The 144,179-nt window shown below is 42.7% G+C and overlaps 1 protein-coding gene across 3 annotated transcripts; it reads left to right on the top strand.

Moving 5' to 3' along the window:
* Nucleotides 1-59,836: 59,836 nt before the first annotated feature.
* OGFRL1 (opioid growth factor receptor like 1) lies at nucleotides 59,837-121,504 on the top strand. Of its 3 annotated transcripts, XR_013276768.1 has the most exons (8): nucleotides 59,837-60,288; nucleotides 86,488-86,577; nucleotides 88,597-88,678; nucleotides 97,080-97,158; nucleotides 99,579-99,645; nucleotides 108,823-108,968; nucleotides 113,329-115,708; nucleotides 115,806-121,504. XR_013276768.1 is itself a non-coding variant. In XM_077487400.1 (7 exons), the coding sequence occupies exons 1-7, from the start codon at nucleotides 60,109-60,111 to the stop codon at nucleotides 114,098-114,100; spliced, it is 1,413 nt and encodes a 470-aa protein (XP_077343526.1). In that variant the 5' UTR covers nucleotides 59,837-60,108; the 3' UTR covers nucleotides 114,101-121,504. The 3 variants fall into 3 exon arrangements, 2 of the variants coding, with proteins under 2 accessions (XP_077343526.1, XP_077343525.1); XM_077487400.1 differs by having other exon boundaries at nucleotides 88,600-88,678; nucleotides 113,329-121,504; XM_077487399.1 differs by having other exon boundaries at nucleotides 113,329-121,504.
* The last annotated feature ends 22,675 nt before the right edge of the window (nucleotides 121,505-144,179 follow it).

Below are 144,179 nucleotides of genomic sequence, written 5' to 3'. Positions count from 1 at the left end.
ATAAAAACCGCAGGGGTGATCAAATATGACCAAAAGAAAGCTCTATGTGTGGGAACAGAATGATAAAAATTTAGTTTGGGTACAGGGTAGCATGACCGCGCAATTGTCATTTAAAAAGTGACAGCATTGAAAGCTGAAAATTGGCCTGGGCGGGAAGGCGTGAAAGTGCCCTGTATCGAAGTGGTTAAATATCAGGGGTCCATTGCACTTACCTGTCCACCAGCTGTCACATCCACTAACTGTCATCTCCAGCGCCGACTTGTGGGGGAGGAACAATCCTGATTAGACATGGTCACTCCTCCCCTTTTGGCCAGTGGTGTCTCCAGGCAACCCCTACACATTGTCAAGCAAGATTGCCAATCACAGTGGCTCTTTACATGTGATCAGCTGTGTCCAATCATAGATGATCACGATGTAGACACACTTGTTGGTTATCAACATTCTTTCCTCACGCTGTGAAAGGGGACATCTACACTGATAATTAGTGCAGTCACAACAGTGCCTATCAGTGCTGCCAATCAGTTACCTCCTCATCAGTTCTGCCTATCAGTGCTGCCTATCAGTGCCCATCAATGCAGCCTATCAGTGCCCTTCAGTTCTACCTATTAGTACCCATCAGTGCTGCCTATCAGTGCCCATCAGTGCAGCATAGCAGTGTAGCCTCATCAGTGCTCACCTGCGCCACCTCAGCAGTACCCATCAGTGCCCAACAGTACTTCCTATCAGTGACCATCAGTGCCGTGTCATCAGTGCCCATCAGTGCAGCCTATCAGTGCCCATCAGTGCTACATATTAGTGCCCATCAGAGCTATATTTGTATTTAAAAAAATTATAAAAATGTCATATGGGTACATTGCTGCATGACCTCACAATTGTCATTCAAAGTGCAACAGTGCTAAAAGCTGAAAATTGGCAGGAAGGGGATAAAAGTGCCCAGTAGGCAAGTGGTTAATGTTGGTGCATTTATTTTGGGGTTTTCTTTTTCAAAAAGGTGGATTATTCCTTTAAAGTCTTACAAAAAAACTGGGAAACTTTCTGTGGTGATACCAGTTAAAGGCTGATGATATGATTACTCCTGTTCTGCTTTTGAGTCTAGGGAAAACTGTTATTCTTTTGTTCTTTCCATACGTATTTCCTCTCGTGTGAAACTAATAAAACATCCCTTAACTTCTTCTTTCATGAGGTATAGCAATGTAGTATCTGCTATGCTTACCATCAGCTGAACTTTGTTGGATCCAAGCATTTATACCAGGGGATTTCAGTTTACGAGCAGTGTCTTTACAAATACTGACATCACAAAGCAAGTGGATCCGCTAAGTTACCTAACAGCTTGTCATCAGCTGCCAGTAAATACCCCCACATACACTAATATGTGATTCTTACTATTACAGAACAAGACCACTAGCCACCTCAGGAACAAAACTCATAAGCCGGATTCGTGCCTTCATTCTGCCATTTTGCAAAGTGCTAGTGGCCTGTTAGGACTACAAGCCCTGTCCACACGACTCAAATAATACACAATAAAAGTAATAATGCCTTATTAAAATAGAAGATACTAACATATATGTCATTGCATCCATTATAGTCCTAAAAAAATAATAATAAGTTAACTACTCCTCTAACCAGCTGCTCATGCATGCCTGCTGATTTACAGCAAAGACATACAGGTAAAAGAGGTGAATGAAAGTAGGTGAAGTCCTCTTCGACAGCCTCTGATGGAATGGCCTGCTTCAATTGTCACTGACAGAAGGGGTTGATGCTGTTTCACTAACAGATGGGGTGGGGACTGCTTCACTGGCCTCTGATGGAATGGGTGTGGACCCTTTTCTGTGTCCAATAATAGAGGGGTAAAGTCCACTTAACTGTGTGATGTAATCAGGTGCAATTTATTTACCACCTAAGGAAAGCATGGGGAGAGTGCTTTCCTGGATGCTGACGATGGAGGCTTGGTCAACGACAAAAGTGATGGGGGCTACTTTATCAATGTACAAGGTAATGGCCATTTCATTCTCCTGTGATGAAAGGGGCCTCCCCAAATGCCATTAACCAAAAGGGTGGATGCACTCATCTGTGTTATGTTTTCAGTAGGCAGTGCACTGCCATATATGGGCCTCTGGGAATTATGACATCTTACAGCAGAACTAAACCCATGAATGTAGTAAACTCTATGGAAAAAAAAAGTTTCCCCCTGCAAAGCAATATAATAATGTGTTAGTATGTGGTGCATACTAGTACATTATGAAAGACTTACCCTAAAACGAGCCCTCAAGCGGCATGGTGTCGCCACTACAGAGGCTTCCATCTTCACTGGGTCTTCCTTCCCAGTTCACAGACTCCAGCCATCTGACTGACCAAGCTGCAATGATGTCACTCACATGCATGCGAGCGGGAGTCTCGGCTGTGGCACACAGGTCTGAAAGGAAAGCATGGGGAGAGCACTTTCCTGGATGCTGACGATGGAGGCTTGGTCAATGACAAAAGTGATGGGGGCTGCTTTATCAATGTACAAGGTAATGGCCATTTCATTCTCCTGTGATGAAAGGGGCCTCCCCACTGGCCATCGACCAAAGGGGTAGAGAGCACTCATCTGTGTTATTATTTTAGTAGGCAGTGCACTGCCATATATGGGCCTTTGCGCATTGTGACATTTTACAGCAGAACTAAATCCATTAATTTAACAGTTTCTCGAAACAGGTACAGTTTAAATGGTAGCAAACTATCTGAAAGTTTCCCCCTACAAGGCAATATTTTTGCATACTAGAACATTATGAAAGACTTACCTTGAAATGAAGCCCTCCCCTGCAGAAGCTTCCATCTTTGCCCAGTCTTCTTTCTGGGTTCGCAGACTCCGTCTGTCTGGCGAGCCGAGCCGCGAGGATATCACTCCTGCGTGTGCGTGCAGGAGTCTCAGCTGCGGCACACAGCTCTGAAGGTACACCAAGGGTATGCCATTCCTTCAGACCTATAATCTCCCACAGGTTAGCAAATATATTGATACAATATGGCAACCTTTTGTAGAGGCCTTACCATGGAATATAAAGGACACTAGTTACACTAGACATCAAGGCACTCTATTTCTCTATCTCCCATAAGATGGTAAGATTAGTTCTTTTGTCAGGCCCAAGAAATAGCAATGGGCACAAAATGTGCACTGGGTTTTGCCGATTTACAATGATCAATGTTGGAGATAATTGAAAAAGCCACACTAAGTTGCTAGTGGACCTGTTCAAATTTTTGTTGAAGAGCAATAAATATATGTTTGTATGTAATGATCAGTTCTTTTGTCAGGCCCAAGGAATGGCAATGGGCATAAAATGTGTACTGGCTTTTGCCAATTTACAATGATCACCCATAACATTAGGGCCACTGACAAGTAAAGTAAATAACATTTATTATTTTGTTACAATGGCACCTGAAAGTGGGTGGCATATATTAGACAGTAAGTGAACATGTTGTCCCAAAAGTTGATGTGTTGAAAGCAGAAAAAATGGGCATAGGTATAGATTTGAGCAACTTTGACAAAGGTCAAATTGTAGTGCCTAGACGACTGGGTCAGAGCACCTTCAAATCTGCAGTTTTTGTCGGAGGTTCCTGGTCTGCAGTGGTCAGGACCTAGCAAAAGTGGTCCAAGGAAGGAAAAATGGTGAACCAGCAACAGGGTTATGGGTGGGCAAGGCTCATTAACCACTTGCCAACTGCCGCATGTTCATTTACCTTGGCAGAATGGCATGGCTGGGCAAATGGGAGTACAGGTACGTCCCTTTGAATTTCCTGCTGTGTGGTCATGTGCACGCAGCCAGCGTGCGCGTGATCCTGCCGGGAGCTCCGTGGGTAGGATTGCGGGTCCCATGGACTCGATGTCCACGGGGATACCCGCAATCCCCTCACAGAGCTGAAGAACGGGGAGATGCTGATGTAAACAAGCATCTCCCCGTTCTGCCTAGTGACACTGTCACTGATCATAGCTCCCTGTGATCGGGAGCTATGATCATTGATGTGTCACACACAGCCCCTCCCCCTAACAGTTAGAATCTCTCCCCAGGATACACTTAACCCAATTCCTAACCAGCTAGTGGTTAACCCCTTCACTGCCAACATCATTCTTACAGTAATCAGTGCAATTTTATAGCATTGATCGCTGTAAAAATGATAATTGTCCCAAAAAGGTGTCACAATTGTCCGATGTGTCCGCCATAATGTCGCAGTCCCATTACTAGTAAAAAAAAAAATTATTGCGATTTTTTTTTCACCAAAAATATGTAGAAGAATATGTATCGGTCTAAACAGAGGAAAATCATTTTTTTAAATATATTTTTTGGGGATATTTCTTATAGAAAATGTTTTCAAAATTGTCGCTTTATTTTTGTTTTTTAGCGCAAAAAATAAAAACCGCAGAGGTGATCAAATACCACCAAAAGAAAGCTCTATTTGTGGGGAAAAAAAGGACATCAATTGTGTCTGAGAGCCATGTCGCACGACCGTGCAATTGTCAGTTAAAACAACACAGTGCCGAATCGCAAAATGTGCTCTGGTCTTTGGCCAGCAAAATGGTCCGGGGGAGAAAGAAGGCTGACCTATGAGGTTTCATCCCATAGATGAGTTACTGTAGCTGAAATTGCTGAAAACGAAAGGTGTCAGAGCACACAGTGCACCACAGTTTGTTGTGTATGGGGTTGTGTAGCCACATACTGGTCAGGGTGCCCATGTTGACCCGTGTCCATATCCAAAAGTGCATACAATGGGCACATGAGCTTCAGGACTGGATCACAAACCACAGGTAGCCTGGTCTGATTAATCAAGTTTTTTTACATCATGTGGATGCCTGGTTTGCTAAAGTGTTTGCAGTGGGTTCTTTTGCATCTAGCCAATTGGACTTTGACCTTGCTAATAAAGATGTAATTGAGCTTATCGCTAAGTATCTTTAGGTCTGTGGTCATGGCTTTGTTTATGAGTGCTTTCAGGTTGTTAATTTGTCTAACAGGGAGTCTGTAACGGCTGAATGTTTTATTTTTTTGCGTTGGGCGGATAAGTGCTCCTCGGAAAGAGCATTTGTGTGTTTGACAAAAAGTTAAAGGGTTAGTTTCAGTCTGATCATTAGTAAGAACAATGTAGGTTGCACTCCTTCTGTATGACATCTCTCAGTTGAGGATCAGTGATCAAAGAATTATTGAGTTTGCAAAAGTATTGACTTTGTGGTCAATTACCAAAGTTTAGGAAACACGAGGTAGTGTATTATCTGATAAGGAAATGATCACTACTATATAGAGGAGTTGTTGACACTGGGAAGGTGTGGCTATAAGATGAAGAGGTGGTCTTTACACGGTTATGACTTGTGCACAGGTGAAAAGTATGCATAGTCTCTGTTGAAAAGGTGACATTTTTAATTTTGTGAGCACAGAAGTATTTCCAGAATAAACTAAACATGGGATTTAATTCTCCAGCGGTCATTTTTATGGATTCTTTCTCTGGGGTATTTAAACCCTTAACATGGCAGAAGGTAAAATGGAATTTCAACATGATTCAATGGGCTGGGTAGGAGAGAAGAGGTTGAGTGGAGTGAGTGTTGAACTGCCCCCTCTGAACTTCCTACTACAGGAAGAGTGAGGGAAAAGGGGAAGGAGGAGTTAGGTTGGAAGGTGTAATGCTGGCCATAGACTATACGAAAAATCGGCCAAATCTATTTTTGAAAAAACGAACATTCGGCCGTGAGCGCAAACAATAGTGTCATCATGTAATGACCGATAAATCGTTCAGCGGACATAAATGAATGCATTTTTTTGTTCGTTTTTTTACATATACCTAGTACAGGCAGTTCGGATGGCAAACACATTAACCTTTCAGTTTATCATTCGTTAGGCAGAACATTTCCAAACTTGTCCTTCTTTTTCGACTCAAAAACCTCCCAACGATTATCGATTTTGTGCCCATTAACTGGCCGAAAAATGAACAAACTGTCTAAATGACCGAATTTTGGGCAATTTTTCATATAGTGTATGGCCAGCATTAGGCAGCCTTCCAGCTTCTGCCATCAGCTAAAGGTTAATGAATCTTCTCAGACTCCTAGCTGCCCCCATCAGCTGAAGGATAACGAGTTTGGCTATTACCCCCTAGCTGGATTGGTTCTCAGTGCAGGAGCTTATTTAAACCTCATTAGCCTGTGCCTCTGTGCTTGTGATAGTATAGGCTTTTGGTTTTCTGTCTGTTTCCTTGTCTGACCTAGCTCTGCTATTGTCTTAGATTTCTGCATTGCCAATCATTTCCTTGTACCCTGATTACTCTTTGGATTGCTGCCTGAACTTGACCTTGGAGTGTTAACTGGATTTAACTTGCTTGCTACAAGACCTGACCTAAGAACTGTTTTCAGACTATGTTTGCTCACTTCTTTCCAAGACCTTGGACTGTCCAAGGATCCTGGTACCAGCTGTCTCCTGCCTAACTAGCTTCAGGTCTACAGGTATCCTTCTTTGTCTGAGTCGCTGAGTCTCAGTGTTGTCTAGCCATTGTGTTCTAAGACCTGGGGGCAACCAAGGCCTGTTTGTCTTACAAGAATGTGGGCTGCTTTTTGCAGAAAAAACAAAAGCCAGCTATAGTTCCTGACCTAAACATCAGGCTGTGCATTACAGAACAAAGGGAAGGTGGAAGGTAGAACTAAAAAGAGGGCTACTAAGTGCAGGCAAAGCTACACCTTGTAATTGTACCACCCAAAGCTACACCTTGAAAATGTGCCACTCAAATTCTGAATATTAAGGAGGAAAGAGAAGGCATACCTGGAGTCCCTAGGTGGGGAGAATGGGGGAGAACAGAAGAGGTGTGAGATGCATGTGCCTCAACTGTTCCCCTATATAACAGTAAAGCCCAAGAGATGAGAAATGTGCAGGGGAGTGGCAACATTTTACTGAAAGTATGTTTTACAAAAGTATGTAGTATGAATCCAAATACAAAACAGTAGTATTTTAAGCATATGGTAAACATTATAGGCAACAGCTTATGTGTGTCTGCCATAAGGAAAATAACCCATTAGATGGGTCCGCCAACGGGTCTGAGCCCTGCTTGACGTTAATAGGAGTGCAACTGAAAATCTGTCCAGGAGGGGGATTTCCTTAGTTAAAAATTGTGGTTGGTAAATGAAGGAATAAAGACACATCTGAACCATCTCTTTAAAAGGCAAATTAGGTTATAAAAAAGTAACTGAACACAACAAGGAAAAATATATTAAACTTTAACATATATCAGTAGGAAGCACCAACTTAAACCTAACCCTTCTGTGAAACATTTTTATTAAGACACTGTATGTTGTGTCAGCACAAACTTTGTGCTGCCTTTAAAACCACCTTAAGGCTGGGTTCACACTGCTGCGGGGGGAGATCCGGATGTGATTCGCACCGCACTGCAGTGCAAATCACATCCGATCTCCGTAGCGATGCAAGTTCAGCCATACAGATAGTATGGCTGAATTCGCATCGCTCCCGCAGCAAACTCACATGGGACCCTTTTTTTGGTCCGCAGCAGAATCGGATCGCATGGGTGTTCACACCATGCGATACGATTCCTGTGCGAGTGTGCAGATCGCACTGCGATATGCGGACGGATCTGGGGGTGTCATTAACATATCATTGACACTCCCAGCCGTCCGCATAGGGCAGTGTGAACTGCCGGCGGGAGGTATGCGATGCGGGAAAACGCTGCGGATTCGCGGCGTTCCCGCATCGCTATAGTGTGAACCTAGCCTTAAGCAGTACAAAACCCTTAGCATTTTAGCTTAACACATTGAGAACAATAAAATAAACATTCCCCAGTAAACTTTCAATGCTGTTGGCTCCTTAGTGCTGTTTCCCTAAACTTCCAGTCTTCTCAGGAAAGAGTTAACTTTGGACAAGGCAGTCTGAAACCAGTCTGTTAGCATGGAGAAGTAAGGGGGGAGATAGGAGGAGTAGGGGAAACCCAAGGCAGTGGTCATGGCACCAGCTAAAACAAATTCCTCTTTAGGCAGGGATTGAAAGTTAAAGAAGCTTTATACACAGTAAGTGATTAAAGCAGCTGCTGAAAGTGTTTAGAAAAAAACAAAGGTTTTATTATCACTATAAATCCTAGGTGCCATTTTGAAACAATGTTAGAGTTACACCAGAATGACACTTTTTACATATTTAACCTCTTGCCAACCTCCACCTCAGTTTTACTGTAGCAGAATGGTACAGCTGGGCAAAACTACGTTACCTTACATAACTTCACATTTTGGCCACTAGGGGGCGCATGCGCACCCGCAGCATGTTCCCAGAGCTGATACGAGTGCCCAGCGGGCACGATGAGTGCCAGTCTCCTGCGATCTCTTGTGACACACAGTAAACACACAGATCCTGATTCTTTCAGGGGAGAGGAGACAGATTGTGTGTGTGTTCCTACTAAGCATGAACACCGATCTCCCTCTCTCTCCTCCTAGACAGTCCCATCCCCCCACAGTTAGAAACGCACATAGGGAACACAGTTAACCCTTTGATCACCCCCTAGTGTTTAACCCCTTCCCTGCCAGTGACATTTACACAGTATTACACTGCATTTTATAGCACTGATCACTGTTAAGTTCCTTGGTGGTGAACCTGATTTGGTGGAAGAAGACTTCTCTTACGACTCTGGTTCAGGGTTCACTGGATTGGAGACAGTGGTCCCGTGAGTGCAGCGGGGTAGAAGTGTCTGAGCCGGATGCAGCAGCTGGTGCAGACTGTAGAGATGGTCCTCCAGATGGCTGGAACTGCAGAAGCTGGCAGAGCAGATGGCGGGTCAGCAGCCGGGAGTAGGAAGGCACAGGAACAGCGGCAGCAGATCCTGGATGGAACGCACACTTGGAACAAGCAGGGGGATGGTCAGACAGGCCGAGTCGGAGCAGGCTAGGCGATCAGGCAGATACGGCAGGCAAAGGCAAGGTCTGGTCACAGGCTAGCAAAGATTCAGCAACAAAGATAGGTAAGTCCATGAACAGGGTCAAACAGGCAGGGATCAGGCTTGGAGAGATCAGCAAGGTCAGACATAAGCAGGGTCAGTAATCGCAATCAGACAGGCAGGCAGCAGAAGTCTCAGATACAAGCTGCAAACAAACAGCGCTGAACACTGAGGTGCACACTGGCGCACACACACGCACTGATGCCTAGATTGTCTAGCTGCGTGCGTGCGCTTGCGTGCACGCAAATTCACCCGCACAATGCGAGCAGAGCCCTGACAATCGCTGTATAATTGTCAATGGTTTCAAAAGTGTGTCATAGATGTCAAAGGTTTTTGGCCACTAGCGGGGCGCTTTTAACCCCCGCTTTTAACCCCTGCTCGCAAATGCCGCTGCAGCGGGGCTTTGCCGGCGGTGCTGCCCATTGATTTTGATGGGTAGGGGCACATTAAGAGCACTGTATACACAACTCCTACAGCATTGCAAAGATGCGGCTTGGAGGACTTTTTTTACTGTCCTGCCAGCCTCGGGCTTTCACATTGGAGTGAGAGTAGAGGCTCTTTCAAGGCGTTTTGCAGGCTCTATTTTTAGCATTATAGCGCCTGTAAAGCACCTCAGTGTGAAAGCAGCCTGAACGTTACCTGTGGTCATAATGTTATGACTGATCTATATATTTATATGCTAGTATAGACTATCAAAGTGCGGCACCAACACAAATCCAAAAGAGCAAAAATGCAGTGGGACCTAAAGGGCAATGGTTTATGTCACTTTAAAAGGGGAAAAGGCGCTGGTTATCACAAACTAAGGATTTTCAGTTGATAAATGTAGGTACTTGGATGCCACACAAAAAATAGATCATATCATCCCATATTTTTCACAGAATGCCATATAACCCACACAGAAGCAAGTACATATAATGTAACATAAATCTTGAACTACTTCAGGTCCTCTTTTAGCAGCATATGATTCCTTTATCATGACAATGAAACCTATTTTACAATATTCTCACTTCTGTTAGTAAGCATCTGTTGTAACGAAAACTTGACAAGAAGAGGACATATAATTTGCATAATCTGTTTTCTTCCCTTTGGGGGAAATTCCTGATAAAACCCTGCTGATTTTATAAATGCATTACAAACATGCATTGTAATATATACAGTATATATGTACAGTATATACAGTGCCTTGAAAAAGTATTCACACCCCTTGACATTTTTTCCACATTTTGTCATGTTACAACCAAAATTGTAAATGTATCTTATTAGGATCTTATGTGATAGACCAACACATAATTGTGAAGTTGAAGGAAAATGATAAATGGTTTTAAAAATGTTTACAAATAAATATCTGAAAAGTGTGGCGTGCATTTGTATTCAGTCCCGTTTACTCTAATACCCCCTAGATAAAATCTAGTGGATCCAATTGCCTTCAGAAGTCACCTAGTTAGTAAATAGAGTCCACCTGTGTGTCATTTAATCTCAGTATAAACACAGCTGTCCTGTGAAGCCCTCAGAGGTTCGCTAGAGAACCTTAGTGAACAAACAGCATCATGAAAGCCAAGGAACGCACCAGACAGGTAATAGCTAAAGTTTTGGAGAAGTTTAAAGCAGGGTTAGGTTATAAAAAAAAAATCCCAAGCTTTCAACATCTCACGGAGCACTGTTCAATCAATCATCTCAAAATGGCACAACTGAAAACATACCAAGACTTGGCCGTCTACCTAAACTGACAGGCCAGTAGATCATTAATCAGAGAAGCAGCCAAGAAGCCCATGGTAACTCTAGAGGAGTTGCAGAGTTCCACAGCTCAGATGGGAGAATCTGTCCACAGGACAACTATTAGTTGTCTCTCCACAAATCTGTTCTTTATGGAAGAGTGATAAGAAGAAAGCCATTGTTGAAAGAAAGCCATAAGAAATCCTGTTTGCAGTTTGCAAGAAGACATGTAGGGGACGCAGCAAGCATGTCGAAGAAGGTGCTCTGGTCAGATCAGACTAAAATTGACCTTTTTGTCCTAAAAGCAAAACGCTCTGTGTGGTAGAAAACTAACACTGTACATCACTTTGAACACTCCATCCCCACCGTGAAACATGGCGGTGGCAGCATCAGTTTGTGAGTGCTTTTTTTCAGAAGGGACAGAGAAACTGGTCAGAGTTGATGGGAAGATGGATGGAGCCAAATACAGGGCAATCTTATGGCGCGTACACACGAGTGGACTTTCTGGCAGACTTAGGTGGCGTACACACGGGCGGACTGTCTGCCCAAACTAAGTTTGTCAGACAGTCCGCTCAAACTTTTGAATGAACGAACTTGCCCACACACGGCACTTTTTGAGCGGACTAATACGGCAGACTAAGTTCGTCGTACTAAGTCCGCGCAACTTTTGAAATGAACGGACTCGCCCACACACGCGGAGGAAAGTCCGCTCATTTCGAGCGCGTCTCCAGGTAGGCGGGGCCCGCGACGGAGACATCGCGGGCCCCGCCGCCTGGAATGGACTTAAAGGGGAACCCCAACGCCGAAAAAAATCGGCGTGGGGGTCCCCCCAAAGTCCACAACAGACCCTTGTCCGAGCACGCTACCCGGCCGGCCAGGAAAGGGGGGTGAGCGAGCGCGCCCCCCCTCCTGAGCCGTACCAGGCCGCGTGCCCTCAACATGGGGGGTGCCTTGGGGAAGGGGGGGCCGCGCGGCCCCCCCACCCCAAAGCACCTTGTCCCCATGTTGATGAGGACAAGGGCCTCTTCCCGACAACCCTGGCCGTTGGTTGTCGGGGTCTGCGGGCGGGGGGCTTATCGGAATCCGGGAGCCCCCTTTAATAAGGGGGGCCCCCAGATACCGGCCCCCCACCCTATGTGAATGAGTATGGGGTACAATGTACCCCTACCCATTCACCTGTGAAAAAAAGTACAAAAAAAAAACACAACACAGGGTTAAAATATTTTATTGCACAGCTCCGGGGGTCTTCCGTCTTCAGGGGTCTTCTCGCCGTACTCCTCCGCTATCTTCTTGTAGCTCTTTTGCTAGCGGAGGAGTCCGGCTTTCTTCCTCCCCGCCGCCGGCCTCTTCTCCCGACTTCGGGGGTCTCCCGGATTCCGATAAGCCCCCCGCCCGCAGACCCCGACAACCAACGGCCAGGGTTGTCGGGAAGAGGCCCTTGTCCTCATCAACATGGGGACAAGGTGCTTTGGGGTGGGGGGGCCGCGCGGCCCCCCTTCCCCAAGGCACCCCCCATGTTGAGGGCACGTGGCCTGGTACGTCTCAGGAGGGGGGGCGCGCTCGCTCGCCCCCCTTTCCTGGCCGGCCGGGTAGCGTGCTCGGACAAGGGTCTGTTGTGGACTTTGGGGGGACCCCCACGCCGATTTTTTTCGGCGTTGGGGTTCCCCTTTAAGTCCATACCAGGCGGCGGGGCCCGCGACATCTCCTTCGCGGGCCCCGCCTACCTGGAGACGCGCTCGAAATGAGCAGACTTTTCTCCGGGCGGGAACAGTTCGCTCATTTCGAAAGTACAGCGGACTGGCACACACACGGGTGGACTGTCCGCTCAAACCAAGTTTCAGCGGACAGTTTTACGGAAATTCCGTAATGCCGCGTACACACGAGAGGACTTATGTCCGACAGACTTCCGAAGGAGTTCCGTCGGAGTTCTGACGGAGTTCCGACGGAGTTCTGACGGACTTTTCGGCGGAGCGGACTTGGCCACACACAATCACACTAAACTCCGACGGATTCGAACGTGATGACGTACGACTGGATTCGAATAAGGAAGTTCATAGCCAGTAGCCAATAGCTGCCCTAGCGTCGGTTTTAGTCCGTCGGAATAGCATACACACGAGCGGATTTTTCGAAGGGGACTGGGTCCGGCAGAGTTCCGTCGGGAAAATTTGAAGCATGTTCCATATTCTAAAGTCCGTCAGACTTTGGTGAATCAAAAGTCCGTTGCAGCCCACACACGATCGAATAGTCTGACGGACTCAGTCCGTCGGACTTTGGATGTTGAAAAGTCCGCTCGTGTGTACGCGGCATAAGACTTTGTTCGTCAGACAGTCCGCTGAAACTGTCCGCTGAAGCCCACACACGAGCGGACTGTCCGCTGAAACACTGTTCAGTGGACAAAGTTGGGCGAACAGTCCGCCCGTGTGTACGCGGCCTCAGTCTAGTGGCCGGAAAACTGCCGGACTTTGTAGCGGAGGTCCGCCGGACTTTCCGAACGAGCAGACCTGCCCACACATGACTGGACTTTGGCGGGAGTCGACTTTTCAAATGAACGGACTTGCCCACACACGGAGAAAAGTCTGTTCATTTTGAACGTGACTCCAGGTAGTCGGGACTATCGAAGGAAGTCAATGTCGTCGCCTTTATCGGCGAGATTGACACCTCGCTGGCCCCGTCACCTGGTATGGACTTAAAGGGGAAGCCCTACGCCGAAAAAATTGCATGGGGGTCCCCCCCAAAGTCCATATCAGACCCTTATCCGAGCACGTAGTCTGGCAGGTCAGAAAAGGGGGTGAGGACGAGCGAGCGCCCCCCCTTCAGAGCCGTACCAGGCCCTTGTACCCTCAACATGGGGGGTGCTTTGGGGAAGGGGGACCCTGCGGCCCCCCACCCCAAAGCACATTGTCCCCATGTTGATGAGGACAAGGGCCTCTTCCCGACAACCCTGGCAGTTGGTTGTCAGGGTCTGCGGGCGGGGGGCTTATCGGAATCTGGGAGCCCCTTTTTTTTTGATAAAATTTTTTTTATTATTCAGATTTACTTCGAATGACAAGCAATCGATAAACATAGACAGTAGGAGTAGAAGCAGTACATAAAACATATACATGGTTCGTATCGAATAACAATATGCCTAAAAACCATACAAGCAAAACGGTGTGTATAGGAGCGAGAGCACGGTTTATCACTGAGCACTTAAAATAATACCATAAAGTCATCACAAAATTGTATCTAATACTCATCACTTATTACTAACTATTCAGGGGGGTTTCTCCCTAGTTGCCCTACTGGGTATCTTCAGTACGCCCAAAGAGTTAGTAATATCCCTTTTGAGATACCATTCTGTGTATCGGAATGGCTGCATAGTCGTGTGTATGTCCTCTTTAGAGAAAACATGCTCCATAAATTTGCGCCATCTCGAAAAGAAACGTGTGGTATATTTAAAGCTTAGCAGGATGGTATCCAAGCGTTCGAGATAAAAAAGAGTTTCCAGGGCTTTTTTCACAGCCTGTAGTGAGGGCGGTGAAGTTTTGATCCATTGTGTTAGGATAGTTCTTCGTGCGACCAAAAGACATAAATGAACCCATTGAGGTATATCCGTAGAGCTATCCGCAAGGTGTGGTTCAACAGATGGGGTACAACCGAATAAGCATAGGAGGCGGTCCCTGGGTAGGTCAAGGTTAGCCACATCTCGAATAAATCGCAACACTGAGTTCCAAAAAGTCGTAACATGTGGGCATTCCCACAAGCGATGGAGAAGCGTGGGGCGCAGTGTTGAGCACCATGTACAACTTTCATGGTTGGGATCAGTGCGGTTAGTACAGAAGGGGTAGTAAGCTCTGTGTAGAATCTTGAATTGGGTTTCTCTCCATGTTTCGGAGATCGTAACATGTCTAACTCTAGTGTACCCATCTAGTAGCTTCCCGGAGAGATCCATATCATCGAAGATGTCTGCCCACTTTCGAAATGGTTGTAGATGGTATTTGGCGGATTGATAGTCAATAAGAGAGATATAAATGGTAGAAATAGAGTAGTCCCCATTTTGCAGTATCGTATCTATGAAGGATTTCTGAAACTGATTCGTTACGTGTCTATGTCTGTCACCCAAATAACTAAGGAGCTGGCGGTAGTAGAAGAAATGGGTTATTGGTAAGGAAAACTCCTGCGCCAGCATCTGGAAAGGCTTAGGTTTACCTGAACTGTGCAAGTATACATCATATACCTTAGTGAGACCTTTCGCAGCCCAATAGGCAAATACACTATGCATTGTGGACAGAGGGAACATGGGATTTGACTGGATAGGTAAATAGCGGGAAATATCGGATGGTAGCCCCAACAGCTTGCGTGTCTCCCTCCATGCTATCACTGTGTCTCTAATCAATAGATTTGATCGGAGGTGGTTAGGTAACTTGTTTGGGTTCGAATGGAGGATAGCTGAGAGGGCAAACGGCGAAACTGTTGCGGTTTCCAAAGAATGATTCGAATACCTGGACTTTCCTAATAGCCAGTCGAGACCCTGTCTAAGTAGACATGCTAGGTTATAAAACCGTATATTGGGCAGGCTCGCTCCTCCCTCTACATTCGGGAGGCACAGCTTATTCAAAGCAATCCTCGGCTTCTTCCCGGCCCATAAAAATTTCGTTAATGCAGAATGGATCAACCTGATATCCGAGTGCTTAACTAAGAGAGGAATAGTTTGCATTGGGTATAGTAATCTAGCAAATGAAACCATTTTAAAAAGATGACATCTCCCGAAAAGCGAGAGAGGAAGAGCCGCCCAAGCCTCTAGCTCCTTTACAACTTTCGATATTACCGGAGGAAAATTAAGTGAGTAAATGGTTGAGGGTGTCCGGCCAATACGTATTCCTAGATAGGTAATATAGTGGTTCGCTATTTCTAAGGGGGAGTTAGAGGCCCAAGCAGTGGCTAAGTTAGGTCTAAGGGACAAAATTTCACTTTTATCAAAATTAATACGTAACCCAGAGTAGGACCTAAACGTTTGGAATATGTCCGTAAGGCGCCCAAAGTCTCCCGCCGGATCCGTGGAAAATAGTAAAATATCGTCCGCAAAAAAGGCGGAGCGGAGCGTGTAATCTCCCAACGTTATCCCACTAATCCCGTTAGTCGAGTTAATCAATCTAGATAACGGCTCGATGGCTAGGTTGAACAATAAGGGGGACAGAGGACAGCCCTGTCTCGTCCCTTTCGTCAGGGGGATTGTGTCCGATACGAAGTCAGGTGTCACTAAACGAGCCGTCGGAGATTCGTACATATGGCGTAGGAAGTTCAGGATCGGTCCAGAGAATGCTAATTTTTCCAGCACTTGAAAAAGCCAAGACAAACTAATGTTGTCGAAGGCCTTTTCGGCATCCAATGACATTATGGCTACATCCTGGTCGGGGTGTAATTTGGCATATTCTAAAACAGTCAAAACTTTACGAATATTCAATGTAGTCGAGCGTCCTTTAACGAAACCCGATTGGGCTGGGTGCAGAAGGGATGGGAGTAGCGACACAAGACGAGTTTGCGACAATTTTAGATAGAATTTTCACATCCACGTTTATCAACGATATTGGTCGATACGACCCTGGGAGAGTAGGATCCCTATCTTTTTTACTAATAAGCCGTATGTACGCCTGAGTTCCCGTAGGGAGATATGGGCCACCCTCCCACATTGCCCTAAAGACGGTTTGTAAAGTAGCCGGAATGAAGTCCTTGGTCAGTTTATTAAATTCAGCAGTGAGGCCGTCTGGGCCCGGAGCTTTAGACGATGCCAGCGACTTAATCGTGACCTGAATGTCCTCAATCGAAATGGGTTCGTTAAGGGCGTCTAGAGCCTCAGCGGTGAGCTCGGGTAAGTGCAATTTATTCAGAAGGGTCGCCACTCCCTCCTGATCTACCGGATCTGTAGAGTATAGTTGGGTGTAATAATCCGTAAGAATTTTGCTAATTTCCTCGGGGGAGGTGTGTAATAAGCCCGTAGTGTCTTTCATGGACATAATACGCGTAGGTTTTTTAGTTCCGGCGCACATCCTGGCGAGCAGTTTACCTGCCTTGTTACCGAATTTGTGGAAGTAGAGAGTGGAGTATGACGCTTTAGCCGATTCCTGTTGTTCCGCCCAGAGGTCAAACTCCCTCTTGGCTGTCGTCCATGTTCTAATATTAACAGGCGTACGGTTGGATATTAGTCGTTCATGCGCTAACCGAAGAGTCTCGCTCGCCGTCATGTATATAATCTTACCGCGCAGAAATGCTTTACCAGCCTCCCAGAATAGATTCGGGTTAGAAAGGTGTTCCAGATTATTAGAGGTATATTCCGTCCATGCCGATTCCAGCACAGAGCGAAAATCCTCGTTATTCGCTAAGTATGAGGGGAATCGCCACATAGGTGGCAAGGATCCCGCACGTGTATCTAGCAAGTTAATAGCTATTGGGCTGTGGTCCGAAATCCTAGGGTCGTGTATTTCAGGGTCCCGAGTCAGTTGGAAAAGCGCTTGGGTGACAAAGAGATAATCTATATGGGAAAACGAGTCATGAGGGGGGGAATAAAAAGCAAAGTCACTGCCCGTTGGGTGAGCTATCCTCCACGGGTCCATCAGTCGTAACTGTTCGATCGTTCTAGCCAAAAGCGTCGGTGGGGAGATAGGTTTATCTCGTGCCGACCCACCTGCAGCCTGTCTGCCCGAACGATCGAGGGTAGGTGACATTACCGCATTAAAATCTCCTCCCAAAATGTGCAAAGCCTCCGGTAACATCGTCGTCCAGGTAGTCAAGTCTCGAAAAAAGGTAGAGTCAGGTGAATTAGGGGCATAGACATTGGTAATTGCAATATCTGAATGGGCTAATTTGAGGGAGATTGTGACCATGCGGCCCTGCTGATCTAGTTGTACATTTTTAATAGCATAGTTTAGCTTTTTATGTAATAAGATCGCTACCCCTGCCCTACGACCATCAGAAGAAGACCCAAAAACCTCTCCCACCCACAATCTACGGAGACGCTGCAAATCATCTGCCGACAGGTGTGTCTCCTGTAACAGAGCCACATCCGCTCGTAACCTCTTCAAATGTCTAAGGATCATCATCCGCTTACACGGAGAGCGAAGCCCCTTAACATTCCATGACACGATTTTCAAGTGATTCCCCTCGATTGATGAAGCCATAATTGAAATGATTCAGAATTCAACGTTAAGAGACAGGGGGGAATCCTTCCCCATAGTCTCGATCCATCAAAGAGGGGGACTCTCGAAGACCGTGTCGCTCCTAGGTTTAAAGGCATATAACACTCATGCAAACAAGTAATAAAGAACATCATGCATCGAAAGGCATAGTGTGAAAAAAATAAAAAATAAATTATTAACCAGAAGGTATCAAAACAATCTACCATGAACTTCCCTTTTTTCCACATTCAGCTATATGCGGAAACTGACCCTCCCCCCCCCCCCCCCGATGGCCAAATGTTGTCCAGTAGTGATCAAGAGCTGGGTCTAGCACCCAGTGTGGGGGACAGTGTAAATGTCGGTATGGGGATAGCCCAGGCTGATGGCGGCAAAGGTTTCAATTTCCTCGTGTAGTACAGTTTCACACATTGAGTGCAAGTCAGTGTCGGAATACACCAAAGTAGCGGGCCAAGGAAAGTATTCGCCTCTAGGACATGGCGGTCCAGCTCGCAAAAGTAAGCTACAACAGCAGTAGTTATTAGGGTAGGTGTAGCTAAACAGAACATATTCGACTTCGTTATAGTCGCATCGACCCAGCAGGGGCCCTGAGCCACAAGACCATAGAAACGGTAAACTGGTGTGGACTACAGGAGTGTAGGCAAGTAAAGAGGGAGTAAAGCAATATTATACTTATCAGGCCATGTCTGTCGTTGGTGCGATCAGCAGTGAGTCGGCTACAGCGGTACTCAAGCGTCCGACTTCAGCGGCCTCGATTGCCCACACGACTCGACAGCTGGGTGAGGCGGGTGCGTTTATACGGCGGCTTGCTAGGGCTGGAGCGCAGTCTGCGATCTTCCGACGGAGAGTGAAGGCGGGATGGAGAGCCGGTCGAGGCATCGGTGTGATCCATTTCCGTGGCAGCATGGGCCAAGTATCGTGTTGCTTCTTCCGGTGATGTAAAAGTTAGTCGTTCCCCCGATGGGGCTTCCATTCGTAAAACAGCAGGGTAAGCCAGGGAAAACTTCACTTGTTGTTGGTGCAGTATGGTACACACCAGAGCGAATGCTTTCCTACGTTTCTACCGAATAGTCCGCAAACAGTAGTAGTTTCGCTCCATCGACGGCCAAGTTGCGGTTGCGCCGAAAAGCTTGTAGAATCGCTGCCTTGTCAGCATAATTGAGATACCGCACAATGACGTGTCTAGGCTTAGTACGGGTGTCTTCATACTGACCAATGCGGTGTGCGCGTTCGACAACACAGGGTATGCGAAGGCCCAACTGCTCCGCTATGACTTTAGCACAGATGTCAGCGAGGTGATTCATAGTAACAGCTTCCGGAAGACCAATGATTCGTAAATTGTTTCTCCTGGAGCGATTCTCGAGGTCATCGATCTTGTCCCACAGGTCTCTTGTCTCCGCCGAGAGACGGGCAATCGTCGCCGATTGGGCAGTAGTGTCGTCTTCCAGGAAAGATATCCTATCTTCCGTCTGGGTAATTCGTTGCGCCTGAGCTTGCAATTCTATATGGAGCTGTTCCAGACCCTTATGTACGGCCGCATCCACCGTGGCTGTCAAAGTAGAGCCTAGGAGTGTTACAACTTCTTGGGCTATGCCCGCTGGTCGTTGATTTTCCTGCATCGCTACTGTTATCGACGGTCCGATCTGGTCAGCTGGCGTTGCGGTCGCCATCTTAGCCACGTCGAAGGCCGCGTCTTCTGCAGGGGATGGCGATGCCGAGACAGCCCGAGCATATGACCGTTCCACAAAGTGGTCCATGAGTCCCCCTGTAAGTGCGGTGAATTTTGGGGATCAACCCCGGAGCTTTAGCAGGTTTGCAGGCAGCGAAGTAGAGGGGGTCGGTGGGAGCTGCGTCCGCTCACAGCCTGCTCATGTGGCGCCGGAACCGGAAGTTTAGCCCCTTTTAATAAAGGGGCCCCCAGATTCCGGCTCTCCACCCTATGTGAATGAGTATGGGGCACATTGTACCCCTACCCATTCACCTGGTGAAAAAAAGTGTAAATAAAAAAAAAAACAAGTTTTTAAAATTATTTATTGGACAGCTCCGGTGGTCTTCCGCCATGGGGGGGTCTTCTCACCAGACTCCTCCGCTATCTTCTGCTAGCTCTTTTACTAGCAGAGGAGCCCGGATTTCTTCTTCATCTCCGCCACCGTCCGGGGTCTTTCTACCGACTTCGGGGGACAATTTTGAGTCAAAACTTCTTTCTAAGTCCAGGGGTTGGGAACAAAAAGTCCGTCGGAGCCCACACACGGTCCGATCGTGTGTACACAGCATTAGAAGCATTAGAAGCAAATCTGTTATGCCCCGTACACATGATCGGAATTTCCGCCAGCAAAAGTCTGATGAGAGCTTTTGGTGGGAAAATGTGATCGTGTGTATGCTCCATCGGACTTTTGCTGGGGGAATTTCGGCCAGCAAAAGATTAAGAGCATGTTCTCAATTTTTCGGTCAGAAAAAGTTCCGATCGGAAATCCTGATCGTCAGTATAAATTTTGACGCGCAAAATTCGACGCATGCTCCAAAGCATTGAACTTAATTTTCTCGGCTCATTGAAGTGTTGTACATCACTGTGTTCTTGACCCCCGGAGCTGTGCAATAAATTATTTTTAACCCTTGTGTGTTGTGTTTTATTTTAAAAAAAAAAAAACCCCATACTCATTCACATAGGGTGGGGGGGCCAGTATCCGGGGGCCCCCTTATTAAAGGGGGCTCCTGGATTCCGATAAGCCCCCGCCCGCAGACCCCGACAACCAACGGCCAGGGTTGTCGGGAAGAGGCCCTTGTCCTCATCAACATGGGGACAAGGTGCTTTGGGGTGGGGGGGCCACGCACCCCCCCATGTTGAGGGCACGCTGCCTGGTACGGCTCAGGAGGGGGGACTGCTCGCTCGTCCCCACCCTCTTTCCTGACTGGCCGGGTAGCGTGCTCGGATAAGGGTCTGATATGGACTTAAGGGGGGACCCTCACGCCGTTTATTTGGCGTAGGACTTTCCCTTTAACTCCATACCAGGTGACGGGGTCAGCGACGTGTCAATCTCGCTGCCGAAGGCTAGTCCCGGCTACCTGGAGCCATGTTCAAAATGAACGGACTTTCCTCTGTGTGTGGGCAAGTCCATTCATTTCAAAAGTACGGCGGATAGTCCCGTGTGTGGGCAGGTCCGCTCGGACAGTCCGGCGGACAGTCTGGCGGTTTGTCCGCCAGACTAAGTCCGCCGGATAGTCTGATCGTGTGTACGCGGCATTAGTGTTGATCTATCACATAAAATCCCAATAAAATACATTAACATTTTTGGTTTTAACATGACAAAATGTGAAAGATGTCAAGGGGTATGAATACTTTTTCAAGGCACTGTATATAGCACTGCCCCCTTAGGAGTTGCTAATGTCCTGGGTCCGCACTGCTGCACAACCAGTTCCACAGCATTTCCTTCAATGCAGAAAACAGTCCTTGGCTTGATTTTTTTATTAGGGTTTAATAACTTGAATGAGGTAGGGAATTATGGGATGCCCAACTTGAAAAATGGCCAGAACTATGAACAAGAGGACAACTTCCTCCTTATTTACAGAATTCTCTTCTTCCCACCTCCTGCACAAACTTAGTTTCCAGTGCACAGCACCTGTTGCTCACTCCTGTGGGAACTAGCAGGATGTTACTAGTTCAGCAAAGGCCAATTGCAGGCAGGAACTCTCAGTCCCTTGACAAAGTAGTGCATTGTGAATGAACAACATGACATTCTTCCTTCTGCTTCTTTGTGGCCACTGATCCCAGCTCCACTTGCTTGCAGAAAATGCCAGCCCACCTGGCTGATTTTCCTCCCAATCCTCCTGACTGACTTTCCTCCCCAGTCCTGCCCAACTGGCTCACACACATGGAGACCTCCCAGGGCAATGTTAGTTGAAGACTTGGCACAATGCGGTCTTCAAGAGAGTCCTGTTACAGATGGCTGCCTCTCCGGCATGAATCCTTCCACTGCCTCGTGTGTTAGGATCCTTCCGGGCCAGCTTTCCTGAGCACCCAGCCTGAGGTAGAACCCCCCAACATCCTCTCCTCAGCAGTGCTTCTCCATCTTCCACCCGACTCCACTGCTGGAATGGCCCATGTCTATTTATGGGGTTGTCTCAGTCCCCTGCCAGCCCACTTCTGGAGATTTCCTGATGCCCCATAAATATTCATAGCAGCTCCTCCTAACCCCCGTCTTATAGTTCTAGAAGGTTCTCCAACCTTCCAGACACCAGGGGAAGGCACCAGAGACAGTGTGCTGAAAGATTGCATTAAATGCCTTTTAAGTTTGGGGATAAGGGTGTGCTTAAAAGCTTTGCCGTTTTACAAGGTCAAGCCATCAGGCCTGGGCCCTTACTAGCTTTCAATGAGTGTATATTGATCTCAACCTCCTCAATAGAGATGGGGTATTCCAAGAAAGCTCACATGTCAGGAAGGAAAGGAAATGGAATGGAAAGAGTCTGCTGTATTTAACCCCCCTGGCGGTATTCCCGAGTCTGGCTCAAGGTAGAGATTTTGTACCAGTAACCCCGAGCCAGAATTGGGACCGCATCGCTGAATGCAGGGAGACTTTACTTACCTTCTCCCCTGGATCCAGCGATGTCCCCCCGCTGTACGAGTCAGCCTTGCTCCGCTCGATGTATCACAGAGCCGATCTCCGTTCTCTGCGAGCGTTGCGACGCATGGGGATGGAGAACGGCGCCAAATTCAAAAAGTAAAACACACACTATACATACAGTATAATGTAATCTTACAGATTACATTGCTGTATGTAATTATTTCACATCCCCTTTGTCCCTAGTGGTCTGCCCAGTGTCCTGCATGCAGTTTTATATTATAAAAATTGTTCTTTATGCCTGGAAACTGTCCCTTTACATCAAAAATGATTTTAGACCAGCTAGAAAACAGAGATAATAAATTAGAATCACTCGCAGAATTGAGGGATAGTGATTTGTGGGGAGATCCGTCATCAAATATTGAAACGTAATGACAGTGACAATTCTGCAACTGAACAAATTTCAGTGTTTTTGATTTGATTACATTATTGAATAATTGTTATTATTGTTATATTATTATTTGATATAATTATTTATAGTTATTTATTATATTATAATTTATGATTTTATTTTTCAAACTTTATCATACCTGGGATGTCTGCTAGACTCTGGTTTGGACAGATTTAAGTGAGTTATTCCTAAAGCCGCGTACACACGGGCGGACTGTATGGCCAAATTAGTCCGTCAGACAATCCGACGGACAGTCCGTCCTACTTTCGAATGAACGGACTTGACCACACACGGATGCACAAACAGTCCGTCGAAAGCTTGCGCGATGACATGTACAGCACGTACGACGGGACTAGAAATAGGAAGTCCAATACACAGCAATGCAACCTTTCGCCGTGTAAATCCTTTCTGAGCATGCGCCATACTTAGTCCGTCGAACAAGCCTACTCACGAGCGGACTGTCCGCTGAAACCAAAGTATAACGGACAATATTACGGAAATTCCGAAATACTTAGTCCGCCAGACTGCACGCTGAAAAAGTCCGCTGAAGCCCACACACGAGCGGACTGTCCGCTGAAATGTGTTTCGACGGACTAAGTTGGCCAGACAGTCTGCCCGTGTGTACGCGGCTTTAGAATTACAGGACTACAATATAAAACACCAAATTTTCATGCAAAATAATTGTACCGCTTTCAGCACCTAAAATCTGAAATAATCATACCGCCAGGGAGGTTAAAGGGGGCATTGGATGTTACTTTCTGCATCCTATGTGTGAGATGTAATTTTGAGATATTATTCTTTTGAGAGCTTTGGTTAGGAATCTGCCTGATTTGCTACAGTGTTTGTAGTGTGTTCTCTTGCATCTAGGCAATTGGACTTTGACCTAACAAGGAGTCTGTAATGGCTGCATTTTTTTTTTATTTTTAGCGTTGGGCAAATAAGTGCACCTCGGAAAGAGCATTTGTATGTTTGACAAAAAGTTAAAGGGTTAGTTTCAGTCTCATCAATATATAACCCAAAATTTCAGCGCCAAAATAGCAAATGATAAAACCAAAATGCAAATTAAATAACAGTGATAAGTCCATAAGAAAATCAAAAATATAAAAGTGGAGGTCCTCCCACCGCTGCAAAAATTAAAAGCCAGCACATAAGGCAGCTGCTGGCTTTCAATAATAGGACACTTACCTGTCCTGGAGTCCAGTGATGTCGGCACCACAGTTGATGTTTCCATCAGCTGTCAGTTGCTCCCGCCACCATTGCGAGTAACGGAACCCCAACAGTGTAGCCTTACGGCTTTTTGTCGGAAACCCTACTGTATGCGCGAGGCCCAGCTCCTCTCTCCTACTGGCCCGGCGGCGGGGGAAGGAGGAGGGAGCCAAGTGGTGATGTCAACAGCCACGGCTGTGGCTCTCGGAAGTGGGGACAGGATACCTGTCAAAGACAGGTATCCACTCCCCCTCGAAAGGTGCCAAATGTGACACCGGAGGGGGGGAGGAGACAAATGAGCAGAAGTTCCACTTTTGGGTGGAACTCTGCTTTAATGTTCAAATCCGTGAGGAAATCTAACATGAGTAAAGGTCCTAAATATTCGTGTCTCAGTGATGATGAACGACTGAACACCAAAAGTGCACCTTCCACCATGAAAAAAGAAAGGCCATGCCCTTACCAGACGACTAGACTCTACATTATAGGAGCCTAGTAAAGCGTGGATGTGTGTAACACATACGATCTGTCCTTTGGATGTAAACAGGATGATGGAAGTATCAACACAAGTGGCTGCTCTCTCAGTTTCTCGCTCCCAAGTATGATAAAAGAAAGGAGAAGAACGCCAACATAGCATAAAATTGTGATGGTTTATTGAGGTAGCATAAGTCCAAACAGACAAAGATAAAACAGTTTCCATGGTAAAAAATGGTCTGCAGGTCACATAGGAACTAGCATAGTGAGAATTAGCATAGACTCCACCCTACTAGTTCCATCATAACTGACATCATCTGGGGTGTTATGATGAAACTTGTCCTTGTCTGTTTGGACTTATGCTACCTCAATAAACTATCACGGTTTTATGCTATGTTGGAATTCTTCTTCTCCTTTTCTTTCTTTTATCGTACTTGGGAGAGAAAAACCCTGTGTTGATACTCCAGTCATTCTGATTATATCCAAAGGATGGATCGTATGTATTACACTCATCCACACTTTACTAGGTTCCTATAACGTGGAGTCTAGTAATCTGGTAAGCCTTTCTTTTTTCACAGTGGAAGGTACACTTTTGGTGTTCAGTCGTTTATCATCACGGAGACACGAATATTTAAGAACTTTATTTATGTTGTATTTCCTCACGGATTTGAACATTAATATTTTAGATGTTCTTATGGACTTATTACTGCTTATTTATTAGCATTTTGGTTTTATCACTTGCTATTTTAGCGTTGCAATTTTGGGCTATATATTTGTTACGCACGAATGTTCTGTTGTGTAATTGCCAGCTGCTGTCTTGATTATTTAGTATTTCACCTGCGCAATTTCTATCCACATTTTTACATCATTCTCATCAATAGCAAGAACAAAATAGGTTGCACTCCTTCTGTATGACATCTCTCAGTTGAGGATCAGTGATTAACTGGTTTCCGACCATCTCATGCTGAATTACTGTAGCATAATGGGTCTTCTGGGCAAAATGCCATATGGGTACGTCCTTCCCTTTCTTCGGCCACCAGAGGGAGCGTGCATGCGCCCACCGCTGCAGCCAGTAATGCACGATCACATGCACGATCTCCTCCGCTACTCAGTCCTATCTCCATACAGTTATAACACACTGAGGGAACACACATTTAACCCTTTGATCACCCCCTAGTGTTAACCCCTTACTACCAGTGACATTTACACAGTAATCAGTGCATTTTTATAGCACTAATCACTGTATAAATGTCAATGGTCCCAAAAATGTGTCAAAAGTGTCTGTCCGTTACGATGTCACAGTACCACTAAAAATCCCAAATCTCTGCCATTACTAGTAAAAAAAAAAAATTATAAAAATGGCATAAAAATGCCATAAATCTTTCCCATAGTTTGTAGACACTATATCTTTTGCGCAAACCAATCAATATACGCTTATTGCGATATTTTTTACCACAAATATGTAGAAGAATATATATTGTCCTAAACTGATGAAGACATTTTTTTTTTACATTTTGGGTGATATTTATTATAGCAAAAAGTAAAACAATTTTTTTTTTTCAAAATTTTTGTGTTTTTTTTTGTTTATAGTGCAAAAAAGAAAAACCGCAGAGGTGATCAAATACTACCAAAAGCTCTATTTATGGGGAGTACAGCATTGCATGACGGTGGAATTGTCAATTAACGTGATGCAGTGCCCAACTGTAAAAAGTGCTCTGGCCGGGAAGGGGGTGAACTGGTTAAAGAATTATACATTTTCCAAAAGTATTGACTCTGTTACGTAAGTTTAGGAACCAACTGGGGCATTATCGAATAATGATTACTATAGAGGAGTTGTTGAGACTGGGAAAGAGTGGCTAAAAGATGAAGTGGTGGACTGTACACAGGTATGACTGGTGCACAGGCGAAAAATATGTATATTCTCTGTCTAAAAGCTAAACATGCAATTTCATTTTCCAGAGGTCATTTGTGTGGACCTTTTCTCTGGGGTATTTACTGTAACCCTTTAACATGGCAGGTAGTAAAATCCAATTCCAACATAATGCAGTGGGCTGGGTAGGAGAGAAGAGGTTGAGTGGAGTAAATGACTGCATCTACTGAACTCCCCCCCACATGATGCGTGAGGGAAAAAGCGTAGAGGAAGTTCGGTGAGTTAGGTTGGAAGGTGTTAGCCAGCCTTCCAGCTTCTCCCATCAGCTATACAGGTAATGAATATTCTCAGACTTCTGGCTTTTCCCATCAGCTAAAGTTAACAATCTTTTCAGACTTCAAGCTGCTCCCATCAGCTGCAGGATAACGAGTTTGGCCATTATTCCTTAGCTAGATTGGTCCTCAGCGCAGGAGATGCCTTATTTAAACCTCATCAGACTGTGCTTCCGTGTTTGTAATCGCGTAGGCTTCTTGGTTCCCATTCTGTTTCCTTGTCTGACCCAGCTATGCTATTATATTAGATTTCTGTGTTGCCAACCTTTTCCTTGTACCCTGATTACCCTTTGGTTAGTCACCTGAATTTGAACTCGGTCTGTTAACTGGACTTCACTTGCTTGCTACCAGACCTGACCTTGGAACTGTTTTCAGGCTATGGTGTCCGTTTAATAAACTGTGATAAGTTGAGATCAGGATGATCACTGCTTATCTCAAAGCATTGCAAGTTTAATATACTGAGATGAGAACTGGAGAACTATTTTCCTCTTCTCATATCAGTACACAAAACGGCTGCATTGACTGCAACAGAAACAGCATGTTTAGAAAACAGAGATGCCACTTTATCTCTGTGCTTCTCTTTCAAGTTCTCCTTTCTGGCTTCTCCAGCCCAGAGGTGGAGTTAGCAGGACATCTCTGCCAGAGAATAGCTTCTTCCTTCGCCCCTGGCCAAAAATGAAAGTAAAATCTTTCTTAACTGCAGTGAAAAATTCACCAACAGCAGGTTACAATTACATTAACTATACAATTACACACAGAAATTATATATATATCAGTGGCGGAACTACCGCCATAGCAACACATGCGGGCGCTATGGGGCCCGCAGTCAAGTGGGGCCCGGTGAGGACAGGCGCCGCGGCTCCGCGGGAGATAGCCGGCGGCTCCGCGGGAGGTCCGCGGGTAGTCCGTGGCTCCGCGGGTAGTCTGCGGCTCCGCGGGTGGTCCGCGGGCGGCTCCGCGGGTAGTCCGCTGCTCCGCGGGTGGTCCGCGGGCGGCTCCGCGGGTAGTCCGCGGCTCCGCGGGTGGTCCGCGGGCGAGAGTGGGCGGTCCGCGGGTGGTCCACAGGCGGCTCAGTGAGTGAGAGCGGGCGGTCAGAGGATCCGTGGGAGGCGGATGAGAGTGGCCAGTTCGCTGGTGAGAGAGTGGGCTGGCCAATCAGGGAGCTGACAGGCGGGGAGCATAGAGATGACATCATCTCTGGCCGCCCTGCATCCCTGCAGTGCAGTTCCCCCCTCACTGTGCAGGCAGCCAGGAAGCAGAGAGCTGACATTATTATCTCTCTGCTGTCTGACTGATAATCTGCTGCCTGACTCTGTGACACAGCAGGAAAGTGGCAGAGCAAGTGACAATCCATAATGTGTGGCAGGCGACGTGGCAAGTGACAATCCGTAACGTGTGGCAGGTGACGTGGCAAGTGAAAATCCATGACGTGGCAAATGACAATCCATAATGTGTGGCAGGCGACGTGGCAAGTGACAACCCAGGACGTGGCAAGTGACAATCCATAACGTGTGGCAGGTGACATGGCAAGTGACAACCTGGATGTGGCAAGTGACAATCCGTAATGTGTGGCAGGTGACGTGGCAAGTGACAACCCGGGACGTGGCAAGTGACAATCCATAACGTGTGGCAGGTGACATGGCAAGTGACAACCTGGATGTGGCAAGTGACAATCCATAACATGTGGCAGGTGACGTGGCAAGTGAAAATCCGTGACGTGACAAGTGTCAATCCGTAATGTGTGGCAGGTGACGTGGCAAGTGACAACCCGGGACGTGCAAGTGACAATCCATAATGTATGGCAAGTGACAATCTAGGATGTGGCAAGAGACAATCTGTAATGACGTGGCAAGTGACAATCCGTAATGTGTGGCAGGTGACGTGGCAAGTGACAACCTGGATGTGGCAAGTGACAATCCGTAACATGTGGCAGGGGACGTAGCAAGTGAAAATCCATGACGTGGCAAGTGACATTCCGTAATGTGTGGCAGGTGATGTGGCAAGTGACAATCCGTAATGTGTGGCAGGTGACGTGTCAAGTGACAACCCGGGACGTGGCAAGTGACAATCTAGGACGTGGCAAGTGACAATCCGTAATGTGTGGCAGGTAACGTGGCAAGTGACAATCCGGGATGTGGCAAGTGGACAATCCACAACATGTGGCAGGTGACATTCTGCAACGTGTGACAAGTGACAATCTGCATCTGGTGGCAGGCGATGTGGCAAGTGGACAATCCACAACATGGAGCAGGTGATGTGACAAGTGACAATCCTTAATGTGTGGCAAGTGACAATCCAGGACGTGGCAAGTGACAATCCATAATGTGTGGCAAGTGATGTGGCAAGTGACAATCCAGGACGTGGCAAGTGACAATCCATAATGTGTGGCAAGTGACGTGGCAAGTGACAATCCAGGACGTGGCAAGTGACAATCCATAATGTGTGGCAAGTGATGTGGCAAGTGACAATCCAGGACGTGGCAAGTGACAATCCATAATGTTTAGCAAGTGACGTGGCAAGTGACAATCCAGGACGTGGCAAGTGACAATCCATAATGTGTGGCATAATGTGTGACTTATCTATCTTGGCAAGTGACAATCTGGGATGTGGCAAGTGGACAATCTGCAACATGTGGTAGGTGACATTCCGCAACCTGTGACAAGTTACAATCTGCATCTGGTGGCAGGCGATGATGGCAAGTGACACGCTCAGGGATCCCACTGATTTTGCATTATGGTGAGTTGAACTATTTCATTTTATATAACAGAACAGAAATTGGTTAGAAGGCCTGGAGGTCTGCAATGTGTTCCCTTCAGGGGCTGCATACAGTATACTGCATACTTTGTTGTTCAAAATTAATATAAGCTGTTGCCTGGGTACTGTGCCACATGGGTGTGGTAGTCTGTTGTTCAATGGCATTAGTTCATTTTTTTTTTTTTTTGGTGGGGGGGGGGGGGGCCCATACAACATTTTGCTATGGGGCCCTGTGATTTCTAGTTACGCCCCTGATATATATATATATATATATACATATATGTATATATATATATATACACATATACATACACACACACACACACACATATATATATATATATATATTTATTTATTTATATATGTGTGTGTATGTATATATATATTTATGGCTGAAGCCCTATGACCGATACGTATACGAACAATACAAACTTATCATGAGATACCCTATATGAAATGGACCTGAAAGTGTGCCCTGGTCTAATGGATGGTATACCAAAATAAGGGGGCATACCCAGTAATTAGAAATGAATGTGTTTGAAGAGAAATGTTTTGATAAATGCCCTAAAAAAGGGGATGGGAGGGTGGGTATTGCGCACAGGAAACCGACAAAGACCACAGGCGAGTGGGCTGGTTAAATACCCCCCGGGCTCCTCCCATAAATTCAGGCCACCATACTGGCCTTCTTACTTATGGCTGAAGCCCTATGACCGATACGTATCCGAACAATACAAACTTATCATGAGATACCCTATATGAAATGGACCTGAAAGTGTGCCCTGGTCTAATGGATGGTATACCAAAATAAGGGGGCAAAACACTTAGGTAGGGATAAGAGAGTTTTTATTGTTTCCAGCTTAACCTTTATTGAGCAAGTTGAGTGAATGCTCGGGACATCTCTACCTGTGGGTTAGGGATGTACCGAGTGAAGCAGGCCGATTTCCACCTGCCCAATCTTTTGATGACGTGGTCCGGGACCCCGTGCCGGGATGCGGACGAAGCTGCTCCAATGCGGAAGGAGTGGCCGGAATACTCACCGGGATTGAGGAGCAAGTTGCGGAGGAGAATTCTAACATGTTTAATGAACTGGCAGCTCGTTAACGGTTTGACCGGGAAGGGCAAAAGAGGGCTAGAGTCCGGGAGCTCGGGTAACCGAGAGAGTAACTGTGTAAGCACAGCGACCGGGCACCAGGCGTTGTTGGTTTTGTAGAGGTGGATATCTACGCCAGTGCCTGTTTGCTGGGTCTTGGTTACCGAGAGGTGGAGGATGAAGTGGTCCTGGTGACGGAGCAGATGACGTCTGCTAAGGACTGGAGAATGTGGGCTGTTATGAGTGAACTCGCTGGGCCGTAGGAAGCCATAGTAGGCCAGGTAAATGGCTGCCTGTATGACCAGACTGGGGAGAACACCGAAGGGGTAACTGGTAAGCATGGTGGACATGTCCCTGAAGATGGAACTGGTGATGGGGAGCCGTTTGACTTTTATTGGCGGCTGTTGCTTCTGGATGCCGCGCAGGATGGCTCGGATCGCGTGGGACGAGAAGATGGACGGCTTGGTAGGATCCTGAAGTGAGAGGAAGTGCTGTATGCCAGCTAAGTATAAGCGGATGGTGTTAAATGACAAGGCCAGTTGATTATGGCAGTATGAGGTGAAGGCTAGTATGTGCCTAGCGTCTGTGGGGGTGCCTACTGTGGAGGCGAGCAGAAATGTATTGAACGCCTTCCAGGCTACCCGGTAGGCTTTCAGAGTATTGTCCGATAGTGAATGGTTGATGAGCTGAGTGGCTCTATGTAGATGTACTCTAGTCCAGGGTCAACCGAGACCAATGCGGGATAGGAGCTGAGACCGTATCTGCCCTGGGAACCTGCTGAAAGAAGGACAGGAAATTAAAGCGGGACAATGCGTCAGCTGCACGGTTGTACTTTCCTGGGATAAACGTGCAGTAAACATTGAACTGATGCTGCAGAGACAGCTGCACCAGCCTGCGTAGGAAGGACATCACGGAGAGAGATTTGGACCTGCCCTTGTTGACAATTTCGGCTGTGGCCTGGTTGTCGGTGGTGAAACCTACAGTTTGTCCTGTCCAGGTATGACCCCAGAGCTGGGCGGCTGCTACCATGGGGTAGAGCTCGAAAAGGGATGACGACTGACTAAACCCAGGGATCCTGAGTATTTGAGAAGGCCAGGGTCCGGCGAACCAATGGTGGCCAAAAATTGCCGCAAACCCTGTGGAGGCCGCGGCATCTGTCACTACCTGTGGCGAGAGAGGTGAGATATACGGGATGAACAAAGAGATACCATTCCAGGTGGACAGGAACTCGTCCCACATCGACAGGTCTGCTAAGGCTGCGGTATCTAGGCATAGGATTTGATCCGGGTCTTGTGCCTGAGAAAGGTAGACCAACAGGCGCGAGACAAAGGAGCGACCTTGCGGGATTATACGCATGGCATAGTTGAGCATGCCCAACAGCGACTGTAGCTGCCTCTTTGTACATCCCCTGGTGCGGGTAAACTCGTGGAGAACTGCCCTGATGCGGGTCAGTTTGTCGAGGGGCAGGCTGGCCTGCATGGAGCTGGTGTCCAGATTGACTCCGAGGAAGGTGATTGATTGCGCGGGCCCGTCCACCTTATGTTCAGCGATGGGAACATTGAGGTTCCCAAAGACGGTCCTTAATTTGTCGAGGTTCCTTGGAGGTGTGCCTGGCTGTTCGATCAGCAGGAAGTCATCCAAGTAGTGGATAACTTGCTGACAACCAACTTTGTGCAGGAGAATCCACTCGAGAGACTGCGCGAATGTGTCGAACAGCCACGGGCTGCTTTTAGAGCCAAACGTTAGCTTGGTGGCAAAATAATATTGATCTCTCCATTTAATTCCGTGCCAGCACCAGAGGGACGGGTGGATAGGCAATAGTTTAAAGGCGTCGGATATGTCGGCTTTGGCCAGCCACGCACCTGTGCCTACTTTAAGGATGGCCTGAATCGCCATGTCCACCGAGGCGTATTTTAATGAGAACTCTTCGGAAGGAATCAAGGAGTTTAAGATGGGAATGTGGGAAGAACGAGGCGCAGACAGGTCGTACACCAAACGATTTTTATTAGAAAATTTGCCCTTGACAAGCCCAATAGGGCTAACTCTCCACATATTGAAGGGGGGCTGTGAGAAGGGACCTATGACAAAGCCTCGTTCCACCTCGTTCTGCAGCAGTTGGTCAATGGCTTGCTCGTCAGCGGCTGCTGAGCGGAGGTTTCTGCACTCGTAGGTCTGGTGGGGTAAGGAGATGAGGCCGGTGTGGAAGCCTGTCGTGAAGCCACCGATGAGGAAGGTGGCTAGTGAAGGAGTGGGGTGCATAGTGAGGTAGAAGCCCAAGCATAGGACCTCTATGCGGCTCAGTCATGCGCCCTTGTGTGCTTTGACTTCGCACAAATTTCTGGGGTGCGCTCTGTGACATACGACACAGATGTGCAATAGGCGGCACTGGCTAAAATTGCACGAGCCGTAGTTATAATTATTGCAGATGGCCGCTCCCCCTACGGTTCGGACCGTACGTCCAAATTTGTCCACTTGATTCTTTGGCGCAGGGCCTGATTGGCCTTGGGCTGCACCAGAGGTGGAGGGGAACTCTACCGGGCGACTAACCGGTATGTTGGCGCACCAGGAAGCGGTATGGGTGGAGGACTGGCAGATGGCACACAGGGGTGAACGAAGGCCGGCAAAATGCCGACAGAACAGTTCCGTGTCCATAAGGCTCCAGTCTGTGGGTGACTGGAACTGTGCCAGTTTAGCGGCTGCCTTGGCTGAGAATGACCGATGATAGTCGTAGAAGGAGAAGCCTCCGTATTTGTATCCTAGGTCCACTACCGTGTGGAGGTACAAATCCAGCTCTTCCCTCCTGGCAGGGGATGCTGAGCAAATGACGTCTCTCATCATCCCAAAGGCTAGGGCAAACTCTGGGATGGAAAGTTTACGATTCAGCCTGGGGTCCTTAGCTTTGAGGACTACGGAGACGTCTCCCCAGGAGTAAGCCTTGTTTTCTGCAAGGTCATGTACTGAAATGAGCAGGGAGGCCAGGTTGACATCCTTGCCGTCCAAGATGTCCTTCCTAATGCCGGCCGGCACCAGATGTGCTGGACAGACCACGGGACATGTTCCTTCGTTACCTGTCGGCAGTGGTGACGGGACTGGAACCGGAACAGGGGTGGTTGTGGCTGGGAGAGCTTCTAGGAGCGTCACTCTGGCCTGGACGTCCGTGACCGCATTGGTTAGGGACGACACCATAGCGTGCAGTTGGCCTATAGCTGATGAGATGGACTGGAGCGTAGCCTGAGGCGGGGTACTAGGTCCGGCCGTAGCTGGTGGGGTAGAGAGGAGCCTGAAAAGCTCTGCCTTCCTAGCCGTAGCGGGGAAAGGAATGCCCCTGCGTCTCAGCTCCGCTGTCAGCCTGGGGATAGTCCAACCCCTGAAGGACTGTACACTGTCGCTCACTGAAGGCGGGCGAGGAGACAAGGGGGCGGTAAGGTCTTCGCTGCCGAGTTGGGACATGGCTCCAGGTAAATCATGCCCTAGGAGTGATGTCCTATCTCTTTGGGGATGAAGGATGGACGACCAGAACCTATAGAGGGTGACATAAGTCAAGACTGTTTCTCTATTTTACCAAGCAAACCCACCTATTTGCTGAGCACTAAGGCGGGAGCGAACGTGTATACATATATATATATTGTCCCAAGCCTTCACATACATATATATGTATGCCAGCATGGTTGCTGTCGCATTTTCCACGCCTTCCCTTCTCTCCCTCTTTTTTTTTTTTTTTTTACCTGGGAAGATAACGTCCAAGCTGGTGCAGGGTGGACCTACTGAACTTGACTGACCTGGAGAGAGAAACAACAGATGACAATTGGTGAGAACCTAACAAGTAAACCGAAGAGTGACGTGAACGGCTGGCTAACATGACCGAAGTGCACCGTTGAGTAGACATTTTTCCCGCCACCACTTCTTTTTTATCACCGCCATTTATTTATCATCCTCATTTTTTTTTTTTTTTTGCTGTCCCAATCCGAGGTATCCTATGCGTAAAGGACGAAGTGCAAGATGACCCGTGTCCAATGCGGGAGCGTAAATAAGTGCTGCAGTTATGACCGTACAATAAGGAAACCTGTTGAAAAAGTGAAATGTGGCCGTTCCCTCTGGGGCACGCCGAACCGAATCGATGCATCACGGATGCTACTGGATTCGAGTCGGAGCGCTGTAAGTGACAGTGAAATGAAGCATGATTTGCCATGACAGAGGCACGAAATGGTCGTGTCGCAAGTGCGACTGACAACAAAGCGGACTCTGGAGCATGTACTGAAATGTGGGAAATAACCTGGGGCGAACCGGAATGAATCGGTGCATGTGTATGTGCGACTGGATTCGAACCGGAGCGCAGAGCGTGACAGTGAAATGAAATGAACAACTTCTGTCATGACAGAGGCCTGGATCGGCTGGCCACGAACTGCGACTAGAACCGACCGGTCTCTGGAGCATGCACTGAAATGAGGCTGAAAAAATACCTGGGGCCGTCCGGACGAATCGATGCACAGGGATGCGACCGGATTCGAACTGAACGCACTACGTGACAATGAAATGTTTCCCATGATAGAGCTACGAATCGGAGAGGACGCAGCCTGCGACCGTCAACGAGCGGGCTCTAGAGCATGTACTGAAATGAGGCCAACGCAACTGGGACACGTTGATCGAACCCGTGCGTTTTGAGAAATGCGACTGGTTTCGAATCGGAACGTGATAGGTGACAGTGAAATGATTCCCATGACAGAGACCCGATCGATTAGCAACGAGCAGTTTCTGGAGCATGTACTGAAATGAGGCCGAGCAACTGGGGCACACCGGAACGAACCGTCGCATTTAAACTAATGCGACTGGATTCGAATCGGGGCGCGGTGAGTGACAGAAATGAGTGAAATGATGAAATGACCTACGTGAGCCAGCTGTGGCAGAGGTTCGAATCGTTGTGCCGTGAGGTGCGACTGGCAACGATTAGCCTGTGGAACATGGTGATGAGGCAGATAACACAACAATTTACGAAAACAGTGCAGATTTTCCTTCGAGCAATTCCTACTGAAATGAGGCCCGTGAAATGAAGGGCGCTGCGAAAATGGTGCGTTTTGAGTGATAAACGACCCGGTTTCGTAACGAATGACTCGAGATATTTCAAGTTTACGATACTCAAAAATGAAACGCTTTAGTAAAGGAAGGTCAAACGAGACCCTTACCTGCGGCAGTCGAGCCAGAGACGTTGTACAAAACACGAACGGGAACGAAAACCACGAGACTTCTGGTAGAGAGAAGTTTCCGAACGGCAACGAAATTCGAGTAGTCGGCCTAGTGACGTAGTATTGCGCACAGGAAACCGACAAAGACCACAGGCGAGTGGGCTGGTTAAATACCCCCCGGGCTCCTCCCATAAATTCAGGCCACCATACTGGCCTTCTTACATATCTGTGTGTGTATATATTTATATTTGTGTGTGTGTGTGTATATATATATATATATATATATATATATATATATATATATATATATATATATATATATATATTAGGGGTGCAACGGATCAAAAAACTCACGGAACACATCGTTCCTTGGATCAGAGTCACGGATCGGATCATTTTTCGGATCAGCAAATAATAATTGGATTTGCAAAAACCTGTGAAAATTCCACCACCATATAGTCCCCACTGTAATATCCACAATCTCCCCCACTGTAATATTCACGTCATCTCCCCCACTGTAATATTGGCTGAGCATGGCTTGGTATCACTGAGTATGGCTGGGTATTACAGAGTATGACAAGTATTGGCTGGGTATGGCAGAGTATGGGCAGGGTATGGTAGAGTATTGGCAGGGTATGGTAGAGTATTGGCAGGGTATGGTAGAGTATTGGCAGGGTATGGTAGAGTATTGGCAGGGTATGGCAGAGTATTGGCAGGGTATGGCAGAGTATTGGCAGGGTATTGGCAGAGTATTGGCAGAGTATTGGCACGTTATTGGCAGGGTATTGCAAAGTATTGGCAGAGTATGGAGGGATGGCTGTGACTGCAATTGTTACAGAGCAGCGCTGTGGGCACTACTAGGGTTGCCACCTGTCCAGGATTCACCCGGACAGTTCGGGTTTGGAATCATGCGTCTGGGTTTCAGACTGCCTGAAACCCGGACACATTAGTTAGACTGGACTATGGCTTCCCAGCAGGGTTGCTGGCTGCAGTTGTCTAAGCTGAAAGTGTCTGTTACACTCTTTCACACTGCTCAAAGCCAGCACTAACCCCCCCCCCCCCCCCCCCCCGAAACACACACACAGATGGGAGAGGAGAGAGGGCTCGATCAGCACCCCTTCCCCCCCACCCCTACCCCTCTGGGTCTGCCCACACTCCAACCCCTGGCGCTGTGCCTCAGAAAAGGAAAGTTGGGGCCGGAAAAATTGGAATTCAGCAGCCTCAGATACATCTGGATGAAAGATGCTGACTGCCAAGGGGTGAGTGAGCTCACCATCCATCTCTGTCCTTGACTGAAGTCCCCCCCTTTCTCTCTCCTGCCTCTGAGTGAGTACACAAAGGTAAATCAGGGTCCTCCGAGCACCCCTTACATCAGATTTCCCCTTTAAACCAGAGGCCACAGTGTTCCCCCTTACATTAGAGTCCTCTCCGTACATCAGAGTTCTCAGTGTTCCCCCTTACATCAGGGTTCCCAGAGCATTACTTATGTTAGAGTCCCCAGAGTTCTCCCTTACATCAGAGTCTGCAGAGTCCCCCCTTACAGTGAAAGGGAACTCAGCGAGTTCAGATGTAAAAAAGGGAACTCTGTGGGCTCTGATGTAAAGGGGGACTCTTGTTATTAACTTCATATGATTAGAAATTGGAATAATTTTGATGGTTCAACCTCAAGCAACACCTAACAAAGATGGCACCTCATCCCTGAAAGTTTGAAACATGAATCAAAGGACAGGAAGGGAAATTAGGGATTTTTGCGGTGCTAATTAACAAAATACAATTAATTGATTAAATACAATACTATGTACTATGTAATAATATGTACTTCAATTAATTGTATTTTGTTAATTAGCACCGCAAAAATCCCTAATTTCCCTTCCTGTCCTTTGATTCATGATTAGAAATGTCATTTAATAGCAAAATATATGTATAGTTTTTACTATAAAAAAAAAAATTGGCGTGCTCCGCTAAGGTGTTCGGGTTTGACTTGAACAAAAGGTGGCAACCATAGGCACTACAGATGCAGCCCACAGCGCTGCTTCTATCCGATCTCTCCCCTCCACTTTACAGAAGGGAGAGAGGAACCAGCGTCATCATGACGCCGGTTTGTTTACATGTGATCGCTCCATTATTTGACAGAGTGATCAAATTGTAAATGGCTGACGGGTGCACCAAGATAGCTGCTGCTCCGGAGCTAGGCCGAAGCCGCGACCTTTCCTAAGGCCGAGACCGCGGATCGCTGCGTGTGCCGATCTGAACAGGGTGACCCATTCGAATCAGGGATCAGTGACGATCCGTTGCACCCCTAATATATATATATATATATATATATATATATATATACTCACACAGATATATATATATATATCCTCCGCGTCCTTCACATTTGTGTATTACAGTGTACACCCGTGCAAAGGCAGTGTTGTGGCTACAGAAGTACAACTGATGCTGTCATTTTGACAGCTGCGCAGATGATGCATCGCTGATAACGCAAGGTGATGTGTACACACATGGCTGTAAAATTAAGAGCATCAGATGAGTCCAGGAAAACACTGCGTTTGCATAAGTGTATATGTTAATACGCCTGTTTGAAAAACGCCATATATACTTTACACACACACATATGTGCAGTGTATGTGGAGTGCTTCGTATTTCACTTTGGGATTCTGATACTGAAATCTCCTGAGCTATCACGAGATTACAGAAGCAGAAGCCGTTCAGGATTCTCAAAGCATTTGTAGATCACTTCTATTCACAGAGGGAGAAGTGATCTACACTGTATTTTAAACTGCCACAAGGGTGAGAACAGATATCTCAGAGAAGAGCGGTGAACTCATGAGATGTGAAATATCACAGTTTATTAAATGGACACCTATGTTTGCTCACTTCCTTCCGAGACCTTGGACTGTACAAAAGATGCTGGTAAAGGCTGCTGCCTCCTGCCTGACTAGCCTCAGGACTACAAGTACCCTTCTTTATCTGAGTCGCTCATTCTCAGTGTCTCGCCAGGAACTGTAGCGTTGTTTTCTAAGACCTGGGGCAACCAAGTATCAGTGGGTCTGCTTTCCTTATGGGAATGTGGGCTGCTATAGGCAGAAGAAAAAAAATGCCAGCTATAGTGCCTGACCTAAACATCGGGCTGTGTGTTACAGAACAAAGGGGAGGCAAAAGGTAGAGCTAAAAAGAGGGGTACTAAGTGCAGGCAAAGCTATGCCTTGTCATTTCAAGCCTCGGCTCTATGCCATCCAAATTTTGAATATTAAGGAGAAAGAAGCCCCCACCCCCAGAGTCCCTAGGTGAGGAGAATGGGGGAGAACAGAAGAGGTGTGAGATGCATGTGCCTCAATTGTTCCCCCATATAGCAGTAAAGCCCAAGAGATGAGCAATGCTCAGGGGAGTGGCAACATTTTACTGTGTTTTACGAAAGTATGTAGTAATAACCCAAATAAAAAAAAGTATCATGTTAAGCTTATGGTAAACATTACAGGCAGCACCTTATATGTGTCTGCCACAAAGAAATTAACCCATTAGGTGGGTCTGCCACCGGGTCTGAGCCCTGATTGAAGCTAATAGGAGTGCAACTAAAAATCCGTCCAGGAGGGGGATCACTCAGAGTCCTTCTCTGTTCATACATGGGAGGAGTATCACTGCCTTCCTGTAAACTGACAGGCAGTTGTGGCCCCTTAGTAAAGAATTGTGGTTGGTAAATGAAGATCTGGAGACACGCCTGAACCATCTCTTTAAACCAGCTTAATACAAGGTAAATTAGGTTATTTGAAAAGTAACTTAACACTCAACAGTTTCAGTATCAACAAGGAAAAACATATTAAACTTTAACATATATCAGTAGGTAGCACCAACGTAAACTCAACACTTCTGTGAAAACATTTTTATTAAGACACTGTATGTTGTGTCAGCACAAACTTTGTGCTGCCTTTAAAGTGGTTGTGAACCCTTACAACACACTTTGACCTACAGGTAAGCCTAGATTAAGGCTTACCTATAGGTCCAAGAAATATCTCCTAAACCTACATGGTTTAGGAGATATTTGCCGAAAGACAGGCACTGCTGTCTAGACAGCGGCGTGCAGGCGCACTGAGCGCGGCATCGTCAACGACGAAGATGCTGTGCCTGTCGGCTCCCGTGCGCATGCGTGAGAGTGACGTCATTGCGGCTTCGCCGAATGACAGCGGCGGAGCAGCGAGACCCCACCGTGAAGATGGATGCGCCGGACTACAGAGGACAGCGGTGACATCGCTGGCTCCTGTGTCAGGTAAGTGACACATAATGGACTACTATGCGATGCATAGTAGTCCATTATGCTTTACCTTTGCAGGGAATGAAAGAGGAAGTAAACTCATCAGGGTTTACTTCCTCTTTAAAACTACTTTAAAATAGTATTAAACCCTTAGCATTTTTAGCTTAATACATTGAGAACAATAAAAGAAACATTCCCCAGTAAACTATTTATTAGAATTCCTACCCCCAGCATGTGCAGTTTACATGCTGCTGGCTCCTTGGTGCTTCTTCCCAAAACTTCCGGTCTTCTCAGAAAAGAGCTAACACTGGACAAGGCAGCCTGGAGCCAGTCTGTTAGCATGGAGAAGGATGGGGGGAGAGAGGAGGAGCAGGGGAAACCCAAGGCAGTGATCATGACACCAGCTAAAACAGTCTCTTGTTTAGGATTGAAAGGTAAAGAAGCATTATACTCAGTAAGTGATTAAAGAGGAAGTAAACCCTGGGTTTACTTCCTCTTTGATTCCCTGCAAAGGTAAAGCATAATGGACTACTATGCATCGCATAGTAGTCCATTATGTGTCACTTACCTGACACAGGAGCCAGCGAAGTCACCGCTGTCCCCTGTAGTTCCGAGCGTCCATCTTCTTGGTGGGTCTCCATGGGTCTCGCTGCTCTGGCGCTGTGATTCGTCGGAGCAGCGATTACCTCACTCCAGTGCATGCGCACGGGAGCCGACACTCGCGTCATATCGCCGTGATCTGCGGCTTACCCAGTGGGCCTGCGCGTCGCTGTCTATGGTGCATGCACCGTAGACTGCGGTGGCTGTCTTCAGGTAAATATCTCCTAAACCGTATAGGTTTAGGAGATATTTCTTGGACATACAGGTAAGCCTTAATCTAGGCTTACCTGTAGGTCAAAGTAGTTTGTAGGGGTTTACAACCACTTTAAAGCAGCTGCTGAAAGTGTTTTTCTTTAAAATAAGGGTTTATTATGACTTTAAATCCTAGGTTCCATTTTGAAACAATGTCAGAATTACACCAGAATGACACTTTTTACATATTTTAACCAGGCTCAGAGCTGTAGAGGGTTCAGGTTGGAATTATGCTTAAACGGCTGCTATTGATAGCTGTTGTACGGGACAAAGCCCAGGAGTTGAAACAATTAGTCTAGGTCTTATGATCCTGCTCTTATACAGCACTCTTTAGCACGATGCAACAAAATGCTTTTGTATTGTGTTTAAAGAGGAAAGGCAATGACGCCATCTTTGACATCACTGTGAACTCTGGCAGCCGTATATATAAATAAGGAAGAGCTGAACTAGCTGTAACGTGCCTTCCCATGCAGCAACTGATCATTGTAATAATAGTAATCTATTACTACCTGATAACACTATTAAAAGTATTTTGTTACTGCAGAGGCGAAGAAGACGTTGGGTTGGAAAACATGACAGACAACTGAGCTTTTTTAATTTGTCACTATTTCTACTATTTCACTATTTCAACCAATGGAACCAAGAAAAACAATTCATATACACTGATCATCCATAACATTATTACCACCCACCTATTAATGAGTAGGTCCCGTTTTTTCTCCAAAACAGCCCTGATCTGTCAAGGCATGGACTCCACTAGACTGCTGAATGTATGCAGGTGGTATCTGGCACCAAGCCATCAGTAGCAGATCACTGCCTCCACCAGCTTTCTCTCTTCCCATCCTGGTGCCATCTCTTCCCAGGTTACCGACGCACACAAAACTGGCCATCTACTTGATGAAAACCTGTTTCATCAGACCAGACCACCTTTTCCCAATGCTCAGTGGTCCAAATCTGATGCTCATGTGCCCATTGTAGGTACTTTTGGCTGTGGGCACTGCATGGGCACCCTACCTGGTCTGCAGCTACGCAGCCCCATACATAGGGATGAGCTTCGAGTTCGAGTCGAACCCATGTTTGATACAAACATTGTCCCTTTCGGCTGTTAGCCGAATTTTGAACATTACGGGCCGTTCACGCCAAATTCAAGTGGCGCACCACGGCCCATAATTCATTCAGTGCATTGCTGGCTGATGATTGGCCAAGCATGCACTATGACCCGCATGCTTTGGCTAATCACAGCGCAGAAAAAACGGAGAGCCATAATTGGCCAAAGACAAAGTGGCCCCACACTATATAAGGCAGCCTGCGTGGTGGCTTTGTGTAGTGTGTTGTGGTAGTGGTTAAAGACAGACAGAGAGAGCGAGACAATGTCATTTAATTTGAGTTAGAGCAGGCAGGCAAGTCAGGTAGCTTTAGTTACAGTGTGTAGAGGATATATATGCATCCTAGGTGTTGTGTATATATATTTGTACACTGTATTCAGTTTAGCTAGATCCGTTCCTGTTATTCTCTTCATAATATACTGACAGGCAGGGAGCTGCAGTATTTTCACTTAGTGTACGGTGTCCTTTGCACAGTGTGCACCTAAAGCTTACCCGAATACAATTGCTGGTGTTCTCATACAAATACAGGCAGGGAGCTGCAGTATTTTGATTTAGTGTCCTTTGCACAGTGTGCACCTAAAGCTTACCTGAATACAATTGCTGGTGTTCTCATACAAATACAGGCAGGGAGCTGCAGTATTTTGTTTTAGTGTCCTTTGTACAGTGGGCACCTAAAACTTACCTGAATACAATTGCTGGTGTTCTCATACAAATACAGGCAGGGAGCTGCAGTATTTTGATTTAGTGTCCTTTGCACAGTGTGCACCTAAAGCTTACCTGAATACAATTGCTGGTGTTCTCATACAAATACAGGCAGGGAACTACAGTATTTTGTTTTAGTGTCCTTTGCACAGTGTGCACCTAAAGCTTACCTGAATACAATTGCTGGTGTTATACAAATACAGGCAGGGAGCTCCAGTAGTCTGATTTATTGTCCTTTGCACAGTGTGCGCCTAAAGCTTACCTGAATACTATTGCTGGTGTTCTCATACTAATACCACTGGCAGGGAGCTGCAGTATTTTCAGTTAGTGCACTGTGTCCTCTGCACAGTGTGCAGCTAAAGTTAACTGAAGACAATTGCTGGTGTTCTCATACGAATAATTCTACAGGCAGGCAGCTGATTCTGCTAGCTGCAGTATAATCAGTATATATATATACATCCCAGCTTTGTGCAGCTACATCTCCCTGAAGGCCATTACTATGTCTGGAAGGCCAACAAGGAGAGGCAGACAGTCACAAGCCAATAAAAGGGGGCAAGCAGGCTCTGTGTCTAGAGGCAACAGTGCTGGTCATGAACATGGTGCATCCCCATCAGCACGTGGCCGTGGCACACGCTTGTCCTTTTTTTCAGCAGCTGGCCATGTTGAGCCGCAACATGCCGAAGACTTGGTAGAGTGGATGACAAAGCCGTCCTCATCCTCCTCATCCTCTCCCACCCAGGCTCAGGGTACTTTGTCTGGCAAAGCAGCTGCCAACGCGGCCTCTTCAACTCAATGGCATCAGGCACTCCTTCCCTAGCCCCACCATGTGCTCCTGAGGAGTCCCCCGAACTGTTTGACCACAGTTTTGGGTACATGCCCAGCGTTTTGAAGGCTCTGATGATAGTAGCCAGCTGGAGGAAGGCAGTAACGTGAGCCCAGAGAGAGGGGATGTCCAAGAAGGACAGCAATCTGCCAGTCATGTTCCCCCAGCTGCAGCATACTGCAAGGTTTGCTCCAGTGATGAGGAGGGAGGGGATGATGAGGTCACTGACTCCACGTGGGTGCCTGATAGGAGAGAGGAGGAGGAGGAGCAGGCACATCTCCAACGAGGCAGCTTCAGTTCAGCACACCGACTGCATCACACCGCAGAGCTCCGCATGTGCAGGGCGCTGCTGTCTCTGTGCGTTATTTCAAAAGTTCTTTGGTGTGGGCCTTTTTTGAGACGAGTGCATCAGATCGCACCGCTGCTATTTGCAACATATATCTCAAGTGTATCTCACGTGACCAAAACATCACCCGTTTGGGCACTACATGTTTGACCAGACATATGTCGACCTGCCATGCAGTTCGTTGGCAAGCGCACCTAAAAGACCCACACCAAAGAACAAAACGGACCTCTCCTTGCTCCACATCAGCTGGGATCTCCAACCCCACTATACCCTCAGTCCTCTCTGAAACTTGCACTGAGAGGAATCAAGGTGTAGAATTAGGTGTGTCACGTACTTCGGGGAAATCAGTAATCCGACGTCAGATTGTACCGGGCAAATTTCCCTGCCCCAGCTGCTGCACCGCCGAAAGAAGTTCACTCCCAGCCATCCCAGTAAATGTGAGGGTTTACAGTGTTGTGGCAACACCAACATCTAAGGCCCAAATTTCTGCAGAGTATAAGGGCAGGCCCCTACTTTCAAACATCTAACTTACAAATGATTCCTATTTGCAAATGGAAGCGGACAACAGGAAATGAGATTAAATCTAACCCTAGGATTCTCTCCTGTAAGAGTTAATATGGGAAAAACGTGTCTCCTCTCCACTGATGCTTTATCATCAATCCTTGTTTCACAAAAAAAAAAAACATTTTCAAAAAACATTTGTCATTGGGACAGAAAGTGAGGTGAAATCTTCTGAAGAGGTGCACAGACAGCAAAACAAATGTTACAGGGGTGATAACCCTTCCCTATGTTTTCCAAAAAGCTTAAAAAAATTTTTTTTGGCTGGAGCTACACTTTAAAAATGTACCAGTTCAAAATTACAAACAGATTCTACTACAACAAACCTACAGTCCCTGTCTTGTTTGCACCGCCTGCATACTGCTGTTCAGAGTATATAGGGCCTGGGGGCCCCACGCCTTTCCTTTTTTTAATTTGGGTGCGGGGTTCCCCTTAATATCCATACAAGACCCAAAGGGCCTGGTAATGGACTGAGGGGGGGGGTACCCATGCCATTTGTCTTACTGATTTTTATCCATATTGGCAGGTCCCCACATTACATTAAAGCTGCAAGCAGTTTTAAATGACTTTTATTCCTTTGGAAATGTCTTTTTGCGCAGGGACAGTTCTAAACACGGGAAACACGATCCACTTTACAGGCATACTATAGACACCCCCAGGTACGATATTTAAAGGAATATTTCACTTTTTTTTTCACTTTAAGCATCATTAAAATCACTGCTCCCGAAAAAATGGGCGTTTTTAAAACTTTTTTTTGCATTGATACATGTCCCCTGCGGCAGGACCCAGGTCCCCAAACCCTTTTTAGGACAATAACTTGCATATTAGCCTTTAAAATTAGCACTTTTGATTTCGAACATTCGAGTCCCATAGACTTTAATGGGGTTCTAAAGGTCTCGTAAACTTTCGGCCCGTTCGCAGGTGTGTTCGGGGGGGGGGGGTGTTCGGCTCATCCCTACCCATACACAACAAACTGTGTGTTTTCACACCTTTCTATTTGACTTATTTAAAATTAAGCACACAAGCGAGTAGACCAGTAAATCCCTCAATATTAGCAGAAGCTGAAAAAGGCCCCACAATTCCAGTGGGGAAAGACAACAAATATAAAATCAATGCTAACTAATAAAAGTCTTTCACACCCCAGGCCATAAAAGTGTCCTCAATTCATTCTAGTCCAATATCCTTGGTCTATATTAGACTTGAAGGGATTGAGGATCCCTGGAATGACACTTTTATGGACTAGGGTGTGAAGAACTTTTAAACATTAGCGCTGATTTTATATTTGTTACCTTTTATCTGAGCCAGCATTAACTTTTTCTGAAATCTGATCTACATTAGTTCTTCTACTGGATCTGATTACATAGGCCAGCCTTTGCTTTCCATGTGCATCAAAGAGATTTGACCGCCCATGACTCTGTCTCCAGTTTACCGGTTTTCCTTCCTTGGACCACTTTTGTTAGGTCCTGACCCCTGCAGACCAGGAACATCCCAAAGAAAAACTCCAGTTTTGGAGTTGCTATAACCCAGTCGTCTAGCCATCACAGTTTGGACCTTGCTGCTTTCAACACATTAACTTCAGGGACAACATGTTCGCTTTCTGCCTTATATATTGCACCCAGTTTCAGGTGCCAATGTAATGAGATAATTAATGTTATTAACTTTACCTGTCAATGATCATAATGTTATGGCTGGTCGGTGTATTTATATGCTAGAATAGACTATCAAAGTGAGGCACCAACACATATCCAAAAGACCAAAAATGCAGTGGGACCTAAAGGGCAATGTTTTATGTTACTTTAAGAGGGGAGACGGCTCTAGTTATCAGGCACTATAGATTCAGTTGAGAAGTTTAGGTACTTGGATGCCACACAAAAAATAGATCATATCATCCCATATTTTTGACAGAATGCCACATAACCCCACCTTGAACTACTTCAGGTCCTCTTTTAGCAGCATATGATAAAAAAAAATAGTAATTCCTTAATCATGACAATGAAACCTATTCTACAATATTCTCACTTCTGTTAGTAAGCATCTGTTGTAACCAAAACTTGACAAGAAGAGGATATATCATTTGCATAATCTGTTTTCTTCCCTTTAGGGGAAATTCCTAATAAAACCCTGCTGATCTAAACATGCATTGTGTAATATATACACTATATATATATATATATATATATATATATATATATATATATATATATATATACAGTATCTCACAAAAGTGAGTACTCCCCTCACAATTTTGTAAATATTTTATTATATCTTTTCTTGTGACAACACTGAATAAATTACACTTTGCTACAATGTAAAGTAGTGAGTGTACTGGATGGCTGAGGGTATTGTGGACATTGCTGGAGAGAGAAGGAGCTCAGGTAGGTAATTGGGCAGTGCTGGGGAGGCTGGTACACACAGAAGGATTGCACAGTCGGTTTGCCTTTATACCCTAATAAGCTGGGCATTGTAGCTCCTCCAGCCAACCCCTATGACAATAAAGAACAGCAGGCTGGGTCAGGGGGTCACTTTAATTTTAGGTACAATGAGTATAGCAGGGCAGGCGTTTTAGTGAAGGAAAGCTGGACATTGGTACAGCGAATCCCCACAAAAAACATAATACTTCATTATTTATGTTGCTTTCCTAAGCAGTGCATACTTATGTTACATGCAGAAATACTGGGTGCTATGAACATTCCTTTAAAATGCATTTACCAAGAGTGAAGTGTGCCACAGAAAGGCCTCATGCACACTTCCCCTAAATGCCCCTCTGCAGTAGGGTTTATTTACTAAAGTCAAACTTACTGTGCACGTTTTAAAGTGCAGTTGCTCCAGAGCTCAGTAAATGAGGGAGCGCTCTGCTGGCTTCCATCATACAATCACGTGTAAGCAAAAATGCTGTTTTTTTTAATTTTCTTTGCATTTCTTTGCTAATTGGCTGCTCTTTGTAAAGTGAAGCTTTACCTCAATTACTAAGCTTTGGAGCAACCGCACTTTCAAAAGTACAGTCTATTTGCCTTTAGTAAATAAACCACTCTGTGTCCGTGTACACAGAGGGATTGATTTACTAAAGGCAAATAGACTGCACTTTTCAAAGTGCAGTTCCACTCTGCAGGTGCAGTTGCTCCAAAGCTTAGTAAATGAGGTAAAGCTTCACTTTGCAAAGAATACCCAATCACGTGCAAGGAAAATTAAAAAAAAACAGCATTTTTGCTTGCACATGATTGGATGATGGAAGTCAGCAGAGCTTCTTCTCAGTTACAAAGCTTTGGTGCAACTGTAGTTTGCAAAGTACACAGTCTATTTGCCTTTAGTAACTCAATCCCAATGGCTTTTAGTGGAGTTTAGAGGCAGGGGCGTTAGGACACGTGTGGACCGTTCAGATCTGCCTGTCAGGTTTTTATGCGGATCTGAACGGGTGCTCCATACAGCTCTATGGAGCGACCGGATGTCATGTCCGCTAACATCCGATGCGCTCTGCAAAATCCAGATGGATGGAAACCCTATTTTCCATCTGTCTGGCAGATCGGATCGGATGAAAATGGACAGGCGGTCCGTAATCCTCTGATCCCCCATAGGGGAGAGCGGACTCTCTGACAGGTCCATCCCTGCACAGAGTGCAGAAAAGGACTTGTCATCCGCCGGCTCAGCGGGGATCAATGGAGCGATCCCCGCTGAGCAAGTGGATGCTAAATACGGACACCCCCGTGTGAAAGGGGCCTAAGGGGGCAGAAATCTGATCCACCAAAATCATGTTCAGGAGAGGAACATTTGGGCAGAAAAAAAAAGCCCAGCACACTTAAAGAGGAGCTCCAGGCTCCTTGTAAACAAGGTCAGCAGCTATAAACACTGTAGCTGCTGACTTTTAATATTAGGACACTTACCTGTCAATGAATCCAGCGGTCTTCACCCGAGCTGCTTTTTCAATTGGCTCACTGGTGCTGCCGCCGCTATCTCAGCTAAGGGAAACCAGCAATGAAGCCTTGCATATTCACAGACAGTTCCCTACTGCGCATGCACGAAGCGCGCTGTGCTTAGTGAATGGCCCAATAGTGGGAAGAAGGAGGACGGGGGCGAAATTCCAGCTGAGTTCACTGTGGCAAAGTCAGCCTGAAGTGGGAGTGGGTACCAGTCAAAACCAGGAACCCACCGGAAAGAAGCTTCTACTTTTGTAAATAGGACTAAATGCTAGGTGTGCTTAGTACATCAGCATTTATTCATCTCAACGGCCAGAATAAATGAATATTTTGGCCAATTAAATGAATAAATCCATAACTCTTGTCTAAAAATGCAGCTTTAGGTGTCTTTTTAATTCTGCTTTTCTCCTGTCAGGAGAAAAGCGTTCAGAAGAGCCTACTGTAGTATGCCTGAGGGCTGAAAATCTTTCCTTAGGAAAGAACAGGTACATAACGTAGAGCAATAAGCAAAAAAGTTTCTTCAACCAATGTACCAATTCTGCTGCCAGTTCAGGGAAAAAGTGAAAGTTTGTTGTGTAGAAAGTATAAACAACGTATATGTTATAAACACAGCGAATGTCCCCTAATTCATTGCACGCAGTCTCCACCATTTAAAACTATAGGTAGAGCAGTAGGTGTAACAGTGAAGGCCTTGTCCTCCAGCATTTCCTCCTCACTGTATACATCCTGCTACAAGAAAAGTGGCATCCCCAACGTCCCTCCACACGTGCGCACTCAAGGGTCTGTTTAACTACTTCCTGACCACTTGCTCCAATTTTTAAATTGTAACTGCACCCTCTGGGTGATTTGTGTACATTGCAAGGATGTAACAAACTTTGTAGCAGAGTCCTACCTTTTTTAATTATGAAGAAAAAGCTGTTTGCTCCACTACTTCTATACTCATTATAACTACCTGGTGCACTCTCATTAAGGAACTATACTGCACCTGAGCACCACAAACCAAAAATGCCATTAAATTCATTTTTAATATTTAAAGCAAGCCCCCATCCATCCATGTCTCCATGCTTTATTTTGCTGAGAAACCACTTTGAAAAACACCCCCTTAGCATTTCTGGCTGTGGCCATCTTGAAGAAGGGCAGATGATCCATGTAGCATTTACTTTCTGAAATCCATCGGCCCTTAGATCAAGCATGCAGGTGTCCTGTAGTTAGCCTAGTGAGAAGACGGCAAGCGGACATCTTTTTACACCTACCGGAGTCTTGCATTTCACACTTAATTTTAACAGTAAACTGAGCTTATATCGTGAAACGCAGTATTTATATGAAGCAAGGTCGCAGGCCTCCTTTGATCTAATAAGGACCTCCAGGGCCAGGGATAGCTGACATCTGTCCGTATGTAGTGGGTTGTGAGGCATGGTGGGTGCAGAGTAGTTAAAGTTATTGGGCGCCAGACACTTCTTGAATGCAAAAGAAAGTTTATTTCTCTTAACAATGTTTTTGGAGGAGAGAGGGTTAGGGCCAGGACACCCTTAGGTAGTTAGCAAGATGAAGTGTCAGACTCCAAGATTTCAATAGGAGGACAGCCATGCAGGGAAGGGCACCCAGGAAGATGACACATTTGCATGTGCAGGGATGCTGTCTCCTATGGCAACAGTCTTTAAGGGTTACTAACACAAAGCTGTACAGTTCCTTTCTATTCTACTACAATCACTTCTGGTAGTTCTTAAGCTCACTGAGCTCTCAGTCTCTCACTAGACTTGCTGATTCACTGTCAGTGAATCCCTTGAGCTCCTCCAATCTTTACCGTAGTATCTTCCTCAAGCGTTACCCCCGATTCTCTGCTGGGTCCCTAGCTTGGCACTCAAGATATCTCTCAAGCTTCACCTCTCTAGTCTGCTCAGTCCCTAGATTGATGGATTTCAAAATCCTGTATTTTACGATATAAACTCAGATTACTGGTAAAAATAAGTGTGAAATGCAAGACTTCAGTGGGTGTAAAAAGATGTCCGATTGCCACCTTCAGACTATAGGTTTAGTGTGGCCGAGTGCAGGTGTACCAAGATGGCCACAATAGAACGTCACTAAGGTTGCACTTTCTGATGGGTAGCGGCTATCTGATAGAACATAGGCAAGCAAGTGTGCTTATCTGAGATCCCTTACCTCCTGAAGACTCCAGGGATGTCTGACATAGAAACCAGTAAGTAACTGAAGAAAGGATAAAAAAAAGTTTAAAGTTTAAATATAATATATTGTCCTATCTATTCATTAATGCTAGCAGCATATAGATTAAAAATAGTCAATGTTGAATAAAAAGAGTGAAGTTCCACTTTAAACTTTTCCCACCCACATAGCATAACACTTATGTGTGGAAGCAAAAGAGTAGGCTTTAAAGTAATACTAAAGTCTCTGTTTTTTTTAATAAAAAATAACAAACATATCATACTTATCTGCCACATGCAATCGGTTTTGCACAGAGCAGCCTGAATCCTCCTCTTCTCGGGTCCCTCTTCAGTGCTCCTGGCCCCTCTCTTCTGTTGAATGCCCCCACAGCAAGCAGCTTGCTATTGGGCACCCGAGCCAAGTCACAGTTCCCTGTAACCATTCCCACACGGAGCTGCGACCCCCCCCTCTCCTCCTATTCTCACTGGCTAGCAGCGGGAGCCAATGGCGCCATGCTGCTGTCTTAGCCAATGAGGAGGGGAGTACCCGGGCAGCTACTACATCGCTGGATGTAGATGGGGCTCAGGTATTAAGGAGGCTGTGGGGGGCTGCTGCACACAGAAGGCTTTTTATGCATTCTATGCATTAAGGTAAAAAAAAAAAAAAAAAAATTCTACCTTTACAGTTGTAAAAGTTTAGGAACCCCTGACAATTTCCATGATTGTCATTTATAAATATTTGGGTGTTTGGATAAGCAATTTCTTTTTTATCTATCAAACAACTGAAGGGCACAGTAATATTTCAGTAGTGAAATTAAGTTTATTTGATTTACAGAAAATGCGCAATATGCATCAAAACGAGTCAGTACAGGAATCACTGATGGCAGGCAGCAAGGTACCATGGGATATGTAGTCCTTAGAAATAGAAATAGCAGAAGAGAAGCTGCAAAACATGCAGGGAATGCAGGAAGCTGTGGAAAGAGATAGCCAGCAGACTGGCAGAACTCATAATATGAGAGGAGATTTTTCAAGTAAGCTTATATTGGATTGTCAATGATAACTCTTGTTTGTATTGATATTACAATCCTGGTGTTATACAAGGAAAGTGTATGCTGTGATCATAGATTTCCTTTAAAGTGTTACTAAACCCAGGACCTTGCATTCACTATATCTGGTCTCCCACAGTACACAGGACATGGAAATGCGATTATTTAGTAAATATAAACTGCTAAATACCTTTTCTCATCAGCAGTTATAGCAGTCTTGTGACTTTTTTTGTTTATATAAAAATAACTCTCTAGCAATACACACCAAACTGAACAGGTGCAACTTGCCCCAAAGGAGATGATTTGGGGACAGTGGAAGATGGGAGAATTAGAGAAGAAAGACCGGATCAAATAGACTTTTTACACAGTGCAGAAGATTAACCCCTTAGATTCCACAGTGAGTATAACAAGCATGCATATACAGACTGATTTTACAGTTGTGGGTTTAGTAACACTTTAACCACTTGCCGACCGCCGCACAACGATATACGTCGGCAGAATGGCACGGGCAGGCATATGGGCGTATATATAAGTCCCTGCCTTCCCGCGGGTGGGGGGCCCGATCGGGCCCCCCCCCCGGTGCCTGCGGCGGTCGGCATTCGTTCGGGAGCGATCCGGGATGAAGGGGCGGCCATTCATTCATGGCCACCCCCTCGCGATCGCTCCCGACGAATAGAAATGCTCCCTGACATCACTTCCTCTCCTCACAGGAGAGGAAGTGATGTAATCTCTCCTCCGTGTCGGTATTTTTCGTTCCGGCACCGAGGAGAGAGGATCGGTGAGTTGCACCAACACACCACACGTACAGTAGAACATGCCAGGCACACTCACACCCCCCCTTTACCCCCCGATCACCCCCCCAATTACCCCTGCCCCCCCCCAGTCACAGTGAGACCAATTGCATTTTTTTTTTTTTTTTTTGCATTGGTGTCATATGTGACTGTAATAACTGTTAGGGCAGTTAGGGTTAGCCCCCTTTAGTTCTAATGTGCCCCCCTAACCCCCCCAATAAAGGTTTAACCCCCTGATCACCCGGCGGGTGTCATTTGTGACTGTAATAACTGTTAGGGCAGTTAGGGTTAGCCCCCTTTAGTTCTAATGTGCCCCCCTAACCCCCCCAATAAAGGTTTAACCCCGTGATCACCCCCCGTCGCCAGTGTCACTAAGGCTGGGTTCACATTGCAGCGGTTTATGAGAACGAATGTGATTCGCACCGCACTGCAGTGCAAATCACATCCGATCTCTGTGCGATTCGAGTTCAGCCATACAGATAGTATGGCTGAATTCGCGCCGTACCCGCTGCAAATTCGCACGGGACTCTTTTTTTGGTCCGCAGCAGAATCGGATCGCATGGGGGTTCACACCATGCGATCCGAGTTTGCAGATCGCACTGCGATATGCGAACTGATCTGGGGGTGTCATTAACATTTCACTGACACTCCCAGCAGTTCGCATAGGGCAGTGTGAACTGCCGCCGGGAGGCATGCGATGCGGGAACCCGCCGCGGATTCGTGGCGTTCCCGCATCGCTCCAGTGTGAACCCAGCCTAATAAGCGATCATTTTTCTGATCGCTTTATTAGTGTCACAGGTGACGCTAGTTAGGCAGGTAGGTATTTAGGTTCGCCGCAACTTTTTATAGCGCCAGGGACCCCCATATACTACCGCATAAAGCCCCCTGATTGCCCCCTAGTTAACCCTTTCACCAGTGATCACCATATAACTGTTACAGGTGATGCTGGTTGGTTAGTTATTTTTTTATAGTTTCAGGGCACCCGCCATTTATTACCTAATAAAGGTTTAACCCCCTGATCACCCAGCGGGTGTCATTTGTGACTGTAATAACTGTTAGGGCAGTTAGGGTTAGCCCCCTTTAGTTCTAAGGTACCCCCCTAACCCCCCCAATAAAGGTTTAACCCCGTGATCACCCCCCGTCGCCAGTGTCACTAAGGCTGGGTTCACATTGCAGCGGTTTGAGAACGGATGTGATTCGCACCGCACTGCAGTGCAAATCACATCCGATCTCTGTGCGATTCGAGTTCAGCCATACAGATAGTATGGCTGAATTCGTGTCGCACCCGCCGCACCCGCCGCAAACTCGCACGGGACCCTTTTTTTGGTCCGCAGCAGAATCGGATCGCATGGGTGTTCACACAATGCGATCCGAGTTTGCAGATCGCACTGCGATATGCGAACTGATCTGGGGGTGTCATTAACATTTCACTGACACTCCCAGCAGTTCGCATAGGGCAGTGTGAACTGCCGCCGGGAGGCATGCAATGCGGGAACCCGCCGCGGATTTGTGGCGTTCCTGCATCGCTCCAGTGTGAACCCAGCCTAATAAGCGATCGTTTTTCTGATCGCTGTATTAGTGTCACAGGTGACGCTAGTTAGGCAGGTAGGTATTTAGGTTCGCCGCAGCTTTTTATAGCGCCAGGGACCCCCATATACTACCGCATAAAGCCCCCTGATTGCTCCCTAGTTAACCCTTTCACCAGTGATCACCATCACCAACGGTTACAGGTGACGCTGGTTGGTTAGTTATTTTTTTATAGTTTCAGGGCACCCGCCATTTATTACCTAGTCTCACTAGTGTACCCCTAAATTTAGGGGTGTCTACTTTCCAAAATGGGGTCATTTGGGGGGCGTTTGTGCCATCTTGGCATTTTATGGCCTTCAAAACTGTAACGCCCTTAGAAAGCCTGAAGGCGGTGCTTGGTTTTCGGGGCCCCGTACGCGGCTAGGCTCCCAAAAAGTCCCACATATGTGGTATCCCCGTACTCAGGAGAAGCAGCAGAATTTATTTTGGGGTGTCATTTCACATATGCCCATGGCATGCGTGAGCAATATATCATTTAGTGACAACTTTGTGAAAAAAATAAATAAAAAATTAAAGTTTGTAATTTTCCCGCAACTTGTGGCAAAATATAAAATATTCCATGGACTCAACATGCCTCTCAGCAAATAGCTTGGGGTGTCTACTTTCTAAAATGGGGTCATTTGTGGGGGTTTTGTGCCATCTTGGCATTTTATGGCCTTCAAAACTGTAATAGGTAGTGAGGAGTGAAGTCAAATATTTACGCCCTTAGAAAACCTGAAGGCGGTTCTTGGCTTTTGGGGCCCCGTACGCGGCTAGGCTCCCAAAAAAACCCACACATGTGGTATCCCCGTACTCAGGAGAAGCAGCAGAATTTATTTTGGGGTGTCATTTCACATATGCCCATGGCATGTGTGAGCAATATATCATTTAGTGACAACTTTGTGAAAAAAAAAAAAAAATTAAAGTTTGTAATTTTCCCGCAACTTGTGGCAAAATATAAAATATTCCATGGACTCAACATGCCTCTCAGCAAATAGCTTGGGGTGTCTACTTTCTAAAATGGGGTCATTTGTGGGGGTTTTGTGCCATCTTGGCATTTTATGGCCTTCAAAACTGTAATAGGTAGTGAGGAGTGAAGTCAAATATTTACGCCCTTAGAAAACCTGAAGGCGGTTCTTGGCTTTCGGGGCCCCGTACGCGGCTAGGCTCCCAAAAAATCCCACACATGTGGTATCCCCGTACTCAGGAGAAGCAGAAGAATTTATTTTGGGGTGTCATTTCACATATGCCCATAGCATGTGTGAGCAATATATCATTTAGTGACAACTTTGTGTAAACAAAAATAAAAAAAATTTTTTTGTCATTATTCAATCGCTTGAGGCAAAAAAATAAAATATTCAATGGGCTCAACATGCCACTTATCAATTTCCTTAGGGGGTCTACTTTCCAAAATGGGGTCATTTGGGGGGGTTTTGTACTGCCCTGCCATTTTAGCACCTCAAGAAATTAGATAGGCAGTCGTAAACTAAAAGCTGCGTAAATTCCAGAAAACGTACCTTAGTTTGTAGATGTGACAACTTTTGCGCAAACCAATAAATATACAGTTATTGACTTTTTTTTTACCAAAGACATGTGGCTGAATACATTTTGGCCTAAATGTATGACTAAAATTGAGTTTATTGGATTTTTCTAATAACAAAAAGTAGAAAATATCATTTTTTTTCAAAATTTGCGGTCTTTTTCCATTTATATTGCAAAAAATAAAAATCGCAGAGGCAATCAAATACCATCAAAAGACAGCTCTATTTGTGGGAAGAAAAGGACGCAAATTTTGTTTGGGTACAACATTGCATGACCGCGCAATTACCAGTTAAAGCAGCACAGTGCCAAAGTGTAAAAAGACCTCTGGTCATTTACCAGCAAAATGGTCCGGTCTGAAAGTGGTTAAGGAACACATTGTGGCATTTGTCTTATTTCAATCTTGAACATTTCAATTTAAGCACTTCAACTCCAGAATGTTTACCCCCTTCTTGACCAAGCCATTTTTCACGAAAACAGCACTGCGCGGTTGTGCGGCGCTGTACCCAAATAAAATGTATATCTTTTTCCCACAAATAGAGCTTTCTTATGGTTGATCACCTCTGCAGTTTTTATTTTTTGCACTATAAACAAAAAAAGACTGACCATTTTACTTTCTGCTATAAAATATATGCAGTAAAAAAAAAATCGAATTTTTTCATCAATTTAGACCAATATGTATTCTGTTACATATCTTTGGTAAAAAAAAAATAAGCGTATATTGATTGGTTTGGGCAAAAGTTATTTACAAGTTATTACACCATTCTGCCTGTCTCCTAAATGATCAACGGGTCCTGGCTGATGTGTCTGCCGCACTGTCTAATCACGGTGGGAGCGGGTCGTTGATGGTGCACGTGTGCGCCCCAGACCCAGAAGTGCAGAATCACTTACAGGAACATGATTGCGTGGTCGTTCGGCACTGTACCCAAATTAAATGTATGTACTTTTTTTCCCTCCAAATAGAGCTTTCTTTTGCTGGCATTTGATCACCTCTGCGGTTTTTATTTTTTGTGCTATAAACAAAAACAAAAAAGCCGACAATTTTAGAAAAAAAACTATATTTTTTACTTTCTGCTATAAAACATACCCAATAAAAAAAAAATGAAAAATCAAATGTCTCCATCAATTTAGGCCAATATGTATTCCGCTACATGTTTTTGGTAAAAAAAAAATCCCGGTAAGCGTATATTGATTGCTTTGCTCAAAAGTTGTAGCATCTACAGATGGGATATATTATTGGAATTTTCATTTATTTTTATTTTTTTACTAGTAATGGCGGTGTACAGGTATGTGATTTTGCCCAGAGCAGCCTCCCTGCCACAGCAAGGGCCAGTTCACACCATAGAAACGCATTAAAGATGCTTTTATGCATGTGCCTTTTTGACATGTTTTTGATGCATTCCAGTGTGCATTTTATGTGCGTTTCGGTGCATTCCAGTTCATTTTTTATGCTTTTTACAGCGTTCCAGTACAGTCCAGTGCAGGAAAAATGCAGCATGTTCTACTTTTTTTTTCTGTAACTGGAACGCACTGGAACTGCAAGCACTGGTGTGAACTATGCCATTAGAGACCATATAACCTACTTTCCAGGCGTTTTTGATGAAGAAAAAAACGCACTGGAATGCATGTGGTGTGAACCGGCCCTGAATGCACGTGGAGCGGTCAACATCTGATTTCCTTAATATTTTGTGACAAACAATAACATTATCCTGGGGGTCTATTTTCCAAAAAATGTTTTGAGGGTATTTGCAATGCCCTGCCATTTTTATTTAATATGCTTTATTAGGACCAGTTCACGTGCATTCCAGTGTGCTTTTGTTCTGCATCAAAAACACATGGAAAGTAGGTTATATGGTTTTCAATGGCACAGTTCACACCAGTGCTTGCAGTTCCAGTGCGTTCCAGTTGCAGAAAAAAAAGTAGAACATGCTGAATTTTTTCCTGCACTAGACTGTACTGGAACGCTGTAAAAAGCATCAAAAACGCACTGAAACACACCTAAACGCACTGAAACACACGTGTCCTTATTTAAGGTTAAGGAAAAAGATGGGGGGGAGATGCACTGGACTGCATCAAAAAAGCACTGGTATGCATCAAAAACATGCATGGAATGCATCCGAACTGCGTTTCTAGGGTGTGAACTGGCCCTTAAATAAAGACCAGTTCACACCACATGCAGTCCAGTGCACACCAGTTCAGTCAGTTCCAGGACTTTTCAGTTCCAGAAAAACAAGTAGAACATGCTGCATTTTATCTGCACCGGACTGTACTGGAATGCAGTAAGGGCCAGTTCACACCACTTGTGCCTTTAAAACGCTTGGAAAGTAGATTATATGGTTTTCAATGGCATAGCTCACACCAGTGCTTGCAGTTCCAGTACGTTCCAGTTCCAGAAAAAAAAGTAGAACATGCTGCATTTTTCCTGCACTGGACTGTGGAACGCTGTAAAATGCATCAAAACGCACTGGAATGCACCGGAATGCACCTAAATGCAACAAAAAGGCACTGCGACACACTTATCCTAATTTAGGGCCAGTTCACACCATAGAAATGCAGTCTGGATGTGTTACAGGTGCTTTTCTGCATGCATGTTTTTGGTGCGTTCTAATGCGGTTTTGATGCAGTCCAGTGCTTTTTTTCCCCTCTTTTTTCTTAACCTTAAATAAGGACAAGTGTGTTGTAGAGCGTTTTTGGTGCATTTAGGTGCGTTCTGGTGTATTCCAGTGCATTTTTGATGCGTTTTACAGTGTTCCAGTACAGTCCAGTGCAGAAAGAATGCAGCATATTCTACTTTTTTTCATGGAACTGGAACGCAATGGAACTGATCGCACTGGTGTAAGCTATGCCATTGAAAACCATATAACCTACTTTCCATGTGTTTTTGATGCAGAAAAAAAAACGCACTGGACTGCATGTGGCGTGAACTGGCCCTTAAGGTTAGGAAAAAAGAGGGGGAAAAAAAGCATTGGACTACATCAAAAACACACCAAAAAACACACAAAAAGTGCATTGAAAACACGCATGCAGAAAAGCACCTGGAACGCATCCAGACTGTGTTTCTATGGTGTGAACTGGTCCTAAATAAGGACAAGTGTGTTGCAGTGTGTTTTTGGTGCATTTATGTACGTTCCAGTGCATTTTTGATGCGTTTCTATGGCCCTAAAATGCATCAAAAACAAACTGAAACACACTGGAACGCATTAAAAATGCACTGGACCCTAGTATAGTAAAAAAACAAACAAAAAACAGGTGAAAAAAGCACCTGGAATGCTTTTGGAAAAAATGCACTAAGGCTGGGTTCACACTGGAGCGATGCGGGAACGCCGCAAATCCGCGGCATTTTCCCGCATCGCATACCTCTCGCCGGCAGTTCACACTGCCCTATGCGGACTGCTGGGAGTGTCAGTGAAATGTTAATGACACCCCCAGATCAGTCCGCATATCGCAGTGCAAACTCGGACAGGAATCGGATCGCATGGTGTGAACACCCATGCGATCCGATTCTGCTGCGGACCAAAAAAAGGGTCCCGTGCGAGTTTGCGGCGGGTGCGATGCGAATTCAGCCATACTATCTGTATGGCTGAACTCGCATCGCACAGAGATCAGATGTGATTTGCACTGCAGTGTGGTGCGAATCACATCCGGTTCTCGCTGCTGCAGCGGTGTGAACCCAGCCTTAAACCGAATTGGAACGCATCAAAAAGACGTTAAAAACGCACATGCAATCTGATCCTTTTTTCTGGAATGTATATTCTATATAGATTTCTGTTATACTTGACAATTTTTCAATAAAAATGTATATTGTAAAAAAAAAAACACACACAAAAAAGCATCCGGATCTGGAGTGCGTTTTTAAAGGGGGGGTGCACTTTCACAGCATCGAAAACGCACCAATAACGCATTAAATCTCGTCTAAAACGTGCACGCGGAAAAGCATCCGGAACGTATATGGACTGCGTTTCTATAGCGTGAACTGGAAGTAAGGAGAACGGTTTATTGTGGGTCATGGTCCAAAAGAAAGCTCTGTCTGTCTCAGAAAAGCATATGGAATATATTTGAGTCCAGCGTTGCCAAAGCGAGTAATTGTAAATGAAGCGATCGCAGCGCTGACAATGGAAGACTGGCATACAGTATACACCATGCCGGTATTGAGGCGGTTAATGTGCACAGTAGATGAAGCGTCTCATGCTGTATATGAAAAGCGACACCCCCGGCGTCCCTCTAGATGTGCACACACCAACAGCTGTCTAAATTGCACAGTAAATGAAATGTCTTGTATTATTTTGTGGGACCCCTAACCCAAAGGAAAACACTGCACCCAGGGCAGCTGCCCCCCTTGCCACCCCCAGCCTGGGACATAATAGCCTACCAGTGAAGTGTAAGTAAAATATGTTTTCCCAGTGCTGATTTGTTGCAATGTTCCCGGATACAAGAGGACACATGACTGTGGTGTGGAAAGTCCAGACAGATGATGGGGAGGATTGGCAGAGTAATCCCCAGTCAGGGCTTTTATTGCTCCTCCTCTGATCATGGGCTGATTAATATAGGAGGGGATCACCTCTCTCCTCTACTATCTGTGGCAGCTCAGCTCATACAGTACTCAGGAGGCCAGTGTGTGTGTGTGTGTGTGTATGAGTGTGTGAGTGTGTGTGTGGCCTGGGGCTCAGCTACATCCGCACTGTGACATGACAGTCCCTGCTGGGCTGCCACAGCACTAGCACTGCTCTGCCAATGGGGAACCTCCTGAATGGGGTCAGCTTCAAGGAACCCACCACTGTGGAGGACTGTGACTCCACCTGGGAGACGGACTCCGGGGGAGACGAGGATCAGGGGGACGAGGATGAGGACGCGGACAAGGATGGCTTTGAGGACAGCGAAGAGCTGGGATCAGAGGTTACGGACAGCAGCCAGGTAACGTCCCATGTGTACAGCATACATGCACTTTCACACATATGTGCAGCCAGTCCTGCGTAGTCCCGCGTACGCTTGCCTGTGTATATGCTACAAAGCCTGAGCTTTCTAATATGGAGTTATATGCTTAGAGAGCACAGCAAGTAATAGAGAGGAGTACAGACATGTATTGGAGAGGGGGGATCATTCTATAACTAATTCCACATCACTAATATTAGGCTATTCATAAGATCACCAGCACCGCCTGCATTCACCGCCTGCTCACTCCCTATTACCCTTCACTTTCCCTTTGTGTTTACAGTGCACTTGGCTGGATCAATAAATATACATGTGTTTTACCAAAACATCACAAACAATGGCAACATTGAGCTTGCCAAATCTCTCCAAAAATGCTTTACCTAGCCCAAAATCAGCTCTTTGATGTCAGTGGAAACAACGTCACTTATGGCATTGATTGTCTTCTTTTACTACTACAGTTATTAGTTGGTTTATTGCACATAATAAATGTACTAGATATAAGCCAACAAACATTGCTTGCTGCATTTCTTATCACCGATCATAAGTTATTAAGACTTCTTTTTTTTTTGTCACATTATTAATGCCCCCCCCCCCCCCACAGCTATTACCTTTTGTACCACCACCCCCTCCCTTTAGAATGTAAGCTCTTCGAACAGGGCCCGCCTGTACCTTTTGTATTGTACTGTAATTGTGTTGTTGTCCCCCCCTATACATTGTAAAGCGTTGCGTAAACTGTTGGCGCTATATAAATCGTGTATAATGACAATAATAATAATTAAACGTTATGATTGTTTGGACCTTATTTGATCTACAGTTGTTCAGGTGGATCAGCACCAACTTTTTGAAACTGATCATTGTTATGGTGGCTTGGAAGATCAGGGGTATTGAGGCATGAACGCAGCTACCAGATTTCTGTATCTATGATTTCCTACACAATATGGGCAGACAGCACCTCCCTGGACCACCTGTATCTGTCAAATGTGCCCATCGCTGTGGATAATTAAATCCGTGGCAGGTCAGGCTTTCTGTTGCCAAGAGCGCCGGGCAATCTGCAGATGTATGGGTGATCTGGCCATCCTGACATGTTCATTTGTCTATTTTGTGAGCAGCATTACATAGGGCTAATTTTTTGGGAAGGAGTTCCTTTAACATATTTAATCAAATGTATTGTGTGATGCGTGTGGTTATTTTTTAGTTTTTTTTTAGTTTTTGTATGAAGTCAGGGCCAGTCACAGAACATCTAAGTTGAATAGGACATTTAAGTGCCAATTTAAGCAATATAGAAAATAGTCTGTTCTTTGAACTATACTTTCAACTATATATAAAAACTGTTATGTATATATATATATATATATATATATATATATACACACACACAGAAAATAGTCTGTACTTTCAACTATACTTTCAACTGTTTTTTATATATATATATATATATATATATATATATATATATATATATATATATATATATATATATAGTTATATAGAGGTGACAGACCTGAAAGCAATCCTCTGTTCACATCTACACAATATTTTTTCTTTGTCAGTGCTTTCGAAATAGTCCTGCTTGCTGCACTTTTGATGTGGTTTTCTGAATCTGAAAGATATGTATTGTGTTGAATTAAATAGTAATGTACAGTATGTAAAACACTTCCATCTGATATGTACATTAATGAATACAGCCTTAGGCCTGATTCACATTTCCATGTTGTGGCAACGCATGTAACATGTGTTACTGCATTGCGGTGCCATTCATTTTGATTGGTACCCCAACTCACTAAAGCAATGCACAGTAGTCAGCTGCTGTGCATTGCATTAAAAAAAAAAAAGTGTGATATGCACCTTTAGGCACATTGATGTGTACTGGCTGCCCATTCATTTTTGTATTGGCTGCCTTAATGCAATGCACATTATAACCTATTGTGCGTAAACGCAGTGTAAAGGAATAAATGAGCCCTTAATGTTACTATTGAGAGTGGATTACAGTAAGTTATGGTCTTGTTATCACTCAGGATAATGTTGATTTTTACCTGTTTTAGAATAGCTGTGCAGCCAAAAATACAGTATTTTACAATACTGAGTACACCCCTCACATTTTTTAGATATTTTATTATATCTTTTCACGTGACAACACTGAAGAAATTACACTTTGCTACAATGTAAAGTAGTGAGTGTACAGCTTGTATAACAGTGTAAATTTGCTGTCCCCTCAAAATAACTCAAAATAACTCAACACACAGCCATTAATATCTAAACTGCTGGCAACAAAAGTGAGTACACCCCTACGTGAAAATTTCCAACTCGGGCCCAAAGTGTCAATATTTTGTGTGGCCACCATTATTTTCCAGCACTGCCTTAACCATCTTGGGCATGGAGTTCACCAGAGCTTCACAGGGTGCCACTGGAGTCCTCTTCCACTCCTCCATGATGACAACACGGAGCTGGTGGATGTTAGAGACATTGCGCTCATCCACCTTTTGTTTGAGGATGCCCCACAGATGCTCAATAGTGTTTAGGTCTGGAGACATGCTTGGCCAGTCCATCACCTTTACCCTCAGCTTTTTTAGCATGGCAGTGGTCATCTTGGAGGTGTGTTTGGGGTCATTATCATGTTGGAATACTGCCCTGCGGCCCAGTCTCCAAAGGGAGGGGATGATGTTCTGCTTCAGTATGTCACAGTACATGTTGGCATTCATGGTTCCCTCAATGAACTGTAGCTCGCCAGTGCTGGCAGCACTCATGCAGCCCCAGACCATGACACTCCCACCACCATGCTTGACTGTAGGCAAGACACACTTGTCTTTTTACTCCCCACCTGGTTGCCACCACACACACTTGACACCATCTGAACCAAATAAGTTTATCTTGGTCTCATCAGACCACAGGACATGGTTCCAGTAATCCATTTCCTTAGTCTGCTTGTCTTCAGCAAATGGTTTGCGGGCTTTCTTGTGCATCATCTTTAGAAGAGGCTTCCTTCTGGGACAACAGCCATGCAGACCAATTTGATGCAGTGTGCGGAGTATGGTCTGAGCGCTGACAAGCTGACCCCCCACCCCTTCAACCTCTGCAGCATTGCTGGCAGCATTCATACGTCTATTTCCCAAGGACAGCATGTGCACTCAACTTCTTTGGACAACCATGGCGAGGCCTGTTCTGAGTGGAACCTGTCCCATTAAACCACTCTATGGTCTTGGCCACCGCGCTACAGCTCAGTTTACGGGTCTTGGCAATCTTCTTATAGCCTAGGCCATCTTTATGTACAGCAAAAAGTATTTTTTCAGATCCTCAGAGAGTTCTTTGTCATGAGGTGCCATGTTGAACTTCCAGTGACCAGTATGAGAGTGAGAGCGATAACACCAAATTTAGCACACTTGCTCCCCATTCACACCCGAGACCTTGTAACACTAATGGGTCACATGACACCGGAGAGGGAAAATGGCTAATTGGGCCCAGTTTGGACATATTCACTTACACTGTTATACAAGCTGTACACTCACAACTTTACATTGTAGTAAAGTGTAATTTCGTCAGTGTTGTCACATGAAAAGATATAATAAAATATTTACAAAAAATGTGAGGGGTGTACTCACTTTTGTGAGATATTGTACATAAACTGCCACTGCCCCCTTTTCATCTGAAAATGCCTAGCTCTCATGCTAATCCAGTGACTTCAAAATTTGAACATGTATGCAGGTCAGGAGTTCTGACTTCACTAAGATGTCATTGACTACATGTTTTTCGGGATAGCTGACTTAAAAGAGAATTGTGGAGAAAAAAAATGAAATCCAAGGACATGCTGGTAGGTCAATTGGCTCCTGTCTAAATTGACCCTAGTATGTGTATGCAAGAATGTGAGTTAGTGACCTTAGATTGTAAGCATCTTGATTGCAGGGACTGCTGTGCATGTACAATATATATGTAAAAGAGCTGCGTAAATTGACAGTGCTATATTATTATACAGGATTAATATAGTGGCAACAGTTTGTGCAGTGCTTTACAATATAAAGGGAGACAATACAGCAACAATACAATTCAATACAAGAGGGCTAGGAGGGCCCTGCTCCTGGGAGCTTACAATCTAGTAGGGGGCTGGTGGAACAAAAGGTAATAACTGTGAGAGATGAATTGATGAGAGAAATAAAAGATTTGGCTATTAGCTGAAGGCAGGATAGACTTCGTTGAAGAGATGAGTTTTCAGGGATTGCCTAAAAGTGGACAAAAAAGTGGGTAGTAGATAGCTGGACAGATTGGGGTAGGGAGTTCCAGAGGATGGAATAGGCTCTGGAGACGAGCATAGGAGAAGGAAACAAAGAAGCTAGAGAGCAGGCGGTCTTAGGAGGAGAGGATGGTTTGGGTGATATTTGGAGACAAGATTGGTGATGTAGCTCAGGGCAGAGTTGTTAATGGCTTTGTATGTTATTGTTAATGTTTTGAATTGTATTCGTTGGGCAATGAGAAGCCAGTGGAGGGATTGGCAGAGAGGGGTGGTGGACACTGAACGGTTGGTAAGGTGAATGAGTCTGGCAGCAGCACTCATGATTGACTAAATAGGGGATAGCCTGCAAAAAGGTAGGCCTGTGGGGTGGGAGTTACAATAGTCAAGGCGAGAGATAACGAGGGAGTGAATAGTTGCTTAGTGGTTTAATGGATTTAAAAGAGGCAAATTTTGGAGATGTTACGGAGGTGAAGTCTACAAAATTTGGACAGCGGTTCGATTTGGAGCTGAAAGGTCCAGGATTACACCTAGTACCCTGGCATTAGGAGAGGGACTGATAGTTGTATTATTGATCTTGATGGAGAAGTCAGGGGAGGGGGCATGGGCAGGAGGGAATATTATGAGCTCAGATTTTGAAAGAATGAGTTTGTGGAAGTGGTGTGACATCCATGCTGATATGTCAGTTAATAAGTTAGTAATGCAAGAGGAGATTGAAGGAGTGAGGTGAGGAGTAGAGCGATAAGTTTGGGTGTCAACGACATGGAGATGGTACTAAAAACCATGGGAGTTTCTCAAGTGACCAAGGGAGGAGGTGTAGGTGGAGAAGAGGAGGGGTTCAAGGACAGAATTTAGGGCGACCCCTACAAAAAAGTGGAAGTGGTGGGGAGGAAACAGAGAACATCGCTGATCGCTCGGTTTTCACAGCTCTGTGAGCGGAGAGCTGCAGATTGTCAGTCACAGCTCTCTTCTCCCTCCTCGCTCATTAGAGCGATGAACTGTGGAGGGGGCAGAGGGGCCATCTCAGCCTCTCAGTGGCTCACTGAGAGGCTGAGACAGGTGTCAGTCCAGGCATCTGGTGGATCCAGACTCCGTAGTCGGGATGATTGGTGACGGCAGCAGAGAGTGGACTTCAGTTCGCTCTCTGCTGTAAACGGGTCACAGGAGTGCAAAACAAATTGCACTCCTATGTACCATAGGAGAAGCCCAGCCAAACAAGCTTTGGCTATACTCCTCCTTTAAGTTGTTCAGGATGGAGGGGTCCAGTGAATGCTTTTTAAGTATGGGGTGATCAGCGCATGTTTTAGATGGAAGGGGAAGGGGCCAGGAGGGATTGAAGATGTGAGTTAGCGAGTTAGCGAGCACAGGATAGAAGAACAGGGTGACGGTAGTAGTTGTGAGGGAACAGTAGACAGGTGGTAAGGTGGGCTTCTGAGAAAAGTTTAGCGACTTCTTCGGTAGTAGCGAGGTCAAAAGAGGAAAGTGCAGGGCTCAAGTCCTGCGGGAACTCACGGGAACGGAGTTCCTGTACTTTTTCCACAACAGGAACTCAGTTCCCATTAGCAGCCATGTCCTGCAAGACTTTGAAGTATGCGAGCTGTATGGCAGGTGCTACACCAGCAGCCACCGACATAGCTCGCAATAGTAAGTGCTGCACACCTGACCATTCAGGCATTGCCAGTTGGGGGCCCCATGACAGCTTCCGCTTCGATCTACCTGTCAATCACAGCTAGCTGACAGGTAGATCAGGTCCCTGCTGCTAACAGATTGTATTTATTCAGACCTCTCGTGATGTGCTCCTCCCCACCAGCCCCTCCTGATTTTCTGTCTCCTTATCCCCCCCCCCTTGTCCTGCATACTTGCTCTGTGTGTCCCGCTGAATCTCCCCCTCCTCTATCTTCAGTGCCATATGATGAGAGAACAAGAGGAGGAGCACAGCTATTCTGCTCACAGGACATGCAGGGAGAGCGGTGAGCTGAGGGAGGAACATCAGTTTGGGGTGGTAAGCTGAGCACAATACCTGGCAAAGTTTAATGCCAGGAGGGAAGTTTATGTGGTAATAGCTTAGGTTGGAATAGCAGCGAGTGTGTGTTGGAGATCTGCAGAGTTTGCAGCCCACCAAGCTAACATACATCTCCTAAGCAGGAACACATCACTATCTCCCCAAGCATTCTGTCCAGATAATGTGCAGTTAATTTATGACCTTTCCGTTTAACCCTGTGTTATCCAAACTCTGTTCAATGAAAAGTGTAAACTCACCACGTAAACACTCTATATACAAAATAAAATTCCCCAATAAAGATCAGAACATGATGTTCACATTTGCATGGAAGCACAATTGAGTGAATGCTGATTATTCAGAGAATTACCGTATTTATGTTTATTGAGAATAGTTTTTTTTAATGTACTAACAGTTAAGCTTCATTCACACAATACGAAAATTGGATGAAAAATACCACTTTTGAAGCGTTTGAGCATATGAGCGTATCTTTTTTTTTTTTTTTGATGGGGGGGAGTGGATCTTGGGTGGGAGTTCCCACACTTTTTTCCCCAGGACTTGACCCCTGGGAAAGTGTTGAGGGTGGATTTGTACAAGGTATGTTACATGGGATAGATATTTATGCAGTGGAGACAGGGCTGGTGCAAGGATCGTTGACACCCTAGGCGAAAACCTAATTTTGCCGCCCCCCCCCCCCCCCCGGCTGCGTCCATGACTCCACCTTACCCTGCCCTTGCTACACATGACCTATCTGACCCCTACACTGACCCCCTGACACATAAACGAATCCACCTGACTCCTACTTCCTGCACTACTCACATCACACTGACCCCTACACTGACCCACCTGATAATTACACCGACCCACCTGGCACCTACACCAACCCACCTGGCACCTACACCAACCCACCTGGCACCTACACCGACCCACCTGGCACCTACACCAACCCACCTGGCACCTACACTGCCAATTACACTGACCATCACGCTGACACCTACACTGACCATCACGCTGACACCTACACTGACCATCACACTGACACCTACAGTGACCATCACGCTGACACCTACACTAAAAACACATACCCTGAAAACACATACCCTGACACATACAATGGCACTGACGCATACACTGACGCATACACTGACACGACGCATACACTGACACGACGCATACACTGACACGACGCATACACTGACACGACGCATACACTGACACGACACATACACTGACACGACACATACACTGACACGACACATACACTGACACGACACATTACACTGACACATCACACTGACATGACACATCACACTGACACATCACACTGACATGACACATACACTGACACATCACACTGACATGACACATACACTGACACATCACACTGACATGACACATACACAGACACATCACACTGACATGACACAGACACATCACACTGACATGACACATACACAGACACATCACACTGACATGACACATACACAGACACATCACACTGACATGACACATACACAGACACATCACACTGACATGACACATACACAGACACATCACACTGACATGACACATACACATCACACTGACATGACACATACACAGACACATCACACCGACATGACACATACACTGACACATCACACCGACATGACACATACACTGACACATCACACTGACATGACACATACACTGACACATCACACTGACATGACACATACACTGACACATCACACTGACATGACACATACACAGACACATCACACTGACATGACACATACACTGACACATCACACTGACATGACACATACACTGACACATCACACTGACATGACACATACACTGACACATCACACTGACATGACACATACACTGACACATCACACTGACATGACACATACACTGACACATCACACTGACATGACACATACACATCACACTGACATGACACATACACAGACACATCACACCGACATGACACATACACTGACACATCACACCGACATGACACATACACTGACACATCACACTGACATGACACATACACTGACACATCACACTGACATGACACATACACTGACACATCACACTGACATGACACATACACTGACACATCACACTGACATGACACATCACACTGACACATTACACTGACATGACACATCACACTGACACATCACACTGACATGACACATACACTGACACATCACACTGACATGACACATACACAGACACAGACACACCACACTGGCATGACACTGACACACATCACACTGACCTACCTGACTCCTACTTCCTGCATTACTCACACACAAACCCCCTCCATACAGCTCAATGGATCCATCCTCCTTACCTCTGCTCTTTGATGCTGCCTTCAGCGACCATCATCCGGGCCTCTCCGACTCCTCTGCACTGCCAGCACCGTCCACCCGCTCCGCCGGGGCCACGCCAGCGCCATCCATCCGCTCCGCCGGGGCCACACCAGCGCCGTCCACCCGCTCCGCCGGGGCCACACCAGCGCCATCCATCCGCTCCGCCGGGGCCACACCAGCGCCATCCATCCGCTCCGCCGGGGCCACACCAGCGCCGTCCACCCGCTCCGCCGGGGCCACACCAGCGCCATCCATCCGCTCCGCCTCCATCATATTCCCGCCGGGACCAGGCCAGCGCCGTCAACCCCGCTCCATGATGTCCCCGCCGGGCAGGAGGTCAGCTGACCGACCTCTAGAAGCTCCCATCTCCGCCGAGCCCCGCCCCTCCGCTGCACTCACACAGACACACAGCGCCGCTCCAGAGGGACAGGCTGGAGCAAAGGAGTCCCGGAGCGGCGCTGTGAGATGAGTACGGTGGGGGCGCTCAGCGGGAAACATGGGGGATTGGTGGCGCCGGTGGAACACCACAGGGGGGGCGAGAGAGCAGAAGAGGAGCTCACACTGGGCAGAGGCCGTAGTTGCGCCCTAGGTGGTAGTGTGCCCTAGGCGACTGCCTACTTCGCCTAGTGGTAGCGCCGGCCCTGAGTGGAGATGCCATGCAAATTGCATCAATCTTGTTTTAGGAAGCGATTGGTAATCTTTTGAGCAGTGAGTGAGTTACTGGGTGGAGATGATGGTGGAGAAAGTAGAGAGTTAACAGTAGAGAAGAGACAACGAGGACTGGATGACAGAGTGTTAATGAGAGTGAAAACATAGGTTTGTTTAGCAGCAGGGAGGGAGGGATTGTATTTTAAAGCAGAACTTCAGTAATTTTTTTCATCTTTAAATCTTCTGCCTTTGTTGTTTTAACTTTGCATAGTAAAACATTTTTTTTCTGCCAGTAAATACCTTATACTGCCTGTTTCTTGTCTGGGAAAACGCCTAGGTTTATGACATCAAGCACAGCTCTCTCTCTCACTCTTGTGAGAGTTTGCCAGGAAGGGAGAGGGCATGAGTCATAAGAGGGCCATTGAGAGGTGCAGAGCTGGAGGTGAGTCTGTGTAAATTCAGGAAGTGAACAGGCAGCTTCAGCTGCCCCCAGTTAAAATGGTTGCAGCCAGACTCAGTGGAGGGAGATTTCTGCAGCATATTTGGCAAGTACAGAATCACAGTATATATCAAATAATATGCAAAGTGGTTGGGGGGAAGCTTCAGAATGGCAAAGATGGTTTTATTACAAATTATGTGAGCAGACTTCAGTTCCTCTTTAAGAATGCAGATTTATAAAGGGTCAATGCTCGCTAGGATTTGGTTTTGTGCCACAATCGCTCCAGCACACGGCTATGTCTCTTAAGCTTTCTGTTTATCATCTGGTATATAAGTACCTTTAATAAATAAATTAAAAAAAAACAAAAAAAACAAACAAACAAAAAACATACATACTCCCCAATATGGCTGCAGGGCTGTCCCCTGCTGGCTCTAAAGCCTCATACACACGATAGGACTTTGTACAAACTTTCCCTTGGATTTTTGTACAAAGGGCGTCGGCCCTGAACTTGTATTGCATACACACAGCAGGACTTTTTCAGCCAACTTTCACCAAATCATGTGGTTTTTCTGCTCTTTACCGCCACCTTTGGTCAACTTCTGTATTGTTGTCTGATCTTTTGCATTGGTTCTGAGCATGCCCGTTTGTACTTTGTACAAAAGTCCTATGGTTTTCTGTACACACGATCAGACTTTGCTCCATAGGACTTTTGTTGCCAGAAAGTTTGTCCGTTCGCACAGCCAACAAAAGTCAGATGAAAACCAAAAAAGTTTGTCCGATGGAGCGTACACACGGTAGGATGTTGCTCCAAAACAGCTAATTTGCATGTTTGTTGTCAAAAAGTCTGATCGTGTGTATGGGCCTTTAGACTGAAAACGGAGCGATCACATGATCACTCAGTTCTTAGTCTTCTCTGAACATAGAGTTGTAACTGTCCGTCACCGCCTTTCTGCTCTGCCCTTCCAGTGCTGGGGAGGGGGAAGGAGCAGGCAGCTCAGGCTTTTAGCAGCGTGCTGAGAAATGCTAGTCAGGCAATCTGGATGAATCCCAAGAAAGACTGTTTCTTTCGAGTTTTCACTAACTGATCATTCATTATCACGTTTTATAGGGTTAAGGGTTTAGAGCGCAACCATATTTTGTTCCCATATGTGCACCGTGAGAATAGTCCTGCAACCTCATGGGACCTGTGACATGTCTCAGGAGGCTGCGGGCGGTGAGGAGGGGACCAAACTTCACTAAGATTGCCTAGATCAGGGGTTCTCCACACCTGTCCTCAGGGCCCACTAACAGGCCAGGCTTGCAAGATAACTGAAATACATCACAGGTGATATCATTTGTTGCTCAGTGGTTGCAGTATTCTAGTCTCCTTAAAAACTGGCCTGATAGTGGGTCCTGAGGACAGGAATTGAGAACCGCTGGCCTAGATAATCCCATTGGAAGCTGTAGTGGGTACCTTTCAAAACTAGGTACCTGCTCCCGAAAAAAATAAAAATATTTGCATTAGTGCCAGGGGGAAGGAATAGCGGAACTGCCTATTTTAACTCTTTTTTTAACCAAATTTATTGGTTGAACTAGATGGACTTGTGTATTTTTTCAATCAGACTAACTATGTAACTACTGTATGTAACTGATGTTCTGCTTTAAAGTGGTTGTAAACCCTTACAAACCACTTTGACCTACAGGTAAGCCTAGATTAAGGCTTACCTTTAGGTCCAAGAAATATCTCCTAAACCTAAACGGTTTAGGAGATATTTACCTGAAGACAGCCACTGCTGTCTACGGCGCATGCGCCGTAGACAGCGGCGCGCAGGCACACTGGGTAAGCCGCAGATCGCTGCGATATGCCGCAAGTGTCGGCTCCCGTGCGCATGCGCGGGAGTGACATCATTGCTGCCCCGGCGAATCATAGCGCCGGAGCAGCGAGACCCACCAAGAAGATGGACGCTCGGAACTACAGGGGACAGCGGTGACTTCGCTGGCTCCTGTGTCAGGTAAGTGACACATAATGGACTACTATGCGATGCATAGTAGTCCATTATGCTTTACCTTTGCAGGGAATGAAAGAGAAAGTAAACCCACTAGCAACAAGTAACGCTGATCTCTGCTCCATGTGATTGGAGCAGAGATCAGTGTTCACTAAAACAAAGCCCAGACCCCCACAGTTAGTAACACGCCCCTAGGAACACTTAACCCCTACACTGCCACCCCCGGGTTAACCCCTTCACTGCCAGTGTCATTTACACAGGAATCACTGCATTTGTATAGCAGTGATTGCTGTATAAATGACAATGGTCCCAAAAATGTGTCAAAAATGTCCGATGTGTCTGCCATAATGTCGCAGTCACAATAAATATCACTGATCGCTGCCATTACTAGTAAAAAAAAAAAAATATTAATGAAAAATGCCATAAAACTATCCCCTATTTTGTAAACACTATAACTTTTGCGCAAACCAATCAATAATCGATTATTGCGATTTTTTTACCAAAAATATGTGGAATACGCATCGGCCTAAACTGAGGGAAAAAATGTTTTTTTATATATTTTTGGGGGATATTTATTATAACAAAAAGTAAAAAATAATGCGTTTTTTTCAAAATTGTCGCTTTATTTTTGTTTATAGCGCAAAAAATAAAAACTGCAGGGGTGATCAAATACCACCAAAAGAAAGCTCTATTTGTGGGAAAAAAAGGACACCAATTTTGTTTGGGAGCCACGTCGCATGACCGCGCAATTGTCAGTTAAAGCGACGCAATGCCGAATCGCAAAAAGTGGTCTGGTCTTAAGCCAGAAAAATGGTCTGGTCTGAAAGTGGGTATTATACAGGACATTTTAACTTTATGTATTACTTTACATACTTGACATTAGAGTCAGTTCTTTATACATGTTTAAGTTTGATAATATTTAGGATGTATTTTTCCTTGTATATCTACATGGATGTTTTTGGGGTTCTGGCTGCTGAGGCTTCATCCAGCAAAAAATAAAGTACCTCACATTCAGCATTACCAGATGCACTCGCTATTTTTAAACTGGTAAGGTTATGGCACATGGTTCCAGTCATCTACAATTGGAGGATTGTTTATTTCAGCTCTTTGGACGTTCTATGTATATCGAAGGAGTGAACTGTTAATCACAAGCTGATGGCCGCCCCAACTTAGCTGGCAGAAGACCCACCACAAAGACATATTCCAACCACCCTATACTGAGGGCAGTTTATGTTTAACTGTGAGTTTCATCTTGCAGGCCTAAACCGAACCCCTTTGTTTGCAAGCTCTCAAGTTCATACATTTGTTGTACTCATATGGAGACCTACTGTTTATGTGCATTGGGGTTGCAGTAAAAGCTGGAGTCTGAATAAATCTAAAGGACTTAGGAGGTCAGTTATATCTCTAATATTGTGCTCACTCTGATTGACTTCAAGTGCCAATATATTCTGTTATACGTTTATTACCTTAATTTGTCTATGCAGTCTGTTTATCTTTAGTTCTTATCTTTAGTTCTTGTGTGTCTGCTGACGTTCACAGAAAGGTGTAGAGAAAAAGGAAGGGTGATCACCACATGGTGAAAACAGAGCATACCCTGTGGATAACCGCGCAGTTAATACGGCAGAAAACCTTAATAAGATGTACTGCCTTGTAACTAAACATATGTAGAGCTGTGGATAACCAAGCAGTTAATATGGCAGAAAACTGGACTTGCTGGCTAGTTGTAAAAATACTTTATCAAATAGATGGTATTATGATAAATATCAAAAATTTAAATTAAAAACACACAGTGCTGACAATTGTCCTTCACCACTATAAAAACAATGTCACATTAAAGTCACCCGGCTGTCAATGCAGATGCACACATCTAGTGCTGTACCCCTCAATCGTATACAATGCCGAGAGTGCAACTCACATGTACCTCATGGCTACCTAAATAGCCCCCCTAAGTTGAGTGTCTCTGGTTGGAAATATATTGCTATTGATACTGAGAAAAGTACAGTTCCAATATGATTTTTAGATCAAAAAGCAGATATCAAAAACAAATCAGCAAAAAATGTGGTAAATCCTGGCTCAGGTAATAGTTCCTTATCCAATGAGAATTGATTGATAACACCCAGCTAGTTGATTAGGGGAGGTGAGGAACTTCATCCTGATGAAGCTAGCGAAACGCATTGACGTCACCATAGTGTCACCGGCCCAAAAACACTGGACGCCAAATGGACATGCACAACAGCTAAGGAGTCTTAGGAATCCCAGAGTGATTCCATTTCACAGTCTACACAGCGATATACAACGCGGATCTGTGATGAGACAAGCCGTGTAGGATCAACTGCTCCATACAGTCTTGCAATCTGACTCCATAGGAGCTACGTCTCATATGAGACAACACACAAATCATTGCAGTCTCCAGTGAATGCATGGAGGAACTGGAGCCAGTGAAAGACCAGATAACCTCTATTCTGAGGTGGAAGATATAAGGAGGTCATTCAAAGGATGTATCGGGAGGCTATCCAAGGCCTAGGTAAGCACAGCCAGCTCTGTATACTCCCTGATCGGCATATAGACTGACACTCTATATTTCCTTACAATGACCTAGGACTTTCCTTAGTAGTGCCATATCCCCTAATCAAATAACTGAGTGTTATCAATCAATTCTCGTTGGATAAAAAACTATTACCTGAGCCAGGATTTTCCATAATTTTTGTTGATTGATTTCTGATATCTGCATCTTGTTCTTAAAGTCGTATTGGAACTGTACTTTTCTCAGTATCATTGGAAATATATTTCCAACCAGAGACACTCAACTTAGGGGGTATTTAGGTAGCCATGAGGTACATGTGAGTTGCACACTAGGCATTGTGCACAATTTCAGGGTACTGCACTAGATGTGTTCATCCACATGGACATTCGGACCGGGTGTCTTTAGTGTGACATTGTTTTTAGTTTTTAGTTTTGATATTTATCATAATGCCATCTATTTAATAAAGTATTTTTACAACTAGCCAGCAAGTCTAGTTTTCTGCCATATTAACTGCTTGGTTATCCACAGCTCTACATATGTTTAGTTACAAGGCAGTACATCTTATTAAGGTGTTTGGACACTGGGTGTGAACTATAATTACAAATATAGTATCCCAACCCCCTTTTTTTTGTCACAGAAAGATGTACTGATGGTGTCAGTGGGGGTGAGGCCTCGCACATGGCTAGGCCAAGAGCAATGGACCCAAATTACCAGTGGCACTTGAGGGGGGTAGCACTACATGTGGGGGCTCCTCCAGGATTCCTCTGCTTGATGTACCAGTGAGTCAGTTAATGAACCAGAAGAAGGTACCATGGAGCCTAAAACCACTGCAGAATGGTTTCAAGAGCAGAATGGCCAACCTGAGCTATGCTTTGCTTGATATGCTTGGGAGCCCCTGGTCTAAAGAGCAGGTGAGACAGGCATTAGCAGTGTTGGTTCCAGGTCACTATGGGGTTGATTTACACATTTTTTAAGTGTAATTTGCTCTCTCGACATAACACTCTTTCTATAGCCTTACCATCACCTAGAGTACATACACGTTTACTTCTTACATATTGTTCCCTAGAGGTATATAAATTCTGTCATATTCTCTGTGCAAAGTAAATTGTTTAATAAACCCCCTAAACCTTGGCTGAACGCCAATTTTTTTGTTTTCCATTTTTAATGCAATATTTATTGCTTCAGTAAATTTTGTGAAATATTTCTGTCTTTTTACAGAAAATGTCCTGTTCTTATTCAGTGTTTTTTCCTCTGTGTATTTCTCTAGTAAATATGAATTAGTGGGAGATTGTAACACCTTGCAAATCATTTTGTGTTGTACAGTTTCCTTTCCCAAGTACTAACGCTTTGTGTGAGTAGTGTTTTACTGTAGGTGAACTGCTGTTGGTGATCTACAACAGTACACCATGAGGTTGATTTAATAAAAGTAAATGTTCACTTTGCAAGGAAATTTTCCCAGAACTTGGTAGGCATTACCCAAATGTACTTCCAAAGCTCCACCCCCAACCCCCCCACACCCAATCCCCTAATAGATTAATTTGTGTACAACCAGCCTGTTTCTCTGGCAGGGCTGATCTGTGTATTCTGACAGTAGAGAAGTCTCTCAATAAGTCTACAATTACTCAGCATGAGGGATTCCTTTATCCACATCGAATGTGGATGGGGGAATCAAGTAATTTTCTTTTGTTCAAGAGACTTGTTGAATGAAAAAAAATGACTCATGGCCAGCCTAAAATATGCCTCTTGATTTTGACATTCCCCGTGCCATTTCCCTACACAAAGTGTGTGGACGGGCTTCTGTGGGTCAAGGCAGCTGCATTGTTTTGCTAGGAAAATAATGTATGCATGTGCAGTGGGACAGTGAAGGGTGTGAAACAAGTGAAGGTCTTTAGTCCAGCAGGCAGGGCTGATCATGCTGCCTGGGATTTCAGTGCAGTTAAGACTGGCCATACATGGTCAAATTTCAAAAGAATTATCTTTTGAAAATCAGAAATTTTGTGCGTTTTGTGATCTGATGATGCCACCATTGATTTCGAAATTCGACCAACCAAGCCTTCAATTTCACCTCATGTTGCTACAGAAAATAATTTTCGTGGCTGGGAATCTTCTTGTTTTGCACATGCAAATTTATTTTTCGATTACATTTCTCACATAATTCTCCCATCATTGATTTGAAAATCGTACGTTTTAAAAAAAATTCCAACATGCCCGATTACTGAAATTCGATGGCCACACAAAAAACTAATGGTGGAAAATTAGAACGAAAATGCTTAAATAAGATTTTCGAAAGAAAATTCTTTCTAAATTCGACCTATGTATGGCCGGCCCAAGGCACTATATTGTGAGCTTTCTGGCAGATCACTACATGTTTTTCTTTATTTACAGTGTTTTTAAAGGGATAGAGGATGGTGAAATGCACACACTCTATTTTATTCTTGAAATGTAATGTCTAAAACATAAGAAAGTGTAAATTTTTACCTCTTTTAGCCACTTTGTACCAACCAACATTGGTGCAGTGGTGATACTAAACACACACTGTTTGATTTGTATTGTCCATTCTATTTCTGTATATGGATGATGGCACTGCAATTATTTTAATAAAAATAAATCTAAGCACCTTTTTTTCTAATCAATACACAGCTGTCACATGACCTAGCTCTTTCCCAGCCTGTCTGTAGGAAAACATAAGCAGGAGGAGCTTCTAGTCCTCTGCTGCTGGTCACATATTAAAAATAAAAAAATAACCTTTGGAATACAGAGTAAAAATAAATAATTTATATCAGTAAACCATTTTAAATTGTCATAAAAATATATATTTGAAATCAAATCTTTATTATTTTTGGTAATAACATGGTGTGAGTGGATTTCTACCAGTCACAGGCAGTGTCATGCCCCTCCATCCTGTGTTTTAGACAAAGAGGGAGGTGAAGCCTCCATCAGTCACATGTAATATCCCTTTCCCATTGTGTTTAGCTTGTTAGTGGGCAAGGAGGAGGAGAGAGGCAGTGTACTGTCATTTACCACTGTGAGTGTGTATACGCCCACATATGTAACTCTATAGTCACATGGGCTGCTCAGATGTGATAGGGAGGAAATGCACAGCATAGAAACTCACTGAAAACTGAGCATGTGCAGAGCTGCCAACACTGCTCTGCAAAATCCCTAGCTGAATTGGGGACTTAGACAAAAGGGGGAGATTGAGCAGGATCAACCTTTTTTTTTTGCAGAATACAGAAAACTAATCTCATAGTGAAAGTGAGTATGAACAGCATGTAATACAGGATTGATTCATAGTCTTTTATGATGTGGTTTTAATGACACTTTAATCTTTTCTTTGTTATTTTTTTACAATTTCATTGGGTAGAATGGCACAATGCAAAGATGACGTGTGCCACATTACTGCAAACCATCACAGTTTCAGAGGATAACTGTAAAAAGTGTTTGCCATGCTCTTTTTTTCATCCACAGACATTTAGAATAGGCCAATTACCAGAAACTGCTAATGTAAACAAAATAAATAGCATGCATCAACATGGTTTGTGTCTGGAGAATTCATATAGCTGTCTATTTGATACTGGAGATTAGGTGAGGGAATATTTGAATTACGTAACCTATTACTACATTGCTGATAGAGTGCTAAAGAAACATGAAACCATTAGTCAGTTAAATAAACAATGCTATTTATGCAACCAGTATACAGTATGTGATATATGGCATCAACCAGCAATGCAAATACACTATTAGCATTTGAAACTAGTATTAAATGCAATTTTGCCAAAGTAAAACTATTACACTTTTTATATTGTATGTGTATGCCCCATACACACGATCAGAAATTCCGTCAGAAAAATCTTGGATGGTTTTTCCAACGGAATTCCGCTCAAGCTTGCCTTGCATACACACGGTCACACAAAACTTCTCTCAACTTTAAACTGTCAAGAACACGGTGACATACAACCCTACGATGAGCCGTGAAAATGAAGTTCAATGCTTCCGAGCATGCGTCGAATTGTTTCCGAGCATGGGTGATTTTTTGTGTGTCCGAATTGCATACAGACGAACGCATTTTCGGATAGGAACTTTTTCCGACTGAGAAATAGAGAACCTGCGCTCAGTCTTTTGCTGGCTGGAGTTCTGCCAGCAAAAGTCTGACGGAGCATACACACGGTTGGAATTTCTGACCAAAAGCTCACATCTGACTTTTGCAGAATTTCTGATCGTGTGTGTGGGGCATTAGTCAAAGAGATCTGTAAAAAAAATATTATTTGTTTAATTAGGTGGGAAGCTCATGGATGAACTTCTGTCCTACCTTTCATTTATGTATATTTTTTCTATGTGAAAAAAAAAATGGCTTTACCAGATTTCATAGACCATTGGCTGGAAAAATTCCTATCATCCCTTATAAAATTTACAGCTTAATTATATATAGGATTGTTTTTTTTTTTTTTTTTTGCTTCTTTATATCCTACTTTTAGGGGGCAGATATGGATTAGAGGCAGAGATGCATAGCATAAAGTAAAGTATAAAATAAAACACAAATACATAATAAAAATTATATATACTGTATATTAGCAGTATACAATAGGTCCATCTCAAAATAACTTCTAAGGAATGACCTGATGGTCACCAGAGCACTCTGCAAGGGATGATGAACGTTGCTGCAGATGGCTCTCAGGTTGCTGCCCTTGGTTGCACTTAGAGAGGTACAGATGACAGTAGGTACAAACAAAACATGGTACAAAATCAACACAAATTTGTGGTCTAAAAGGCAAAAGGTCAGGGCAGGCAGATAAAAAGAATCATGGAGAAACAGGCTGAGGTCATAAATGGTACAGAAGCCTGGGGGACAGATATTCAGACAGGTCTTCGCTCCATGACTCCCAAGTGCACTCAGTAGGTTTCAATAGATTTTCTGGGCATGACCTCAGAGGATGTGTCCAGCAGCAATTCTTGCTTAGAACCATTGGGGAGTGTGAAAAAGTCTAAATACTGCAACCTGAAAAGAACTCTTTGAAGTTCGAATGCGGTTCAACCAATGAACAGGAATCAAGCATGGGTCCCAGTTGCAAAACAGCAGACTGATCCTGCATAGAATCAGCAGCCACATGAACAGCTGGTTTTGGGGACCATGACCTGTGACTCTCATGTATAAGGACAATGTACATTTCCAGTAGCTCTGGAGGTGGTGTTTTTTTCATCTGAAAGTTATTAAAGGTCATAACAATCTAACGTGGGTCTTGAAAGCAGATCGTATCATAAAAATAGATACATCATGGTAGTCATTGTTCAAAAAAAGCTTATTGATTTCTTTCCTAATGGTTTCCCTTGAACTCTCATTAACTGATCACTCAATCTCCACATTCCCAGGCCATAGTCCAGTGAAGAAATAGTGTATTTAAATACATAGATAAAGTACAGTGGTACATCCTTGGAACAAGAGTACAGTCAGATTTGTCAATCTGAATAAGCTTTCTGTTAACTTTACAAAAGTCTCTAAAGAAATTCTCTATTCCAGTTTGTGAACATGAAAGTGTACATATAGCTAAAACCCCAACACGATCATTTATTTGCTGGCTGTGTACCACTGAGGAAATTTCCTACTACGCAACAGGAAGTTATAGGATATCTCCCAAAGTGACCTGAATTCCCATTTTAACCACTTCCCCTAGGTAGATATCATATGACGTCATTTACTTTGATCCTTCATCATTCAGATATCTTTTTTTTCAGCCCACTATTTTGTGCAATGTAAAAACCATCATAGCATCTGCATCTAGCCACTTGATTGCTTTTACAGGCGGTGGGAGGGGATATCCCCCCTTTCCCTCCAGCGATCGCGGAGCCAAAGAATGAATCCGCTGGGTGCTGTGGTTTACCATAGAGCTGGCCGTGGACCAGATGGTCCCCTGCCATCTCTATGACCCTCGGAGGCCGAAAGCAAAGTCATGATGTCACTTCTGGCTCTGCCAGATGCAAACACTGCTATTGTTTTTTTTTTTTTCTGGAAAGCCTGAGATAATTTTTTCAGGCTTTTCAGCATAGAGGAGAGATGTGGGGAATTATAAACCCCAGATCTCACTGCAAAGAGGACCTACCATGCCATATTCCTATTACAAGGGATGTTTATATTCCTTGTAATAGAAATAAAAGTGGGCAAAAACATAAGTGTAAAGTGTAAAAAAAAAAAAATTTCTTTCTTTTAAAGTACCCCCATCTCCTCATGCTCGCGCGCAGAAGCAAATGCATACCTAGGTCGTGCCTCCATATGTAAACAGTGTTCAAAGCACACCTGTGAGGTATCGCTGCGATTGTTAGAGTGAGTGCAATATTTCTAGTACTAGACCTCCTCTCTAAACTGGTAACCTGTAAAAATGTTTAAAGCGTCACCTATGGAGATTTTTAAAGCGGTAGTAAACCCGCAAACTTTTTTTTTTTTTTTAAACCTGCAAAGCAAAAGGCATAATGAGCTAGTATGCACCGCATACTAGCTCATTATGAAATACTTACCTTAGAACGAGGCCCCGACATCTGGCCCGATCCACGCTGAGGGAGCCGACATGCTCCCTCGGCGCTTCTTCCGGGTATCGCGGCTCCGGCGCTGTGAGTGGCCGGAGCCGCGATATCATCATGCGCGCGGGAGATTTCGTTCCGGCCGGTCGGCCACTGCCGGATTTTCAGGCCGAGAATCCCCTTGTGCACATGCGCCGCTGCAGTCAGCGGCGCATACCGAGGGGAATATCTCCTAAACCGTACAGGTTTAGGAGATATTTTTTTTACCTACAGGTAAGCCTTATTATAGGCTTTCCTGTAGGTAAAAGTTAAAAAATTGAGTATACAACCACTTTAAGTACTGTAGTTTGGCGCCATTCCATGAGTGTGCAGAATTTTAAAGAGTGACATATTTGATATCCATTTACTTGGTATAACATAATCTTTCACATTATCCCAAAAAAATGGGGTAAATATTTGTGTTTTTTTAATTCATGTAAGTGTTTTTTTCCCCAAAAAATTGTGTTTGAAAAATTGCTGTGCAAATACCGTGCGACATAAAAAATGTCAATGACCGCAATTTTTTTCCCTAGGGTCTCTGCTAAAAAAATATATAATATGTTTAGGGGTTCTAAGTAATTTTCTTGCAAATAAAATTATGATTTTTACATGTAGAAGAGAAATGCCAGCTCAATGTATTTCCCGTTACAAACTGATTATACAGTTTCCTGTAGATCCACAAAAAATTGCTCCAGTTTAGAACTACAACTTTACATGCAGCCATTCCCAAGATGTGCTAAAGCCACGCTGACTCAGGGGTTGCTGTCAATGATTGCTGTAAAGGAGGAGGGAAGGGTGTCCATGAACCTGGAGTACGGCAGCGTGAGCAGTATGAGATGAAGATTTATAAAACAGCAATAGCATGTAAGTTTGGTATTAAACCCAAAACCAAAATGTAGTATATTGCAGCTAATCATTAATGTGGTGGTTGCATCCGTTTTCTTTTCTTTGGCTTTTTTCCCCCTCTGTTTTCATCTGGTGATCTGGAGAGTACCACTTTTACTGTATTAGCCCTTGTACACACGATCGAACCGTGTTGTCAGGTAATCCGACCGTGTGTAAGCTCCATCTGACTTTTTCCGTCGGAATGTCCGACCAACAAAGTTTGAGAGCTGGATATAAAATTTTCCGACAACATGATCCGATCTGACTTTTCCGAGCGTTTGTAGAGAATTCTGATCGTACAAAGTGCCACACATGCTCAGATCAAATTACGAGACCAAAGCTATTGGCTACTAGCCTCTGCGTTTTCCCATTGTACGCAACGAACGTCACCACGTTCCGAACGATCGGACTTTCCGACAACTTTGTCCGACTGTATGTATGCAACACCAGTTTCAGACAAAATCCGTCTGAAAAAATCGGAATTTCCGACTGTGTGTACAAGGACTGCCCCCACTCTGAATGAATTAACTCAGAAGGCATAGCAGTCTGGGGGAGGGGAGTGTTAAATGTATTAGCAGAATTAAATACACTAACAAATTGAAGCCAAACTCCAGGTACAGCAAACATTTATTTTTTCTCTTGGGATAAAGGTTTTCAATTATTAAATAAAAGCTGATCATTTTAAGAACCCCTGCCATGGATAAAAGGTTTGCCTCATCCCTATAAAACTGATTCTGATACATTCTGCTGGAGAGGTTGTGCTTTTGAAAGACTGGATAACCAGATGAAAATAGAAGAAAGAAAGACTAAAAAAAGAAAATTAATGCAGCCATCATATCTAAGAGTCTATTCACACAGGGGCAACTTTGGATCCGACTTCAAGTCGCCCCAAGTCGCCCCTAGTCGCCTCAAGTCACGCTACATTAAAAAATCAATGTAAGTGAATGGATCCGTCTTAATGCACACTACTGCAGTTGCTCCGACTTCAGAAAAGGTTCCTGTACGACTTCAATCCAACTTCTAGGCGACTTATACCCATAGAATTCAATGGAAGTTGCCTCCAAGTCGGATCTCCATCTATATTGAAGTGACTTTACAGGAAAAGTCGCCTCTCTAATAATAAAAACCGGCATGGGTTCCCCTCCAGGGGCAAACCAGGCCCTTAGGTCTGGTATGGATTTTAAGAGGAACCCCCCCTGCAGTCGTGTTGTAAGTCACCCCAAGTCGCGTTGAAGTCGCCCAAGTCGTGCTGTGATTCATACTCAAGTCGTGTCCAAGTTTCCTCCCAAAGTCGTGCTGCAAGTCATGTTGCCCCTGTGTGAATGAACTCTAATGCCACGTACACATGATCAGACTGTCCGGCAGACTTAGTCCGGTGGACAATCCGATGGACTTTGCAACTGAGGTCCTTTCAAGCGAACAGACTTGGCCACATACGATCACTCCAAAAGATTCCAACGTGATGATGTAGAATAAGGAAGTTCATAGCCAGTAGCCAATAACTGCCCTAGTGTCAGTTTTAGTCCACTGGACTAGCATACAGACTAACGGATTGTTCGCTAAAAGCCGAGTGGAGGACAATTTTGGGAAGAGAAAGTCCGCTGGAGCCCACACATGATCGAATTAAGAGAAAGTCCGCCGGATAGTCCGATCGTATGTACGCGGCATAAGAATTGATAAGCTGCAATATAATAAATGTTTGCTTTTGGGTTTAATAACGTTTAAATATAATTTTAACATTTACATATTTTTATTTTGCATCCATTTAAAAATGTGTGTATTTATTATTGTAGTAAATTATGGATTATTTGAATCACATGCAAGTTTGGCAGGAACTGTGCTGGCTTACTATGGAGCTGAAGAAAGCCAGGAAATGGACAGGAGCCCTGCAGCTGCTTGAGAACTTCTGATTGCTATCTATGCTGCCAGGCACGAAAAGTCAAAGGGTTTTCCACTATTTAGCTGAAAGTGAAAACCCCCTTTAACATATATTTGCTTATATGCTTTCAGCACTTGAACATAAACTCCCTGGGGGAAAGCCCTACAACATATAAACTGTCAGTAAAATACTTGTAAAGAATCCTTATTAATTAGAATATATGCTAATCTTGTATGTTTTTTTTTTTGTGGAAGCCTTTGTGGAGTTATGCTTTAAGTTGTTTAATTAAACATTTAAACTTGTGGAGTTAATGCCTCAAGCTCATGTCTAATAGCTGTTTGATTTGTTGTAACAAATGCGACATATGAAGCAGATTTCCTTGCAGCATATGCAAGTCTATATATTCTTATCAGAAATTTCTCTATGCTAAGCTCTATTTTTTACTTATCATTTCAACTTCTGCTAGTCTCAGGGGATAGAGTGACTCATTTAATATACCATGAAGGATTTATATGTACGAAAGAGATGTACGCTTTTGTAGCGTAAATCATAGATGCATTACAATTAACTGGCTAAGCATTTATAGCATAAGTGCATCTCATCTTTATGATAAAAATTAGATTATCGGTTATGTTGTTGACATATTTGGTTTTTTCAATGTCAGGAACCCTTCAATCATAATTTATTTAAAGCAAATGCCTTCATAAACTGTGCAGAAGAATTTACAACTGGAAATGTGTACAGAGCAAAAGGGGGTAAAAAAATAGCAAAGTGTTTTCTGTTCTTCCTTTTATTGAAAGGAGGTAGGTATCCCCGCCATCTCTTTAGAAGTGCTTGCTCCTTGGTCATTCCTACCAATCAGTTGTGAGCTAGACTGTGAAGAATGCAAAACTCATTTTGAAAATTTTTTTTATCGACTGTACAACTTTATTTTCTATTGGTGATAATATCTGCTATGGTTGTACTTTATGTGTATTATTTGGGCTTTGCTTACACCCCAAACACCTGCATGATGGGGCCGTACACCTATAATAAATTAATGTATAATCAAAATTACAATAAAAATATGAAAAAAAACAATGCTGCCAGCACAGTTGTCAAAAAATGTGTAATACAGTAATTTAGTTTAAATGTTGGGTTTAGGATGAAGTTTATGGCTTAAAGTGGATGTAAACCCACTCTCATTCTTTCTAAACTACTGCAATATTGGTTATCTAGAAGGATATTCATGCCTCCTGCATGTATAATACTTATCTGTCAAATGTCTCCCCTCTGTCTGCTACGAGACCCGAAAAACTGCCGATTTTGTGAGTGGGTCTGTTTTCCAGGGCTCAGTGGATGGAGTCGTGATGTCAGTAGACTCCCCGCCCACCTCTACACTCCCCTTATCAACATGCATTTTCTCCTGTGTATTTCTTACACTGAACTTCTGCTATGATCACTAACATCCAGTCAAAACCCTAAGAAGTCCCCACATGACTTCAACATGCCAAATCATGCTGAGGTGTGGAGCAGCCAATCCTTGCAGAGCAGCAGAAGAAAGGAGTGGGGTGGGAATTAAAAAATAACCTTAGGCTAGTGCACGAGATATGTAAATCACCTGTCAATCACAGCAAGGAGCAAGAACGAAAAGTTTGTTTTATTTCACTGAAAAAAGATATGAGGATTGCTCAGAGCTGGATTAACTCTTTGTGGCAAGACTAGGCACAGCTGATCTGAAATCCCATACAATATATTGTGCCAAAATAAAACATTTTGGGTTTACATCCACTTTAAGTGTAAGTGTTGGTTAATGTTAAGTATTACTTTGAGTGTCTAGGTTAGGGGTAGATTTAGTTTTTATTTATATATTCATGGGAGCTGCCCCTTGTTGTCTTCCAAGAATACTAGTTCCTTGTCTGTGTGCTACTTTTATAGTTTCTTTGACCCGGAAAAGGTTCACAGATTTCATTTTTTATTTTTTTATTTTTCATTTTTTTCATTTTCATAGAAGAAATGAAGTCAGAACTCCTCACCTACATACTTGCTTTTTCTCATTGTCTCAAAGTATTGAAGCCATTGGAGTAGCATGACAGCCAGGCAGCTAGCATTTTCAAAAAGAGAGGTCAGGAATGTCATTACCTATATTTTCTTGTTGCTTTTCATTGATTTATACAAGCATGTATTATTTGAAATAATTGTGTGCTGTGTAATCTAAGCTGTGGGCACACTAGACTGGGGGACAGTGTTGATAAGGCCTGCCAGCACAGAGGACGGGGTACCGATGTAAGCCTCTACTTGGACTGTATATTGGACTGAAATGTTTGCACAGCACTGCACATAAAGGCTGCTCTTGGGAAAGATACTAATTGTTCCCTAGACAGATCTCACTACTCTCCTGCTTTCCTCAATGTACCTGTGTCATTTGCATTATTCTGAGTCATTCAGTCTAACATCATGGGGGAACAGACAGATCCCACTGTTTTCAATTTAAATAGGAAGACACACATATAATGAGAACTCCTGTACAAAAAAAACAGTTCAGGAGACATGTGGGGAATATTTTGCTCAGTGATAATAATCTTTGTATATTTTCTTCAATGGGAGACCATATTTAAACCTTTAGGTAAATGTGTTGCTTTCCCACAGTGAAATCTATGGAATTTTTATTACTATGCTTTTAATCTTTCAATCTGTATTTTTCAGAATGACAGCAATGCATTGGAACAGAACATCAAACCAAAGAGAAGCTTTTATGCAGCAAGAGATTTGTGCAAGTATCGACACCAATACCCAGTAAGATTTCTATGACATCCTTTTCCTCTATCCATGTTTTTTTTTTCAAGGTGTCTTCTTTGTGTTAAAATAGAACTAAACAGAAACGGTCAACATTGTTCATTTGCAAAAATCATAATTTCAGCTCTTGAATTGGTATAACATACCCTTACCTCTCATGGACTATTTAAACAAGGACTCCAACCTCAACATTTTTAGTCTGGGTTTATACTGATGCGAATTGGATGTGGATTTCCCCACATCCAATTCGCATGTTAGGAGAGTGTGACCAGCTCTCAATGGAGCTGGTTCACGCACCTCCGGGGCAGTCACGATCCAAATTATAGAAGGGTCCAGTGCTTCTTCTGGTCCGTTTCAGGTGTGAATTCAGCCAAAAATTCTGACCTAATTCACACCTGAAGCAGTGAACAGACATGCACCGGACCTCTGCTGTGAGCCACGGCCTCAGCTACTGTGCACCCAGCCTTAAAATATCTGAGTTTTGCATCCCTTCGAATCTCAGCCCCTGTCCTTTTTTTCTTTTGAGGAGACTTAGGGGTTGATTTACTAAAACTGGAGAGTTCAAAATATGGTGCAGCTCTGCAGAGAAACCAATCAGCTTCCAGGTTGTGTTAGCAAAGCTTAGTTGAACAAGCTGAAGTTAGAAGCTGATTGGCAACTTTGCACAGCTGCACCAACTTTTGCACTCTGAATTTTTAGTAAATCAACCCCTGTGATCCTCTAGAGTTGATTTACTAAAGGCAAAAAGACTGTGCACTTTGCAAAGTTGCACTCTGCTAGTCCTGTTGCTCCAGAGCTTAGTAAATGAGGTAAAGCTTCACTTAGCAAAGAATACCCAATCACATGCAAGGAAAATTTATTAATTTAAAAAACAGCCCTTTTGCTTTCATATGATTGGATGATGGAATTGAGCAGAGCTTTTCCTACTTTACTAAGCTCTGGGGCAACTGCTCTCGCAGAGTTTAACTGCACTTTAGAAAGTACACAGTTTATTTTCCTTTAGTGAATAAACCCTAGTTAGTGTGTAAAGTTAGCCATAGGCTAGTAGAATTGTATTTAAAATGTTTCATGTTTGGAACGTTCATTGGGTTTTCTAATCGTTAGAGGGGTCAAACTGTTTTCAAACACAGTGAAGAGAAAATTAGGAGTAGGATGGAAATTTTTTTCTTGGGAAAGTACATTCAATCCAAAAACCAAATGTAAGAAGCAAATTAAGTACTTTTCTTTTTTCTAAACAAGGTTTATTGAAGAAAAATATTGCTTATACAGTTATACCATTTAACAATATCTTAGCCATACAATTGGTATAGTACGAGATTCAATATAAGGGATATTACAAATATAACAAATTGCAACAAGCTTCCATCTTAAAGAAACAATGAAAATGAAAACAGTGTATATCGATCATCTGTAGCATTAAGTATCTGGGTAAATCCCAGTCTAATAACAGGGAGGATATTTGAATAATTCATAAGAAAAAAAAGGGCAGGTGGAAAAGGGGGGGGGGGGGGGGGAGGGTGCACAATGCATCAGTACTTTTGAAAATTGTGGAATGGAGTTATCTTTCTGATAGACAGTATACAGTATGAAAAAAATGGTTTAAATCGAACCTGTTAAGATAGAAATATGGAAGCCGCTAATGGCAAAATGTTATGCTTAAGGGGGGGAAGATTTGTGGCTTTCATCCTCATCCTTGCTTCACTATTTGAGTTTCTGACCATAAATAAGTATGCAGGTTTATAAGAGTTACAAATGCATTAGCTTTCTTTGGTCATTGACTTACTATAGTAGCATAAAATGGATGGTAACGATAACCCACCCAAATGCTTACATTTAAAGGCAAGTCAGCATTGGCAATCCCCAAACTTCTATTCTGACAGGATCTCCTTCTGCAGTAATGGTAAAGAATATGCAGTACTGATAAATTTACCCATAAAAAATTCCTACTGATACATCCATTGTTAATGATGATACTTGGTTCAGGCAGAATATCACTAGGTATCTTTCTTTGTTTTCCAGCAGAATTTTAAAGATCTACGTTGTCAAAATGACTTGTGCAATCTCAGATTTTACATGAACAAGATCCCTTTTAAGCCTGATGGTATGTTAACCTCCCTGGCGGTATGATTATGTCAGATTTCTGATGCTGAAAGTGGTACAATTATTTTGCATGGAAATTTGGTGTTTTATATTGTAGGCCTGTAATTCTTAGGAATAACTTATTTAAATCTGTCCAAACCAGAGTCTAGCAGACATCCCGGGTATGATAAAGTTTGAAACACGAAATCATAAATTGTAATATAATAAATAACTATAAATAATTATAACAAATAATAATAAAAATGATTCAATAATGTAATCAAATCAAAAACACTGAAATTTGCTCAGTTGCAGAATTGTCGCTGTCATTACTTTCAGTGTTTGATGATGGATTTCCCCACAAATCACTATCACTCAATTCTGCAAATGATTCTAATTTATTATCACTGTTTTCTAGCAGGTCTAAAACTGCTTTTGATATAAAGGGACAGTTTTGGTTGCTATGGACAATCTCCAGTTTCTAGGCAGAAAGAACAGTATGTATGATATAAAACTGCATGCAGGACACTGGACAAACCACTAGGGACAAAAGGGATGTGAAAAAATTGATACAGTAATGTAATCTGTAAGATTACAGTGTACTGTATGCATTGTGTGTGTGTTTCACTTTTCGGCTTTGGCGCCGTTCTCCGTTCCCGTGCGTCGCAATGCTTCCAGGGAACAGAGCTTGGCTTTGTGATGAATCGAGCGGAGGACGGCTCTCACACAGAGTGGGGAGGACATCGCAGGATCCTGGGGACAAGGTGAGTGAGCTGTACCTGGATACTGAGATGTGCTCCCAAGTGTGGCTCACGGTTACCACTTTTGGTGCTGAAAATCCACCCCGAGCCACACTCGGAAATACCATCAAGGAGGTTGATGGTGGAATTAAATTTACATGCATTACAAATAGCATGAATGGAGAAGAATTAGATAGCTGCATTTGTATTAAAAAAGCTAAATGAGCATCGGTTGAGCAGTAGTAGTAGTAGTATTAGTAGTAGTAGTAGTAGTTTAAATTAGAAACTATAAAGGTTTTGAGTCAGTATTATTTTGTTTTTGTATGTTTTATAAATGTTTTTTATATATTTTTTTACTATTAATATAACATATTTATATTATATGTGAATTTAATATAAGGTGTACTTATGGCACTGGTGTCACAAACTGTTAAAAAAAACATTATACTTAAGAGAAGGCACAGCAGAAGCTGTGTGTGTTCACTGTTCAGTCTCTCTTTTATACAGCCCAGTATGAACAAAGTATTTACAAATTTAGGGAGTGGGAATAAGTCAATTCTATGGCATATACTGGTATGTACGTACAGTTGAAAGTCCTTTAAATATCTTTGTATATGGGTCCTAAGTTTGAGTGAGAGCTTCGTAATCTTTTTTTCTTCACTGAAAGTTACATTTTCACATATCTTGTTATCAGGGGCTATAATAAGGCCAGTGAAAGTGGAAATTCATCCGATGTGGGTCCTTAACTGTGATATTGCTGTCGTTTTCCTTTGAACATAGGAGTCCTGTTCAGCTGCTGTTTATTTATTTATTTTTATTTAATGAAGAATTTAGAGAGTAGAGTTACTTATATTTTAAAAAGATCAGGCAGTGACTGTAGCATAGCCTAGAACCTTCAACTAACAATGTAGCATAGCCTAGAACCTTCAACTAACAAATCATAATGCTGAATGGGATTTGAGAGGGAGACTAGAACAGTTTTTTTTTTACAAGTTTTTTTAAAGTTTTTAAAATGAGTTTCTTTATTAATGATAAAAATAAGGTTAGAATGCAGGGTAAGCCCTCATGTTTTGCAACTCCTTTTGTAGATATTCTTCTCCAACTAAAGCAGTTGGGAAACCTAGTTGCTACTAGCCACCATTTTTGGTAAAAAATATCCTTTCTATATAGTATCTACATACAGCATATTTCAAAAGTATTTAGCCTCTTGCCTATGAGAAATACTTGTTATTCATTAAAATGAAAATTGTTTAAGGCTCTGAATACCCCTGTAAGACATTACTGTATATTCTATGTATCACACAGCATTAGTATTTACAACACTTAAACTGGCCATATTCTAGAAACATTTTGTCTGGAATGTGTGTTTGATTTTCGAATTGTTAGTGGAGTAAAACTGATGTTTGTTTTTAACTTCAGTGACGAGAATACGCAAAGGAGCAGGATAGAAAATTTTTATTGAACACATTTCTAACCGTGAATGTGACTTTTGTTTGGAAAATTACATTCATTCTAAAATCAAATTTTAAAAGTAAATGAAAACATGAAGTACTTTCAAAATGACATTTGTCAAGTCATCAAATGTACTGATAATAATTTTCTTATATTTTTTTTTAATGTAGCGCTTTTTCAATGTGAAATGTGTAAATATATTTTAATATATATATGTGTAAAAATATTCACTAACAAAGCAAACAAAAAATTTTTTTAATTGTTTATCGTTTATAAAATCGATCTGAACAAAAGGAAAAAAGCAGGAAAATAATAATTACATGGAGGAGAATAGGGAGTTAATTAACCTCCCTGGCGGTATGATTCAGTCTGGAATTAGGTGCTGAAAGCGGTACAATTATTTTGCATGGAAATTTGGCGTTTTATTTTGTAGTCCTGTAATTTTTAGGAATAATGCTCTTAAATCTCTTCAAACCAGAGTCTAGCAGACATCCCGGGTAGGATAAAGTTTATAATATAATAAAGAATAATAAAAATTATTCAATAATGTAATCAAATCCTAAAACACTGAAAAAGGGACACTTTTTGGTTGCTATGGACAATCTCCAAATTCCAGGCAGAAAAAACAGTATTTATAATATAAAAGTGCATGCAGGGCACTGCACAGACCACTAGGGACAAAAGGGGTGTGTAATTTTGTAATACAGTACTGTAATCTGTAAGATTACAGTTGTGTGTGTGTTTTGTGTCTTTTTACTTTTTTGAATTTGCCGCCAATCTCCGCTCCAGTGCACCGTAACATCGCAGGGAACGGAGCTCGGCGGCACTCGGCACTGTGAATTGAGCGGAGGACAGCTCGATCACACAGCGCGGCGGACATCGCTGGATCCAGGGGACAAGGTAAGTAAGTCTCACTGCGTCCTCCCCTGCATCAAGCGAAGCGATCCCGAGTCTGGCTCAGGGGTTACCGCTCCTGCTATTAAATTCCCAACCCGAGACTCGGGATTACCGCTAGGGGGGTTAAGGCTGATTAGAGTAAATTAAGGGGTTAAACAGAGGAACATTTGTTCATCCCTTTGATCTGCAGATGAAGAAACAGAAATATACAAAAAGAAACAATGTTTCTTTTTATTTTAGTGTTTCAGGGCTGAGCAATGTTGTTAATAAACATTGCCGACTGCTTTTTTTTTTTTGACAGCTCCAATTACTGGACTTCTTTAACATTGGGGAGACCCACTGACAGCTCAAAGAACCGAGCCTGAAAGTATCAGTTTAAGGTATCGGTGCATTTGCACGAGTACTGATACTTCTGCAAATACTCAGTATCAGCACAGATACCAATACTAGTATTGGTGCAACCCTAGTTTAAGGTTATTCGCCTTGGTCATGGTAGCATTGCCTGCTGTATGATTAGGGCTGAATCACACTTTTGCAGTGTGCTATTCAGGTTTTGTTGCTTGTTTTTTTTTTTTTTCATGTGACAAGCAGACCATTAATTTACTGTCAGCATACCACCTTGCATAGGTGTGATGTGTAAAAGGGGCCACTGTGTTGTGTAAAGGAGGCACTGGGATGTGAAGGGAACTGAGGACACTATTGGACTGCTTTAAAGGGGAGACAGTGATGTGAAGGAGGTCTGTGATGTAAAGTGGGACTATGGACCCCGATGTAAAGGGGAAGCTGTGATGTTAAGGGGGGATTGTAATGTGAAGGGATCCCTGAAGACAGTGACATATGGGGGAGTGACTGTAATGTAAAAGGGGGCTCCGATGTGTTATAGCGCAAACATGAGATTCTGACATTTTCCAGAAGAAAATGTTATCAAATGGACCCCTGTGAATTATAACCACTTCCTTATCGGGCCTTGGTAATATGACATTGGCAGGAACAACTGTAATAAAAAGTATTTGTCACCAGCCCATCAAAGTATTTGTCACCAGCCCATCAGAGTACCTGTCACCAGCCCATCAAAGTACTTGAGTACCTGTCACAACCCCTCATAGGGGCCAAATACCTGTCCCAAGCCATCAGAGTACCCAAATACCCATCTGGACCCCATCAGAGTACCTGAGTACCTGTCTCCTGCTTATCAGAGTACCCAAGTACCTGTCTCCAGCCCAGAGTACCTAAGTACCTATCTCCAGCCCAGAGTACCCAAGTACACTATCTTCAGTGCATCAGAGTACCCAAGTATGCTATCTGCAGCACATCAGAGTACTCAAATACCTATTTGCAGTGCATCAGAGTACCCGAGTACCTGTTTCCAGACCATCAGAATACCCGAGTACCTATCTGCAGCCCATCAGAGTACCGAGTACCTATCTGCAGCCCATCATGTACACGAGTACCTAGCTGCAGTCCATCAGATTACCCAAGTACCTATCTGCAGCCCATGGCCTCGTAGAATATACGTTGGGGTGTTTGCTTTTCAAAATGGGTAATTTTGTGTATAATTCCACTGTCCTGGTGCTCCAGGACCTTCAAAGGTATGACAGGTAGGAATGAAATTACATGTGTAATTTATGCTCCTTGAACGCCTGGCGGTGCTCCCTGGAAAATAAATGACATGTTCAAAACACTCCTTATGCTTCATACAATATACATTGGGGTGTTTACTTTCCAAAATAGTATAGTAATTTTTTGTGAGTTGTCCTGGTGCTCCAAGGCTTTCAAAGGTGTAATAGGTGGTTGAGAAATTTGATGTGTAATTTATGCTCCTAGAACTCTTGAAGGATCTACTTCAATGTTGGGCCTCTGTATGTGGCCAGGCTGTGTAAAAGTCTCACACATGTGGTATCACCATACTTAGGAGGTGTAGCAGAATTTATTTTGGGGTGTAATTTTTGCTATGTACACGCTATGTGTTAGAAAAATCTTATAAATTGACAACTTTGTGTAAAAAAAAAAAGAAACGTTTTTCAAAAACTTGTGGAAAAAGAGGACATCTTAAAGACTCATAATGCCTCATAAAATATACATTGGGGTGTTTGATCTCCAAAATGGGGTAATTTTTTGCGTAATTCCATTGTCCTGGTGCTCCAGGGCCTTCAAAAGTGTAATAGGTCGTTATGAAATTATATGTGTAATTTATGCTCCTAGATGCCTTCCATTGCTTCCTGTATCTTGGACCTCTCTATGTGGCCAGGCCGTGAAAAAGTCTCACACATGTGGTATCACCATACTCGGGAGGAGTGGCATAATGTATTTTGGAGTGTAACTGGAATTATGCATATGCTGTGTGTGAAAAATAACTTGACAATTTTGTGTAGAAAAAAAAAAAATAATAATAATTTCTTCATTTTCCCAAGAATTGTGGAAAAAAAATGCAACTTCAAAAACTAGCCATGCCTCTTACTAAATACCTTGGACTGTCTACTTTTCAAAAAGGGGTCAAGTGGGGGGTATTTGTACTGTCCTGACATTTCAGGGCCTCAAGAAATGAGGCCATCAGTGCATCAGGTGTGATCAATTTTCAGTGATTTGCACCATGGCTTGTGGAGTTTACCTTTCCAACAGACTAAATAATATCCACTAATATTGGTTATTTTTACCAAAGATATGTAGCAGTATACATTTTGGCCCAAATTTATGAACAAAAATGTAATATTTGCAATTTTTTCACTTATGTCGCAAAAAATAAAAATAACACCAAAAGAAAGCTCTATTTGTGTGAAAAAAAATGATAACAATTTTGTTTGGGTACAGTGTAGCATGACTGAGTAATTGACATTCAAAGTGGAAGAGTACTAAAAGCTGAAAATTGATCTGGACAGGAAGGGAGTATAAGTGTATTGAAGTGGTTAATATACAAAAAAGAGGTAAAAACTTTTTTTTTCCAAACACCAGTTGACCGGAGGATTATTTTTTTTACTATCTTCTTAAATAAAACAGTTGAAGGTTAAATATAAGGTTAATTATCATGGACATTTATTTAATTTGGTGAATAAATATCTGACGTGTAAAAGACAACTGAGGTTGATTTACTAAAGGATTTGAAAATGTTCACAATATAAAATGGATGAAGATTCACTTCAAATATCCAATGCAGTTTCTCTTTACCCATGATTAGATAGTTGATGTAAATCGTCACACATTTTATTGTGTGAACATTCCCAAATCCTTTCGTAAATAAGCCTCAATGTATAAATGTAAAGCAGTATTAAACACCAAAACAAAATTGTAATATGTTACAGCTTACCAATCCTTAGATGTGGTGTCTGCATTCGTTTTCTTTTTTTTTAGGCTTTTTTTTCTCCTTAATTTCTCCTAGTAATCCAGCCAATAACACACTTCCTGTCTTAGTGTACCGGGCATTCTGGAAGTAGTAAAGCAGACATCTTTGGACATCATAGAAGAGAAGCATCACTACCTAAGAGGGTTCTTATTTAAGATTATAATGACCCAGTAAATTACAAACCATATAAATGACCCTATATAATTACATCACATCACATTCTTCTCAAAGTGCAATATATAAATGGAACTTAAAAAAACTCAACAGTAACATATAATATATAATCTATGGTGGGAAAAAAAATGAAGGATCTTTTACCATAAAGTGCTAAATTAATTATCCATAAATGAATTATATGTAACTCTATATTATAAAGTTCATCAGTATGAACCTTATATCATTTTGTGCTAGGAAAGTATTTAATTGCAAAAGTGCCATTCTGTGCAAACACAAAACTTCATATCTAAGTGAATTAATATGAAAATGCAAGACAAACTTCACACAAATATGTTACTGTATATATTCTGTGACCACTTCCTTCGGAAGAAAAAAACACACACTAGTGTTTGTTAGTGTTTGTTTGTGCCTCCTCCCCTCAAATTCTCACTCAAACAAATAGATTCATTATTATTAAGAGTCTGAATGCACTTTGTGGATAATCTCCACACTATCCTAGTTATATTTCGCTTGATTCTCTCCAACCTAAAAAAGGGCAATGTCTGTATCACCAGTGGGTCTTCTCACTCCCAGAACAGACCACCAAGACCTTTATTTCATTCCATTGTACTCAAGGGAAGACATACATGATTCCATTTTTTTTTTAGACAGCTGGCTGAATGAAACAAAAACCGAGCCAATTTTCCCCATCCACACATTTGGTGAGGATGTGTCTTTGTATTCTGACAGCAGTGAGTCTCCCCTGTTGGAATACACTAATCAACGCTGCAGCCTATTGTCTGCAGTGCTGATCGAACTGAAAATTTCCAGCAGTCCTGTTCATAAGAGGTCAATCAATAAATCAACCTTTCATAAACAGGAACGGCCATATATGGATCAAAATGCCGCTGGTTCCTGCTGAACTGGCTGAATTTTGACCCATCTATAGCCAGGTTTAGACTAGCAGATTTAGATGGACTTGACTAACAAATTAATGTTTAATTCCAGTTAAAACTTTAAAAGCAGTTACAGCAAAACTTTTTTCCATTTGGGACAAAGGTTCTACATTTATGAATAAAAGCTGATCATTCATCCCTGTCAGTATTAAATGATTTGTCTCAGCCCTCTAAGTGCTAGTTCATTCGTACAGCTTGGTCTGTTAAAGCAGTGGGTCTCAACCCTCTAACAGGCCATGGGGGTTATTTACTAAGGAAAATCCACTTTGCACTGAAAGTGCACTTGGAAGAAAAGTCACTGTAGATCCGAGGGGGACATGCAAGGAAAATAAAAAACAGCATTTTAGCTTTCACATGATTGGATGATAAAATCAGCAGCGCTTCCCCTCATTTCAAATCTACCCCTTAGATTTACAGCGACTGCACTTCCAAGTGCACTTGCAGTGCAAAGTGGATTTACCTTTCGTAAATAACCACCATGTTTGCAGGTTTTCCTTCATCTTGCACATGTGTTTTAAATCAGAGTCAATGGTTTGGTATTTTGGACAGCTATATTATCTAAGAGAAATTCCCAAAACATGTTCTGTTGGGGGTACTTGAGGACTGAAGTTGAGAACCACTGTGACATTAAAAAATAACAGTCTTACTGACTGGATCACCAGGTGAAATTAAGAGAAAAAAGCATAGAAAAAAAAAGAAAACAAATGCATCAACCACATCTAAGAATTGGTGAGCTGAAATTTTATACACTGAAGTTTTGGGTTTAATACTGCTTTAAATGTTTGCTACAGTTAGTAATAGCCAGTGTGTATGATTGTTTTTGTTTGTTTGTTTGTTTGTAAATGTTTGGTTCTGCTTCATGAATGCTGCTTTGTTTTCATGCAGGAGTATATATTGAAGACATTCTAAACAAATGGAAATCAGACTATGATAAATTGGAACATAATCATACTTATATACAATGGTAAGTGATGGCTCCTGCTCTCACTTATATATGCCTGTTATAGTGGAACTTAAGGCAAGCAGCTTACTACACTGTGGAAATAGACATGGGGATTATTTACGAAAGGCAAATCCAATTTGCACTACAAGTGCAAAGTGCACTGAAAGTGCACTTGGAACTGAAGTCTCTGTAGATCCATGGGCGACATGCAAGGAAAAAAATAAATGCCATTTTAACTTGCACATGATTGGATGATAAAATCAGCAGTGCTTCCCCTCATTTCAGATCTACCCCTCAGATTTACAGCGACTGCACTTCCCAGTGAAGTTTCAAGTGCACTTTACACTTGTAGTGCAAGGTGGATTTGCCTTTCGTAAATAACCCCCATGGTCACTATTTTTCCTGCCATGGGAATTGTAATTCTGACCAACCAGTCTTGTGATTTGCACACCTCTCCCACACTGCATACACTTCTTCCTGGTTCAGCTTTTCTGCTTCCTTGATTACTTCCTTGTTAATAGGAAGGGATGATGGCAACTCTATGACCAATGAACAAACAGAAGTCAGACAGATGATATTTGAAGGTGAATTGTTGAACAGGCAAAAGAATCGCTTAAAGGATAAGTTCGCCTTTTCGGGCAGAATTTCACTTTTCATAATAAATAGAAGCATTTTCAATGTGATTTCTGGCCCAGCAATCCCAATGTGCATTTCTCTCACTTTATCCACAGGAGGTTTAAAATCTTTTCAGTTTATTTGAATTTTTTTAATGATTTTCAGATTCCATCACTTCCTGTAGATTCTCTCAGCTTTCACTTCCTATTAGGTCATCTCCCAGAAGCCTTTACTCCCTTTTTGCATCACAGTAGAGAGTGTGATAGGGTGTGTTCACCACTTTGGGTCACACCTCCCACATTACAATACCACCTTCCACCTGCTTCCTATACAATCTTATTGTACAATCTCCTTTAGATCTCCCATCAGCTATGTAGTAAAAGGGCTTATTTGATACAAATTGAATGGATTGGTTAGGTGTGCCTTCCTCTTCCAATGTTCTGGTAAATCTAAAGAAAATTGTACAGAGATTGTACAATCAGATTGCATAGTGTATGGCCATCTTTATACAAGTACATAGGAGGGAGTGGATGGCGGCAATCAATTGTCAGGCCTCATGCACATCTCCACATAGCGAAAACTCATATTCTCGCATGCATTTGTTTTGGAGCGTTTTCATTCATCACGCATAGGGCAGCCTATTCACTTGAATGAGCTTCCCTACATGCAGCAATCACCACAGAGAGGCTCCAGAACTGTTTTTGGATTGGAGCATGGTGCGTTACCACAGTTTTCAGTGCGTTTGTCGCACTTGGGGTGTCTTTAACATGTAATGACAACACAGGCACGATGCACATTTTCAGCATTTCTGAAATGCATGGCAAAGTGTGCATTTTCTGTGTGGTTTGCCATATGTTTGGAAACACAAAGATGTGAATGGAGCCTCATTGTTCTCGTGTAAACACACCAATTTCACTTTCACTTCCAAGCCCTCATTCACACCTAGAGTAGTGGGAGCGCATGTTTCGTTTTGCACATGCTGTGTGTTTGCTTCAGTGTTTGGTATACCATTAACAATTAATGACACTGAAAGCGTCTATAACTATATAACAAAACTATATAATAGGAGGACACCATCTATCCAATCACTCTGTATCCAATCCAACCAGGCCCTTGCACTACATCAGGGGTGTCCCATAGGCTGCATGCCCTAGGGAATTTAGCAGGATGCCTGAGCCCATCTGAAGGAACACTGAGGAAGCCAGGAAAATGTATGTGTGGAGAAATGCTGGTGATGCTGTTAAAACTTAGTTGATGGGTGAAGGTGTGTGCTAATGAGGTCAGCTGGTAAACTTCTTCCTGTGTCTTACTGGTTTCTCTGTCTCTGTCTGTATACCAGGAAGTCACTGAACCTTTCTAAGAAATATAGCAAGGGCTAAGGAAAGGCCTTGTTCTCAAAATCACAGAAAGCTTGTATTTTTTTTTGCAACCGAGGTAGATTAATGGTATATTGGTACATCGAGGAGCTGGATCTTAGAAAAAAAAAGGTGAACTTCGCCTTTAATCAGTAACTTTATGTGTTACATGTCTGGCTGTACAAGGTCAAAAATGTGTGTCAGCTGTTTTGGAAGATAAACATTAGACATACGTGTATTTAAACTGTGTATTTATCTGTTTGCCTGGGATTCACCTCTGAAGCCTGTACCTTACAAGTTTGTACTGTGCATTATATCCTGTGACCAAGATTGTCTTCAGCCCACTTTGCCTCATTAATTATGTGATTATCACCTAAACCTGTAAAATAACAAGTATTTTGAAAAAAAAAGACACCTAAATCTAGGCATTTTGATAACACTCACATTGTAGTGTTTTTTTTTCTTTTGCAGGCTTTTTCCTCTAAGAGAGCAAGGTTTAAATTTCTACGCCAAGGAACTGACCTCATATGAAATTGAGGTAAACCAGAATTATTTGTATCATTTTTATATTTTCATGATTACTGGTTTCATAAGGAAATTTATAAACATTGAAAAATTGTGTAGCCTGCATTTTATAATACTCACTTGTGAAGACAGGTGTTTCACACAACATATTGTGTACAGTTCCAACTTGAAAGGTGTCTAAATAGGCTTTTTCCCCCCTCTCTCTCTCTCATCGCTTTGAGGGTTGACATTTGTTTTCATGGATTTGTGAGAAACCGAGTAGGAGACATCTTTGATGTTCTCAGAAGTGCTTGTGTGACATCTATTAATACATCAAGCTCTAAGAAGATTTTAGATGAGCAAATGACATGGGAAGACTTCCCTATGCTGGCTTTAATAAGCTGTCACTTTTTTAAAACTGTTTAGTGGCTTTTTACTAATGAGCACAGAGATATGCAAAACAAGGTCTCCAGCTGACGTGCTACCCTCAGATCTATTAACTAAACAATGAATAGTAATAGAATGCTTGTGGAGATCATTTATAATTATCATATTATATTCATGTATTTTTATAAAAACATTCTTAGCAATTTTGTATATTTATTTTCCTACATTTTATTGCTTATTTTATGGTAATTTCCTCTGGAAATTTTTATTAAAATTGAGCAGTTTAATCTGTTTTTGTAGCATTACCTTGGTAATAGTAAATTGTCTTAATATTCTGTTTGTGATTGTCTGTCTTATATAATTAAGCAATGCGTTTCAAAGTCTAGACAGTGATCTTCTTTCAGTTATCATGGATTTGGCATAAATATTTTTCTATAATTTTAATTTGCAAATTAAGTCCCACACTCAACGCGTGTTTTCAAATCCATTATTTTTTGATGGTTGTGCTGCACAATTATGGTTACTAAAAGTTGAGAGGCTGGTAGAAAATAAGCTCCAGAGAGAAAAATTAAGGGAGAATGTATTTTTTTTATTTAATCTGGTTTCCAGCTTTTGTTCTTTTTTCCAGCTTTCTGTCTGCAATTCATCTTAGTTCCAATCATCTTCGTAGACGATCAACGGCATAAATTCCTAGAGCTGTTTTCACACCATTACACATGGGTTTAGAACATTAGTAATGTTGCTGAGTTTAAATTGATCATCTAATGTAACATTTAAAACTTTATACATCAAAGTATCATGTACAGTACAAATTGACAAGCCTGTATTAAAGTGGAACTTAAAGTGTAACTTTACTTTTGTTGAGAAAAAAACATTCCCCTCTGGATGATCTATGTGCATTGCAGGGATTTTAAACAAACTTTGTTGTAAATTCCTACCTTTTGTTATTCTGCAAAAAACAGCTGTTTGTGTCCAAGAGCACAGAAAATGTTAATGGCAGTGGTTTTATAATTATCAATCAGCTACTGCACTTGCAGGGTTCTAATGCGGAGACTGCCAGGATCTGTATCCCTTTAGATTTGATTTCCCTTTGGGAGTATCTCACCAAACATGACTTTTCTAGAAAATGCCCAAAATCTAGTATATCTTAGTATAGATTTCTGGGAAAATCAGCAAGCTAATAACACAGCGTATGTTACAGAACACCTCTAGGTTGGTATATTGCATTGCATTTAAAGAAAATTACAGCAAATTACACAATACAATAAGACAATATGACTTGTGTAGCAATTGTATATGCTATATTATAATTTTTTTACATGCTATTTATTTTCCCAGAAAAGTAAAGTTACCCTTTAGCTTTATCTGAGTACCACATACAAAAAATGATAATTCATTTATTTTTAATATTCGGAGCAATCTCACCCATCTCTCCATGTGTCCATGCTTTATTTTGTTTACAATCACTTTAAAAAACACTCCCTAGGTCATCTTAAATAAGGGCAGATAGTTAATGTAGCATTTACTTCCTGGAATCCATCTACCCTCACTGTGATAACAACCTAGAAAATCTTGTGCATGCCCAGTACAATATATAGTATCTCAAAAAAGTGAGTACACCCCTCATATTTTTGTAAGTATTTTATAATATATCTTTTTTATGTGACAACACTGAAGAAATTACACTTTGCTACAATGTGTAATTTGCTACAATGTAAAGTAGTGAGTGTACAGCTTGTATAACAGTGCAAATTTGCCGCCCCCTCAAAATAACTCAACACACAGCCATTAATGTCTAAACCGCTGGCAACAAAAGTGAGTACACCCCTAATTGAAAATGTCCAAATTGGACCCTAAGTGGCCACCATTATTTTTCAGCACTGCTGTAACCCTTTTGGGCATGGAGTTCACCAGAGCTTCACAGGTTGCCACTGGAGTCCTGTTCCACACCTCCATAATGACAATGCAGAGCTAGTGGATGTTAGAGACCTTGCTCTCCTCCACCTTCCTTTTTAGGATGCCCCACAGATGCTCAATAGGGTTTAGGTCTGGAGACATGCTTTACCCACCTTTACCCTCAGCTTCTTTAGCAAGACTTGGAGGTGTGTTTGGGGTCATTGTTATGTTGGAATACTGCTCTGCGTCCCAGTCTCGGAAGGGAGGGGATCATGCTCTGCTTCAGTATGTCACAGTACATGTTGGCATTCATTGTTCCCTCGAGGAACTGTAGCTCTATAGTGCTGGCAGCACTCATGCAGCCCCAGGCCATGACACTCCCACCACCATGCTTGACTGTAGCCAAAACACACTTGTCTTTGTGCTCCTCACCTGGTTGCCGCCACACACGCGTGACACCATCTGAACCGAATAAGTTTATCTTGGTCTCATCAGACCACAGGACATGGTTCCTTGTCCTTAGTCTGTTTGTCTTTAGCAAACTGTTTGCAGGCTTTTTTGTGCATCATCTTTGGCAGAGGTTTGCTTTGGGGACGACAGCCATGCAGACCAATTTGATACAGTGTGCGGTGTATGGTCTGAGCACTGACAGGCTGACCTCCCACCCCTTCAACCTCTACAGCAATGCGGCCAGCACTCATACATCTATTTTCCAAAGACAACCTCTGAATATGACACTGAGCATTTGCACTCAACTTCTTTGGTCGACCATGACAAGACCTGTTCTGAGTAGAAGCTGTCCTGTTAAACCACTGTATGGTCTTGGCCACCGTGCTGCAGCTCAGTTTCAGGGTCGTGGCAATCTTCTTATAGCCTAGGTCATCTTTATGTAGAGCAACAATTATTTTTTTCAGATCCGCATGAGGGTTATTTGCCATGAGGTGACATGTTGAACTTCCAGTAATCAGTATGAGAGAGTGAGAGAGATAACACCAAATTTACACACCTGCTTCCCATTCACACCTGAGACCTTGTAACACTAACGAGTTGCATGACACCGGGGAGGGAAAATGCTAATTAGGCCCAAATTGGACATTTCCACTTTGTTGCCAGCAGTTTAGACATTAATGGCTGTGCGATGAGTTATACAAGCTGTACACTCACTACTTTACATTGTAGCAAAGTGTAATTTGTTCAGTGTTGTGACATGAGAAGATATAATATTATAAATATTTACAAAAATGTGAGGGGTGTACTCACTTACACGATTACACACTTACACACTTTCAGAAGGTCAGGCATGCAGACAGGAGGGTGGGCTTAGCTGAGAAAGCCCCTCCTCCCTTCTCCAGATGAAAAAAAAATGGCCATGAAGAATCTTGAGATGCATGACATTCTTTTGGCCTCGGACAGAAACCAGGAGGCAACTAAAGACATGTCAACAAAAATTCAAACAATACACTAAAGAACCACTTCTTCAGGCCAGTCCATGCTATCCACCACCCACCACCCACACACCTGCCGAGAAGCTGCACATCCAGCTCGCAAACTGCACAGTATACCATAGAGAACTTGGACGGCCACACTCCAATAGAGCCACTTTATTGATATGATAAAATTCCAACAGGCAGAATTATATATAGTGGGTAAATTAGATCAAGGTTGGCATGTTTCGTAAAGTGGATCTGTTGGAGTGCAACCATTCATGATCTCTATTGTTTATTGAACATAATAAAGCTTCCTATCCATTTACCAAGGACAGCCTTATAAGGATTAAAAAAAGGCAGGTATTTTTTTCAGTGGCCACACAAGTGACCTCCAGCACTGAATGTACAGTATGTATTTGCAAGGGGTCCTGGGTGTGCTGGATGGTCTATTGATGCTGGCTGCTGAGAGATCTGTTGTTGCTGGTGAGGTCTGTTGTTGCTGAGGTGTATCTACTGTTGCTTGGGGTATATTGTTATGGGGGTTCTATTGTTGCTGGGGGATCTACTTTTGCTAGCTGGATCCATTTTACTGCCTTTTTTGTTATCTTTAACTAATTCCATACATATAACACCACAAAATAATATGCGGTTCTGTATTTCATTAAAAGAGGCAGTATTAGCTGAAACTCGGAAGTTGCTGGAAAAATGGCACACAGGTTTGCACTCCTGGTTCGGGAGGTGCAATTTGATAAAGATGAGCATTTTACCGAAATTTCTATACTTATTTCAGGCCCTGCCAGTTAGGATACCTCCCTCTTATTTTGCACAGGTACAGGCCTTGTTTACCAGATTTGTGTGGGCACAGAAGAAACCTAGAATACCTTGTGTCCAATTATCCCTTCCAAAGCGGTATGGGGGTCTAGCACTGCCGGACATCAGGAAATACTATAGAGCGGTTCACTTGGGCAGAGTTGTAGACTGGGGACGCCACCTGGCATTGAAAAAATGGGTTCAAATAGAGAGTGCTCAAATGGACATCCCCCTGGAGAGCGCGTTATGGTGCTATAGCTCCCTATCGGAGGAGATTAAATCACACCCGCTGATAGGAAATACGCTGCGCCAAAGCTATTGAGCGTCCCTGGCGGCGTCTTTGACGACTACGGAGTCTCCACTGACCCCGATCTTAGGCCACCCACGTTTCCCCCCAGGTATACCTGGGTTGGCTTTCCCGACATTGCGTGAGACCAATTATAATAGGGCCCATAGTTTCGTGAAAGAGGGGAGGTGGCCTACTGTGGCGGAGCTCATGGAAACTGTAGGCCCGTTCCGCCTTGCATTCTGGCCTGCGGCACAAGTCCATCATTTCCTCCACTCTCTCCCCAGCCCGCAGAATTATTCTCACCCACTGACACCTTTTGAGGAGCTCTGCTCTGGAACGGAACCTATCAGACAAGTGCTCTCTGCGACCTATGCAATGTTGACCACCCCCTGAGAGCAGCCGCACCTTCCATGCTTGCGAAAATGGGAGACGGATCTGGACCGCACCTTTACGACCTCACAGATGCTAAACATAATAGGACATTCCCTTAAATCGTCCATATGTACCAAAATCCAAGAAACCAATTTTAAAATATTGACCAGATGGTACTTGACACCTAGCCGTCTGAGCTCTATTTTTCCCGGCACGTCAGATAGATGTTGGAGATGTCAGGAGGAAACAGGGACAATCCTACATATTTTTTGGGCCTGCCCTAAACTGACAGAATTTTGGACCTCAGTTCGTACCATTTCCCAAAAATTCACAGAATACGCTATTCCCGATGACCCGGCGTTCTTCCTGCTTCACCTCTCCTCCATCCCTGTCAGGACGTATAAAAAGTCGATTCTACGACACCTGCTCAATGCAGCCAAATCCTGTATCCCACAATTGTGGAAACAACAACGCCCACCAACCACAGCACATTGGCTGCGGAAGGTGGAAGACATTAAGAAAATGGAGGATCTGGTCCTTTCATCGCAGGACCGGCAGGAGGTGTTCAGGAACACGTGGAGTCTCTGGAATATGTTTATCTTCTCGGAGGAAGGGAAAGCCCTCCTAGGAGTACCGGATATCTGAGGATTAGGAGTACAGACACAGAGATGCGAACCAGACCCATAGCTGAGACCCCCCCCCCCCGCCCTTTTTTTTTTTTTTCTCTTTTTCCTTTCTCCCCCCTCCCCAAGCCAATGGCCGCCCTTCTTTCTCCACTAGATTTATTTTTCTATTTCTTTTGGCTGTTCTTTTACACTGCCTTTCTAATTATTAACTCTTAATAATTATTAACAGAAAAAGAGAAAAGAAGAAAGGGTAGCCGTCAGTGGTTATATGATGGTGGGCTATCTTAGTTTCATTGTATGTACAATTATTCAGTATCGTTTATATACTACCATCTACAAGGCTACCAATGTCATGTTTATATAACTCAGTTCAGGAGGCTGCGTCCTCCAATATAGTCATGTCTGCGATGTTATGGTATGGCATGACCCTTTCTTGTGTTTGAATAAAATTATATTTGAAGGCAGTATTGGGCAGTAGGTAGGGGGTGGAACCGAGGGATATGACTCAGAGATGGGTAGGGAGCGAAAACAAGGGGTGGCTCAAAACCTGGCTCAAAACCTATTCTCTGGGAAAAAAGCCCTGAAAAAAAAAAATTAACGTTGATTGAGTCAATTAAAGTTCTGCTTCAAAGTGACTTAAAATGAGAAATGTTCTCTTTTTTGGTATGCATTTGCCAAACCACTTTGAAATACATTATTCTGTTTGCAACCATTTTTCATAAATGTTGTCACTTTTACCATTTTTGTTCCATTCTCAATTGACTTCTGAGATATGCCATTTCCCTATGACAAATACCAGTTATGCAAATTTCTGAAAAAAAGGGGGACACGTTAGGGATACAACCAACAAGGGGAGTGGAAGAAAAACAGGTTTTTCATCAATAACATGGTAAAAGTGATATAAGGAATGCCTACAGAGACATTTAAGGCAATGTGCTTGATATTTTACTGAGATGTTTTTGTAGAGGGGAAGACATACACAGCATATGAATACACACTCCCAGCAAATGTGCATCTTCTGTGATCCATCTTGGTATACAGCTTGCAATAACCTGCCTTGAAATAAAAATAAACTATGGAAAAATGTGCTTTGCAGAACATCGCCACATGCTCTTCCTCACTCTACACACCATTTGCAACTAAAATATTCACTCCAAAAACAGGCATTTTTTTTTTATCACCATCATATAGAAGACGAAATACACCAATGAAAGACCCAATAGCATGCTAGCAGGCAAATAAGCCCTCTTTTTCTTTGGGCTTTCCTCCTGAAAACGATAGTAGAACACAAATATTCATAGCGCTACTTCTACATATGTTGGTTGTAAAAATTATGCCAGCTTTTGGAGATGAAATTTCAGTTACTAATTATCCATATTTATTTATTTTATTTTATTTTATTCAATAAAAACCAGCTGACATTGAGCCAGGGGAGATTGCTGTACTAACGTTGGATTGTTAGTACAGCGACTCCGACCACAGCTGTCAGGTTTTTCTTTTTGTTCAAGCCATTGGGTTGAACGAAAAAAAAAACTATTGGTGCGTACCAGGTTTTGGAGTGGGCAAGAGCATGTAGTGGTGTTCTGCAAAGCCCTCTTCTCAGTAACTTATTTTTCTTTTCTATATTAGTATTTTTATTCCTGTCTTGCCTATATTTTCACAAATAAAACAGTATCTTTGTCAGTGATTTTTATATAAAGATTGTAAATTGTGGAAAGATTATGCTGAAAATATGATCGTTGTGTGTTTTCATAGTGCCATCATCTCCAGTGGCAAAGTATCAATATTAAAATAAAGAAGGGTAGTATAGGTGGTATGATAGGTAACTTATTCCATAGATTTGTACACAGAGTTGTAATAAAAAAAAATATGTATTGAAAGGAGGCCTCCATACATAGAAGCTGGCAAATTAGAGGAATAAGGGGTAGAAACAAGAGGTAAAGGAAATTACTAAACTGTATATGAGATTAGAGTGGGGTTCTGACAGATGAAAAAGTAGGTCAGTAACTAAAAAAAATAGTTTAGCTAAGATTATATGACAGTCTGAAGAAGGTTTTTAAACATGTGCTTATATGTGTCCAGGATTGGAGAGCACGGAACAATGTGTGTAAAGGTATTCAAGTGGTGAAGTTGTAGCGAAGTGTGAGAAAATGATAAAAGAGGGGGTGCAGGTTACTTTTGGGATGGCATCTGGAAATACTGTGTGTGGAGATGCCAAACTATAGAGAGCTCTGTAGGTTAGAAGTGGACACATTATTTGGATTCTCTAAATTGTTAGCCAGTGGTAGGAACGACAAAGAGGAACACCATTGGCGAGGAAGGAGAGATGTTGATGAGATGTTGTCGAGATGTTGAGTCAATCAGCAGTCATGAATGGATTAGAGTGACTCCAATAGCTAAAGGTGAATAACAAGGCTATGATCTAATAAAGGCAAATGGGTTATTTGCTTTCCAAGGGAATTTTCATTTAGCTTAGTGCATAAGGTAAATCACTACTAACCTATGTCATGCTATCATGTGCAAGAAAACATAACATGTTTCTTTTTTTTTTTATTGCACGTGATTGGGTATTTGTTGTGAGATACATTTTCACAAATTCACTAGCCTAAGAAAAAGTTCCCTTGCAAGTGAACAGTTTATTAGCCTTTATTGAATTAATTAGTGGAGACATGCTTTATAGTTCAGAGTGAAGAGGTTATTCAAATTTGAATGAGAAGGGTGAATGTGAAGAAGATGGTAACTAAAGAGGGTGGAGGGGTCCAAGAGAGTTTTATGAGACACTGCAGGTTTGAATCAGGAAGAGAAAATTCCAGTAGATAGGGCTAGGTTAAGGAGCTATATAAAGCAGGGATATAGGAAACAGAGGGATGAGGATGAAGTTGGAAATTGAAGGTACTGAAAGCCTGCTTTGAGTTTTGGAAGTGTACAGACATGAGAGAAGTATGATTACTTATTAAATGAGAAGATGCCTGAGTTCACATAGAATTTTTGTATGGCATAAATTTCTCTATTTGATTTTCCTCCAGCACCTCACTAAGGCTCAGTTCACACAGGGGGCGACACGAGGCGACACGACTTGCTGCACCGCGACCTGACAAGTCGCCCCCGTTCTGTACTACGGAACCGTTCTAAGAGGAGCGACTCGAGTCGCTCCGACTTAGAGAAAAGGTTCCTGTACTACTTTTGGGCGACCTCGGGCGACTTGCATTGACTTCTATACAGAGGTCATTTGCAAGTCGCCGCTGAGGTCGCGGCAGGTCGCGGCGCGGCAAGTCGTGTCGCCTCGTGTCGCCCCCTGTGTGAACCGAGCCTTAGGTATCACTGGATATTCAATCTCTTTCATTTAAAAGCATTCAAATGTTTTTGTTTGTGTATTAACATTGTGTCTTTTTTTTTTCTTGAAGGAATTTAAAAAAACAAAGGAAGCAACCAAAAGATTCATTATGGCATACAAGATAATGCTGGATTTTTTTGGGTTAAAGTTGGTAGACAAGAATGGAAATGTTTCCAGAGCTGCAAACTGGCAAGACCGATTTCATCATTTAAATGAGTATGTCAGTTCATTCTCACACTAACTAGCATGCAAATAAGTCTTATTTTCTTGACTTAAAGTGGATGTAAACCTGATTCATGAAATTGGAGCTGGGCACATATATCTGTAGTGTTTTCTTATCTCTCTCCAAAGCACTGCGTCCCGTGTGTTTCTTCTGTCCTGTAGCTCTGGTATCAGCCTGATAACTTCTGACAAGTTCTCAGACACAGGAGATAAAAGCAGCCTGAAGATTGTGTCGTGGGAGATTGCTATAAATAGATTAGCAGAGTGCTGCTCGATTCAGAGCACAGCTCTGCACAATACTTCCTTCATTTGCCAATGTGGATCAGGGGGATTGCCTTTCCTCCAATCAGCTGTCTTGGCTGAATGCCAATAATCCACTCCCAGTGTTGAAAAGAAAGAGAAAATCTGTAACATGATGAGCATTTTCTAAAGGATATATAAAGATGAAGACAGCAAATGTACATGCAAAACTTATGTAGGGAGATTTGTTTCTGTGTATTATCTGAGGCTGTTCACTTCACTGGGTATATGTGAGGGTTTACATCCACTTTAAGTAAAAATCCTTTGTACCCAAGCTCACTTATGTAACGTAAAGTTTTTACCTTAATGTATTGCCTGTATTCAGGTAAAAAACATTTGCCACTTGCTGTGCCCTTCCCCGGAAATACCATTGCACAGAGAAGAGAAGTATAACAGGTTATTTTAATTTAAAAAAAAATGCCTTTAAAATCTTTTTAAAGCCTAGACAGCCTAGATCAATGATGGTGAATCTTGGCACTCCATGATGAATTACATTTCCCATGATGCTACACTACACTGCAGAGTGCATGAGTATCATGGAAAATGTAGTTCCAAAACATCTGGGGTGCCAAGGTTCACCATCACTGCCCTAGATCATTACCAGACATTAGCCGCTGCGGAGACTTGATTGTATATAGTTACAAGACCCTGGCCAGAAGATTTAAAGTGAGCGTTACCTTTACTACAGCTTTCACTAAATCCACCCCTCCCTCCAAGCTAAACTGTGTTAACTCCCCCATCCCTTCACAGTTGCTTATCTGCCCAGAGGCCTGGGTAGCTGTACTGGGCCTCAGTTAACCCTGTCTGTACTGTGTAGACAGATATTTATTATGAACTGTAACTAAATTTGAACAATGTCTGTTCTATCAAAGGGTTAAGGATATTGAGGCTGGTCTTCTTGCATTGCATTGTATGTTTTTATGAACAGACTTGGGACAGGCTCATGCTAACATTGTTCAAATCATTTCAGTCAGCCATGACACCTCTAAATATTTAAAAGCTAAGACTTATAAAAAAAAAATTAGGCATACTGTGTGAGTGGGAACACAAAACAAACATATAGCGGGGGTTTCTCAAATCTGACTGCAAAAGTGTAATTATGCTTTAAGATATTATTACAAAAAAGAGTCAGTTTGCAAATATAGCTCTTTACATTTCCTTCACTTCTTTGAGAACAGCCCAGCCAGTTCAGATCTTAGTCTATACTATTTTCCACCACAAACTTTGTGAACTCTGTGTATGAGGAGTTACATCAAATGAAGCATCACCTGCATTTTACGGGTCCTGGCATTGAAATGGCAAAATCAAATGTGTGAAGAGCAACGTGTAATTTAGCTTGATTTTCTAAGCTGTCTTTAAAAATACTGTTTGCCTGGCTATCATGCTGATACAGTAGCTTTAAGGGTCCTTTCACACGGGGCGGATCAGTTCTGATCCGCCCCGTGGATGTCCGTTTGCTCAGCGGGGATCACTCCGCCGATCCCCGCTGAGCAGGGAGATGACAGGTCTGTCTCCGCACACTGTGCAGGGACGGACCTGTCACAGCGCCGCTCTCCCCTATGGGAGATCGGATGACGACGGACCGCAGTGCCCGTCGTCATCCGATCCGATCCGCAGACGGATGGAAAAATAGCTTTTTCCTCCGTCACACTTTTTCGGATCGGAGCGGGTCGGATGTCAGCGGACATGTCACCGCTGACATCCGACGCTCCATAGACCTCTATGGAGCACCCGTTCAGGTCCGCCTGAAAAACTGACAGGCGGGCCTGAACGGGACGTTAGTGTGAAAGGGGCCTAACACTTTGGGAGAGATTTACTAAAGCTGGTGCACACAGAATTGAGTGCAGCTCTGCATGTAAACCAATCAGCTTCCAGGTTTTATTGTCAAAGCCTAATCAAACAAGCTGAATTTAGAAGATGATAATTATGCTCAGCTGCACCAGATTCTGTGTACACCAGTTATAGTAAATCTCCCCCATTATCCTGGAGTAAATAGTCAGTTCAGTTGTTTTTGATTTTACTAAAGGCCCGTACACACGATCAGACTTTTTGACAAAGTCCGACAGTGTCGTCAGTACGTTGAAACGTCACTACGTTCGCGTTTGTTGCCTAAAAAGTCAGATCGTGTGTATGCAATACAAACTTGTGGACTACGCCCTTTGTACAAAAGTCCACGGGAAAGTTTGTACAAAGTCCGATCGTGTGTATGAGGCTTTATAGCACTTTCACACTGAGCAGCCCGGCTGTTCGTGTTGTGTTTTTGGACACTAGCGGGGTCGTTTTTACCCCCCAAAAAAGGGTAAAAACTTTTGTTTTGCAGTGCTTTCAATGCGCTTTGCAGACACTTTTGATGTGCTGCCCATTCATTGCAATGGGCAGTGCATTGTGGGATTCCCAAATATAGTGATCCCAACCTGCCCCAAAGATGCTGCTTGCAGGACTTTTCGTAACGTCCCACAAGCGCACCACCCCAGTGTGAAAAGACACACTGAAATGAATAGGAGGCGGTTTTTAGGCACTTAGCACAGGCTATTTCTAGCGCTAAAGCGTCTGAAAACCACCCCAATGTGAAAGGGGTCTAACTGCATACTTGTTCTAGGTCAGAGGGTCAGAATATAATGAATCCAAAGCCAGCCAGCCAGCTAGCTAGCTAGGTAACTATCATTTTTAAAAGGAAGTCACTAATATTCTGTCAGGATATGGTTTTTATATAACAAATAGACTGCATTAATACATTCAGATAAGCCAGTATGCAAAAGTAAAAAAAAAAAAGATTTTTTGCCATTCATTTTCATAATTTTTTGTGGAAAAAATACACTTTAATAATTTATAAAAAATAAACCAAACAGTAAAGTTAGTTCAATTCTTTTGTATATTGTGAAAGATGAGGTTACGCTGAGTAAATAGATACCTAACATGTCATGCTTTAAAATTGTGCATGCTCATGGAATGGGGACAAACTATGGTACTCCATAGGTGACGCTTTTAAAAAATGTTGCCCTTTAAGCCCGAGAGGCGGAAGTAACGCCAGGTGTCGTTCTGGTCCTCCAGTGGTATAGAGCCAAGGAAGGACCATCTTGACTTCACTTGACTTCCTGCCCAGCCACTGATTGGCCCGGAATGCTTCCGGGTTTACCGATGGGTCCAGTGTGCCCGGAATACATCAGCAGGGGGGACACCTCTTCTGCCACCTATGAAAGTGATCCAGCGGCAAATCCACCACTGGGAGCAATTTTATCGGAAAGCTGAACGCCTACTGTAAATAAAGATATTGGGGTTATGACAGCTAGCTATTGCCATAACAATGGTATTTAATGTCAAAGTAATGACGTATATTTATTTTCAGCATGTTTTCTGTAACGTATTCACAATCAATTAATGGTCAACTCCAACATGTACCCCTCATAGAAAAACCAATAGTAGAAATTGCAAAAGATCCCATCAGTCTGATGAGGATGATCACAACTTATTTTTAGCAAGAGGAGATCTACTAAAAGCTTGATATTCAAATGATATTGAGACAGAAAACGAATCTCCCTTTTCATCCAACAACCTAAGAGACTTGCACACTCAAATTTTAGAGATATGCATTTTTGTGTGCTATATAGACATCCACTACATCACTTTTATCTCAAGGGGACAAAAGCCGTTAGGCTGAAACATTCCAAATTCTGAGTCTGTGAAGCAAATACATGTTGACAAGGTTGACATAAAGTTTATATCTTTTTCTAAATCAAACAGGATATGTCCATCTAGCTGAAAGTAACTTGCATGTTTGGTTTAATTAGTGTAAAGGCATGGATATAGTACAGAAATGAATTGAGAAGACTTTTGAATGACTCAATACTTTTATACTGTGTAGCAACTATTTGCTTTGACTCATGTGACTGTAGCTGAACCACAACACAGATATAATGGGCCTCTATAAAATTAACATCTATGTCTGGAACGGTGTATTTTGTGTTGATTCTGCCTTTGAACTATGTATTTTGAGGAACTTGGATATTCAGTATTAAGGACAAAAATTACGCTAGTTATTTCTTTTTCTTTCCAGATCTCAGCACAACTACTTGAGAATCACCAGAATATTGAAAAGTCTTGGAGAACTTGGATATGAACATTTCAAGTCTCCCTTAGTAAAAGTTTTTCTACAGGAATCCATTGTTGAAAACACAATCCCAAATATGAAACAAAGTGCTCTGGAGTATTTTGTTTATACCATAAAGGTAAGGAGAGAGAGAAGACAACTTTTGCGGTACGCCTGTCTTTATTACCAGCCTCCTGAGCACTTTATCTGGGGACCCCCAACAAAACAGAAAGTTCAGCGATGCAAATCGGTTAAAAAGACCACAGCTTCAAATAGACTACTGAAAAAACATCCACAAAAATCTAAGGATGCTAAGACTGAGCAAGAGCCTGAAACGGCAAGAATTGATTCTCTTGAGGAAAAGTTACCAGGAAATGCTCAAGTAGAAGAGACCAAGCAGGAAACTGCAGAAGTTCATCCCTCAGATGAATCATTGGAGGACTTTAAGGACACAATGGCAACAGAGACTGACAGTGGCAAGATAGAAAAGTCTAAACTGAACGATTTGCCCACACACATAGATGACACAACAAGTTCTTCTCTTAAAGTAGATACATTCATGGAACAAAATACAGAAGATCTCAGCAATGAAAGCAATACAGACAGAATTTTAATAGTTGACACAATTGATGAAGGTAGTAAAGATTGCTTGTGCAGCTTGTCACCTGGCACTACTGCAAATGCTGAAAACATCACACCTTCAGAAAATAAACTTGAAAAGGAAAACAAAGCCAAATGAGAGAAACATAATATATAGGAATTTTAAAATTATTATATGAAATATTATGGGAAGAAAACTATATAAAACTTAGCACTGAAGCCTGAATAGGTTTTTCTATATTTTCTAACTTTAGATGATAGAAACTAGCAATTTATGAGTGACTTTATTATAAGAATGGAGAGTACACTTGAAGGTCACCTTGGTTCCTGTGATTTTTTTTTTTGTGGTTCATTATGTACATTTTATATACGGTATGTCAGTCTGCACAAAAGTGGTAAATATTAGAGAATGGGAGTATTAGGTATGCAGCATTGCCAGACAACTGAGGATCAGTGGTAGGTGTGCAACCATGAACTAGTTATCTAATATTTTTGTAACTGTAGCTACAAATGGCAGTTCACAGAAAACCTGTATTTATATCAGATCCAATTTTTCTTTTATCTCTGCTAACGTTCATATGGATATTTGTAGCAATGCTTGTTAACAGAGAGAGTTATCCAACTGATAGGGTTACTGCAATGAAAGTTGCACAATATCCTGAGTCTGCTGTAAAGAAAAGTCCAGAATTTTTTTTCCCAGTGCACACATTCCTATAAATAGCTGCAAAGTAAGTGGGTGCTGTAACACCTACCAGTTTAGAAGATAAGTCGCCAGCACATCAAGGATCTTCAAATTAACATCCAAACTGTTTATTACAAAGATGCTATAAAGAAAAGGTGCACATTCAAATTGAACCTGTGCCTAGATGTCCAGACTATGCACATTCTTTACATACTCACAATCACAGGCATTAAAATCAATTTAAAACAAGCCCCCAGTTACATCTGTAACTATAGAAACTGTGGAGAAATGCATCTTCAAACTTCACAACAGAGACAAATTAATTATAATTGCTTTCCCATCAATTACAGCTCATTACCACTTCTGGACCGCCCACCATGGATATACGTCACTACTTTGCCTTTAAGTTCCCGGGTTATGGCAGCAGATATCTGCCATGATTATGCTTAAACATAAAAGTGGTCTCAGGGATTCGCTGCAAGATCACTTTAATAGGCAGAGGGAGAGGTGCCCCCCTCTCGCCGTGTCCCGGTAGTCTCCGCTGCCTACCGTTGGAAATGATCTGATGGATGGTTGGGCAGGAAGTCGAGTGAAGGCAAGATGACCCCCCCCCACTCGACTCTATGCCCTTGGAGGACCAGAGCGACGTGAAACATCACTTCTGCCCTCCGGCCCTAAAGGGACCATTTTTTTTTTATTGCTTTGGAGTGTAAATGTGAGATCTGAGGTCTTTTTGACCCCAGATCTCACATAAAAAAGTCCCTGTCCTGCTTTTTTTCTATCAGGCTCCATGCACATTGAACAATCTGGCGTCAAAAAAGCTTTTTCTGGACGCCAGATTGCTGGCAGAAAACGCTGGTTGAAAAACATGCTTTTAATAGCGTTTATGGGCGTTTTCAATAAAAATACACAGAGGACACTCCAAGAATCCCACAGTACATTCCAAACTCCCACAATGCATTGAAAAAATCGAATCCCGAACACTAATTAACGCGTGTTTATGAGCGTTTCTAAGCGTTTATCGGCGTTTGTCGTTTTCTGGCGATGAAAAAGGGCACTTTGAACGTGAATTTCTGGCATTCAGAAAAAAGCCCATAAACTCCACTGCTCATTAAAGCTAAAAAACGTCCGTGTGTGCATGGACACATAGGCTAACATAGAGTGGAGTTTATGGGCTTTTAAAAAAAACGCCCAAACTCCAATAAACTGCAGTTTATGAGCTCCAGTGTGCATGGAGCCTCACAAGGAATGTTTACATTCCTTGCAATAGAAATAAAAGTGATTTCATTTTTTTTTAAAGGGACAGTGTAAAAATAAAAAATATAAAATAAATAAGAAACAAAATAAATAAAATTTAAAGCACCCCGTCCCTCGAATCGAACACACAGAAGTGAGCGCATACGCAAGTCGCGCCCACGTATGAAAACGGTGTTCAAACCACACATGTGAGGTATCACTGCAATCGCTAGAGCAAGTGCAATAATTCTAGCCCAAGACTTCCTCTGTAACTCTAAACTGGTAACCTGTAGAAAATGTTGCCTATGGAGATTTTTAAGTACCAAAGTTTGTCTCCATTCCATGAGCGTGTGCAATTTTGAAGCATGACATGTCAGGTATCAATTTACTCAACATATCATTATATTTCACATTATAGGAAAAAAATGGGCTAACTTTACTGTTTTCTTATTTTTTTATTCAAAAAAGTGTATTTTTCCCAAGAAATTGCGTTTGAAAGTCCGCTGCGCAAATACTGTGTGACATAAAATATTGCAACAACCGCCATTTTATTCTCCAGAGTCTTTGCTAAAAAATATATAATGTTTGGGGGTTCTAAGTAATTTTCTAGCAAAAAATACTTTTTTAAAAGTTGAATGAAATCTGACTAGGTCACTGGAGCATTTTGCTGTGGAAAGGGGGGAGTAGCCGGCTAAGGCTTTCAGCAGCTCGCTGAGAAGCTGAGCCCAGTGCCAGTAAAGGCATGTGGGTGGATCCTGACTTCATTGTCATGATCATGCCAGAGCCAGCCAGTTTCTGTTGTGATCTTTGAGGAATAATTAACTGACTGTATTTGTAGCTACAGAGGTCATTGAAGGCTTGTTTTATGGTATTTACTGCTATTTAAGAGTACAGTATGTAAATTAACATAGTTATCTCATCTCTTCCCCCTTTCTTTCCTCTGCATCAGGATCCCACCTATAACTGCATAATCCAGATCAGTAGAAATGTTACTTGTATTGGTACTGGTGTAGGGTATCTGAAGTTCTTATTAAAGCGTACACTAAGACCGCTTTCACACCACACCGCCCTTTGCGTCGGCGGCAAAACGCCGCTATTTTTAGCGGCGTTTTACCGGCGGATTTGCGGCGCATTTCGGCCGCTAGCGGGGCGCTTTTACCCCCCGCTAGCGGCCGCGAAAGGGTTAAAACCGCCGGCAATCCGCCACAATTTCAATGGGGAGCAGCGGTGGAGGAGCGGTAAACACACCGCTCCTTCACTGCTCCAAAGAAGCTGCTGGCAGGACTTTTTTCTGACGTCCTGCCAGCGCACCGCTGTAGTGTGAAAGCCCTCGGGCTTTCACACTACACACAATGGTGCAGCTTCTTTAGGGCGGATTGCTGGCGCTATTTCTAACGCTATAGCGCCTGCAAAACGCCCTGGTGTGAAAGGGGTGTAAACCTCAAGGATATTAACTTATAGTGGTGTTTGCATATGGCTAGCATCCTAAAGCACAGCTTTATAAATCTTTCTATCCATGAGATTATCATTTTGAGAAGACTGAAAAAGAAAAGAAAAATTGATACCAATGATAGGAACTTATCAAGGGATTTCCTTGTTTTTTACAGCTACTTTGTTATCAATACATTGTATCATTATTTTTTTGTTTTGTTTGTTATATCAATGGCTAGTCCAATACAAAACTCTAGTGCCACCAGTGTGCCACTATACTGTATGTAAGGTAGCATTAATAAGGCAAAAAAAAATACTTTCCTCTATCGTGAGGTTTATTATGTTAGCACTTGTTTATGTATTTTATTAAGTTAAAAGTTACAAAGTTAAGGTTAAATTGATTAAATAGATTTTTATTCACCAAACTTCATGTTGGATTTATGAGACTCCAACATGTTTCAGGGGCTTACCAGTTCTCCTTCTTCAGGAATTTTAGTTGCAGAATAAATCCCTAAAAAGCACACTGGACTGGGATGAATCTAATAACATTTAAGAAAGCTTGTTCAGGGTTTATCTGATTATATAGCTTGTTAGAAATTCACAATTTTACATATACAAATGTTTAAATTTAATAACTGTTACTTTTTTTTATTATTCATTAAATGTATAAATAAATTATATTTATGTTTCTTTTTACAAACATGTAGTATGCTCTACATTAGGTAAATATGCACTCCTCTTTAGAAACATGTATTTCATACTTAAAGAATAATTAGGCCTACATGCCACTACTTAAAGATGAGTCTACCAAAAGCTGCTGACACAATCCCATATGTGTATAAAACCATAAAACAAAAATGTGCAGCACTATATTTTACCCAAAACACAATATAATCCAAATATAAAGTACATATGTGCTGTGAAATTATTCCAAACAATATTCCAAAGAAGCAGAGAGGATCTGTAGCTGCCACGGTGTAGCCCTGGAAAGGCTAAAAAGTTTGAACTGACCCTACTTGGTTGTGGTGGTCGCATTACTTCAGATGAGAATACTCCTGGGGGAGGACAACTGCAGTGATTTATATCTGCGCCATATTTGAGCACTAAAGGAGTGGATTGAATTCAAGCACTATTGTGGCTTACACTAGTGTGGGACACTTTCTTGGATCAACTTTTTACTCTTTATTTATATATATAATAAATATATATATATATTTTTTTATTTTTTATTTTTTGCCATGGACACTATTTTTCACTTCCTAATGATTTTCATATCTTGCATTTATTATTGATTATTAGATATTGTTCTGTATTATTCTTTGGAATAATTTCACAGCACTTATGCACTTTATATTTGGACTATATTGTGTTTTAGGTTAATATAGCGATGCACATTTTTGTTTTATGTATTTCATACTTACTAGAAATATACAAATAAATGGATAAAGAATACGAAAAAAATCGATAAAGAAAAAGAGATATCTTTAAAACAATATTTAAACTATAGTTCAACACAACATCTTTAGTGTCTGCTCACAAAATGCAAAAAATAAAATAAATCAAAACACCATGATATTAATGAAAAATGTTTGCTTATTCAGAGCCCATTCACACATGTCCATTCTGGTGTGTTGCATCAATGCACAAGAAGTATATTACTGTATATGTTTCTGGGTGATGCTATATGCTTGCAGCATATTCAAATTAATGAGCTTTCAATGCAGCAGAACAGAAAAAAAGAATCAGACACTGCAATATTTTTTTCTCGTTCAAAATTTTTTATTTTATGTTAAAATAAATTACATGTACAGAATATAAGACAAATTATGTGATACCAGAAATAAAAAGTAGACATATCGAAGTACGGATGATACAAAGCAAAGAAGAATTTCAAGATATTCTCGTGAGAATGACAATAAATGGCCTTATATATTTTAGAATTTGAAAACATTCTGATACCTGAGTTTTAAACATTTTAATCACAAGAAAATATAAATATGTCTAAAAGAAAATATATGATTTAAAAGTTTTGACCATAACTTCTAAAGTATGTTTATAGTAAGTATTATATAGTAAGGGAAGAACATAAAAGGTATATAGGAGGGGGAGGGGAGGGAATAATTCTCCGGAGGAGGTTTTATATATCATCTAATGTTGTAATTCTATAAAAAATCTTAATCACCATAACAGTAAAACTCGGTTGTCAATATTATCTGAACAATATTTTTTTTTGCTAGACACAGCACACCACAATGTGTGGTAGTGTGTTGCTATGTGTTCTGCTGTGCTGCAAGGTGTGTGTTGGAGGTGCATTGGAGATCCATTATTAATTAATGGCATTACAACATTGTTGCTGAATTGCTGTGTGTTACATGTAGTAGTGAAATGTATGCCTGCATCATTTTATCACATTATACCCCAACTCAGTGCCTTGGTGCAAAGAGGCCCGATACAAAGCAACGCCTTTTTTATTTTCTTTGAATTGGGACTAGTGTGAACGAACTCCGAAACAGCCTAGTGGGCTATTGATCTGTACAAAAAGTCATTCTGTTTTTGTAAACTTGAATTTTAAAGTGGAAACTCATCTAAAAAAGGGAAGTTCCGCCAATCCTCCTCCTCCCCCGCCCCGTCCTACCGCATGTTTTGAAAAAACAAATTGGTGCGGGTATCTATTTTGTACCCACTCCCACTTTTGCTGTTCTGGTCTAGGCAAGCAGAATAGAGCCAATTAGAAGTCAGCTGTGAGCCAGTAGGAAGTCACAGCTGGCTTCCCAAAAGAAGATGGTGGTGCTGGGGACCCAAAGACCGGTGAAGAACCCGCCCAAATGATGACAGGGCTGGATCCCTGGACTGGTAAGTATATGTTTGTGAAAATTCAGCAGCTACAGTATTTGTAGCTGCTGAATTTTATTTTTTGTACAAATGCCGGAAGTTCCTCTATAATTATTGTGTTCCTTTTAAAATGTTAAATAAGTCTAGGTATTCTATAACAGCAAATTGTGTGATGCCCCACTGAATGCATATTTTAAATAAGTTATATCTGACACCAAAGTTATTCTTGTTTTAATTTGGAAAAGGAGGCGATTGTCCAAAACACAAGAGAATACAGATTTGACTTACAACAGTGTGACATGACACACTGTGACAACAGAAAGAACTTTTATGGATAACTTTTGTTGGCACAAATGTAGATTATGCTGTCTGAAATTCTGACCAGGCTCTTTCTTTTGCAACGAAGAGGTAGTTCACAGCCAACAGGTACCTGTACAATATTCCCTGAGTAGTGGGTGTTCATGTCTAAAGAGGGGTTAAGAAATGCTTGGACTATTTGTAAATGAACAGTCTCTTCTTCCTATGTATAATAAATCTAAATAAGCAAATACACAATTTGTTAATTGCACAAGTGGCCCGGTATTTAGCTGCAAACTAGAATGCTCTGTTTGGAGCTGCATAATGCTTGACACTTACGCTTAAGTAGTCAACTGTGTAAAGTGCAAGCATGATGCTGAGATCCAATCAAAATTCAACTTTCACATACTGTATATGACTCTTAGTAAATCTGGTAGCTTTGAGCTTTTGCACAAAACACAATTTCTGTTTGCACTTCCTGATTGAGTAAGCGATCTCAGGGTGGCTACCAGAAGTGGTGGACTGTAGTATGTAATGTTTGGAGTATCAATCTTTATTGCAGTGTTAAAAGTAGCAAATATGGTTTGCATTTACATGTGTACCACAGCAGAGGTATGTCATTGTCGGTACTTGGGTTATTGGATCATATGTAATTTACAAATGTATGGTCTGTGTAAGAGTCCATTGCTGTACATGGACATTTTACTACAATTTGTATGTGGTAGAACTGGATTTCTACAAGACACCTTTTATAAAGAACACCATCATTTAAAGAAAAACAATAGTTTGTGTTGCTTATCCTGTATTTTTAATATTATGTAAACAAGGGTGTATATTTAAAGTTGGTTTTGTGTAAGATTTTTTTTTTTTACCAGCTATATTTAGGAGATCTTTGTATAGAATAAGGTTTATGAGGCATACAGTTATCACTTGTGCTGACAATTGTATTCTCAAATGTCATGCTGTATATTCAGAAACCATATATATATATATATACTGTATAAGATTGATGATGTCTTTATTCCTGTCCCTTTTTTGTTTTTCAATAAAATATTTTTACAGAGATCTTTGCACAGAGTATTCATAATGTCAACCATTTTTATGGTCCTAACAGTCTCGATATGTAGACAAACAAACGTGTCTTAAGAAAAGGAAAATTATGGGTTTTGGTCAACTGACTTTATTTTGGTTTTGTATTAAAAATATAAGGTCAGTTTTTTTTTTCTCCAAAGCGGTTATTCTTTATGCCTTGTACACACAATACAATACACAATATCAGATGAATGATTATCCGTTTTTTTTTTTTGCATGCGATCTCATATCAAAAGCAGATAGGTCACTAAAGTTAAGAAAATTCTCGTAAGACAGAATACAACTTTGGAAGTGATTATATTGTATTGTATATTAATGTATCCTTTTGTTTCCATGCACACATGGTCTGGGCCACTTGATTTTTTTTTTTTTTTTGTACAAATACCATACTAATGCACAAAAATCAGCATTTCAGTTATCTTAGGAGAAACATTTTTTGCATGAACTGCCGTGATCAGCTCTTGAAAGTTGTGTATTAACGATCAGATTATCCGACGATTGATCCAAATGTGTTTTTTTTCATCCAAGGAGAACTTTATATAAACCTTTAACCACTTTAAATGAACAGTCCACCTAAGGCCATGCTTTACAAAATGGGGGGTATGGCAGATGCACAAACACGACATAGCTAGCAGTACCCATTATTTCAGACACATACTGTATGTATTAGTATTATTATGACTATATTTCAGTAGGTAAAGATTTTTTTCTAGAGGTGGAGAGGTCCAGGATGGCACGCTTGCAAGAGATTCACCTGGAGTTAGGTAGTAGTGTACAGTGACTGAATTCTTTGAACTACCAGCATCCTGCAGGCTGTCAAATGGAACCAGTATGTGCTAGAATGACATCTGACTAATGATTTTGTGCATGTTGTACACAAAATCATTCATTGCTAACATAAAAGGTAGGGTAGAAGGTAAATAATATCACTGTTATTTTTATACAGTTAAAGACAGAAAAAAAAAATATATATATATATATATATATATATATATATATATATATATATATATATATATATATATATATATAAATTTTTGGTTTTCAACATTTGGTACTCATGCATGGTAGTAACTTGGCTCAGTGTAGTTTCATTAGATAGGTACTGTAAAGGGTTGCCTGCCTTTGCTGTTTGACATTTGCTGGATTTTCAAATTGATTTTAATTTTCATTATTGGCCATATTGTAGCAGATCAATATCCATTAGAGTTCATTAGATTAGCATATATCAAATGCCTAAATATGGAATTTCTGTGTACACGCTTGATTGTTTTACTTTAATGCATTCAAATGAATGCCTTGTTATAGCCAAATTACTAAAACATACTAGACCTAGTAAATTATATTAGAAGGATGCCAGTGCTGGAGGGAAGGGGCAGAAGGACTCCTACCCTTTCCCTCAAGGGGCAAAGGGCTAGAGACTACTGAAAATTTGCTCACATTGTCATAAAAGTGCCATCACAATGGATCCCACAGTGTAATCATGGTCTGATTGCAGTTAATTGATGGTTACATAACATCTAATCCTTTTTGATTGAGGATTCCAAAAATAAGTTTTTCACTAGGAGAATTCTGTCTAATTTCCAGATAAAGGTAAAAGTATGTTATTGAGAATAATATATAGTGTTCTGTGCTCTTACAATATAATCTTTTGTCTGCCAGAATAATGCTTTATTTGAAGGTGTAGCAGTATAAAAACGTAACCATAGACAATACTAATCCAGCTTGTTCCCAAAATGTAATTACACTTGAGTGAATTATTTCTAAGGCATTATATAAGAGCTGCATTTACTAATTTGTAATGAGTTCGACAGAAAATAGGGAAATATGCTTAGCCAGTATTTCTATAACAATGTGAATCTCTCCCTGCGGACTGCATAGTTGCTAGTGCTGATGATCTGTGTTATTGTGTTATAAATGGACAGCGTGCTGCTTTCTACCTGTAATTACTTAAGCCTGACACTTCTGTGCTAAGCAAATATGCAGGTGCTGCTCAATTACACATGCACACAATCCAAAGGAAGCCCAACACATCTTGTTCATTTTATTTCAGGTTTGTAATGGAAAATTTTACTTTAAAGATTAGTCAACCTTAAAATTATAATTTATGCATGGGTGGAACGAGGTGACCTCAATCAACTCACACACCCAAGCTTCTTGTATGTCTTAGGTAACTTTTGCAGCTTCTGTATTTCAGCTACATGTTTAAAATATTTGGGTACTGGGCTTCATCAAAGAAAACCAAGCTTCACTAAGTGCTGGATAATAGATGCTTGGTAAAAATCTAGAATTCACACCACATTTTTTAGAACCAACAGGTGGGCACTAGATTTGAAGCTCAACCCTAGTAACTCATATGCAGTAACTATAGGCAACCAAGGTGGTAAAGAAAGGGCTCTTCGTCTCACTCCTGCTTCATCATAGCTGCTGCTTCCAGCATCCTGTTTTTGGCTATGGCCTTCTTCTTGTCTGTCCACCTGCAAGGTCATTTATTGTGGCCAGACTATGGGTGAAGACCAAACCTGATTTAAGCTAGCCAAGCTTGCAGTTTTATGTTTGTGATAGAGTGTGTAATACCTGATCAAGCTGCCTGTTAGTCTGAACAAAAAAGATGAGGTGAGGCTGCGCTACGGATTTGACTCATTCAATAGATGCCCTTTTCTATACTGTGGGGTTAAAGCTGCCTCTACAATTTATTCCCCCCACAGGTGGAATATGTATGGAATTGGAAAAACAGGTAGAAGTGGCGCTGGCCCCTTTAACCTAGTATACTATGCAAAAGCTGTTTTATGGGGTAAATGCAAAGCTGTATGTGTAAGAATTAATATTTTTCTTACACATACAGCTTTGCATTTACCCCATAAAACAGCTTTTGCATAGTATATTTATAATTTTTTTCATCTTGGGTTAAAGGGGCCAGTGCCACTTCTAACTGTTTTTCCAATGCCTGTTAGTCTGCCCTGCTCTACTAGATTAGATTTCCCTATGTATGACCTCCAAACGAATATTGCCACTTCTCTGAACTCTGCCTGCCTTTTACCTGGACTGTCATTTCACCTCCACCACCACTCTGCCTGTCAGCCAACCACAAGTACCTGTTTGCTCAGTTTTCACCTGCCCTTGCGTGATGGCCAGGCACTATAGAACTGTGTATAAATCCTGGGGGCAACTGAGTACTGGTAGGCCTGTTTACCTCATGGGAAAGGGGGGCTGCTAAAGGTGAAGAACACAGTAACCAGCTATAGTGTGTGTGATCACCTGCGTTTGGGGTAAGCGTGACATGTGTGCCCAGTTGCTGCATATAGTGGTTTGGATTTTTTATTTATTTAATGCTTTGTGTGTAGGATAGGTCTTAAATATTGTCACAATACTATTAGTCAGGTCTAGGCAACCTCAGCCCTCCAGCAGTGGTGAAACTACAAGTCCCATGAGATATTGCAAGACCCTGACAATCACAGGCATGACTCCTAGAGACAGAGGCATGATGGAATTTGCCGTTTCAACACAGCCGGAGTGCCGAGTTTGTCTACCCCTGCTGTTAGTGTTTAAAACAATATTCATAATTCACGTTTTTCTTATTAAATAGTCCTGTAACATCAAGTTTGAAATATTATTGTATTTCACATCAGGATGGCAAGGTGTTCACATTACTACTCTGAGCTTTCTGAAGGCTTACTACTGTCACTTTGTTGCATTCATTCTGAACCCCTGCCTGTAGCTGTTATGGCACCTACTGGAGGATGGCATAGGTTTGCCCAAGGCACAGAGTCTAAGTGACAACTGATTTTCACCAAAGCTGGTAGAGATGGGCTGGAAGTCCTAATGGTCCCAGTTTTTTTTTCACAAGAGGTCACCAGGTCGTGAACCTCTTGATTGCCTACTTCGAGGTGGTAACTGGAACTGAATGCCTATGGTGTGAAAATTGTGCATGAAATAAAAGGCAGAAGAGTAGACAGGTCTTTGCAGAGGTCATGGACAGGCAGCAGGCATAAGGGTAGTCAGACAAAATAAAATTAGTGCGCTGTCATAAAAATCATGTGAAATGGTGAATGGATGAAGTATGAATGTGTTTGTTTCTAGAAAGCTAAGCTGCAACTTCCTGTGAAATACACACAAAATCAACAACTTTCAATATTAAGTTGTGCTAAACCTTCATGTAAAGTGAATGCATACAATAAACATCGATAATGCTAAACTTTTAAGTAAAGTGACTCCGTGCAGATAAAAAATGTATTAGTTATTACATTACTTCATATTATGAATATTCCACTGTATTAAAGATGATTTTCAGATGTTAGACTAACACACGATACACACAAGAGTTGTGGTGAGAAAAGATGTAACCTCCACCTCTACACACACTGCCGCTTACCAACTCCAAATGATCTCCTATTACAGGAGATCACACACGCTTTTGGCTTAATACCCAGACCAGGCCTTAAAGAAGTAAAGCAATAATCACAGCGTCTTCCCAGGTATTATCCTGAAATGTCAGAGATCTCTCCTTCTATACATGGGACACACTCATAGCAGCATTTATGGATGGAAGATGCAAACTTTTTTCTGCTGCCAGGGGTACCTGACCTACTCAAATTGGGCTGCCTGATAGATTGGTGTCGCATGGGGACATTTAAATTTGGCCTAATCTCGAACAGGTACAGCAGCAAGCGGTGCATTGCTACATAGAGCCCCATAGTACGGTGGAGGCCTTCCATCCAATATTAAGACTCATCCCCTGATAGGACCCATGTTGCAGCAGTGCTCAGGGCTCTTTACTATCGGCAAGCTTTCATCCCCAGATTCTCCACTGTTCCCAATTTTGGGGAATCCACACTTTATACCGGGCCTGAGGGGGGGAATTTCGATAGACTAATGGACCAGGGGCTTTATCAGGCTTCTCATTTTATACCACCTGGGGAATGGCCTACGTTTCAAATGTTAACCTCTGGAATTGGTTAACCTCTGGCGAGCAGCCCAATTGAGACATTATTTACATACTTTACAAGCTCCAGATGTTTTTGAGCGAAATGTATTCCCTTTTGAAGAGTATTGTACTGAGAGAGGACCACTCTCTCACACTATTTCAAAGATATACACTTTATTAGTAGCACCTTCTGAAAACTTTGAATTGCCATTCTTTCGGAAATGGGAGCTGGATTTGGCTAAAATGAGGAACAGCGGCTAACATAATCCACTCCATATTTGAATCTTCAATCTGTAATAAAATGCAGGAAACAAACTACAAGATTGTTACCCAATGGTATCAAACCCTGACCCTCCTCTATAGATACTTTCCAAATGTCTCTGATCAATGTTGGCACTGTTGGAGGTAGCGAGGGACACTATTACATGTCTTCTGGTCATGTTCCAGAATCGTGAACTACTGGAGAGAGGTCCGAAGGATCATTCAAAAATTTAGTGATACTGAGATTCCTGAAGACCCAACTTTTTTTCTTCTGCATGAATTTAAAATACCAGGTAAATATGAACAAAAATGTTATGTGCCACCTCTTAAATGTGGCTAAATCTTGTATCCCCCTAGCCTGGAAGCAGACCCGACCACCCTCAATGGGATTATGGATTAGAAAAGGTGGAAGAATTGAATCAATTGGAATATTTGGTTTGTACAACCAGGCAGAAGCAAGAGGTATATGACAAAACATAGACCCCATAGAACCCTTTTGTCAACTCAGAAGAAGAAAGGACTCTCATTGATGTGAATCCTAATAATTGAGGAGAGAGGGCAATGTCTCCCTGTAATTAATTTGGCTCCTTTGAGAGCAACGAGGAGGAGGAAGATGTACTGGTCACTTTTTTCTTTGGTGGCGGCAATGTTTCGTTTTCCCCTCCCCCCATACCACCCACCCCCCTCTTCCCCTTTTTTTTCTCTTTTTTTAATAGGAAAGGGGAAGGAGGGAAGGGAGAAGAAGGTTTAGCATTCTTATTACCATCTTTGGGATTACAAATCTGGGGCACGTTAGTGCTTAAGTTCATGACCGAGAGAGGTAAGACATTCTGATTAATTTGTTGGATGGAATATGATATGTAACTTATTAGATATGAATGTATTACCTAAGATTGAGGTTACTAATATCTAAAATATGTATGTATGCTCTAAGAATTGGAGCCTTCTTTCCTCTTTAAGAAAAAGAAAAATTTAAACAGAAAGTGCAGTGCGCTTTGTGCATGCGCAGTAGGTAACCAGCTGTAAAGCCAAAATGCTTCACTGCCAATTTCCCTTACCATAAATGGCAGTGACAGCACGCGAGAGCCAATCCGAAAATCGTCTGGGGTTCCGACATTGCGGGAACCCTGGACAGGCAAGTGTCCTAATAATAAAGGTCAGCAGCTACAGTATTTGTGACTTCCGACTTTAAATTTTTTCGTGGGGTGGGGGATTGGAACTCCTCTTTAAAGTGTTCTAAACTCAGTCTGTTCTAAAATCAGTCTGTACAGTATAAGACTCTATGGAGTCAGGCTACACTTGCCCAGTTTATTGTGTATTGCTAGATAGTTGTTGTTTTTTTCTGGGAAGAGTGTGTGTGATCAGCACAGTGCCGATCAGCACCATCTAGACAAAGGGTCAGGGGCCCTGCATCCTGATAGGACTGCTCAGTGCAGTATGAAAACTCATCCTACAAGCTTTAACACGACACTGATAGAAATCACCAGACTGCTATATACTGCTGATGAGAAAATGTATTTAGCAGTTTATATTTACTTAAATGATTGCATTGCCATGTTCTGTGTACTGTGGGAGACCAGATATAGTGAATTTAGTAACACTTTAAGGCCATTTCACGTCATTTTGTACATTAGAAATGCTTTTATAAATGCCTCATGGTGATTTGCCCTCAGGCTATCCAAATCTTTACTGATGGTGTACTGTGAGATTCGATGATTGTCCATGAGCAGTTGTATTCACCTGGTGCACAACTATTCAATTGCAAATGGGGTAACTGTGACTGTGGAATTCAGTGCAAACCCCATTGAGTCACTCTTGAGTAAATATCTATTAATTATTCATTAAGCAAATTGTTCAGTTTATCATTGCTTAGTATACCCACTAGCATATGAAAAGTTACCTAACTAGCATTTAGCAGTAGTAAAATGGAAGGCTTGCTTTTTAGTAGGTCACTTTACTGTGATAGATTTGTGTTCAGCTTACCTTTAAAAGTCACACACAATAAAATAAATATTAATTTTAAGTATCATCTGCCATACTCAAAGGCACATCTTAGGCCGCGTACACACGGGCGGACTGTATGGCCTACTTAGTCCGTCGAAACACATTTCAGCGGACAGTCCGCTCGTGTGTGGGCTTCAGCGGACTTTTTCAGCGTGCAGTCTGGCGTACTAAGTATTTCGGAATTTCCGTAATTCTGTCCGTCATACTTTGGTTTCAGCGGACAATCCGCTCGTGAGTAGGCTAGTTCGACGGACTAAGAATGGCGCATGCTCAGAAAGGATTTACATGGCGGAAGGTTGCATTGCTGTGTATTGGACTTCCTATTTCTAGTCCCGTCGTACGTGCTGTACACGTCATCGCGCAAGCTTTCGACGGACTGTTTGTGCATCCGTGTGTGGTCATTCGAAAGTATGACGGACTGTCCGTCGGATTGTATGACGGACTAAGTAGGCCATACATTCCGCCCGTGTGTACGCGGCTTTAGTCACAATTTATTTCACAACACAATATATTGATACAAACGTTGTTTTCTTTTTTTATTTATTGCCAAGCACTCTTTTAATCTGTAAATAAAATGATTTAAAAATCCTGTTTTCAATTTTATTTGCATCTTATCTTTTTTTACTAATTGTCTCCTTTTACAAGAATCATTTTTGATGACAGAAATATTGCAAACATAATGTAGTAATGTTACCCAGAAAAAACAGAACAAGTCATACAATTCAATTTATAGGTCAGTAAATCTTTATAGCATACCTTTTAAAATGTTGCAATCAATTACACATGAGGTTGGATCAGCATTTCTAAGCACGACACAATTGCAAGCACTGTACATAAGGGTAATAGAGCTAATAGATCATTGTAACAAACCAAAATGTTTTTTATAAAGTATTGGGTCAGCTAAAACATTTTTACTATGGGGTTGCTAAAAGAAGTTGAAATACAATACTTTTTTAGATTAATTCAGAAAGAAGCCAAAATCTAGCTCTGTAACCTACTGTACTAATGTGATGTTGTGAAACATTTTATACAATCTCAAGGATTTATTGGATGTATACAACTTTGCTGTTTGTGAATAGAAGTGTTCAAAGGATCAGCAATGTATTGCTAAATGTCATGCTTATGTCCTATGTTGTAACCTAGGGTAAAGGTTTCCAGTCTGTTAGGATGCTACCACCTGCATATGGACAGGATGCAAGAATATCTCCAACAGCTCCCACATATACCAAAACTAATTCGGCCCCAATATAAAATGAAAACCAGCCACAAAAGGAAATGTAATTATTCAGAGTTCATACAAAATGCAGCCTGTTTGTATGGTAAAGAAATAAAGGGAAGGAAACCTTTTGGGTTAGCCTGTACTTTTTTGATACTTTGAATATTCTGATCCTCGCATAAACTCCAAATGTGACAGCATCCTGAATAGAGAGATTTGTATAAACAGTCCATTGGGAGTCCACCTGAAGAGTTGGTCGTGGGAAGCAGTACAAGGACCAAGACATGCAAAGAAGTCATGTTTGAGGTTCTAGCATCCAGGAGCTTCCTGTTAGGAGGAAGCAAGGAAGGAGAGTTGCAGGAGTAAGGATTGCTTGGGATATAGGACTCTGGCAAACCCCTAAAGGCATGGGCTGCTCATCAACTTAGCTCTCATCTTAGAAAATCAACTATAGAGAATTAAAAGGCTTCTTTTATGTGGACTGCTATTGGGGTCTACTGCCATAAGACCCAAGGAAGACATAGGATGGACTACTGTGGTGCTAGTTAGACCAGGACTATGGCCTCTGTGCGTGGCCATTTAGCACTAAGGGGAGTATCCTATGCCCATTGCTCCAGTGCTCCAGTGACTCTAAAGAGAGCCAACCTATGCTGGGCAGGAATGGGTTAAAGAGAGTAAGTTCTCTCCCACCAGATGGCATGGCTTTGCAAGTGGAGGACATGCTTCCCAGCACACAGCTAGGCTGCGGCACCACATTACACAATAGTACTGCTATTTATTTTGACAAATGTGTTTCAACTTCAATAGCACTTACAGTTAAATGGGGTGGATTGACACACTACAGCAAAGTCCACATGAAGAACTGAGCAGTTGGGCTGTGCTTCCTGCATGTCATAAGGCTAAAGCTGGTATAGGATCAGTTCAGCTTTGGAACATATTACATATTCCACCTGTTTTTAGGGTGGAACATGTAACATGTTCCAACATCTGCAGCCTCTCCCTCCCCGTGACAGCTGAGTGAGGGATCCTCTCCCCGCACCCGCTGTCACAATTTTAAAATAGCATGGCCCCTGTGGAGCTCCCACACAGCCACATCATTCATTTACAGTTTCCTGTGAATGAATGCCTACCAGTACGGTCAGCCATTGCAGCTGATGGCTTGCACAGTAGTTCTCGGTGAGCATCTCCATAGTTCATTTAACTTCCTGCTCCCAGGTAACTGCTTGTCCATATGAGATACGAGCAGACAATTATCCTTAGTTAGAGTCTGCAGGAGCCAGACATTGCACCCCCCCATCTACTGATCATGAGTGCAATGCTCTGCAGGTTCCGTAGAAAAAATGAAATAAATGCACATTTTTTTACCTGCAAGAAAATTTGCATGAATTTTTTTTTTCAGAAGGTGAACTTATCCTTCTAAAGCCTAACTTCTTAAAGATATTTTAGATGTGTCTGAAATAACTTACAGTCCTTACTGATGTTTGATATATTCAATTTTCTTTTTCCTGATGAATAATCTTGTCCCATGAGCGCTGGTCCTGACATCCCCTTTCGGGTGGCTCCTGTCCATTGCAGGATTCAATGAAGCCACCTGTGCATGTGTGCTTTTGGCTCGTTGTCAGGAATCTAGACAGGAGATGCCCAGATATATGTAGCTACTAGCTACACAAGGAAACTGGGACCAAACAATGTATAATGAAGTAAATTTATTAACAGCAAGCAAAAAGACATGTACACAAGCAGCAAATAGCAAACATAAAAAGTGACCCACTACCAAAAGTAGCTGAATCATAGAAAACCGTATATACTCGAGTATAGGCCGACCCGAATATAAGCCGAGGCCCCCAATTTACCCCCAAAAAACTGGAAAACTTATTGACTCGTGTATAAGCCGAGGGTGAGACATGGCTGTCCATCCCTGTGTGTCCGTCCATCCCTGTGTGTGTGTCCGTCCATCCATCCCTGTGTGTGTGTCCATCCATCCATCCATCCCTGTGTGTGTGTCCGTCCATCCATCCCTGTGTGTGTATCCATCCATCCATCCATCCCTGTGTGTGTGTGTGTGTGTGTGTGTATTCATCCATCCATCCATCCCTGTGTGTGTGTGTGTGTGTGTGTGTGTGTGTGTATCCATCCATCCATCCATCCATCCCTGTGTGTGTGTGTGTGTGTGTGTGTGTGTGTGTGTGTATCCATCCATCCATCCATCCATCCCTGTGTGTGTGTGTGTGTGTGTGTGTGTGTGTGTGTGTGTGTGTGTCCGTGCAGCCTTGTGTGTGTGTCCAGCCTACCTGTGTCCCAAGCCTCCGTCCCGAGCCGCCGTCGTCCCGAGCCTCCTCCGTCCCGTGCCTCCTCCGTCCCGTGTCGTGCCGATGGATCGCCGCTCCAGGATCGCCGCTCTTCTCGGCGGCCATTCTACAATTCAAAAGCCGCGCCTCCGCCTCCGCCTGTGATAGGCGGAACACTCAATTTCCCAGCAGCCTGTGTTCCGCCTATCACGGACATCCTCTCATACTCGTCCGTAGTATGAGAATGAACGGATGTCCGTGATAGGCGGAACACTGACTGCTGGGAAATTCAGTGTTCCGCCTATCACAGGCGGAGGCGGAGAAGGAGGCGCGGCTTTTGAATTTTAATGTCCGCCGTCTGTCTGCTCGATACGCTGATCGAGCAGTCAGACAGCGGTGACTCGAGTATAAGCCGAGGGGGCACTTTCAGCCTCAAAAAAGAGGCTGAAAATCTCGGCTTATACTCGAGTATATACGGTAACTATATACAATATGTACCAATATACACAATATGGCAAGCAAGGGTAACTAGGACAATGCAAGAAAAGGGGGGAATCAGGACTGGGTATAGCCCTTAGTTGTACTATAAATAGTGGTAATCGATCTTTTTTGCAAAGACAAAGTAATACATCTGCAGTTTAAATATACATAAATAAATAAAGTCAACATTTGTTTCAGTAATAAAGACCAGCTTTCTTTTATGGATGTCAGACTCCAAGTTGTATTGTAAGGCGCAGGCAGAGCTAACTTCTGAGATTTGGTAGTTTGCTCCCAAACATATGTCAGGATGCCTGACCATCTTGCAGTTAATTAGTTATTGACAATATGAAATACCCCTAATGAATGCATATTGAATTATGCATGAGGATTGCAAAGGGTCTGTATATCCTTATGCATGAGGATTACATCACAGAGTCTGTATAAAGCTTTTATTTATTCATAAGAAAATCTTAGGTTTTAGGTACATAATCCAAGAATGGGAAAACTGAACTGTGTATATTGATATACAACCTGGTTTAAGCCAACTCAAAGATATCCAAGAATATTGGTTGCTTGTTAGACCCTGTCCATATTATGTTTAATTTGTTTAAGATTTTTTTTAACCAAAATGAGTAAATATTTACCCCAGTTCTGTTCTGTCCCCTTCCTCATCCATAATAGCCCATGTGCCCATTAATTAACCACTTCAATACAGGGCACGTTCCCCCCTTCCTGCCCAGGACAATTTTCAGCTTTCAGTGCTGTCTCAATTTGAATGACAATTTTGTGGTCATGTAACACTGTACCCAATTTTTTTTTTTTTATCATTTTCTTCCCATAAATAAAGCGTTCTTTTGGTGGTATTTGATCACCTCTGGGGTTTTTATTTTTGCTAAACAAACTAAAAAGAACAACATTTTGAAAAGAAAAAAAGTTTTTCTTTGTTTCTGTTATAACATTTTGTTTTCTCTTTAACTGACAGGCACTAATTATGTAGAATTGATGGGCACTGATATGCAGCACTGATGAGCACTGATAGGTGGCACTGATATGCAGCACTGATGGACACTAATAGGCGGCACTGACAGGTGGAACTGATGGGCATTGACAGATGGCACTGATGGACACTTAGCCCCCATATACACGGTCGGAAATTCCGACGGAAAAGGTCTGATCGGATTATATTGACGGAAAATCCAATCGTGTGTGGGCTCTATCTGACTTTTTCCGTCGGAGATTCCGACTGAAAAAATTTGAGAGCAGGATCTCAAACTTTACGACAACAAGCTCCGATCAGACTTTTTCCGATCATTTGTAGAGAATTCCGATCGGACAAAGTGCCACTCATGCTCAGATCAAAGTACGAGAGCAAAGCTATTGGCTACTAGCATGGAACGTAGTCCCGTCGCAACGAACGAACGTCATCACGTTCCGAACGATCGGATTTTCCAACAACTTTGTCCGACTGTGTGTATGCAACACCAGTTTCGGACAAAATCCATTGGAAAAAATTTCTGATGGGACACTGGCTGCTGATGGGCACTGATTGGCATGGTTTGTGGCATATCTGATGGGGCTATGCTGATAATCAATGTGCTGATTATCAGCACAGATCCCCCCTCTGACAGGGAAAGCCGCCGATCAGCTCTTCTTGTCATCGCAAACTGAGGAAAGCCATTTACCGGCACTTCCTGGTTCACGCTGTGATCAGCTGTGATTGGTCAAGCTGATCACATGGTAAGGCTCCTCCGTCAGAGGCGCCTTACTGCGATCGGAGATGCAGTGTGTCATAGTGACACACAGCGCCACTGACCCCCGCAGGCATGCCGGCATGCTATCCTGCTGGACGTCATATGAAGCCCAGTCAGAATAACTGAACCACCACCCGACTGTCATTCTGCTATAGGCCAGGCAGGAAGTGGTTAAGCATGGCCTATTAAACTGGGAATGAATCATCTGTTTATTACCTATTACCTATTGTAAAACAACCAATTCAGTTTAAAATAGAAATGAAAGGAAAAACATTTGTGTATAGACATAACATATATATATATATATATATATATATATATATATATATATATATATATATATATATATATATATATATATATATATATATATATATATATATATACCTTGTTTTCCCTTTTTTATATGTGATCACATGCCCCCTGTGAGCTTGGGAGGATAGAAGCAACAGTACACTGATCTTCCCAGTGAAAGGCTGTGCAGGGAGGGCATGTCAGGACAAGGCTGGGTTCCCAGCATAGCTAGAGAACTGATCATGAAGTGTTCTCCCGCTTGGTGTGGTCAGTTTTTGATAGAAAATCAGAGGGACTGGCAGGAGAACTAGGGATTTCACACAAAGGAACCATTACAAAGAGAACAGGATACTTTTTAATGTAAGTACATGGTACCGCAGACAGATATCAGTAATATGAAATGCTGGGGTGGCAAACACTTTAAGAATTGCAAAAATAAACAGTAAATGGATGCGGTCTGTCCAGTACTAAGTTCTCAACCTAATGGGACATGCCAGTCTAGGGTTAAAAAAGTAAAACTTTTTAAAAGTCATTATTAACCCTACTTGATTATTGGGGTCATAGGTTTTTCATAAATAGCCCCCTCCTAGTTATGTGCTAGTATAGTTAATGTAAATGTAGTTATTTTTGGGCACTGCTATAATCAGTGGAGCTGATTTGATTAGTTAGGTCTGTTCTCCACACTGCAGCTGAAGGCTTGCTGGTCTCCCCCTATGTTTCCAGAAGTCTTTGGAACATAGTGGGCAGAGAAGGTAGAGAGTGGACTGATCTGATATACAACCTCAGCCAATCCCTGGTCGGGAGAATGACCAGCAGGGGGCTGAGAGGTGTATATAGGGTGTGCTGCATAAAGCACTATCATTATTGTCACTACTGAATCACAGGCCTGTAGTTTGTCAGTCCTTACCTGGCAGAACCTAGATATACCCATTGCTTTCCGAATTGACAACCCTGCTTTTCCTTAAATCCTCCAACTGTGAGCTGCAATGCCTGGGAGGAAAAGCATGTGAGATACACATGAAACAATATTTGGCTCAACCAAGGAAGGTAAAGGAAGTTTTTTGTTCTGCTGGAGAGTGACCCAGCCTGGAAGTGGTGTTAAACCTTCCAAGGCTTTGAGAAGCTGTGAGTTCTGGATGTTTCTAGCTCACCAAAGAGCTGAAGGATCACCCCAAGTTGCAGGAACAACAAGGCAACTTCCCAAGAGGACTTTATCAGGAGGCTCATGGTGCAGTGTGAGCTGAAAATTCAAGGAGGCATCCAGATAGTCAGAGGCATAGTGAGTAGGCCTGAGAGAAATCCTGGGAGAGAGACTGTTGCTGATGGGCCCCTTTTTTGCTAGAGGGACTGTTCCAGACCTGCTGCCAGGGTTGTTTCCATGGTTAGAGCTGTAATTATATCACGTACTGGGCATGCAAAAAAACGGTATCTGGCGATCATGGTGTCCAAGATTAAGTAATATGGGTATGTTAGTGTTGTCACCACAGGGTGGTGCTGTGGACAGCACAATTAGTAATACACTATTCCATGTCCTAAAATAATCATGAAGATACAAGGATTGGAAAAAAAAATACTTTTCAGATATATTATTCTTTTTGTTAAAAAATAAAAATGTTTATTTAGTAAAAATCATTGATGAAAAAAGACTAGGACAAAGATAAAAATGTTTTTACTTAAGTGAGTGTAATTTAAAACATGTCTCGGTGACCAACCATACAGTCCAGTGTTCAAACTAAAACTCTTTGGACTGGGTTGGTAGATTACAAAGAATTCTTACGGCTTAGCAAACAAACCCCATCAACATCCAAAGCTCATTGCATGTGGCTCATGACATGTGTCCAGAGGCAGGATTTTGTCACTCCTGGGAACTCCAGAGCCTAGGACACATGCCATGGGCCACATGCAATGAGCTTTGGATGTAGCTGGCCTAGTATTTAGCTAGCCTTCTTTGATGCTAATAGATACTTGTAAGTCTACGCTCACTGAAAACCTCTCCTGGCTCTGTAGATTCCAAGTGTCCAATAAACACTAGATTCGTATAGCTCCAGAAGAAGCATGTCCAGAGCGTGAAACTAGTCGAGCAATTTTTGAATATTACAGCATAATTCACCTACTCTGGATTGGTTCCACTAACCCCTTCATATATGATCATTGTATGACAAATAATATGGTCATCTTACACATATACATCATATGTGTTACATTTTAGGGGTTTGTTTGCCAAGCCGTAAGAATTTTCGGCTGAACCACCCTTCCTAGTTTATTATAGGGGAGAAAGGCTTTTGTATCTGTACCTTTACCTATATAGATCTATACAAAGACTTTTAACTAACTAATAATTCATTAAAATATCTATCCCAAAACGTCAAGCTAGTGTAGCTATTATAGAGTATAGAAACTAAACCCATGGGGTCCATATCTCCCTGAACTTAGAACTGTTTTCATTAGCTGAACCTACCAACTCTTCCATGTGCATTATGTGGTTCACTTCTGTAACCCATTCCTGTTTTGTAAATATTTTATTTGCACCATTTTCAGCTTTTCATTAATAAACCCTATTTTAGAAAGTGATGGAGGCTCTAAATGCAAACTAAAAGAAACACGGACTCTTGAAGAGCACTACTGTATATGATAAATGTCTGAATATACATGTCTGTGGTAAAAGTGTGTACAGATGTTCATTTTAAAATCATAGTTGTTGTTGCTAAGATTGTGAGTGTCCTCCTTCTTGGTAAAAAGATAGAGGTGGCAGTTTAACCACTTGCTTACTGGGCACTTAAACCCCCCTCAGTCCCAGACCAATTTTCAGCTTTCAGCGCTGATGCACTTTGAGTGACAATTGCGCGGCCATACAACACTGTACCCAAATGAATTTTTTATCATTTTTTTCCCACAAATAGAGCTTTCTTTTGGTGGTATTTAGTTACAGCTCGGAGTTTTATTTTTTGCTAAACAAACAAAAAAAGATGCAAAAAAAAAAAAAAAAAAAATCATGTTTTAATAGTTTGTTATAAAATTTTGCAAACGGGTCATTTTTCTCCTTCATTGAAGTGCGCTGATTAGGCGGCACTGATAGGCTGCATTGGTGGGCACTGATGGGCTGCATTGGTGGGCACTGATGGGCTGCATTGGTGGGCACTGATAGGCTGCACTGGTGGGCACTGATAGGCATAGTTAAGGCGGCACTAATAGGCACAGATAAGGCGGCACCGATGGGCACAGATAAGGCGGCACTGATGGGCAAAGATGGGCACAGATAAGATGGCACGGATGGGTGGCACGGATAAGTGGCACGGATGGGTGGCACGGATGGGCACTGATAGGTACCACAGATAGATGGGACTGATGGGCACTGATAGGTGGCACTGATAGGTGGCTCTGATAGGTGGCACTGCTGGGCACTGATGGGCGGCACTGCTGGGCACTGATGGGCGGCACTGCTGGGCACTGATGGGCGGCACTGGGGTGCAGCACCTGAGGCAGATTTTGGGTGGCACTGTGGGTGGCACTGCTGGGTGGCACTGTGGGTGGCACTGTGGGCACTGCTGGGTGGCACTGTGGGCACTGCTGGGTGGCACTGTGGGCACTATGGGCACTGCTGGGTGGCACTGACAGGGGGGCACTTACTTTATTTCAGGATGGCACTGCGGGTGGCAGGTGGGCACTGGCAGGGGGCAGGTGTCCTTTTAAATTGCTGGCCGTGATCGGGACTGATGTCCCGAACACGGCCGCCGGCGATCGGCTTTTTTTTTTTCTCCTCGCGCTGTCAGCGCGAGGAGGAATACTAGCCGATTACCGGCTCCGTTTTATCACATGATCAGCTGTCATTGGCTGACAGCTGATCACGTGATAAGGGGTCGGGATCGACCCCTTACACGGATCGGTGATCAGGCGAGTCTCACGGACTCGCCGATCACAGAGCGCGCCGCGCGCGCCCCTCAGGGGGCGCGCAGGCCGCTCGTAACCGGGACTACGTCAATAGACGTAGTCCCGAAAATGTGGGTCCGCGCTATTGCCGTCATTTTGCAATAGCGCGGATCCCAAGTGGTTAAAGGGTTAATTTCTTAGTTATCTTCACCTAGGGACAATCTCTCTCAGTCTGTTGGCACTTAGATTGTGGTCCTGCGAGGTGGAAAATCTTTGTGCCAAGTGAGACTGAGAGAGGTATTATTACACAAGTGACAGCGCTATGTGAGATTAGCCAGTCCTTTGTCACGAGTTGGTGAAAAAGGATTATCAGGATTGATGATCTATGGTGTGATAGACCATTATTTGGATTTATATTCTAAATCATAGCGTCTCTAAACCAATAACTTTATATACTTGTGGGTTCAAATATTGTTAAAGCAATTATACCAATTGATATTGATTTCTTCCAGGTGATCTGGTGGATTAACTTTAATTTTAAGGGTTTTCTCCTGGGGTTAGGGTATATAGGTACAATTATTTGAATGAAACCCTTTGGGTCCAGTGGTATCCTTGGATTGTTGTATGAACGTATATTTTTTCAGCATTGTTTTTTTGGGAGATTTTGAAGGATTTTGGAGGACCTAATATATAGTTTTACCCTTTAATTATTATTTTCACTCTGTTTATGTCATCTTTTTAATTCTCTGTTGACCAGTGGCAACAAGACTAATAGTGAAAATCCATGTGTGTAGTCATCAGAACAGGAATAGAAGGGAAATGATGAATTGGCGATACCTTGTCTAGAGACAACTATATAAGAGGAGATTTCCTCTCACTTCCTATTGTGTTAACAGAACAGGAAGTGAAGTCAATTTTGTTTCTTTCTCAGGACAGAAAGTGAAGACTATTTTGCTTCTTTTTCAGGACAGGAAGTAAAGACAATTTAATTTCTTTCTCAGGACAGGAAGCAAAGACAATTTTGTTTCTTTTTCAGGACAGGAAGTGAGGACAATTTTGTTTCTTTTTAGTTTCTTTCATAAGCAAATGAACAAAACTTTGCATGCTTGTCCACAACTGGGGTGCAACAAGAAGAGAAAGCAGATAGAAATAGGATTTTTTTTTTGTATGTCCAATAGATTGATTGTAACTGCTGATGAGCCATATGCTTTTAATTGTGTGTTAGTGCATTCTTCAGAGAGGTCCTTGTTTCACAAAACATGTCCATTTTCATCAAGTCATATTCAATTAAACTGCAGATAAACTGCTGCGTACAGCTTAGTTGTGGTATGGCTGGTGGTGGGCATGATAAAATCTGCACTAAATCTCTCCTTTGTACATTCTGCTGTCTAGTTTAAGCTCTTATACAGCACCGAAGAGAAAACAAAATCTATAATATCTTACATAGAATATAAGCATATTGTTCCAAGAGAGGGGTTAACATTTGCATGTTTAATGCAGCATTTCAGACAAAGACAAGCTAGATATGCTTTATAAATATCTCTGATGTTTCCTGTTGAGAGCTGGTTCATTATCTTTCCATAAGATCCTGTATTCATATCCACCACCACCTAGATTTTGATCTTGTACATTATCTCTGCATATGATCCAATATCCACATTCCCCCGCCATGCATGACCTGTTGGTGTAGTATTCTAGTGTTGCATGGTGTATTCCAAACCTGGATTTTCTGACATATGACTTCACAATTCCAGTCACTATTTGATATATCAGGATTTTTTTTTAACTAAGAATATCTAGCTATAAGTATCATTAAGCTACAATAATTGAGCCAGGCAGAAGCAAAAGGGAAAATGTGCACGAAAGTATATATAATTATCCTCATTTTCACCAAATGGTATTTTCTTAAAATCAGCTGGATATATAATTCCTATATTTAAGTCAGATGAAACAGCTGTGAAAAGGTATTCATGCTAATTCTCACCCACTGAACTAATTATGTGCTCTGTCTTCATAAATTTTCTGTGTAAATCCGGAGACTACAACTATGTTATATGATGCCTCAATACTGAAAGCACATGGTAATGGGTGAATGAAAACACTTCTAAAAAATCTTGTTCTTATTTATAACAATCAAAATTACAAGCGATTTATCATCAGTTTATTTGCTTACTTTGTTAAAGGTGAAATATCATTATGTAACCACTGCAAACAAAAAGCAAGCACGCACTGGACAGTGTAGCTCAGAGATGCTGGTGACTGGAGATGAGATGAAGGGAGAGCTGGTGACTGTCAGTCACGGCTCTATGCTCTGCCCCCTACTCACTCACTGGAGCTCTGGGCTGTGGCTTAGCGACTCACTGAGCGGTTGAGCCAGGTGCCGGTCCAGGCATGTGGGCAGATTCTGGCGTCATTGTCGTGATCTTGCCCGAGCTTGGACTAGCTCTGAGATGTGAGCTGACAGCAGGCTTCAGCCAGCTGTATGCTAAAAACAGGTCACAAGGGTGCAGAACGCACTGCACTCCTGTAATCCGCAGAAGAATTACAGCCAAACAAGCTGACATACAGTGTAGTATCCAGTGTTTCTTCTATCCTGACAAGTGCTTCAGTTCCTGCTACAGAGAAACACCCCCATAACAGGATATTACCACCTCCACGGTTTACTGTAGGAATGGTGTTATTTGGATGGATTTCCGCGAGACATCTTTTGGTGTTGAGGCCAAATAATTACATTTTTTGTCTCATCTGACCGTCTTAAACACACCTTGAAGATTCTGAGGCCACATGGAAAAAAGGGTTAGAGTCAGAGGAGACTAAAATTGAATTGAGTTTCATACACAATATGGGCATTCTTAAAATGTTACCCTAAGGCACATTCTGCTACTCTTCCCGAGTATGGTGATACCACATGTGTGAGAATTTTCCAGTTTTTGTGCTAATTAAGTAACATTGTATCATTTGTATTAAAATCAACAAATTTTATCAAAAAATAGGCATGGGTCAGTACATGTGGCAGGCAGAGGCAACACTGCTCTGGTGTGGAGGTGATCACGAAAGACTGTTACTGGCTGCACTGGCTCTGGGGGCACTGTACAGATGTGGTGGCAATCAAGGACAATGTTGATGGCTGTTCTGGTGACACTGGCACTGGTATGGCTAGTGATAGGGAACATTGTTGATGACAGGACTGATGGCATTGTCATTGGTATGGCAGAGAACAGAAACAATGTTGATGGCTTACACTGGTCTAACAACACTTAGACGGGTGTGGTGATGATCTGATGAACTGTTGCTAGCTTACACTGGTCTGGTGACGCTGGCACTGGTATGGCAGCGATCAGGAACACTGTTGCTGGCCTACACTGGTCTGGTGACACTGTGACTGGCTGCCTTGGTTTGGTTACACTGTACAGCTTTGGTAGTGATCAGAGACAATGGCTGACTGCACAAAAATACAGGGATATCAGAGCAGCAAGCCATTGTACATGATCAATGCCACAACAGTACAATGGCACCATAGCAACATTACCCTTGTTTTGGTGACAAATGTTTTACATACTGTCTCAAGAACAGTGCAGTGTCACTCTGGTGACATTGTACTGCTGTGACTATTGATAGGAGAGACACTGGCTGCTCCACTAACATAGATTGTCATCAGTGCAGCAGTCAGTGTTTCTGCTGCCTTCTGCATACATCCAACTTTCCCCAAGAAAGATAAAACATCTAATTGCTGCAAAATCCCTGATCCCTAGGTATTGGAAACTTTCAACAACCCCCTCAATTAGAGAATGGGTCCATACAGTCAGTCACATCTTTGAGTTAGAAGAAACGCTTGCCATAGCCAATGAATCCTTGGATAAATTCCACAAAACATGGGCCACTTGGCTGCAGTTCAAATATTCTGATGCATTTAAAAGACTTCTTCTGGACCTGTAGATTGCAATCAAAATCAGATCTGTTCTGATTCAGTATGATCTCCTAATATTCTAACAAACCTGTGTCGGTGGCCCTCCTTAGTGAGGGCTCTTTGTGTTTTTTATTTTGTACTATTTTCCCCCTTTCTCGTCTATCCCCCTCTCATTCCTTTCTCCCTGTCTCCCACCCTTTGTCTCACTTATATCCAAACCGCTACCCCCCCCCCCCCCGCACGTATGTTGGAAACCGTAGTGAATGGCTCCGGTTTAGAATGTTAATTTTAAATTTACACAGCAAGCAAGATGTTAAAGTACTCTGTATACCGATGTGCAGATTTTTTGATAAATGTACCAATACTGTGTGGTTTATATTGCAACCTCCTTATGCTCAATAAAAAACGTTATTGTTAAAAAAAATGACAACCCACATCTGTGTAACTTTATCACCATTCAAATGTCATGCATAGCGCGTCTGTCCTTCTCCAGCTGAGCTCAGCAGCCACCACTCTAGGCCATTAAAACTGCAAGGCACATTGTGCTCTCTCCTTCTCTAACTGAACTTGGTATCGGCTGCTCCAGGCCATTAAATGTGTGCACCCTTCTTCTCTAGCTGAGCTCAGCTACAGAAGAAGAGAGTGCACTGCATACACATGCAGTTTAAATGACCCAGTGTGGCCCGTACTCAGCTCTGCTGAAGTAGAGAGTGCACATGCGCAGTTTAAATGGCTGGAATTGGGCCACTAGGGTGTGCACATTAGGCCGCGTACACACGGGTGGACTGTCTGACGGACTTGGTCCGCTGAAACGTGTTTCAGCGGACAGTCCGCTCGTGTGTGGGCTTCAGCGGACTTTTTCAGCGGACAGTCTGGCGGACTAAGTCTTTCGGAAATTTCCGTAATATTGTCCGTCCAACTTTGGTTTCAGCGGACAGTCCGCTCGTGTGTAGGCAAGTTGGACGGACTAAGTATGGCGCATGCTCAGAAAGGATTTACACGGCCGAAGGTTGCATTGCAGTGTATTGGACGTCGTATTTCTAGTCCCGTCGTACGTGCTGTACACGTCATCGCGCAAGCTTTCAGCGGACTGTCTGTTCGTCGTGTGTGGTCAAGTCCGTTCATTCAAAAGTAGGACGGACTGTCTGTCGGATTGTCTGACGGACTTAGTTGGCCAGACAGTCCGCCCGTGTGTACGCGGCCTTAGTATTATCCAACCTGCCTTTCAAACAGCAGGACAGGGGGGATAGAGGGGTTAGCAGTTTTTGTGGTGAGGCCCCCCACAGCCACATGTGCACTGGGAGGAAGTGCAGTATTTGATACAAGAGGAATGCTGGTATGTACTATTCAGAATATGGTCTTGACTTGCATAGGAGGATTTTTTTGAAAATCTCCCTGAAGGTGAACTTGACTCCAGCTTATGGGTGATAAAATAGCCATCAAACAGGGGCTTCTATCCGGTCCAATCGCTGTTTCTTCCAACTGGTCTCAGCTTCAGCAATTATGGGTATACAAGACCCCCATATAATGGGGCACACCGCTGTAAAAAATGTTTTACGTAAAACTACACTTTAAAAAAATGTATAAAAATGCATAATTATATATTCAAATGCAATAATCCAGTCCCGCTATTTACAATAAGTCAATGCTGTGACT

Source organism: Lithobates pipiens, unplaced genomic scaffold, assembly GCF_037356315.1.
Source record: "Lithobates pipiens isolate NorthernLeopardFrog02 unplaced genomic scaffold, aLitPip1_a1.2 Scaffold_18, whole genome shotgun sequence".
In the NCBI taxonomy this organism is placed as follows: domain Eukaryota; kingdom Metazoa; phylum Chordata; class Amphibia; order Anura; family Ranidae; genus Lithobates; species Lithobates pipiens.
The sequence above is the reverse complement of the archived record's forward strand: the minus strand, read 5'-3'. Positions and strand labels throughout refer to the sequence as shown.

Bases quoted from the DNA above. Each gene is read 5' to 3' on its own strand.
- OGFRL1 (XM_077487399.1), top strand. From the start codon at position 60,109: ATGGGGAACCTCCTGAATGGGGTCAGCTTCAAGGAACCCACCACTGTG. The intron at 60,289-86,487 runs GTAACGTCCCAT...TGTATTTTTCAG, and splicing joins AGGTTACGGACAGCAGCCAG to AATGACAGCAATGCATTGGA. The intron at 97,159-99,578 runs GTAAGTGATGGC...TTTCTTTTGCAG, and splicing joins AATCATACTTATATACAATG to GCTTTTTCCTCTAAGAGAGC.